The sequence below is a fragment of the Arachis stenosperma genome, chromosome 10 (assembly GCF_014773155.1).
Source record: "Arachis stenosperma cultivar V10309 chromosome 10, arast.V10309.gnm1.PFL2, whole genome shotgun sequence".
NCBI lineage: Eukaryota > Viridiplantae > Streptophyta > Magnoliopsida > Fabales > Fabaceae > Arachis > Arachis stenosperma.
The window spans coordinates 1645458-1788699 of NC_080386.1; the positions used below are offsets into that span (position 1 = coordinate 1645458).

Genomic DNA, 143242 nt, shown 5'->3' on the forward strand with positions numbered 1-143242 from the left:
TCAGTATCATCTTTGTTGGTTCAAAGACTGGTACTAAAATTTCTGTCTCTGTCTCTAAAATTTTAGTATTTCAGTACCTCCAAAAAGTAGGGACACAGTGAACTAAAATTTTTAAAGATGGAGACTAAAACCTTAATAACATTTTATACCTAAAATAACCTCATTTCAACTAATTAATTCCAATTTTACTCTTTGTGCAAATTAAATTAGAGTTTCATTCTTGTTTCAATTTCTGTCTCCCATTTTGTACCAAACAGAATACTGAGATTTATTTCAATCTCTGTCTCTTAGTCTCTGTCTCTCAGTCTCAGTCTTTCCTCTCTGTCTCTCCATTAAACGCTACCTAACGGAACACAAAATGGTCTCTAAAAACTCTAACAGGAGATCAAATGATCACTGACAACTCTAACAAGGGACAAAATGATTACTGACCCCTTTATTCGAAAACCGCACTGTTCTTCCCTAATTTTTATCACATCTCGCATAACCCTAACATTCATACTCTCCTTCTTCACCTTCACAGTCTTTTTTCCATCTTTTCCTTCCTCCTCTTTAACTCCAAGATTAAGTCATGGTGTAATTGCCATACATGTCGCACCTACCTCAACATGTCATGGACCACACATTTTCTAAATCTTTGTGACTGTTACATCCACCTCCTCTGCACTTCATCCACCAGAAGCATCCACTTCCACGTCTTCGATAACATCACCTCCAACCCCGACAACATCCACAGCATCCTCAAGACCAAGTTCCACAACTACTCCAAGGGCACGCCTTTATCCACTCTCCGGCAAGCAATATAGATTGTTGGACATTAGGACATCATGAGAAGATTCTCCTTCAACATTATATGCAAATTTTCATTTGAAATAGACACCGAGTGCTTTATTCTTTCTTTTCCGGAGTCCAAGTTGGCAGACAGTTTCGACCTCGCATCCAAGCTATCAATACAATGAGCAATGTCGTCGTTGCCACTCATATAAAAATTGAAGCGATTAGTAAACATTGGTTCGGAGAAGAAGCTGAAGGAAGCGATCGGAGTGGTGGACAATGTGGTCATGGAGATGATAGGGCAGAGGAGGAGGGAGATGGCAACGACGACGATAGGTCTTAACAAATTAGACTTGCAGTCTAGATTCATGGGATCCATCGAAGACGACAAGTAGTTGAGAAACATAGTCGTTAGTTTCCTGAGTATGAATTGGTTGAGAACAAGTTGAGAATATTTTTCTTGGTAACGTTAAAGTTATAGAGTGTGCATTGTGTAGTTTGAAGTTACAGTGTTAGACTGTTAGTATTATGCGAGATATGATGAAAATTGGGAGAGAACAGTGTCGTTTCCAAACAGAGGAGATCAGGGACCATTTTGTCCCCTATTAGAGTTGTCATTGACTATTTTGTTCTCCATTAGAGTTAACGAAGTAAAAGACCTAAGTGACCGACGGAGTTAATTGTTAGGGACCAATCGAATAATTAATTTTAGTTAGAGACTAAAATGTTCGGTCTAAATTTTTTTTAGGACTAAAATGAGTATATACTCTTATTATTATTAGCAAATTTTTACTAAAATATGATAGTAAAAAAATAATATACACAAAAAGTGTCATGATCAAATTTTTGGAGTGTTAAATCACTCAAAAAAATAATGAAAGTAATTTTGTTAGTGTTGATAATATCAGCTAAACATTTGATTTATTTTGGTATTATGGTTTGACATTTTAGGATATTAGGGACTATAATATTATGGTAGCGGGAATCTTATTGTATAGAATAAAAAGGACATCATCTGAGAAATAAATGTTGATAAGGAAATAAATGTTGATAAGTAGGAAGAGGTGATAATTAATAAGAAAACGATTAATTAAAGATTTTTATCATATTTTATTTTGTAATGTCATTAATTAATTATATATTTTAATTTTATTTATATAAATTTTTTATCACATCCTCTTTTTATTCTTGAAATTAAAATCAATCAGTAGATATGAAAAAGATGGCACGATAATGATACTGCCTGTCCCCCTGTCATTGTCTAATTATTGAGTCTAGTTATTAAATCCAAACTTAGAGAAAGCTAATCAACCTTCTTTTGCATTATAGTGGCCCAATACATTTTTGCTTATTAGTTATTTAAGCTGAGTTCATGAACCTAGCTAGCTAATTGTACGGACGACAAGATCAAACGGGGTTGAGTTCATGAACTGAGGTCACTTTGCTCGGTACAACGTACAAGAATCTACGGTCTGGCGCATTGAATCTTCTCCAATCTCCACCTAAACACCAACTATTTTTTCTTGCTAAAAAATCTTCTTAGCGCAAACCCTTTTAGTGAACATAAGAGTGAAGAATGAAATGTCTATTTTTAATAACTTTTGAGTGTATATTTTATATTAACTTTTTGAAAGATAGTAGTAAAAAACATAGATTCGATGCACATAGTCACGTGCCTCTTCATCATGTATATCATTTTATATTTTTTAATTTTGAAGTGGAATCAAAGAAATATCATTGTGGAATATGAGGGAAAAAACGCTCTCTTATATATATTTAAAAAATTAATTATTAAATCAATTATCATTTATTTATATGTATTATTTTATATATTTTTAATATATATATTATCTAATTTAATAACTAAATTTTTAATGTATATATAATGTTTTGAAAAGGTGTAAATTCAGATGCAGTCGACTTCATGTAAAGTTGATAGTTGAGAGCTGTTAGATAGTTTGACTAAATTTTCATCTAACAGTTCTCACCTATCAAGTTCACGTGAAGTCGATTGCACTTAAGTTTCTACCTTTTGAAAAACCTATGATGCACGGACACGGGACACGACACGACATGGGACACGCTGATACGCAAAAAATTTAAAATTTTACATGACACGGGGACACGCATACATATAAAATATAAAGTATTTTTTAGATGAATCATAATAATATTTTGATATTTTATTGATATTAAAATATAAATTAAAATTTTTAATCATTTTTAATGTCTTATTTTAATTATATCAAGTATTTAAAATATTTTTTATTTTAATAAATAATAATATATATTATATATAAATTTATTTTAAGAATATATGTTAAGAATAAGGCTGGACACGCTGACACGTGATGGTATTTAGGTGTGTTCAAGCGTGTCTGAAGAAAAATTTTTTATTTTTTATTAAGACACAGTTAGACACAGCAGACATACATGTCGGATGAGTGTCCGTGAGTGTCGTGTCTAAAATGTATTTGACACACAGACACGGTAACTCAGCAAAATATCCGTGTTTCATAGTGAAAAACAAATGAACTCCTTCAATTTGTGAAATAGAATTCCAAAAAATGAAAAAAGAAACAAAAACAAAAACAGAGAGTTTTTCTATTAAATCTATGGATTATCTCTTTTCCAATTTTCATTAACCACGAGCATATATGAATAATTTTGCTTGAGTTATAATTATTTTTCGTCTTTGATTTTAAGGCATCGAAGTACTTTTTATCACTATAACCACTAGCATATATATATGATTGATTTTGCTTGAGAATTTCATAAACTCTAAATAATGTTCAAATTCTATTCTTTAAACCCCTTTAATTTATCAAAACAATTTGATAATGTTGTAAAGTTTATGAAATATTGAATAATTTCAAACAAAATTTTGAATTTGTAATGAATTTAAGGAAATAAACATGGTAAGACACATTTCGTCTGTCTCTTTTCTACCTTTACTTTTGAGATTTTTTTTCCTTCAACCTATAACTTAGAGGTTTACATAAGAGGTGCTACTTCCAATTAAATATGGAAAGAAGAAATGACGGTTTTTTATATGTTTATAGAATTATAGTGACACATCAAATTCCTGCCTTCCACAGCAGAAAAATAACCTCCTTTTCATTCTCATTTAAAGAAATGATTAGTCAACATAAATTCTACATTGGAGGCATTATTATTGGAGAAATGACGGATTAATTTTTTTTTCAATTTTATTTTTCAACTCAAAGATCCATATCCTAATCAATAGTTAAAAGAAAAGGTGCGCATGCTCAATATTAAAAAACAAATAAAATATAAATTGATGTTAAGATAAGTATGGTGAATTGATGATAAATAATTTTGCTATTCCTTGCTCATAATAACTTAAAAGAATAAAAAAGTATTTAACAGCATAAAAAAATATATCTTTATTTGGTAGTTCACAATATCTTTTAATTTCATGGATCAAGGATCAATTCAGCACAGATTGAAACTTTATTTAATTAAAAATTTATTATTAGTCAATAAATTATTATATACATAAAAAAATAATTCAAAATTTTTGATAATCAAGAATCAATTCAGTACAGATTGAAATTTTATTTAATTAAAATTTTATTATTAGTCAATAAATTACTACATACACAAAAAAATAATTCAAAATTTTCAATATCTATTTAAGTAAACAATGAGTTATCTACTCGACCAAATTAAATTGATTCATATCTAAGTATCTATATATCTGTATGTATGTTGATGGTACTGTGAAAGCTACAGATGGGGTTTGTGTGTTTTATGCAAAGTGTCTTTTCTTCAGGTTGCCACCATGCATGTCTCTGAATTCCCAAGCTTTAGTTTTCATCTCTATTCTCCTTCAAAACCAGACCCGTGATTCTCACTTTTGGAATCTTCCTCTTCCTTCTCTCTCAATCTCCTTCTTACCCATCACATGTCTTTGGTTTATTCATGAATTCCAACATTCACTCTCTGACCCATGATCTTTGGATGTAAATCTTCATTGAACAATGTTTCATTTTCTTATTTCCTGGGTGGAAGGATCTAGCAGCTAGTCTAAAGGGGGAGATGAGTTGATGAAATTGTTGCGTAGGAATGAAGCTGTTCCTTTTGCTTTTTTGGTATAAAAAAAAGTGACCTTTCAAGTGGCACTTGTGAATTCTGATCCAAGGTTGCATCAATTCAGCTGCTTGCAATTGTTGCTTCATTTGGTAGCTACTATTATGCCATTTGTTCAGAAATTGTACGACACTTGCAAGGCTTCCTTTTCTGCTGATGGACCCATATCACAGGAAGCTCTTGAAAAAGTTCGAGCCCTTTTAGGTAAAGCATTAATGCTCTATAATCAGCTCTTGATGATTAATGCTCTATAAACAGCTTAGGACATGAGATTTTCTTCACTGTTCCTTGAATTTGCAGATGAGTTGAAGCCTTCAAATGTGGGTTTGGATCAAGAGGCACAGTTGGCGCGTGGATGGACAAGTTCTTTGAATGGTAAAAGGGGGCGCAATGGAAGCCATAATTATCCACCCCCTCTCAAGTACATCCACTTGCATGAATGTGACAAATTCTCTGTAAGCATCTATTTTTGGTTGTGTTTGGAACCCTTCCATCAACAAAGCATGAATGTCAAAGTTGGAATCTTTGTTGCAGATGGGAATCTTTTGTATGGCCCCTGGTTCCATCATTCCACTGCATAATCATCCTGGGATGACTGTTTTAAGTAAGCTTCTTTATGGCTCTTTACATGCTAGATCATATGATTGGCTTGAGTTACAGGGCTCTTATGATCATCCTTCTCAAGGTAATCAAATTAATGCTTAATTCCATGATTGTGTTTGGTATAAGTACATATGTAACTCTTTTTCTGGAAAAGAAGACAAAAATGTTTAGATAATATGAGCAAACCAATGATACAATCTATATGTCATATCCTCAATCAAGTTGTAGTGATTGTGTTTTTAACTTATAATAGTAATTCTTAGGCCTTGTTATTCTGAAAACTGAAAACAAGTGATTGATTCTTGTTTATCTTTAAGGTGATGATCACTGTTAACCATGAGCCCTGTACTCAAAAGATGAATGTTTCTTGAGTCATTACATTTAATTTACAGTGAAAATTTAGGTGCAGTCCACTTTATGTGAAGTTGATAGATGAGAGCCGTTAGATGAAAATTTAGTCAAATCAGTCAAATCATCTAACGACTCTCGGTTATCAACTTCACTTGAAATTGACTGTACCTGAGTTTTCACTTTAATTTACTTGATAACTTTCTGAAACTATGCTATGTCTTATGAACTTTGTAATATTTGGAGACTCATTGGATTGAAGTTGTATGTGCAATTGCAGCAAGACCAGCAACACTAGCAAGAGATTGTCAAATGAAAGCACCATGTGGCACAACAATACTATATCCCAAAAGTGGTGGCAACATCCATTGCTTCAAAGCCATAACCCCTTGTGCTCTCTTTGACATTCTTTCCCCACCATACTCAACAGAAAATGGAAGACACTGCTCCTATTTCCGAAGGTCTCCTCCTATCAAAGATCTTCTTCCAAGTACTTCTCTTCCTCATCCTTGTCCTAATAATAATAAGCCTAATAGAAAAAGCCAAATCCTAACGTGTTAATTTGTTAAATAAAAGGTGTTGAGGTAGATAAAGCATCTGAAGTGACATGGTTAGAGGAGACTCAACCGCCGGAGAACTTGGTGGTTAAGAGAGGGCAGTACATAGGCCCTACTATAAGAAGACATTGACGGCGGAGATAACTATAACTAGTTTGTATTTTGGTGGAAACTCAAATGTAGTCGACTTCACGTGAAGTTGATAACTGAGAGTCGTTAGATGATTTGATTGATTTGACTAAATTTTCATCTAGCAGCTTTCAGATATCAACTTCACGTGAAGTCAACTGCACCTGAATTTTCACCTTGTATTTTATATAACACGAGTCACTCGTGTTTCAATTCAATAATAATGTGACATCTGCTTTCTATGACTGCTAATTGTACATACTATGACATATATGATGGCACTGATTGTGAATCTTAATTAATAATTATGCTAATCAATCTTTCTTTACTCTAGTGTGTGAATGGAGTAATATACAGTTAGTTCATGTGTCTGCACGTAGTTTACTAGTTACTACGCTATAGTTGATGAGAAATTCAAATTCTTCGTTAGGTATATTACATCAACTCCGTTCAATTTGTAATGTCATGATGTAATTCATCACCAAAAATATATGGGTCATACTATGGTACAGATTTTTTTATACAGATATTCTTTTTTTATTCACAAACAAAACAACACAGGTAATATTTTTTTTTTTTGGTGACTAAACACAGGTAATATGAGTGTTTACAAATTTGCATGATGACTTAAGAAAAAGAAAATAGAATTATAGTTAGAAGAGATAATACACCACCCACTTTAATAGTTTAATTACGGAATGTTGTTTTTTATCAAGAAAAAGAAAAAAAAATATGAAACAACATCAAACTTATTTTTAAAGATGAGTATGGGTGTATAAAAGAAAAAAAGTGAGACATTTTTTTTAGATATTAAATACACTTTGTCTTTCATATGTTTTTTTAACTCTTTTAATGTTAAAATTTTTTTATTGTATTTAAAAAATAAGATTCATTATTAGAATATTATTTGTTGTATTTTTAGAATAAAGTAATTGCACACATAAATTTAATATATCTTTTTAGAAAAATAATTAAAATATTATTAAATTGGTTTGAACAACTTAAAAAAAAATTGACAAAAATAACATTAATTTAATATTAACTGAATTTATTTTTTTTAACTAGCAGATCAATATGCAATAATAATAATACTCCAAATTAATTTTTAATAATTTTGTTTCAAATAAATTAGTACTTAAAAAATAAATATTAACATAATAGTTAATTAGATGAATCAGTTTTAAATAATATAAAAGGACAAATTAATTTTTTTATCCTCAAATTTTAAAATTATTATAATTTAAAATTTTTAATTTATCAAGTTTTTCAAATCAAAATAAATTGATTCAATTCAAATAGCAATTACTAGAATCAAGTTTTTCAAACTAAAATAAATTGATTCAATTCAAATAGCAATTACTAAAATCAAAATGGATAAAAAAATCAAATAATAAGAATTTATGTTATATTAATTGAATTTTTTTTTTATCCATTTTGATTCTAGTAATTGTTATTTAGATTGGATCAATTTATTTTAGTTTGAAAAACTTGATAAATTAAAAATTTTAAATTACAATAATTTTAAAATTTAAAATTTAGATAAGATGTAATTTAAATTGCAAAAACTTTAAAATTTAAAACTTGGATGAAAAAATTAAGAATTAATCTCCATATACAAGCCTTTTTGCTATACAAGTCTTATAAGTTCATATACTCATTTACCCCTAAAACGCGCCAATTATGGCATGTCTAGTCCACGCGCCTCTTTATTAAAAATTAATTTGGAGTATTATTATTACTGTATGTTCATTTGTTAGTTAAAATAAAATAAATCTAGTTAATATTAAATTAATGTTATTTTTGTCAATTATTTTTTTAAGTTGTTCAAACTAATTTAACAATGCTTAATTATTTTTTAAAAAGATATATTAAATTTATGTGTATAATTACTTTATTCTAAAAATACAATATATAATTTTCTAATAATAAATTTTATTTTTTAAATACAATAATAAAAAGAAATTTTAATATTAAAAGAGTTAAGAAAACATATGAAAGGCAAAGTGTATTTAATATTTGGAGAGAATGTCTGACTCTTTCTCTTTTATATGCACATACTCATTCTCAAAAATGAGTTTTATGTTATTTCATATTTTTTCTTTTTTTTGATAAAATAATATTCTATAATTAAACTATTAAAGTGTATTAAGTATTAACTATAATTCTACTTTCTCTTTCTTACATTATCTTCCAATTTGTAAACACACACATTATTTTGCTTATGAATAAAAAAAGAATATCTATACAAATAAAATCTGTACCTTATAATTCTCCAAAATATATTTAGTTAAGTCAAACGATAATTGAAGTATTGAACGTTTTCTATTTTATGCCGTTACCCAACCTCCTAAGTTTTTTAGGTTCGGTTTTAGGCTTTGTGGACCCGGGAATTGTCTTCTTATCCAACTGCTCAAGCCCACAAGCCCATGCCTCTTGATTAATCAAAAAAAACTAATAAAAACTTTGACAAAAAAAAAACTAATAAAAACTGCAATAATTTGACTTCGTCTATACTTTTACCTTTCCTTCCCTCAGCTCCAATATATATATTTTATAAAATTTTTATATTTATTTAGTCAAATTTAATGATATAATTTCGCTCATAAATAGGACTGGTAATAGGTATGATAGAATAGGGTTTGGTCTCTACTCTAATTCTACTCACAGGTTGAAAACTTTTTTAAATTTCTACCCTATCACAGGGTTAAGAATTTTTCAACCCTAACCCTACCCGCACTTTAAAATTTTAAACGCTATTCTATCTGATCTTACCTGCAAAAAAATAAAAAAAATTTAAATAAATATAAAATTCAACTATCTTAAATTTCATACATATTAATAAAATAGAAAATAAAAAACTCAGCTCAAATTAAAATTAAAAACAATAAAATCTTTAAAAAATTTAACATAAAATTACAAATAATATGATCATTAACTAACTTAATAATTATTTTAAATTTTTATAAAAAAATTGTGGGTTCAATATTCACTTTCTTTACTATATACATAACTTCTACATATATATTATATAATATATTAGGGATACAGATAGAGTAGGGTAGGATATACTCTGAACCCGTACCCTACCCTACCCTACCGCAACGATTGGGTAGGCAACTCTATCCAAACGAGTTGGTCCAAATTAGGTACCGCGAGTAGGGTATAAATTGCCAGCCCTACTCATAAATTCATTTGTCCATAAGTTTTTTTATAAATTATTTATGGTCGTTGTTCCTTGATGATTATATTGGTTTAATAATCCAAAGCTCCATCCCTAACCAACATCCTACGTACATCCAAAAAGTATAAATTCAACTATGCCCTTAAAGGGAAGAAAAAATATTTAGTTTTTCTTAGTAATAATATAACTCGGCACATTGATATATATAATTAATAATATTTTCTGATGCTATGAGACACGATTCTCCTTAATCTGATGGCATTTTAATGTAGATCGTTGATGTATGTTAGTAATGCTAGGTTGGATGTCTTGATCCATGAAATAATAGAAAAGGCTCCAAATTCTTTGAAAGATTCTTGTGTGTGTTAATATAATGAGAAATGTCAACTCTCATCCATGAAGGACAAAACAAACCTTGTCATTTTTAGTTTCTTAATTATAATATTCTCCAATTTAGGCCCTCTTTACTATTTTATTTTTCTCTAATAGCTGCAAAAACGTAACCCTTTATTATAATAATAACAATATAGTTCTTCGAATATCTGTCACCATTTATCTCTCTCTGTTACCAGAAATTATGCAAATTTTTGAAGTGTGTTTGTCATGCTGATGTCATACTCTATGAGGAATAGTGGTCGGACCCTCTAGAGAGTCTTTGCCATTTTTGGGAAATATGGGACAAAAATAATCCTGAATTCTTCCAAAAGAAGCTAAGAAACAAAAAAAAAAAAGAAAAGAAAAGAAAAACTATTATTTGTTTTGTGGGGGGAAAAATGTAAAATGAAAAATAAAAATCATATTCATATAAATCATAGGGTCCCTTTAATTATGATCCAGCACATATTTTGTGAGAGACAATTTTTCCTTGTTTGCTTTAATTTAATTTCTTCTTTCTGCTATACACGTGTGCCACCATTCCCATTATCAATTACTACCAAACTTGTATTAATGTCTCCCTAACTACTTTCTTCTGCATTGAACTTTGAATTCGATGCATTGGTAGCCTAATAATTCACGGTTTTAAACTCAATTATTAATATTTATATATTCAATCACAATATTGCACTGTTCAGCCATTTTTCGTTGCACTAGTATAATCTGTAGTCATAATTTAAAATTAAGAATCAAATTAACATGATACCAAATAAATATGGATAATGAAATAAACACTGGCAATGCTACTTAACTTATTGACTTGGTATGATTGCGTTCATTGCATGTGGAACAACAATGGTGTATATAAAAACCATGTATATGGGTTGTAGTAGTGTACTATATATTCAACAAATCAAAAGAATTGTGATAGATGCATATATAGTTAGAAGTCAATAAAGTTGATGAAAGTTTTCAACTCCCTCTTCTCCTTTAGAATTGCCTTTTCAAGAAAGTTAATTCGATTGTTTCGATTGTCAAACATTTTGCTAACGAATCCTCTCCTTCCCATGCATTCCCTTTACAACAATAATATAAAGCTTTTAGGTTAAAAAGTGAAAGGACTACTCAATATAAAAGTAAATAATATAATATATATCCTAATTGGCCAGCTCTAAGTTTCTGTTAATAATAATGCAAAAGCAGTATATTATATTATAGGTGGAAACTCCGATACAGTCGACTTCATATGAAGTTGATAGTTGAGAGCCGTTAGATAAAAATCTAGTCAAATTAGTCAAATCATCTAATGGCTCTCAGTTATCAACTTCACCTAAAGTCGACTGTACCTGAGTATTCACTTATATTATATTATATTATATTTTGACTAATAATGCATGGAGGATCGGAGTTGGACTTGATTTTGCTTACTTCATCATTGGATGTATGCAACAATTGATATATAAATCATCATTATCATTGTTAATAATAATAATAATAATTCCTTCCCCGTGCATGCAGGTAGTATATACAACTATACAAGTCTATTAGTCAAGATTCCAGTCATAACTCATGCACTTAGAAAAAGTTAATTACAATTTGTCAAATGTTCATCTACAATATATAATTTCACCAATTGCTGTTGAAAGAGCCTCTAAAACTAAACTATATATATATATACACGTCCTTGTTTGTGCACATTATTTTCTCCCACCAGAATTGATTATTTTATGTAATTATTTATTTGTTATCATAATACATACACACGGCCTTACATTATACATTATTATTAGTGCATTATTAAGCTCTTGTTGAATTGAAATTACTTTTAAAAAAGGCCAAGAATTAGACGACACGCATGGGAACTAGAGGAGGCCTGTGGAAACATGTGTGTTGCCATTAAAAAAGAAGTTGAAGAGAGTAGCTAACATATAAGAATTTGTACACAACAGTGGTATTGAAATAAGGGTGGAATTAAAGTCTAAGTTTAGGTGAGAGGAAATTGAAATGTTGATGAAGGAGTGGACCCCACATATACTTGCTTGCACCTAGCTATGTACTAATATTTGAGATTATTATTAGGTCAATTCTTTGCTACTGACTATTTTAGTGTCAAATTTATCTATTTTTTTAAATAATTTTTTAATATTTAAAATTATTTAAATTAAATATTCACTTTTAACTATTTTTAGTAAATTAGGTATCAAAGTTTAGACATTATAGTGATTGTAACCATCATGGAGAATTTGATAAAATATATTTCACACAATTATAGAGCCAAAGAAGTCTCTAGCATAGGTCAACACAATTAAGATCATCACAAGAGAGAGAGAGGGAGATTTTAACAACTGTCAAGGGAGAGAGAAGCCCGGTGGCGGGGAGGGGGAGAAAAATGGTGGTAGTTGTCACATGATTTCCACAGTACAATAGGGACCAGCCGCATCTGTTTCCATTATGTAGGTTTATTACAATTTAAAGAGAACAATGCAAGTAGTATAGCAGCCTGTCCCAATAGTGATAATTTTATTCTAATTAATAATCCTATATAGTCATTGTTTTTTTTTTTTCAATAATGTTATTTGAAAAAAAAAGTATATGTATGTTTATTTAGAGGTACTCTCATTCTTTCTTATTATAAGGAAAGATGACTAATGTTTTTCCTAATAGAAACTCAAACTTATTCTTCTAACATTTTCTAAGAAAAAACTTGAGTTGTATTTAATTTTATATTATTTATGTCTTTATACCAATATGGCAACATATATCCTTATTGGTTTATTTATTTTTTGTTTGAAAGTTATGAGTATAAAAAGTCTTTTTAATATATAAGTTAAACTTGATGACTTCAAATTCTGCTGCTGAATGATAGAAGATATGGGATGTGAGACACCAACAAGAGACATCAAAATATAAACCAGGTATATGAATCCACTAGCTCTATCCAATATCCATCTCTTTCTTTTTCAAAGCATGATTGAAAGAGAAACAATACTGAATATCTATCAACTTCAATAATCTATTCATGAATTATTCTTTAGGTTAAACTGCTATAGGAGGTGGAGCTTTGGATCATCAAGCTAAGGAATTACTGATTGGGGAAGATATGTTTTGGATCATCAAACACTTAGAGAAAGGCACATCATTAGAAGAAGCATCATCATCTTAAATGGTTAGTATTAGTTAGTATTATTATTTTAATTTCCATTATAGCTAGGGTGAAACATAAAAATGAAGAAACTCCCAAAAGATCTATAGATATACATACATATAACATATGCTTTTGCTTTAGCAATTCTTCATCTTCATGAGTTTCTTCAACCATCTTCCTCTTTGAAGTGTATGGTTTCTAGGGTCATGCAAGCCTTCCTTTCTTTAATTTCTTTTGCTGGCTTCTTATTACAATAATGTTTCCATCTTCTGTTCCAATCAACATATTTTTCCGGTCACTTGCTTATTATTTAATTTCTTCTTAGATATATATATATTTACAGTTTTCTAATATGTATGATGAGCATATAAAGCACTTGTTAAATACATATATCTTTCCAAAGAGTGCCTGTTAAATCTCACTCTTGCTTCAACATATATGTTTTACTAATTCCTAATATCTATCTTTAGCTCTATTATTGGCAAAATAAAGAAATTGTTTTTCAGTTATTCACTTTAATTAAATAATATAAAATTTAAAAAATTAATAACTAACTTATTTTCAATATATATTTTATCCGAGTGTGATTAATTTAATAATTAATTTTTTTATGCACATAAAGATAATTGTTAAGTAATATGTCTAGTAATACATAGCAAATAAACTAAAACTTAATTTTCTGTTTAATTATTCATCAGAAGTAGTCCATGTTGGAATAATCTTTATTAGTTTTCTGCGTCTGCATATGCAACAATATACTCTATATATATGCTTCTTTAATTGCAAGCTTAAATAATACTTTTTCAGCTGATCAATTCATTTTATTTTGTTCTGCAAATATTTGGAGTTAACTCCATAGATGTATATGATTGAGTATGTAAATGCAGTTAACACTATAAATTCTATAAATTATGTAGAGATCTGAAGCATACACGCATTGGTGATCAGATCACAAATTCTAGAATGTAAAAAGAAGAAGTTGGTTGCACTATTTATACTTAACTTATGACTTTCTGAACTAATTCCAGTGATACGGTTGGATGGATGCTATATAAGTATATAAAATGGCAATGTCTGTCTTTATTCCATATTAGGTAATAGAAATAAATAAATGGCTTGTTGGTTCTGAGCTATAATTTCTGACATTGTTACTTTACCATACATACCTCACCTCATAGAATTTCCGTGCAGCCCTTAGTAATTGTTGCAGAAAAATTACAGCTTGTCCTCACGTGTTCTTGTTCTTTTCTTTCTTTGCATTAACATATACTCTTTCCTGTTTGATTGTTGTTTCAGACGGTGAATTAATTATACACATTCCATAATACTACTAATAATAACTTGGTTTGAGTGAGGTGATTGCACAAACAAATTAAACATGTCTAAAGAATATGCGGATGAGATTATTATTGAAGAAGATGAGGAAACTTCTTCATTGGGATGTTGTTCCCAGAAATGCTCTTCATTTGATTTGAATGAAGATGCAAGCAGTGAAGAAGAAGAAGAAGAAGAAGGTAAGAATAAGAAGGAGGAGGATGAGGCAGCATGTGATGAAGAGGAGATCAATGCGAATGGAACATCAAACTCAAGAGAAGATGAAAGAAATAATAACAACAAAAACAATGAGAGAAGAGGTGGAGTTAGGCAATATGTTAGATCCAAGATGCCAAGGCTTCGATGGACTCCTGAGCTTCATCTCTCTTTTGTTCATGCTGTTGAAAGACTTGGCGGTCAAGAGAGTAAGTACATTAGGCTGTATTTGTTTATAAAGACAAGACACTAAGGCATAGACATAAAATTATGTTTGACAGAGGAGATATAGACAGAGATAGAATGTGTCTAGAGATACTAAATTAGTGTATTTTGTGTCCATCCTGATAGGAAAGACATGGCGAAAACACTAACAAGGGACACAAGTTATTTTTTATTTTTTATTATTTTTGTTAACTTTTTATAATTATATTTTTTTATTATTATATTTTTTATCTCAAATTTTTTAATTAAAAAAATAAAAATAAATTAGATTTTCATAATTTGTTCTAATTTATTACTAAACAAAATATAAAAACATAAAATTTTATGTTTCTGTCCTATTCTATTCTTAGTGTCTTGTTCTATTTTTAAAAACAAACGAAGTCTTGATTAATGAATTTTAATTATTAATTTCATGTAAAGATAACCACATTGGTGTATATATATAGGAGCAACACCCAAGTTGGTGCTTCAGTTGATGAATGTGAGAGGGCTCAGCATTGCTCATGTCAAGAGTCACTTGCAGGTATATTGACATGCATGCTTATATATTATTGAGAGTAGAATGCTCTTCAACCTGATGCAAAGTCATCACCACTTGTATTATTATAATTTTGTGATTATCTAATTTTTCATTTCAGATGTATCGTAGCAAGAAACTTGACGAGACCGGCCAAGGTGAGGGCTAACTTTAATTTTGTGTAGCACTGCTAATCATTAATAATGAATACTGGATTTCTTTCTCATTACTCATTAGCGCAACAAGTACTGAAAATGGGAATTTTTGGAGGGAAAATAATTAAATACAAAAATATTTGATATAAAAAATTAATTAAAAATAATCAAAATTGATCTTATTTAATATTTATTAATTATTATAACAATTAATAAATATTAAATAAATTAAATTTTGATTTTTTTTATTTTTCTAACATTACTAATTAAATAATACAAAATGAATTATGTCGTCAGTTATATATATTTTTAAACAAACTCGTATTGTTATTAATTTTAATGTATTAAAAGTATAAATTAATTTTATATATATATTTATTTTATAATGATTGTATAAATTATTATTTTTAAAAAATAAATATAATTAAATAATTATATAAAATATTTGATACGGTTAATTTATTAAAATTAAACTTTTATAATAATGTAAGTTGTTTTTAAAGCAATTCATCTATTGCGTTTCAAATATTAAATTACATTACTAATACTAAAATTTTATAACTTATAAGAAAAAAAATACAAGTATTAAAAGATTACCGACTTAAAATCTAAGTATATTGTTTGGATGAATTTAACCTTTGACCTTGTTAAATGTTTAATTATAAATTGAAAATCAACGAGTTAAATGTGCGTTTTTATATATATTTTTTTATTTTTAATTTTAATTTTAATTTTTAGTATTTTTTATTTTTGAATTTTATAAAAAAAAAATAAAAAATACTGAAAATTAAAACGCAAATTAAACGCACTCTTATCTATCTTGAGAATAAAAATAGGAAGGTAATACAAAAAAAAGATAATATTATACATAAATCTAATAAATATATGACGACTAATATTGGAAAACATACATATAAAATGTAACCTATATATAAATGTTTATGAGGATGGATATGTGCTTTTCTTGTTACGTAATTGTTGGATTATTAGGGTATGAAGAGTAGTGGCAACAAATTTAATCTGTGTATCTCATAATTATGGAAAGTGATATGTATGAGGAAATTCAATAACTTGAGCTGACAAACATTATTTGCAGTATTAGGTCAAACATACAGATCGAGGCAATTGCATGAAGTAGTGGGACGTAGTAGAAATCATCATGAGTTACTCAATCCTCATCACCATTTCAAGATGGGAAACGGTGGCATTATTCTTGCAACCAATTTCAACCATCATCATCATTTCCAAGGTTCTCTGATGCACCACCCCCACTTCTCCCTTTCATCACGTTCACATGCAATCGCCACCGACTCAGGGTATATATTATGCTATATATATACTAGCTAACAATTAAGTTACACTTATATTCATCTCAAATTAATAATTAAAAATTATTAGATATATAATTTGATAAATTTAATCTAATTATTGTCTAATAATTTTCGATCATCAATTCTATACATATGGACAAAATTTAGTTGAGACAATAGAGATCATAGTCCTCCAAATTTTTTATAAAAAAATTAGTAATATTTTTTTAAAAAATAAAAAATAGTTTAATTAGACTCAAATATTTTACTATAATTTAAGTCCAATTTGAATAAACAGTTTAATTGAACTTCTTTTGATAAAATAATTTAAATAATAAATGACTATATTAAAAGTAACTTATAAATAAGTTATTTTGTATTTAAATTTTTAGTTCTAAAAGTGCTTATTTTATAAAAATGTGATAAAAAATAGTAGTATTATGAGAAAAATCATTTTTTTAACTTCTCTATAAACTCTTAAATAGCTTCTTAGAAAATTGTAATTTAGTTTTAAAAATTGCACTAGACATTAACACTACTACTTTTAATAAGTTAAAAGCTCCAAAAAATTACTTTTAAAACTTCTCAAACGGACTTTAAAGCGTCCAGATTCAATCCTAGTCTCTGTACATACAAAAATAACTGCATGTGAACTTGGCCTTAAACTAAATTGCAAACATTAATTAAATATAAATTTGAACCTAGCGTGTGTGATCTCTTTCTATTTTAGGCAACATGAATTGTATTTGAATCATCAAGGATTGAGAGTAACAAGCAACGAAATTGTGTCCTCATCAAGTAATCATCAAGGAAGATCGAGTTCAAACCAGGTTCAAGTGATGGATACGTCTTGCAGAATTGCACCAATTAGACCAAGTCATTTCCTTGAAGAGAAGAAGTGGCCTCCCCTGGAAATTATGAACAATCATCATCAATGGAAGTTCAAGGGTCCTACTACTATTGGCAACATTCCTGAATCTGTTCAGCCAAGTATCAGAGAGTATTTATCAACCTCCAAGAATAATTTAAGGCTAGAATTTGATCCTCCATTTCGGATAAAGGTAAAGTAGTTAGGGTTAGTAATTAATAAGGACATACACTAAGAATAATATAATATTTTTGTTCATGTACTACTATTATTTGCTATATATGCAGTTGAATGAAGTGAAGAGGGAGAAAAGGGAGGAAAGGTTGCCCAATTTGCAACTAGGTTTGAGTCATGGCGGAGATGGAAATGATGATGATTGCAGAGAAACACAAGAGATCAACACTAAGCTTTCACTTTCATAGATCCAGACACTACTACTACACTACTCTAGCTAGCTGCATGCCTAGCTGCTTGTTTTGTCAATATTAATTACATTTCATTAATACAACAACTTAGCTAATTAATTTCTTATTTGTCAGCAATAACTCAAACACAGAACTAGATATAAAGGATCTCACCATAAAACTAAATGACATGTGTGATAAATGACTCAGAATCATGAGTTCCCATTGGCTACTTATCCTTTATCCTATCAAAGTTTTTGGCACATGCAGCATTATTCAACTACGAGTGTTAGGGTCAGTAAATTTTGTAATTTGTACTCATTAATTAATTATATTAGTATTTTTAATGGTATAGAATTACATTTAATAGTGTGAAATTACTCACTTTTTTTTTGCTAATTAAGTGCTGGCCAAATTTTAATAAAATGCTATCCCTACATCTTTTATTATTCAATTTTAAGTTTAATTACTCTGTTGGTCCTTATAATTTTATTAAATTTTTAATTAGGTCCTTATACTTTTTTTTCTTTTTAATTTTGTAATTACGTCTTTTTCATATTAAAAATATTAAAATTAACATAATCTTTTTACCAAAATACATGCCGTCAAAGATTTAATTAAGTTTTTAATTATAAATACATTCAATTTGTAAAAAAATATTCAGTTAACTCTAATATTTTTTATACTAGAAATAACTTAATTACAAAATTAAAATAATATAAAAATTTAATTAAAAAAATATAAAAATCTAATTAAAATTTTAATAAAACTATAAAAATCAGCAGAATAATTAATCATCAATTTTATCTAATAAGTCATTAAGTTGCAATACAATGCAAGCTGTCTTTTTAGGCCTACATTTAAGGTCCATTATAGTCTTTGGGCCGAGAGCTTATATACGTTTTTTACACTATTGATTTGAAGACATAGTTGACATCATTGACCAAAAAAAAAAGAAGACATAGTTGACATCATCTTTAATTTTTTTTTTTCATAATTACCTTAATTTCAAACTAACTAGGGTAGCAATATATGCTGAGGCATATATTGATATTGAATGGTGGGAGTCATTTATTTGGTTATTGATATTGAAATTTAAAGACTTTTAAAATGTTTTTTTGCTAGAACTTTTTTTACCTTTATTTTTGGACAGCAGTTTAACCTTGAAGCAAATACATACATACATGTTCGTCCAAAATGACAAATGACAAACAAATAGTGACGTGGAATTTAATTTAAATTGAATTCTGAAGTTTCTTTGTGAATGCATGTCCAGAAAAGACATCAGTAAGAAATTTAAACCACTAGAGACAAATGTATACAATACACATGTGATTGGAATTAAACTTATTTAGCCTCTCATTCTCAGTGTCCTTTTATTCATTAAAATGTCGTTTATGTATGTCTGTAGTTTCCATCCACTGTGACTCGTGCTTTATCCATTCATACTTATAACTTACTTAAAAAACAATTATATATATAATACAGATTCTGTACACTGCTGCTAATAACTATGAGATAATTAGCTAGTTGGCAAAACTCCAACAACATTGGGTAATTTTATCAGGGACCGTATTTTCAACAACATTGAGGTTTGTGACAGAGTATGGCAAGAACCTAATCTATGTCTGGCAGAAGAATGTGTATGGTACGGCTGTGAGTTTTCTAATAATGCCTTGTGCATATCTTTTATGTGAGTCCCACTCCCATGCCATGATCCTCTATCATCCTATCCAAAAAATGATATGCGATTTGTTTCTAAGAAAAGAATAGAATAAGACACTGAGAATAGGACAGGATAAAATATTGAGATATATAATATTTTGTGTTCTTGTATTCTGTTTGTTGATAAATTAGAACAAATTATAAAAGTTTAATTTATTTTTATTTTTTTATTCAAAAATTTTGAGATGAAAAATATAATAATAAAAAATATAATTATGAAAATATAACAAGAATAATAAAAAAATAAAAAATAAGTTGTGTTTTAGTGTTTTCATGTCCTTCTTGTTAGGATGGACACAAAATACACTAATTCAGTGTCTGAACACATTGTCTCTGTCCATGTCTTTTTTGATAAACACCATTTTATGTCTCTGTATTCCTGTGTCAATCTCACTGTCCTGTCTTTATAAATAAATACAGCCTTATAGTCAAACGATTGGTGTGATCAATTATTCAACTTCTTTAAGAATTTAAGAATTAAAATGAAAATTAAAAAACCTGGTAATTTATTATTATAAGAATGAATATGTGACACCTAAAAGGGAGGGGAAATATTAAAGAATTGTGACCACTGAACTGAGCAACACAGTCTACAGAAGTAGATGACCACTTGAGTTATGAGGGTCGCAATCCATGACCTTATCAATTAATGTCACTAGCTACATTATAAGATGTCGTTATTGTCCCCACAACTGTCCTGTTTTACATCTCAACATCCAGCACCGTCAAGTCACTGTTACCATCCCTGCTATTGTTAAACAATTCCAACTTACATTGTTTCATATCATCCCTTCAATTCTTCTCGCCACCCTATTTAATGCTGGCCCAACGCTTTGGTGTATTTTCTCAAACAGAAATATTTGATAACAAAAAAAAAAAATAGCCAAAAATAATTTAATTTTAGCAACAATTAATGAATGTTAAATAAGATAAAACAGGATAAAATTGGTTACCAAAATGTACATTAATTTTGAATTAAACCAAGTTATACTTCTTTATAATATGATAACGGCAAACAATGCCTCAATAAAAAAGTACACAAGTAATAAGGAACAAGGTGTAGTGATTTTGATTCTTTTTTCATATTGTTCTGAAAGGTTTAGAGATACAAGAACAAAAAGCATAATCAATCAGGAAATTATTTTGTCCTGTTCCTTTTGTAGGTACTCAGTTAACTAACAGCTTAACGTAATAATAAGAAGAACACCCCAAATCCATGATAATCTGCAACTCATTGTAATTCAGAATTTGATCTGATTTACATACATAATTGAACATAATCTTTGGAAGTCCCAAAAAAACAATGAGAAAACTATAATGCTTAAAAGAATCTTTGTATAATTATTAATTAAGAGGAAACACTCCACAAAAAACTTGAATAATATCATGAAAGGCATAACTATACTAGCCATTAGCCAATACACACTTGTCTAAGGCAGATCAACAAATCTTGAATCCAATTGGAAGTTCCAAAAGGTCCAAAAGAAGCTTTCTTTTTATTGATCATTGATCTCCAACAATGACTATTTGTCTCTCTATACAATACAATATCAAAAGAGCTTGGAGCATAACATGATAGAAAAAGTCATGAGTTCCATCTCTAAGGTTTTCAATGCTGAGATTTATTATGTGAGATTTATTATGTGTGATTAGTTCCTGCACAGAAAGATAAATTTTAATTTTCATCTTTATCACTATCCGAGTTGAAGTTGACTAACAAAAGATAAAAGGTAAAAGAACTATTAAACCATTCTTCTACTTTAACCCATGATAACAATAAAGAACTCTCATGGTCCACAAATTCAACCCAACAGAATATACAAATTCAATTATAATTTTAGTCTTTATTATTATCTTATCTTTATCTCATCTTTATTGTTTTTATTTTTTATTATTAATAATCATGATAAATAAATAATAAAATAATAATTTATAAAATAAAAAATAAATTTTATAATTAAATAATATATAAAAAGTTAATTTATAACTAAAATAAAATAAAAGACTACTTATGTTATTAAAAAATTTAAAAAATATGTTTTGTTATAAAATTATTTAATAATCAAAATATTCTGAAACCATTGAATCCTTTTCCTATTATCATTCAAACAAGAGTTCACAAGTTGTCGAGACCCTAGCAACCTTGGATATCTTTTTTAAAATTTCAAGCCTATCTTCTTTTCTTGAGGAACTCGAGCAACATATGGTCATCTTCTTTAACACATTTGCATTTTGCAGAATATATATTGCAAATTGAATATCAACATCAGCACCATGAAAATTCTTTATAGTGCAGGCTCTTAGGTGCGATGAAAGGCATCCAGGAACGGTTTGTGTGTCACGCCGATTTAGTCGATCCAATACACTTGCCGATTTCTTCTCCTTTCTGATGACAAGAATTTGAAGCAAGGGACAGGAGTTGAGCAGTCCAACTAGCAACCTCCATTTACATTCATACACGGAGAGCTTCATGTGAATTAGATTACGGAAAGTGATGGCACGAGGACTGAATTCTAGCCCAAAAAAAGAAGAACTATTGATTTGCAAGTCCTCAATATTTGGGCATCCTGAGAGAATCATATCAAGATATTCATCTTTTACAAATACAACCCAAATCAAATACAAAGTTTTAAGAGCCGGTAAGTGTACTGTTAAAACACGGTCAACTTTTAAGAATGTCAACTTGAGAACAACAAGGCTTGCACATGTGAGAATTCCAATCGGCAACCTTATTATCTGAGAATGAAGCTCAATCCTCTTAACTTCACGCTGAATGGCGGTGTTGAGCCACAATTCTACATCACATTGACGACATGAAGGATACTCAGATTTGAGGCGGAAATTGAGAATGGGTTGCGTTACATCTCGCGATAGCATAACTGCGTAGGCGATGCGAACAAACAGTTCTTCCTTATCCTGGAAGAGTGCGTCATCGAGGTCCACTGTGGGAATTGAGTGCCACAGATCCCTCCACCTGCTCGAGAGAATGCTTGTTGCTGCAACCATTCTAGATTCCAGAAAAGAAAGGATGTGAACAAGAATATCATTCGGTAATGCACTAATTCTATCGACTCCCGACATGGCTAGTGCCATTGTTGGGTTCATTGAGAACCCAATAAATAGATTGTGCTTTAGCGAATCCTATTGCTTCTCAAGCAGGTAAAAGATGAAGAAATTTTGTTGATTGGTGATTGATTGAAATTGTAAATTATGAAGGTAAAATTAAATATAAATAGAGCATTGTTCTATGAAAGATAAAAACAAATAAAGATGAAATAAAGATAAGATAAAGATAAGATAATAATAAAGACTAAAATTATAACTGAATTTGTGTATATTATTGGGGTGAATTTGTAGGCCGTAAAACTTTTTTATTGTTGTCATGAGTTAAGGTGAAAGAGTGATTTAATAAGAACAAATTAGATTACCTGAGAATATCGTACATGATCATGATGCAAATTTGAAGTTTTCACTATTGTTTTCCCACTTTATAATATTGCTGGATGCTGTATTTGAATCTTGCCTTTTAGCATTGGACTGATTCGAATGCAGGAACGAATTCTTTGCAGAAACTAAAGGCAGGGCCTTCCAGAGCCAGGACTCAGAAGGTGACTTTGGCAATGGTGGAGGAAGAGGAGATTCAGCTAACACAATTTGCTGGTTGTTCACCATTGAATCATCAGTAGAATTTCGTACTTCTTGATCTGTTTTCAGTGCTTCATCTTTATCTTCTTTGGCCTTATGAAGTAACATACTAGACAAAGTAGAAGAATTAGCATCACTAGAACTATCCAATGAGTCCTTCTCTTCTATAGGTTTGTGACAGAGAATGGCAAGAATCTAATCTATGTCTGGCAGAAGAATGTGTATGGTACGGCTGTGAGTTTTCTCCCACTCCCATGCCAAGATCCTCTATCATCCTATCCAAAAAACGAAGGGGAAAAAGTACTATCTTATAGTCAAACGTTTGGTGTGATCGATTATTCAACTTCTTTAAGAATTTAAGAATTAAAATGAAAATTAAAAAACCTGGTAATTTATTATTATAAGAATGAATATGTGACACCTAAAAGGGAGGGGAAATATTAAAGAATTGTGACCACTGAACTGAGCAACACAGTCTACAGAAGTAGATGACCACTTGAGTTATGAGGGTCGCAATCCATGACCTTATCAATTAATGTCACTAGCTACATTATAAGATGTCGTTATTGTCCCCACAACTGTCTTGTTTTATATCTCAACATCCAGCACCGTCAAGTCACTGTTACCATCCCGCTATTGTTAAACAATTCCAACTTACATTGTTTCATATCATCACTTCAATTCTTCTCGGCTTCTCGCCACCCTATTTAATGCTGGCCCAAGGCTTTGGTGTATTTTCTCTAACAGAAATATTTGATAACAAAAAAAAAAAAGCCAAAAACAATTTAATTTTAACAACAATTAATAAATGTTAAATAAGATAAAACGGGATAAAATCGGTTACCAAAATGTAAATTAATTTTGAATTAAACCAAGTTATACTTCTTTATAATATGATAACGGCAAACAATACCTCTATAAAAAAGTACACAACTAATAAGGAAAAAGGTGTACTGATTTTGATTCTTTTTTCATATTGTTCTAAAAGGTTCAGAGATACAAGAACAAAAAGCATAATCAATCAGGAAATTATTTTGTCCTGTTCCTTTTGTAGGTACTCAGTTAACTAACAGCTTAACATAATAATAAGAACACCCCAAATCCATGATAATCTGCAACTCATTGTAATTCAGAATTTGATCTGATTTACATACATAATTGAACATAATCTTTGGAAGTCCCAAAAAAACAGTGAGAAAACTATAATGCTTAAAAGAATCTTTGTATAATTAAGAGGAAACACTCCACAAAAAACTTGAATAGCATCATGAAAGGCATAACTATACTAGCCAATACACACTTGTCTAAGGCAGATCAACAAATCTTGAATCCAATTGAAAGTTCCAAAAGGTCCAAAAGAAGCTTTCTTTTTATTGATCATTGATCTCCAACAATGACTATTTGTCTCTCTATACAATTCAAGATCAAAAGAGCTTGGAGCATAACATGATAGAAAAAGTCACATGAGTTCCATCTCTAAGGTTTTCAATGCTGAGATTTATTATGTGTGATTAGTTCCTGCACAGAAAGATAAATTTAAAGTTTCATCTTTATCACTACCGGAGTTGAAGTAGACTAACAAAGATAAAGGCAAAAGAACAAATTAGATTACCTGAGAATATCGTACATGATCATGATGCAAATTTGAAGTTTTGACTATTGTTTCCCACTTTATAATATTGCTGGATGCTGTATTTGAATCTTGCCTTTTAGCATTGGACTGATTCGAATGCAGGAACGAATTCTTTGCAGAGACTAAAGGCAGGGCCTTCCAGAGCCAGGATTCAGAAGGTGACTTTGGCAATGGTGGAGGAAGAGGAGATTCAGCTAACACAATTTGCTGGTTGTTCATCATTGAATCATCAGTAGAATTTCGTACTTCTTGATCTGTTTTCAGTGCTTCATCTTTATCTTCTTTGGCCTTATGAAGTAACATACTAGACAAAGTAGAAGAATTAGCATCACTAGAACTATCCAATGAGTCCTTCTCTTCTATAGCTTGTACATGATTTGTGTCTTGATGAGAAGTTTCTTTCCCTCTTCTTTTGTCCAACTCGGCAATCAGAGTATCTATCCTTAGATTTTTATCTACAGAGCTCAAATTTGAAGATGACAATTTGACTGTACTTGCAGTATCTATGTACAATGTTTTTTCAGTTGTCAGGTTCCCTGAATATGAACTTCTTTTGGGTGCTACCATGGATGGTATCTCCCTAAACTTTCCAAGCTCTGTGCTATGGAATTTCATCTTGCCAGGCTGGTTATTCTCGGCTTCTCTCGGATCGCTTGGCAGCCTTGCTCCACGAAATGGAGACTGAGGTTTACTCCTACAGGGAGATACACCAGCTGCAGCTGCTCTTGAACGGCGAAAGGGAGAGAGCCTACCCGGCAGCAACTCGCCGGAGTAATAAGTAAACCTGTTTGAATCACTAGTCCATTTCTTCCTGCTTTCTTGCAGGTCAGGTGATGCACCTCCTGAGCTTGATTTGTTCTTGTGATTGTGAATTGCATCCCATGCCTGCAGGGGGGGAAATTTAGATTGTGAGTAAACAAGTTTAAGAGTGCTGATTTAAAGAAAATATGTTAGACATTAGTGTCATTGTTCTTACTTTCTTTACAGCTGGAATTGGGCTAAAAGATCTAATTTGAGAAATTTTACTAGGCTTCACAACCTCATTTGATGAAGGCAATGAAACCTGGCTCTTGATCTTCACATCAGGCATAGGATTCAACAAGCACAAGGAATTTCTAACATGTAAACGTGGTAACAATCCGCAGCCTTTTGCTGAGATATTAGCAGAGTTGTCATATTCATCACCTTCATTTTCACTTTCTTCTTCCTCCTCTTGACACTGAGCAGAATATGGTATGATATCAGTGATCTGTTTACTAAGCAATGGCTTCTTTTCATCGCGAATCAATTTGGTAACATCTCTTAGTGGTTGTTCTACCAGCACACCTGATTGCTGCTTCTTTGAAGAGTACTGAGGAGGCTGCAGAGTCATAGCCTTCGCGGCCGGCAAGAACCGGCTCATCATGAAGTCTCTAGTTTGCTGATCAGTAGAGACGGTTCCCAACTTCTTTGCATCCAAAGTATCCAAACCGCTCACACCACTCTCACTGCAGTTCATGGAGAATGATTGTGTTTGTGACAGTGTTTCAAGTGCATCAGAAAAAGCATCATCATCATCATCATTATCCTTGTTCACCTTTTTCTCCTCCACATTAGACCTTCTAATCTCAACAATGCTCTCAGCTTTCTTTTCTCTACCACCATCCATTTTATTTCTAACCACACTGACATTGAAGGAGTTTGATTTATTTGTAGCCCTGATCTTATTTGCAAGTTTAGAATCCTTTTCTGATGGCTGTTTGAAAGAAGCATTTGTTGATTTTCCAGGGGGAAGCCTTGGACTTGGAGTGTTTGATGCTTCCTTAGAAGGTTGATGCTCAGATCCAACACTATTGCCATTGCCATTAGCACTGTTACCCTTGCGCCTTCCGGGGATATGCTCCCAATTGAAAGGCACAGCAACAGGTTCTGTTAGCTGATCCATCTCTGAATTGTTGTAGTTTGGTGGAAGGGTGTGACGCTTCTCTAATATCCTTTTCCTTGCTTCATACAAAGATGATGTTGCAGCAGTGCGTCTGACAGACATGAGAGGGGCATTGATATTCAATTTCCTTTCAGCCATCTTCTCAATTGTTCAAGCTTCTATGCAGCCCCTCTCAGTAACAAATTCACAGTTCAAAACAATCTCATACCTTAATTTATTTGCAGCTATGAGGCCTAAAACTCTGCTAAGAGAATCCTACTTTCCACTCTTGAAGCCTGAAAATGAAAAAGGATAGAAGAACCCATCATTCATAATTCAAACAATAACAACAAAGAGCAGAATCTCTCTGATTCAATTCAGAATATCTTGAACTAAGTTCAGAGAAGAAACAGAGAAATGAAAGCACTAGTGAGCATAATTTAGGCCATTAAGCATAGAAAAAGAAAATTTACACAGCATTATAATAATACTCTATTAGAGTTAAAGAGTTGGAAAGGATAAAAACCTTTCAAGTTGTAAAACTCTCTTTAAGCCAAGGAATCAAAACATAATGAATGAATTGAATAGAAGTTGTATAAAAACTAATAAGAGAAACGAATAGTAATGAAGAGAAGAAGATCAAAATATCAAACCTGTAAATAAGGGTGCATAGAAATTGCAATAGAGTTATGGTTGCAGAGCAAAAGAAACAAAAGAGGAAAGTGGTTTCAATAGTCACAGGTTGAGTAACCTTTTGTGAAGAGAGTCATGAAAGGACTAAATTAAAGGTGGCAATGAAAAGAAGAGAGAAAAAGTAAAAGGCAGAGGAATATCCAAACAAACAAAGGACATGAACTCATGAAGGAGTTAGTTAGTGGAGTTGGAGGAGATAATAATGAAAAGGGTGGCAAGTGAAGATGACTTTGTTTGTAGTTTGTAGTGGTTGGTTGGTAAATGATGCCGTGCAGTGAGGGGGGCAGTGACTAATTGAGTAAAATCAAAGAAAAGCCACTACAAGTCATAGCTGATTGAGACACCACCCCATACTCACTCAATTTGCAGTGTATATAACTTGTGAATTTGATCTCCATGGATTGAAGCATGTATTATTTAATGTATTTTAGATGGTATACTATACTGTATTATTTCTGTATGCAATTATTAGATATTTGCATTATTGGATACTAGTAGTAGTATATGATATGTTAATGCCAATTTGAGAAGCAATGAATAGTCACGGATGAATGGATGAAGAATGGTTACTGGGGAAAGCAAAGGGAGCGGGAGGGGGAGAGTGGAAGTAACTGGTGTTTTAAATGTTCATCGCATGAAAAGTTTAAATATTATTTAATAGTTGTTCGTTTATATTTTTAAATATTAAAATATTTAATTTAATATTTTTTAATTTTATTTATTTAGTTAATAAATTATATTTATATTAATAGGTTTAGAGTTTTTATTTTAATTTAATATAAAATTATAAATAAATACTTTTCAAATTATTGTAATTATTGTTGAGTTATTAGAGGTGTAAAAAGTTCTTTTTTAGTTTCATGATAAAATTATAATATGAATAAGTGAGGTTGAAAAATCACTCTTATTGCATCGAAAATTTAGGTAATATATTGAGTATTTTTTTCGATACAATTTTTAAACTATAGTATAGATAAGTTAGGTTAAATGAATCTTTTTTTATTACATTTTTTATATTCAATTTCAATTTATTCATTTTATTTTTTATTTTAATTTATATTTTTATTTAATTTTAATGTTGATGTTTTTGTTTATCCGTTGTTACGCATTGTAAAAGTCTTGTTGCAAATAAAGCAGGGAGTGGAGGTGGACCTAACCCTCTCTCTCTCTCTAAGTCCACGCTGAATTTAATCCTTTCTAGTTTCTATCATTAAAAAAGGTTATACGTATGAATTAAATGAATTTTCATACTTTGTAACGTGATTTACTCTGAATATAATAGAGGCCAATGTTTAAAATATGTAGGCGAAAACAAAATCTTCATTCATAGTATTTGTTCAAGGAAAGACAAAGCTCCCTATTATCCACTGGTATATAAATTATAAAGTATTTGTTGATATAATTAAAATCTACACATTATTTCATTAATAAAACCCCTTAGATTGCGGGTAATTATCCCCGTTGATTGGTGTGGGAACATGATTAGATCTCTTTGATTCTTTTTGTCTGCCATTCCATTCTTCATCACTCTTCTTTGGTGCCTCACTAGTCACTACTACTTTTGAAATAATAATAATAATAATAATAAGGAGACTGTAACATATTTCATGTGCATTGCCGCATGACAAAACAAAATTTGAAATTGTAGAACGCAGAGATTGTGGAATCTTGGCACACCTAATTACGCCTTAACTCTTGTAATTGTATGTCCTACTTCTTCTACTTTATTTTACCCACCACGTCCTTATACAACCATAATTAAAATTCTATAATTGATAGTAGAATATCATACGTCGTTATAGAGTTATAGCGCATAGATTGAGGAAATCTAGCTCATTTTTTTCAAAACTCTAAAGCATGTTGATTTTCCACCATTATTAAATGCATGGAGTGCTAAATTATTGAATCTTCATTAGCTCTGACCCTACCAAATATTGTTATTTTGATAAGTAGTGATAACGAATAGGAAGAGAATAATATCTATTTCAATATTTTATATGAAAGTCTTTTTAGTAATAAATAAATAAAGAAAATGTGACATTCTCCACTAAACCTAGAGGAAACTAGGTATATTGTTTATAGTACTTGTTCAATATTTTCTACAATGATGGTTAAGGTATAGTCATGGGGTGTGTGTGTCGCAATCGATGGCATGGATTTGGAGGCATTGTAACATCGAGAGAATTGAGAATTCACGAAGGTTGCTGTCACGGTATGAAACAAAGAAAGAAATTGGGATTAGGTATGAGTGCTATATAAAATTGGGATAATTTACCTAATGAATTCCTTTTTTCAGGACCAGAGAAATCAACGACCAGCACAACTTGAATAATCAAAGTAAACCTATGAAAAAGATGTGACAAATTGACAATTACATATATGCTAAAAGTGTATATAATGCATTTATCCTAAAATTATATACAAAAGAAGATAATTAGCATTACTAATGTTTTGGTTTTGGATAACTATAAAAAGCTAATGTTAATGCAAATGAATTTTGCGTCGCTGCATAAAGTGTAATTCGAATTCTTCGCACTTGAATTCTTGACACTTGTTTAAATCAACCACCTCAAGTTAGTGTTTTGTCTAGGATTTTAATTTATATTTTTTGGACACGGCCAATGATACATGAACTCATAATCCGACAATTAAAGATTAATCCGTTTATATCTATGCATCTACCCAAGCCTGCTTAAGCATTGGAGCATCAAGAACATGGGTAGCTCTGACCAAAAAGGAAGGAACCTGGGTACTACCCAATGGATAATTTAGCTCAGATAATTGGACTTAGTTACCTAATTTTGGCCCATTCTATTTTAAGAGTTGACAAGTCCAATAAAGCCTCCTCTAGGTTCGTAACTTTTATTGTTTACATAAAAAATGTTGTGTAGAATTTTGGATGTGCCACCGTCTTAATTAATTTCTTAAGCATGTTAGAATTGGTGTATGTCATGTTCCTCCCTAACACATGTTAATTGTGGTCTTAATAAAGGTAGCGTTTGTTTTGAGGTATTGAAATATAAATTGAGAGATTGGGAGACTGAGATTTATTATCATGTTTGTTGGTTCAGAGATTAATATTAAAATTTCTGTCTCTGTCTCCAAAATTTTAGTATTCCAGCACTTCTAAAAAGTGGAGACACAGGAGACTAAAATTTTTAGAGATAAAAACTGAAACTTTAATAACATTTTATACCTAAAATATCTTCATTAATTAAATTAGAATTTAATTCTTGTTTTAATTTCTGTCTCTCACTTTCCACCAAACAGATTTATTTCAATCTCTCTATCTCTTGATCTCAATCTTTTCGTCTCTGTCTCTCTACCAAATGCTAAAAGTTTCTTTTAATAAAAGTGCTCTTAAGTTATCATCAGTCCTCCAATTAATTTACAAAAAAGAGAAATTTCTTTCTAAGCAGAAAAAGGAAGAGAAAATACACTAGAAGTGTAATGCAAGTACATAATAGATAATGGTAGAGAAAATCCATGCTGCATTTTGAGACTAAAGGAATCCTCAGATTCAACGAATTGCAGCAAATGGGTTCTTTCTTAACTGAAGACTGTGATGCGTGTCTCTTGTTTTCTGTTCAAACTTGGTCCATGGAAACTTGTGTTTTCCCATCTTTTTCTTCTTTGCAGCTACTCCCATCAAATCTCCAGCATTCTGGAGGCAGAGTCCATATTCAACATCACAAATGGGGTAATCACTTGGGCAGCAAGACTCTGTTCCCGTGCAGCACACAGCATTCTCATATTCACAGCAGCCATAGACAAGGCAGGAATCAAACAACTCAAAGAGGCAACAACATGTCTCGTCCCCCGGACAATATGACAAGTCACCACACTCACTTGGTGAAGGAGCAGGAGGAGGCGGAGGCGTTGGTGGTGGTGGTGGTGATGATGGTGGAAAAGGAGGGCTCTGTGGTGATGGTGCAGTAGTGGACTCTTTGGTTGGATATGAGGCCATGTAATTGATTGCACAAACTCCATATTTCAAATCAGTGTTCCTTTTTATGTAAATATATCCATCCATTCCCCAACCTGTTCCCCATGAATTCTTCACTATCCAGTAATCTTCATCACCCTCTGATCCATATCCCACTATTAATATTGCATGGTCAATATCATCTGGGTTACTTGAGCAATCTCCATCATAGATGCCCTGTTCAAGAAAAGAAGAATCTACTTACAAAAGAGTATGCTGCTAACATTATTTTATAACATGATCTAATTTTACAACACTTACACCAGTGTATAATTGAAAATCCAATGAAGAGCCATGTATAGCAGCACTGATAGGTTGCTTCACAGTAGCACACAGAAGAGCACTATCTGATTTTGCCACATCATTGTATCCATCAATGCTAACAACTTTGTTTTCCTCCTAATTTATGAAAATCTTAAATAATTAGGCTCAAATTAATATAATGAGGCTACTCAATATTAGAATAGTAAGGAATATGTAACCTTGGTAATATTGCAGCTACTGTCTACACCAGTGTATGGGTAATCAGTTTCAGTATCTATGCCACCATTGTTCATTACCCATTCAAAAGCATAGTCCATGTACCCTCCCTCACATCCATCATTAGTTTTGTCACAATCCACAAGTTCTTGTTCTGAAAGGCTTACAAGGTCCCCAGTTACTATTGCATTTATCCCTTCTATGGCCCCAGAGGAAGAGAATGCCCAGCAACTACCTACAAAACACATTGAATCAGAAAACTTAGTGATAAGAAAAATTGAAGTTGAAGAAAAACTTGACATATTAGAGAGCTAAATACTCAAATACTTAAGTTATTAATGCACCAAATTTTTAAAGCGACAGATATTTAAGAACTGAGAGATTAGAAAATTACCGCAATCGCCTTGATCCTTCACACTAGTTACAACTCCCTTCTTCCTCCAATCTAAGGAGTAAGGTGTATTCTCACATGAATAGTCCTTAAAACTGTTGGTGAGTCTTTTGTTCAATGGCTGCTTCACCTTTGAAATATATTTATTCTTGAACTCTTCGTTGCTCATATCAGCAAACCTATTCAGTCCAAGACGGTGCCCTTCAGGAGAGTTTTGATTTTGCATTGCATTCTTCTCTACTATATATCTCAGATTCCTCTTGAAATTCTCCAACCTTAATGTTGCTTCTTCTTGATGTGTGTAGGACTTTTTGTGTTCCTGCTTCCATTTTTCAAAAAGTTCAACCACTCTTTCCTCTGATGGAAACTTGTCAAGCTCAAGGGATACTATGGAGTACTCACTTGGTAAACAATAACATAGAATTCCCCATGAAGCCACTATGAAGAAAAAAAGCTGATTTTTCTTGTTTGAACTCATATTCTTCACTGGTTATCAGTGATGCTTGTTGTTCAACCATCTTTTGCTTATAAAGTGATTGAATACAGGCCTAACAGTCAGCAAAACAAGAATCTGCAGTTCTATTTTCTTTTCTTTTCTTTTTTTTTAACCTTCATTCTTTGGGAATTATAAGAATATTGAATGAGATGGGACATCAAAGACATAGAAATGACACTGGCAATTTGGTAATTGTATATGAACTTCATGTTGTTAAATTTGGCACCAAACTTTTCTTTGATAGTTTCTACTAGTCCTGATATTTAGAATCATTGACTTGCTAGTAAAAGAGTATCTCTACAAAAGGATTAAGAAATCTAACAGTCAAAGTCAAACAAACAAGAACGTTTCCTTAACCTTGTATTGCAACCTTGGACTGGTTGTTGAAGTTAGCTAGAATTATCAGTTTACATATATCACAGTCAAAGGTAATCATTGATCATAAGCCAGCTAGATAGTTCTTCTTGATGAAATCTGAAAAATTTTGGTGTGCACACTTTGGTCCTGAATGTCTGTCCAAAATTTGTATAAGATCATATTTAAACAAAATTTAATGAATTGAATTAAATGGTGTTAGAGTGGACTTGGACATATACTAAGTTTGGGTCTTCTCCATATATGCTCTGTATTTCTCTGTTTCTGCAACCACTAAATGCATCTAAGGCTAAAACTTCATAACTTTCAATTCTTATTTCACTTTTCACCAAATTAAAAAAGAAAAGTAGCAATCTATCTGGAATTTTAAATTACAATCAATCAATTATAAGCTTATCATTTTGTAAGAATTGGGAAAGAAGTTCCTATGGAAATAAAAATTTGGGTACGTTTGCCATGAAGTGAGTGATGCAGCAAATTAGTGGAAGAATAATCAAATATATTTCTATCTCATTTATATATTTTTTATTCATTTAATCAATTAATTTTCAATTGATGGCTGAGGATTTTCTTTTGTAGAATGAGGCTACGTAAGTGATACACATGCAATCATTGTAAATCACATGCAAAGTTTCAGTTTGACAATCGAAAAGCAGAACCATGTTACAATTTGTAATGTACTTCTAAAAGAAGCTAAAATCGTCCAGTAAATGTCCAAAATCGTTGTCGAAAATTGTTCAAGTAGCTTAATTAATTGGCAACTTGAGAGTGCTAATTTTCATAGAAAGTATCACATATAAAATAAAGTTCACAACACATGACATGTTGATCTTCTTGTTCCAAATAATGATATCAATTCCAAACTTGCTAGTCAGCATCAGTAGAGCGAATAAGTGGGAATTTTTACGAGACATTTTTATATTATAATTATTCTTTGACTACCTAACATCATTCATACCATAATGGTGTATTTGTTTAAGGTGAAAACGAGAGAAAAGAAAACGGAAGAAAAGAAATAGGAAGAAAAATAGTTATTTTTTCTTGTTTGGTTGAAGAGAGAATTGGGAGAGAAAGAAAAATGGATAGAAAAATATTGGTGGGACCTACTAATTTTTTTCTTTCAATAATGGAGAGAATATAGAGGGAAAATTAAATTAAATCTCTCTCTACTTCTAATATTACCCTTTTACTTTTTTTATATAATTTATAATATAAAGATAAAATTGTCTTTTTATAACATTTCTTTCCTTCTTATTTTCCTTTCGTCCAAATACATCTAAAGAAAATAAAAATCCACTCAATTTCTTTCCTTTCCTTTTTTTCTTTTCTATTTCTTTTCTTCCAACCAAACATAGCCTTAATATTGGTCTGGGTAATTTCTAATCAGTCATTGAGACTTGAGCTTATGAAGTTGTTCAAAAGTGAGCTTTCATCACGTTCTAACAATTCGTCCAAAATATACTCCATCTCATATACTAGCGTGCATTTTTACTGTAAGATTATAATTTAAAGGCGATAATATATTGGTGAGGAGATAGATTGTTTTTGCTTTTGGAATAATGTGTTTAGTTTTAGCTTTAACCAGCGAATTTAAAATATGTGTTTAAGATACCAAAAGAGAATTTAAAATATGTATTTAAGATACCAAAAGAAAAATCCAATATTAATTTGGAAGACAATTGAAATGCGAATAACTTCAACCGATCAAATTTACAAGTCCTGTACCACAATAAAACAATGCTTATACATAACTTAGCTTGTTTATATATATAAATATATATTTAAATTTTAATACATTATAACTTTTTAGAAAATATACACTACTTTATATATTTGAATTGTTTCATTTTATATATTTTATTATTTCATATGTTAATTCTGGACACACAATATTTCATCACAAATTGTCAATCTATATAATATTATTTTTAAAAATATTTGGTGCCATGTTTCTATTATATATTTTTGTGCCGAATTTTATACAAAATATAATATAATTGTAACAATATATGTTGACAAGAACAAAGTCAAACAGTAGTACTATAGACAAATTTACTAAAACAATTTTAACAACAGTACTGTCATACAGATTATAACTCAAAAAATCTAAATTTTTTAACAGAGTTTTACTCCAAAATCAATATATAAGACTGGCCTAAAGGTGTATTACAACTTAATTTATAAGTTGAAATACGGTTATGTGCTCTTTTTTCAATAATAACATATCTTTATTTTTTTCTTTCAATTTTTTCTATTAATTTCATTTATCACTATTCCTAATTGAACTATAAGTCATCTCATGCATAATCAATCAAAATAAATCATCCAGCTACGAATCTTCAAAATCACATACATGTGATTTAGCTCACCGAATCTTCGATCGAGATATACGTCCTTATAAAATGCTTTGGTTACCGAGTTATCTGCAACCAATTTTTCCTGTACTAAAATGAACTTGCGATTCAAACAGTCAAATTTCAAAAACAAATTAAAAATCAATTGATATTAAGTCAAACTGCTTAAGCTTATTCAAGAGATATCCTGATCCATTATTCAAATTCAGTGTTCCTTACTGAATTATAATTCGGCTTTTAAACAAATCGCAACTCCTACTCTTTTATTATCAGATAGGCAATTTCAGATACTATCTACAAACAAATCTTCTCCATAATCCAAATAAATATCCAAAGACATACTAGTCCAGTAATCGATTAGTAACAATATTCAAACCACAACAAGTGGCTTAATTAACTAATCAAAACCGAACTATACTTCGGCTTTCAAACACATATATAAGATACTAAACTATCTATCATTTCAAACAACCCGACATCTTATAAATCAGAATCATTGCAAACAACCCAACACTTATTATAAGTTAGAATCATTTTAAAATAAATCGACCTATAAATCGGAGCAAATCCTATGCTTATCGACATCATATACGCTATGATTGCAACCAAATTCTAAATCGACCTATTACGTCGGCCGACCAATAATCGCTATAAAATAACTTACTCCCATAAATTAGTCAAATAATTCAGCAGCAACCAACACTACCTATTTGACATATCAACAATGGTCCTTATTGATTACTATTAGACATACTTGTTCAATCTTGTAATTTCAAAGCACAACACATATCAGTTAATCTCTTTTTCATACTATCTATCGTTATTTATATTTGCCAAAACAGATTAGCATTTATTACTTTACATTTCTTATCCATATTTCTACTCATTTTTCAAATAACACAGAATTTTTACCACCCATGAAAAAATAGATATTCATATACAACTCAAAAACAATCTCTTGATTAAATGCTTGAATAATTGTACTAATTTAGAATTTCTAATAAAAATGTGAAAGTCGGAAAGGCAACTAAAATTATGTACTGATAGATGATGTTACCAAAAAATTTGAATGGACTTGGTCTCTTTGTTGATGACTTTGGAGTGACTACTATCATATTTATAAAATATTACCTTTTTAAAAAAGTTAAGATATTTGTCCCATCTTTCAGTAACCACCTTAATTTATTTATTTTTGAGTAGGTTATTGATACCAAAATTTTCTCTAATCAAAGATAAATCATGTTTATTATTTCACTTACAATTTAATTTATAAATATAATTAGGTTGGGTTATAGTCAACAAATAACAAAAAAATTAATAAAAATTAAATAAAATTTTATCTAATTTTTTTTATTCCCTTAGCATTATTAAAATTTAAATACTTATTTTAGTAGTAAAAGAAAGATATGAAAACTTTAAAGTCAAGATACTTATTTGATGACTAAAATTTATTTGATCAAACCCATACATATACAACGAAATATGTATATATATAACATATATAGGGATTAGTATATCACATTATTAAAGTAACAAAGTGACCAAATAAGAAAAGAGAAACTTACTATATCAACAGCTTACATAGACTGCTGAAAAACTACTTAATTTCTAAACATGAAATCGTCCTTAATTATACATTACTAAGCATGCGATTAAGTATGAACAAGGCTTATTACGTATGTTTCTGATTGATATTGATTCCTTCTGTGATCTTAGCCAAGGACCTAAGATTGCAACCAATGATGGTATCTGTGAAAGAACGGGTATCTTCGCCGCTACTTCCCGCCGGAATATCCACCACATATGACTCTATAACGACGGTTTTGCCTCCAAACCTTTCTTCCTCTTCATGCAGAGTAGTGGTGGAGCTATAGTTGAGAAGCCTATGATCACCACCGATGATGCTGAACTTGAGGACATGGTGATCATTATCAAGTTTGTCTAAGCGTTCCACGCTAACCTCAGCAGGCAAGCCAGACATAATTAGGACCTCACGGACGCTGCCAATGCCGCCGTCGCCGCTGAGCATGGTGCAACCCGTGATGAACTGTTTGTATCCCTGTGGATACTCAAATCGCTTTATGATGGACCATACTAGATCCAAGGGTGCGTTTATGGTTTGGACCATGTTTGAGGTACACTGGTTTGATTTGAGGTTGCTGCTGGTGTTGTGGTGGTTCTCCATCATGGCTTCCATTGATGGTGAAAAAGGATCTTGATTTTGATTGTGGTTACCAAGCATGTGTGTAACACCTAATTATCTACATAAGGCGGTGTTTGGTATGATATTTTTGTGTGCTGTTCCGGCATCTATTTATATCTGAGCTGGAGAGTGTGATGTCAGCTAAGTACATGACAAAGTTTTGAGTTTGTGAGCAAAATATTCGTTGTTTTGATAAACTTGCCACACAAGTGAGAGGAGGGGGAGTTAGATAAAATATTGAAAATAAGTTAAAAATATTTATATAATAAAATTAAATTAAAATAAAATTAAAAAAAATTTAAAATTTATATATAATTTATATATAAAAAATTAAAATTAAGGATAATTATTGCCTTTCTTTCTTACAACCTGACTTCGCCCCTCACACAAGTTGATGATGTACCAGATGTGAGTTACAAGTGATTCTAGTTTCCTACTTATAGATATGCACGCATTTATTGTCTTTAATATTTATGCTGATTTAAATCATATTATATATTAGGAAAAATATAGGGAGCTAATGGTCTAAACGTACAATGTGTACAATTGAGGTTTAAGAAGTATTAGAGATATGACTATTAGTGTTACATTGTCCTGTCAGATTATGCTTTTGGGATGAGTGGGTTCATGATATGGTATTAGAGTTCTAGATCCGAAAGGTCAAAAATTCGATCCTTAGTGAACTCCAAAATCAACTTAAATTTTTGGGATGAATAATTTTATGACATGAGATCTTTAATATTGTAGAATAATAATATTGTACGACAAAAGACAAAAGATAAAATATTTGTTATATATATATATATGAACTCTATTTATTCTTTTTCGTATTAGACTATCTCTCATATTTGCTATATAAAAAGTTATTCTTAAAAAATGGTACAAACATTTTTTTTATTGTTAAATTATATTATATTTTATGTACAGAATTCTAGAAAAACAAGTAGTATATTGCAGAAATTACTATTGTTACATTATATATTCTTGACATTGTGTAATAAAAATACGACTGTTATTAATTAATTGTGAAAAAATATTTTAAACAGTTTTTGATAATTATTTAAAAAAAAAATTTTAACAAAAATTATATTTTTTATTTTTTATTTTTATTTTTATAAGATTGATTAGTTTATTTATTAATATTTTTTTTGTATTAACGAAATAAATTTACAGAATATATTAAACTGTTAATTTATTCATTAAGAACTAACTATAATTAACAAATTTTTTTTGTTAGAAATTTTGTTGTCTTTTAATGATAATTTTTAAGATTGTTTAGTTTTTATTTTTATTTTTTATTATCTTTTTCAAACATTAGCTAAATTTATTGTATAAAATTAAAAAAATTAGTAATTTTCAAATTTTTTTACTTAAAAAATTAAATAAAAAAATATTAGTGATTAATGTATCACATAAATATGTTTTGGAGAGAAATAATTAATAAAAAAATAATCTCACAAAATTAAATATTAAGAATAAAAAAATATTTTTTTTTGTTTGAAGACATTATAGTCCATCGAAAAAATTATTTTTTAAATTATTTTTAGTTAAATTATTTTTTAACTAATAAAATAAAGAAAATACTGATTGATTTCAAGATAATGTCAAGGTGTGAGAGCCTCTGATTTCGAGAAGTTTAAGATTGGAGGCTTGACATGTTTTGCGGTATGGTGGGTTTGGCTGCTTTCAAATTAGTCAAGTGGCTTCCAGACTTCCAGTATTTTTGACGTGAGATCGAGACATGGGATACTATACTCTCTCTACTCATACTTATCACACTCGTAATCATCCCTGTCGGTTTGGGAATGCAACGACATCAACCTTGTCTATACCTTCCAATTGCCATTAACATAAATAAATGCTTTTAACATTCAAGTCTTGCTTCAAAAACTCTGTTAAACTCCAGTAATTTCATAACTACCGTTACATTATTACAATCATGTTAATACCCTTGCTAAGGTGTGCCAGCGGAAACACAGAACACAAAACATTAGAATGCCATGTCTAATGTCTTGCTGCCAAGTAATAAAGAATGAAAAAGAGGAGTGTTAAAAGACCAGTAAATTTGTTATTTATAATCATTATTTAGTTATTATTAATATTTTTAATAATATAAAATTAAATTTAATGGTGTGTGATTATTTATTTTTTTTAATTAAATACTAATAAAATTTTAATAAAAGTGCTGGCATGTAAACTTTCTGATATAAATATGCTTAACAAAACAGCATAAGGAGTTGAGGGTTTCCAAAGTTGGTTGTGCAGTGGTTTTGCATTTTCCAGACTGAAACTATGAGCTACCATCGAAATCCGCATCAAGAGACACATGTGTCATAAATATACAGGGATACCAAATAATACATCCAGATTTTCATTCCCTTATCGCCAGTAGAATCTTATCATCTTAACTGCATAAACAATCATGGAAACAAGATTGTTAACAAAAACTAAAATGCTGCTTGCTTTAGAAAGCTCCCCTGATATTTTTTTAGATGAATTCTATAACCGAGTCTAATTTTGGTCTAAATTATTTATTTTTATACTTTAAAATTAAATATTAATTTTTAATTATTTTTAATGAGTTAGACAATTATTTTTACACACCATAACAATCATAATTTTGAACTTTATTTGATAAACATCATGTATAAATTAAAGACAAAAGCTTAGTAAATCTATATCTCCCGTTCCGAATTTTAACAGTTGACTTGCAAATATCATTACAAATTTGACTGCAAACTTGTTTTATGATTTCCTTTTTGATGGTTCAAAGAAAACACATCATGTATTATTATTATTATTTACAATTAATTTTTTGTTTAATTTACTTTACCTAATAGAATTAATAAATTATATTATAAAAAAGATAATAACAAACATAATACACAAAAATCACAGTTATTAAAGTGTATAATGTCAAATAAATAGTTGAAAAAAATAAAAATAATAAATAATAGAAAATATAATTCATATAAATGGAAATAACAATAATTTTATAATTAATACAATAACATATACAAAGGATAAAGTTGGTAAAAAATAAATAAATTGTTAGTATCTATGGCTAAAAGTCAGTTAAGAAAACGCAGAAGCTACAAATAGTTGCTTCTTGTAAACGTGATTTTGGCAGCAAAATCACTTTTGCGTTCATGAGAAAAAAATTTGCCAAACCAAAAGTTGAAGCTTTCAAGAAATGTAAACGTGATTCTTCCTTTCAAACGGATTTCCCAAACACACCCTTGATCATTGCGTGCTGATTAATGATATATATTTGTGTTCGAAAATATATATATATACCCTTTTTTGTTGGTTGCAATACTTTTTTTTGCCGGTTATATATGTCTGCAGTAGCATTTTGTAAGGTTGGTTTCTGTTTCCCAAGCCATTTTGTTGTTTCATCTTTTCTATGTTGATGGAATCAAGCATTTTTTTTTAGTGCAATGAAGAAATAACAACACTCTGGTCATGAGTATCTGTATCTTCATCTATTGCTCTTATAGACTAAGCCTTGTCCTGCATGGCCAAGCCTCCAATAAATTGATCAACTTAACATGTTTTCTATAGGAATTTCTGTATTTTAAGTAATTCCCCTTGAGTACAAGTCAATACCACAACCATCAATTTAATTTTGCTAGATAACAAAAACAGGTGCAAGAATGCTTTCAAAATTTCACCTTAGATGCTAGATCATTCTCCTCCAATACAGCCATAAAAGTGAAAGTTCCGCAGAACTTTGATACACAAATAATCCAGAGTTATCACAACCAAGAATCATTATCCTGCTGCTGGAATTGTGGCTCCACTGTCACACATGGACTGCACTTTCAGTTAAGATCTACAACAACCAAACACTAAATTCCATCCCACAGAAAACACACAATATAAATATCTGTAGAAAGAACAAAGCAACTATCTTCAGTTTCAATTAACAATTTAATTTAACATGGATACATATAAATTATTTGTGACTAGCCATTCCATTCATTACCAATGCGATTGATGTATACACTCATTAAGTTCCTGAACCCCTGATCTGATGATGCATGAATATAAACAAACATACAACAAAAACCTTAATCCCCAAAACATGAAGAAAAAGCAGAAAAAGGAAGCTTGTCAAGGTGCTCTAGGATCAGTGCCATGCTGCCAAACATAAACAAGCTCATCCCAACCAGTGCTGGCCATCAAGCCTTCAACAAGAACACTCATATCAACACCAACCGCGAACTCCGTGTGATGATCGTACCGACTCACAAGCGCATCCTCCACCATGAAATCCCAAACACAAACCGTCATATCATAAGAGCAAGACACCATCAAATTCCGCACGTGCGGTGAAAACCTCACCTTCCTCACCGCATACCCGTGCCCATTCATAACCGCAATCGGAACCCTAAAACTCCTCACATCCCAAACCTTGATGCTCTTATCCACCGAAGCAGTCGCAATTATGCAGTCGTCGTACTTGTTCCAATCGCAAGTTAGCACCTCCATTTCGTGAGGAGGGAACACCATGGTGGACGAAGGTTCACGAACATCCCACACGCGGAGGGTGCAGTCGCCGGAGGCCGACGCGAAGACGTCGGCGTGGCGGGGGTTCCATACGGCGGAGTAGACGCAGTAGGAGTGTTCCTTGAAGGTGCGGAGCGAGGAGGGGCGGTCGAGGGTCCAGAGCTTGACGGTGTCGTCCCAGGACGAGGTGAGGAAAGAGTCGCGGCGGAGGGGGTTGTAGTCGGCGGAGTGGACCTCGCGTGTGTGCTCGCGAAGGGACCGGATAGGGTTGGAAGTAGGCGGTAGTGCGGTGTCGTAGAGCTTGACGGAGCCGTCGGCGACGGCGGCAACGAGGAGGGAGTCGTGGGACTCGGACCAGGCAACATCGTAGACTCCGTCGGCGGTGTCGTAGGCGGCGATCTCGGTGAAGGGCTGGGAAGGGTTTGGGGAGAGGGAGAGGACGTGGAGGCGGCCGTTGCCGAGGATACCGAAGTTCTGTGCGGTTGCGACGGCGAGGCGGTCCTCGTAGAAGGGGCTGAACTTGACAGAGTAACCGTTGAATGGAGTCTTGAATACCGGCATCGCTGATTTGATTCACTTTTCAGATTCGATTGATTCGAAGCTGAGGATTTCTGCGTTCAACTACGTCTTCTTCCTCTTCGCCTCCCTTTACCATTATCCTTTTTTCCTTTTTTTTAATAATTTTTTTTTTGCTCCCATCAATCAAATGAAGCTATGCAACTACTGTCCACTGCCTACTGTTTTTCCAAAAATTCAAAAGCAGGCCCATTCTCTTGGACCTTGCCCTCTTGCCGCATACTATCCATTAATACCAAAACAAAAATTGTTTGGGCTTCTACGAGCGATGCGTTATTTGTTTAATACATAATAATGGATCTCACAAAAAACAGAATGGTTACAAAAATAATAACTTATTTAAGAGTTTAGTTAAATAATTACTTATTTACCTAGCAAATCACCAAAAAAAAAAAAAAACTTATTTACCTAGCATTACTATTATTTGAAGTTACATTTTAAATTAGTTGTTCTAAATATGATGATAGGACTAACACTCTTCACTTCCTCCACTTAACTTCAGCTGCTTCACTGTTTTATTTATTTCTAATTACTCGATGGTAAGTCTACGAAATTTGTATGATACATTTTCTTCCCCATTTATAAACTGTTCAAATATATAGTTTATGTAACACATTTAAAACCTTCTGCGAAATAATTGGGTTCAAATTAGGGGTGGCAAAGCGGGTCGGCTTGTCCCAACCTGTCCCGTTCCGTCTAGGCCCGTCTCATAAATGGAGCGGATCGACCCGTCCCGCCAACTAAAATGGGTTCAAAATGTTAGTCTGTCCTGCGGATAGATAATTCGGCGGACTAGCCCACTTGACTTTTTTTGTTTAAGAAATAAAATTCATTAAAATTAACAAAAAAATAATAATAAAAAAATTAAATACAAATAACAAATAGTCAAATTATAATATATTTTTTATTTTTTTTAATTTTTAACTTCAATAAAATTATTTAAAATAATATTTGTCAATATAATCATCTTTATTTTAAAAAATAAGTCACATAATTTGAGTATATACGAAATTGTAAAATAAAATAAATAAAGTTAATAACTAAAAGAAGAATGAAAACAAAAAATAAAAAGAAAAGTGTTTAAAAATTTTATAGTTGTTAATTTTATAATAATAATAACTATTTTATTTAATAAAAATAAATAAGTAAAATTTTTGGCCCTGCAGACTGGCCTGCTCCGTCCCGCCAATTTGGCGGTGTAGGTTTGACGGATTTTTTTAATTTAGCGGACTCTAAATCTTAGCTCGACTCGCTTGTTTTAACAGATTTAGCATATCGACCCGATGAGTTCGACCCGTTTTAACAGGCCTAGTTCAAATAGAGTGTACAATGATGCATCAACCATGGACCACGGATCACATGCATGCTCCCCTCAATTAATTCGTCCTTTTAGGGCTTAAGCCATGGAACTGTGACATATCATAATTTCCTATTATTAAAATACACTAACCCCATTAGTCCTGTCTATTTTCTTCCACAAATTATGTGGGTTAGTTCAGCTTGTTTTTAATCATTCATTTCATTCATGTATCATACCTGAGGGGCTAATTAAAATCGCAAGCTAAATTAAGTCATATAATATATAATAGTACTTCAAAATTTGAACATATTATTTGAGGTTTGAATCGATTTTTTTTTATTTCTCCAACCTTAAACTTGCATAAAGTCATTTTCTATTTATTCAAGTGTATGCAGCTTGCGCCATGCTTCAATTCTAGTTGAAATTCCTCAATTTGTCTGCAAATAATAGAGTCGAGATTTTTTTTTCCCTGGCCAGAAACTATAGATATTAAACATGAGAATAGACGGATAACTATTTTTTAAAATAAACAATTATCCACTATTTTTCTTTTCATTTAATTTTTTCCCTCTATAATAACAATTCAAACTCTCAATTCTTATTTATTTCTCTCTTATTGGATTAATAATTATTAATTAAAAAAATTAAATTGCCTAACAAAATCGAATACACATATAACCAGACTTAACAACTAACAACGATTTTGGTCCCATCTCACACTTCTCTTGACCAAATAAGTGGCTCGGAGAGGAATTTATAATAAATAAAATTAATAGCACTACTAGCTTGAATAAGTAAGATCTCTTTCTTTCAGGATCACATGAAATTTATGGCAATAGCTATGTGTATCCAACTAATTTAAGAACCAGCACTACAATTATGCATGATTAAAATCCACATGATGTTGACCACAGATTTTACAAATTTTTGTCCACCATCTTTTAGAGAGAAAGTTAATTTAAAATTATTTTATTTAACACAAAAATAATTTCAAATATTTTTTTTCACTGGTAGAACATTTTATGAGAAAATTGGGTCATATGAAAGACAGAGTAGTGATATAGAGGCAGAAATTTTTTTTAAAAACTCTTTATGATGTGGTTAAACTAGACTTCTGTGTGAATATTTTATTGTATAAGTGATATATAATAAAACACAATGACATTGTTTAATTTATAATTTTATATAACTAAATTTATAATTCGTTGTGTGTACACCTTTTATCATAAACATTATTTTAATATATGTATTTTTTAACAATCAAATACGTATTTTTATTTTTTTATTTGACAATTAAAAAATAATTTAAATATACAATTAATTAATAACAACTATATATTTTTATTCGAATTTTATGAGTGTTTGGTGTATGAATAATTTTTTTATTTTTTATTTTATTTTATCTAGTAGAATAATATTTGTTATTTTTGTTATATTTTAATTTCCTTTATGTTTATCTACTTGAGAGGGAAGAGAACAACGTCATAACCTAATATAATTATCATTTAATTAGTAATAAATAATAGGTATGACATCTATCTTATTCTTATCTTTTATATATTATTGTTGGCATTTTTTAGTCGCATCTTTTTATAGAGACAGGATACTATAACAGATATATAGAGACACAAAATTATTTTTATTATTTTTGTTAATTTTTTATAATTATATTTTTTATTATTATATTTTCTATTTCAAATTTTTTGAATGAAAAAAAATGAGAATAAATTGATTTTTTTATAATTTATTCTAATTTATTATCAAACAAAATACAAAAACATAAAATTTTATATCTCTATCAATCAGTGTCTTCTCCCGTCCTATTCTTAATGTCTTGTTATGTCCTGTCCTTAGAAACAAACGCAGCCTTACTTACAGGCTTCTATATACATGCATATTATTGAAGATAATTAATTAAATTGAAGACTTCACCTGAACCAAGCAAAGAATTTTAATAATGATGATGTAGTAGCTATTCCTGTATATAGGTTGTTGTATCCTGTCCTTTTTTTGCTTGCTATTTTCTCTTTGGAATTTTGTTCTTTCTCTATGTATAGAATAGAAGCTTGACTGATTTTTTATGTTCTTTAACCTATATATGAAAACAATAAGAGCAGCTCAACATAAAATTAAAAAGTTGTTTTGTCATGTAGTGCTTGTGGGGTTCCCCAACTAAGCACAATCCCTTGATTTATGAAGGACTTTGATAGTTTGATTGGATTCATATGGCTGGAATTTGGAGCCATTCCAACAAAACTCATTAATAATATAATGCTCATCAAGCTAGCTAAGTAGTCAAGGCTTCATTTTCTTTGTTCTCCAAAAAAACACTAAAATCAACTACAAAGTAAATTGTCCTTTTGGAAAATTGAATGACTATGAGTCATATTTGAAGAATTATTGTTGACATGAAACTACTACATATATCATTTCCCAGTCAATAATTGTGCATTGGCCAACCTTGCATGCTAAGGCTCCAACATTTTTCCTTCTTTTCAATTTTTCATCCACTATCATTATTATTAATTAGTAGTCCTCCTAGCTACACCCTAATTAATAGCATCAAGGAGATAGAGAACTAGTTTTCAATTTTTCATGTCATGTTATTTTCAAGTAGTTATATAATAATTAATCAGTATTAATTAATAATAATACTATTATTGAAGCTATCATCACTTATTGTTGTGATACATACTGCAATATTATCTTTCACGCACTATATTTTGTTTTATTTGTTTTATTTTTCTTAATTTTTTATTGGCTTCATCATCATATCTCTGATGAGTTTATTGTATATCACTCATCTGTTCCTTGCATTTTCATACTACTCACTCCTCCTTTATTTCTGATCTGATCTTCACTTTTCTTCTCTTGTATTTATTATCTTAATTTATTTATTCTCGTTGTTAATTAGTACCCCACATAGTTTATAAGTGTTATGCATATGTAATCTTTTATCAGATAAAAATAAACTTTGGTTGGTCAAATCAGCTCGTTTTTTCGTTTATGAATAGTGATAAATCTTTTAAGTAGCTATATAATTTTGTAGAATAATATTAGGAGGATAATAAATTAAAATTATTTTTTTTGTGACTAAAATTATTTTATTTAATTTAACATCTATTATAATTTTATGTATATAATATTAAAATTATATATTTATTATATTTTTTTTTGGTGATTATATATTTATTATATTTAATAATATGTATTATTTTAGAATAATTAATAAATATAAAATAAGAAAATTTAGAATTAATTTTTATCGTCTCTTAAACATTTTTGAATTTTTTAATAATCAATTAATTTTTTTAAACGCGTGGAATCAATTTGTTATATGTAGGGGTGGTAATGGGGCGGGTAGGGGTAGGTTTTTGCTCTACCCGACCCCGCCCTGTCGTACAACAATTCGTATAGAACCTGCCTCGCTTCTATCTGCGGATAGTAAAACGTTGAACCCTAACCCGTCTCTACGGATATCCGTTCCGCCTCTATCCACCCCTATAATTATTAAAATCCAATAAATAAAATTAAATTTCAAAATTTATATAACCATCATCACATACATAACATAAATTAAAGTAAAAATTTTAATGTGATACAATATTATTAATCATTTACTAATTATTTTACATATATTATGCATATTATATATTAAAATTATATATAGCGGGACGGGTAGGGACGGATATTACCTAAACCCGACCCCGTTCCGCCCCTCCCAAGAATCCATCCTGCGAAAAACTCGCTCCGATGCAGAGTAAATAACTATCTGTCCCAAATAGGTAGGATCATTCTACCCCTTCCAAAAATCCATCCTACAAAAAACTCGCCCCGATATAAAATATATAATTATCTATCCCAAACAAATAAGAAATAAAATAAATACTTACAAATTCGAATGGTATTTACATCCCTCCCTAGTTATATGATATTCCCCCTCCCCCCCGCCCCCCCCCCCCCCTTTCCCTTCTTAATTTAACAAAAAGTAAACAGATAGAGAAAAACTATTAGCAATTCAAGTGATTCAATATTCATTGTAGTCTGTAGATGCTCTACTTTGTAATTAATTTGTTGGAATTAACGGTAGACAAGGGAACTAGTAAGTTATGCATAAAATTTTATAAGATATAGGGTCACATTAAACATCAAATCCCCCTATAATAACACCATCTATACATCCGTACTAGTTAAATGAGGGGACCACATTTATGGAAGCGACAACTAAAATTTAAGCAGCTAATAAACCATCCAAATTCAATAGTGTTAACTTCCTATCTTATTGCTAATATTAGAGAAATAAAAATAATTTAAATTTATTTTATTTAATATTTATTATATAAAATACATTAAATAAGATTAAAAATAATAATTTTTAACCATTTTTACTGCCAAATATTTACACTATCTTACAATAGCTTCAGTGGAAAATCATTACTAGTTTAGCTATTAAATGATTACAGTAAATTGTACATTGGTCTTGGTCAACACAATGACGACAGAAGTAAAAAAAGATTTTTTTTATCAAATATAAAAAGATTTAAATTTATCATCTCTTAAGTAAATATAAAAAAATTATGTCATTTAAATTTTAATTTATTAATAAAAATAAAAATAAAATTATTGTTATTATTATTATAAAAAATATAGAATACCAATATATTATCTGTTAACTAATTGTTAACAATAATTAATTATTATTATTACGTCCAATACTTTTACTAATTAATGATATTATATGGGCAACAACAGAAAGATTTCGCATGCTCTGGAAAACTATATATTACCTCCAATACTTTTAATTTAATAATGTTCTGGATCAATATATAACGTTGAGGTTGTCTAATGGTAGTGCATGTAAATCTTTTCCGCTTTTAAAGGATAATGCAAAGGGAAATAAAAAATATCAAAATTTATTTTAATCAGTATTCATTAATTATTATAATAATAATTAATAAATATAAAATAAAATAAATTTTAATTATTTTTAGTTAATTTTTTTTATTATCAAAATATTTCTGATTTTGAAATTCCTTCTTCAGTACTGATGACCGACACAAAACTGTAGGATGCATGAGATTAATTAGTGCATGGTTTGACTAGAATTTCCAAAAAATTTACATACATAATGATTCTTCAATAATTTAGGAAACTTTAATGATGACAATGAATTGTCAAACGGTATACAAACTTTTGTCATATGGAGAATTTTGGAGAGTAATGGAGAGAGACGAACTATATAAGTATTTGTGAGGTAAAATTATTGCATGTAGAATAATAGATAGTGTATGAAATACATAAGCTAATAAGAGGATAAATTCCACGTAAATTAAAAAGGAAAAAAGAATTTGGAAGATCATGCATGTGAGGTAGAGTTGATTTTTGTGACTTATTATTAGATAGCTAGTAGACAAAGTCCTTGGCCTTAGTCAAAGCAATGCACTAACCTAATAAGAAGCATTAGAAAGAGAGAGAGAGAAAGAGTGTGTGAAGTCCATCCATCAAACTTCACTTTCCAATGAAAACCACAACCCACATGATCTTGCTTAGCTTGGTTGGGGGAATTGAAAGATCGCGAACCACCCTTCTATATATCTCTTCAAAATTATATAAGGTAGTGTTAGAGAGACAATGGCCTAAGCGTACAATGTGTATAATGTGTACAATGGACTAAATCTTTAGTTCATGAATAAAATGAACATCACCCATACTATTCAGAATAACTATCGGAGATAATAAACATCTCATGTCATAAAATCACTCATTCCAAAAACTTAAGTTAATTTTGGAGTTCACCAAAGATCTAACCCTTGACCTTTCGAATCTAGAACTCTAATACCATGTCATGAACTCACTCATTCTAAAAACGTAACCTGACAAAACAATATAACACTAATACTCATATCTCTAATACTTCTTAAACCTCTACTATACATATTATACACTTAGACCATTTGCTCCCTGTACTTTCTCAATTATATATAAAGAAGATTATATGATTATATCTCATCATCATCAATTTTCACCCCAAACACATACATACATATACATATATTCCTCTCTCTCAATGCAATGACCCTACATCACCTAAACTCAGTGTTGTAAATATTCATTATTGGCCGACAAGTGTCAACTTTTGATTGATACACCCACGTCCAGTCATGACTCATGAGCCTCTCTAAAGCTTCAAAGCTTTTGCTTCCTAACTAGTCCCCATCTTTCACTATACCATGTGTCTCTCCCTAATTTCCAACCTTCCTTATCATTTTTTTTTATCATTTGTAGAGAATATATTCATATATAAAGCACTACTTTTACATTAAGTAAGAGTCACGTTATATTCTATATATAACTAACCATGAATTTGCATTGGCACTTATTATATATATACTTCTCTTGCTAATAATAATAATTAACCTAATAGTAATTACTACTAATATAGGAAATTAAAGAAGAGAAAGTAGTGAGAGTGATGATGAGGGGTCCCTAAATAATAAAAAGATCAAAAGCCAAACAAACTACAGAGTGTTGTGCAATTATTCATACCATGCCATGAATTTCATCCCAAAGCTAAATATATAGCTAGCTAGCATTGCATTCAAAAGTGGACAAAAAAGATTTTATAAAAAATAATAGCAAAATATTAAAGTGGGATAAGCAAGCTTTTCATTAAATAAATAAATATTGGTCCATAAACTAAAACAGAGAGAGAGAGAAAGAGAGAGAAATAGAAAAGCAAGCTAAGGTGGTCTGGTTTGAATTGAAGAAGATGATGATGAGGAAGAGCATAAGGTGCTGCATATCTTGCATTCTACCATGCGGAGCCTTGGACGTAATAAGAATAGTTCACTCCAATGGCAGGGTGGAGGAGATCAGCGGAGCAACCATCAAAGCCAGCGAAATCATGAAGGCACACCCTAAGCACGTGCTCAAGAAGCCATCTTCACCTTCCGCCGCCGCACCTCTTCCAAACATCGTCGTCGTCCCTCCCGACGCCCTCCTCCAGCGTGGTAAGATTTACTTCCTCATGCCACTCCCCTCCCCTCCTCCCGCCGACAAAAACCATAACCGCCGCCGCACCTCCTCCACCAAGAAGAAAGCTAGGAAGGAAGAAACCACCGCCACCACCACCACCAACAATAATAATAATAGCAGCAGCGTGGTTGTGTCTTGTGACCGGTACTTGACGGAAATAATGTCGGAGAAGATTTCGACGCAGCGGGACAGAAGAAGAGGCCGCGTCGCTGTGTGGAGGCCTCACTTGGAGAGCATTTCGGAGTCCTCATCGTCATCGTCACCACCATCAACAACTCAACTCTAACGACGGTTTCTTCGCCACGTTTTTTCTTTTTCTTCTTGTCTCTCCTCTATTCAAGTGTGTCTTCCATGATATCCATATATTATAGGGTTCGTTCAAGGCATATATTAATTTCCAACCTTCCAATCTCTTCTTTTTCTTTCTTCCTCTACAATCTGAAAAGAAAATATTTAAGTTCTTCGCTTCTTTTCTTTTCTTTAAGAAAATATACATGCTTATGTGTACATAGGATTAAATACAAAGGTACGTATATATATAAATAAAGATTTTGTCATTTAATTACATATGTTGATGAATCCTATAAGTAATGTTGAATGCTATGAAAGTATTAGCATGGTTTTGATTGTGGAGTTAAGCTTGATGAAGGTATATAGAGTAGAAATATAACAGCTGAAAATTCAGGTACAGTCGACTTCACGTGAAGTTAATACCTGAGAGCTGTTAGATGATTTGATTGATTTTACTAAATTTTTATCTTACGATTCTCAGGTATCAACTTATGAAGTCAACTGCACCTGAATTTTCACCATAGAATAGATATCTTCGTATTGTAGAAGCTCAATTCTTATTGATTGCCTAATTTTTAGGGTTCATTATCATCTTTGGAGGATGTGTTAACTACTGTTGAGATAGTGGGGTTATAACATAATTGATCCAATAAGGGTGTTAATCTTTTTTGGTAATTTTTTATAAAGAAAGATTTTGTGAGGTTTTCATTTCGTTATGCTTTAATTTTTAAATTTGTTGATGAAACATGTTACTAGGAAGTGCACATGGATTGGAAAAGTAGCTAGCTAGATAAGGCAACAAGAGGGTCGTATGATAAATTAAAAGAAAAAAAAAAAAGAAGATCCCACTTCTATTGTTGTGTGGTGGCTCTGTTATTGTAATTCTCGGTTGGATCATAATAGAAGGTGATTGAGACATGATGGATGTTATGGTATTGCTAGCATTCGAGTAATCTATTTACATTTATTCCCATTTGCAGATGAAAAAGGTTCACAGTTGTTCGTCGGTGTCATTCATTCCTTAAAGGCTAAAGCCACACCATGACATCATGCTTCCATCACTTTCCATATATAAATTCATTATTTTTACTTACTACTCTTGTGTTGCGCCTATATTTGGTATTCTTCTAAAATACAAAAACAATTTATTACAAGAGATAGATGTAAGACTAATACCAACTAAGCTCTATTATGTGAAAAGAATAATTATATATACCTGCTTTTGTATTAGAATTTGAGTAGATATAGCTTTAATTTACAAGTCTTTGTTTATGTTTTAAATAAAAAAAATCTTTTGGGTCCCCCCCAAATGGAGGAGGACAGATTCATGAATGCCTATGGCAGTGTAAAACCATGGTGTACTTTGGCACTTGCCCACAAATAAAAGGGTAAAAGAATAGAAAAAAAAAAAAGAAAAAGAAAGAAGCAAACAAATCAGGGTTAGATCAAGAAAAGACCAAAGTGATCACTTTGAGATTAGAAACGAATTCAAAGTCCCCACAAAAAGAGTGCTTTTCAGTTTTCACACACCCCACAAGCCACAATCACATTCTAATTTGCAATGATGCGCTGCATTTGCATTCTTTGCACTAATGACTTTGTAGTGCGATGTGTCTTTTAAGCATTTTATTTTTCTTCTGCTTATTATGAATTAAGCCAAGGCCTACTAGTGGCCTTGGCATATATCCCATAGGATGTTTATGATTATTCATTCAGCTTTAATTTGAGGGAATTGATCACAAAGACCCTCAAATAATAATCCTCAATGTTCTGATTCTGATTTCATCAGAGTCTTATTATATTTACTATGATCCTTTGAGCATATATGCTGTTTTTTTCTTTAACTTTGTAACAAAAGACCCCACCATATATATTTATACGGGTCCAACTATAAAGTTTGACAGGCTACTTCATGTATCAACAATATCAGTGAGTGAATAATAATTGAAATGTGTCAGTGTTATCTCTGTGTGGATCAGGTGAACTCATTAATCTGCTACTCTGAATCATTGAAATCAGAATCTTCTCTGTACTTTACTACCTCCCTCTAATTAGTTCATCTAATGCATACATTTCCCTTAATTTGAAGAAGATTAATATATAGTTAGAATTCCTAAGAAGACTAGAATACACTAGAATGGTAAGTAGTATGCTGCAGGCAGTGACTTGAGAACAAAGAAATCAATATCACAGAGATGCAGTGACTCAATTCATTTCAAAGAGAGATGCCCCACATTTGTCACTGGGCATTAATATCTCTGAATGCATAGCATAGCAAAAGTACTACTACTGATTGAAGCCAACTCAGTTACCTGAATGATGGGTCCTCTGATCTCTCTGTCTCTGGCATTTATATATGCAATATGTTTTGTACTCGCCATATTCTTTGTCTGCTTATGTAAACAGCTACCTCTATCTCTACATGTATATCTTGCAAGAGATTAATTGATTGATTATAATAATTAATAACAATAAGTAAGTAAATGTCACTATGTCTCGTAATATATAGTTTTGACTTTTGACCAAGAGCACACTGCAAAATTGGCTCTGATAGTTGCTGTATGTGATTCTGTCTAAACACTAAACAGTCTCATGTGAAACTAATAAAAGTGATGGACAAATTTCATCACTTGTTGGGGACAGAATGTGTTTCAGGTTCAGACATATTCAGGACAAAATCAATATCGAGGCATTTTTGAAAATGGAATCTGATCTCTGGTTCCAAATTAAGCATAAACAACGATGCATATCTTCAAGGAGAACAATAGTTCCAAGTTTTCCCTATTTTCTCTCTTCTCCTATATCAGATAAGCATGCAGGTTATGGAATAATAAGGAAAAAAAAAAAAAAGATTCCAACAACAGAGTTGCACCATTGGTGGAGACACATTTTCATATTGGCCTTAAAGATAGAGCTCTCTTCACATAAACAATAGGTTATGGTAGTTGGGAGTGAGAGTGTGAAATGCCCCATAGTGGAGCAAATGTGGGACTTTCATGAATATGGATGTTACTGTGTTAGAGACTTTTCATAAAGTTCTTGCTTCTTCCTTCTTTATCTTTCTCATATCTGATTTTATATATGTTTTTAATTAGATAGAAACTCACTCTTACGCAGTTGTCATCATGTGAAGCTGTTAGTTGAAAACTATTAAATAATTTAAGGGAAAAACCTGACTTTTTAAACTTTTGACAAATACATCATTGACAAAATTTAAATACAAAAAAGTCCCTGATTTTAACAAACGGAGGACAATTTAGTCCTTCCGTCTATTTGCCTCTCATACACCTAACGGTACTGGCTGACGTGGCTAAAACGGTGTACAGGTGTCCGTTACGGTGCCACGTTGGAAGGGGAAAAAAGTTCGAAGGACAAATAAATCCTTGACGTCATTTTACAAATAAAGTTTGAAAGACAAATAGGTCCTTGAGAATTTTTTTTTCATTATACTTCTATTATGCTTCTATTATGAGAATTTAGTTTATAAAATTAGGCTAATTTTTTTGTATGGAAAAAATATTGGTGTTTTTGTTGAAAATGGGAGAATGTGGTGTAATTATAGATGGGTGGATTTTTTTTGTGGAAAGTCAACACGTGGGGGCGTGGTGCAACACGTGGGGGCGTGGTGAACACGTGGCATCATTCTGGCCAATACGTGGGGGCGTGTTGAACATGTGGCAGCATCTTAGCCAACACATGGGGGCGTGTTGAATAATTTTCATAATACTATAATACACTTCAAATGTCAATATTCAACCAAAACACCAATTTTTTTTCCATATTAAAAATAATTTCTGATAAAATTATGCTTGTATTTTGAAATCTAGTTAACTTATTTTATTCTACAATTTAAATTATTTGTATTTGATATGACCAGTAAGAATGATTACGAGTTATAGCTCGGTAATGTACCCACAATTATAACCGAACATTTGCAATAATCGGCATTTATTTTCATAACGTCGGACAGGAGGATAATTCTCTCCCTGACGTTACAATTCAGAAAAAACGATCAAACTGCATCCGAGCAAGTATAAAAAAGAGAAATAGAAACGAAAAAGGTAAGCAATCTCTCTAAGAAAAAAATCTCCATACATATATTCTTCTACTGACTTGAGCGTCGGAGTGCCTTTACAGGTACCCACCTCCCCGGTTCTTTCCTCAACAACGTGGCTAACATCAAACCTCGGAAGTCGGCGAACACTCTAAGAAGAACGAGCTATACTTCAGCTCAACTTGGTAAGAACAGTATTAAAATTGTAGAAATTGGGCTTGTTATGTTTCTACTCTTTTTCTTAAAATGCATTAGTTTAGTTTTAGTGCATTTGTGTATTATATTAGAATTTGTTAAATTGCATTAGTTCAGTTTTCATCATACCACTGGCATTAGTTAGCATTAGTTCATTTATGCATCAAGTTAGCATTAGTTTATTTGTGCATCATTCATGTATTAAGTTAGCATTAGTGCATTTGTGTATTATATTAGAACTAGTATTTTTATGCATAATAACATTACGAGAATATTTTTTTTTTAAATTTTAGTTCACTTTGTTCTAACAGTATAAATTATGTATGACACAAAAGATTTATAAAATCAAACTACTTTTACAAAAAAGTCGTAAGTTGACAAAACTTTCTGACTAAGAAGACCAAGATACCTGCAGATAAAAAATTGAATAATAAGATTTTTAGTTATTATTTTTATACGAAAAAGTCTAATTTTTTATTAGCAATTAATTTTAACATTCGTTATCTAAAATTTAAAATAATTTAATGTGTATAATTTTACATTTAAAATATTTTAATTGTAAAAAAATATCGAATGACATATTTTGATTTGTCAAATTACTAATATAAAATATAATTATATATAGAGTAAAAATAGTAGAGAGAAATATAAAAATGGAGAGAGGTAGATGAGAGAATTTAGGAAATGAGTTTATTAATTTTGAAAAAAAAATTCTCAAGGACCTATTTGTCTTTCGAACTTTATTTGTAAAATGACGTCAAGGACTTATTTGTCCTTCGAACTTTTTTCCCCTTCCAACGTGGCACCGTAACGGACACCTGGACACCGTTTCAGCCACGTCAGCCAGTTCCGTTAGATTAGGTGTATGAGAGGCAAATAGACAAAAGGACTAAATTGTCCTCTGTTTGTTAAAGTCAGGAACTTTTTTGTATTTAAATTTTGTCATAGATGTATTTGTCAAAAGTTTGAAAAGTAAGAGACCTATTTGTCTTTTTCCCATAATTTAACATATTTAACTAAATTATTATCTAACAATTTTTAACTATCAACTTTGTATGAAAATCCACTGAAAATCACTGTATGTGGATGACTATTATCCATCTTGAGATCTTGCCAAAAATTTAGTTCTTTTCTCAATTGGGTCACTGAATCATGAAATTTTGATAAGAAAAAGAATGAACTTTTTGGATCTAGGTTGATACTTCAATCTTGCAAACGGTTTCCATGTCCATGTATAGACAAACTCTCATGTATATTTAATTATTTATTATTTAATCTCATGACTCATGAAATATTACACTATTCTTATTTAGAAACATTAGTTGCCACCTTTCTAAAGCGCTAGATATGATAAACTTAGTAGTATTATACGCAATGTCATCCAAACACATATCCGGAGCGATCATGTAATCTACCTTGAATAATACGATAATGGAAAAAGGGTAAATAACCTTATTTTACCTCTCCTTTATTTTAATTATGATGTATATTGAATAATGGAAATGGGAGAAATACCAAGAGATTGGAATAATATCATAATCAAATATGCAATGCAAGCGGCGCCTCACACTTTTTGTTGCATAATTGTTAAGATGGGAGTTAAAAGGTCTCTTTCTCCACCTTTCATTTGGTTGTCCATCTTCAAGATCTTTTTATGTACAATGAAACACGGCCGAAGAAAGCTATATTATTTTGAAAAAGCATGAGAACTAGTATTTTTATTAAAATTTGGTACTTAATTAGTAAAATAAAAATAAATAATTTTATATTTATATTATTAAAAATATTATTGATGGCTATAAATTACAAAAACTATCAACTTTTTATTCTTTAACACTCTTCTATTATTTTATTATAGCGTTTTATAGATGAACTCGTGTCACCATATTGTTTATGCATGTATGACAATAAGGTAGAGAATAATAATTTAATATGTTTGACTAAATTATTATTTAATAACTTTTAATTATTAATTTTATATGTTCAAAAAATTAGATAACTAAAATACTAAAACACTACACATCATTGTTAGTAGATTGTCATTTTCAAAAAAAAAAAAGAGATAAATAATAGTTTTAAATTTTTTAAAAATGACCATTTTATAATTTGTGTAATAAAGTTGTTCAAACATACAAAAAGAATCGAGAAAAATTAAATTATCATTTGTCAAACATTTAGACTGATTTCTATTAGAGAATTGACTCTGTTCTAGTTGATTTTTGAAAGCGTGGGTTTAGTTCCGAATTCCATAACGTTGTGTGGGTTGGTCACCGCAAAATAGGGAATGGTCACGGGGCCAGGGCGCCATTATTAATGGAAACAATAAAAACGAAAACGGAAACAAAAAAGTGTAAACGCAACGCAAGGTATAAAATGACATTGACACACACCATCCCCCCCTCTCTTCCCCACACACCTCACTCGCTCCTAATTTTAATCCAAAATCCAAATCCAAATCCAAATCCCTCTAATCTCACCCCTCCTTAACTTTTTGAAATTTTGCTTTTTTTCCTCAACATTATCGAATCAAAATCAATATTTAGCAAAAAATACAAAATGAATAAAACCAAAGAAAAGTACGAAACGGAATTTTTCACAAATCTGTGGCTGAGCCGTCACCTCACCGCAACTCAAGTCGGCAATTACAACTACGCGCTCCGCTCGTCATCTCCATTCTCCATTTTCAATAACAAAACCAACCCACCTTCCCATAATTACATTAAAATATCTCCCAAATATTAAATTCCAACCTCGCATTTATCATCCCATACTACTTTACTCAATTTACTTTTTTACAAAAAAGTCAAATACAAGTTCTGTTTCATTAATAACGAAAAATAATTATATTAAAAAATAAATTACAAAAATTAACATCTAGCTACAGATGTTACACTCTCTTGATGGAAATTTTATATGCTCGTCAGTATTTTTTATTTAAAAAAATAATTGGGAAAGTGGAAAGAAAAAAGGTTGTAAGGTAGTGTGTAGTTGTATGGGTCAAGCCGAGCCGATCCGATCCGATGACGCCAGCGAGTCACGGTTCCCCCAACAACACGCGCCCTTCCCCGGCGACCGTACCGTATTATCCCTCCCACCCCATTCGCCTTTCTTTTTCGTTCCGCCGCTCTCTCTCTCTCTCTTTCTCTCTCTCTCTAACCTATTTTCTTTCCTCTTTCCCTCTTTCTATCTCTATCCTCCCCTAACCCTAAATAATTTCACGCAACCCTAAATCCACCGTTTTCCGATGCCGGATTTCAATGATTCCGCTGTCCCTACTCCGCCACCCAACCCCCGTCCCATGCCCGTCCGCGAGGACTGCTGGACCGAGGAGGCATCTGCCACTCTCGTCGACGCCTGGGGCCGCCGCTACCTTGAGCTCAACCGCGGCAATCTTCGTCAGAAGGATTGGCAGGACGTTGCCGACACCGTCAACGCCCTCCATGGCCACACCAAGAAGACTCACCGAACCGATGTCCAGTGTAAGAACCGAATCGACACGATTAAGAAGAAATACAAGGTCGAGAAGGCTAGGGTTACGGCCTCCAACGGTACCGTTTCGTCCTCCTGGCCCTTCTTCGAGAAATTGGACGCGTTGATTGGCCCTAACTTCAACGCAAAGAAGAATTCCTCTTCGCCGTCCCCGTCTCCTCCAGTGGCTCTCCCGTTGTTGCCGTATCGGAAGGCCTCTGTGCCGGCTGTTTCTCCCGTTACTGCTGTGCCGCCAGCCGCCGTGGCGCTGCCGCAGAAGCGGTCGGCGGCGGCAGCGATGGACGATGGGTACTTCAGGAGGAATTATTCGGCGATGGCAGCCGCTGCGGCTGCCGCTGAGGCCGATGAGCAGTATGAGGACGAAGAGGAAGAGGAAGAGGAAGATGAGGAGGAAGAAGAGGAGGATGGGAGGGGGAGCGAGGTGGAGGAAGGGGAGAGGGATAGAGAGGGGATGAGGAGGTTGGCCAAGGCAATAGAGAGGTTTGGGGAAGTGTATGAGAGAGTGGAAGCACAGAAGCTGAAGCAGATGGTGGATTTGGAGAAGCAGAGGATGCAGTTCGCCAAGGATCTTGAGGTGCAGAGGATGCAGATGTTTATGGACACGCAGGTTCAGTTGGAGAGGATTAAGCGCGGGAAGAGATCCGGGTCTAATGGTAAGATGAAAATTTGGAAGCCTTTCTTGTTTCTCCCCCTTAGGATTGTGATTGATGGTTTTTCCCCCTTACTTTCCCTTTTTGAAGCTTGATTTGATTAAATGCAAATGACTTTTTAGTGTATTTTTTTATTCAGTGAATCAATGGTAAGTTTTGATTGTGCATTAGATAGGATACTTAGTGGCTTGCAAGGGGATTCCTCAATGAATTGTTTGTTTGGTGGGGAGGAAACTATTTGTGTGTTGGTTTTGGACTTTAGGAAAGCAATGAATGGTGTGAATTAGTTGTTTCATTTGCTTCTGCAATTAATATAGTAGCAAGTGGTGCACTTTAGTACTTTGTGATGGAGAGTTGTTCATAGTTTATGATAGATTTTTCGATTTAAATGTGTTTCCATAAAAAAAATAGGGTCACTCTTTAAAGTTTTTGAGGGTTCTGCAGATGGCTATGTATTGTGCTTATGCTTTTTAAGCATTGGCAACCACAAAGTGAAGGCTTTTGGTTTAATTTACTTATAGCCATATAAGTGAAAGTGTGATTAGTGAGTAATTGTCTCATGCAGCTTTTACGTCTAGTATTTTTGTTTCTGAGGCATCATTTCTTTGATTTGTTGTTAATTTTATATAAGTTGTTAGAAAGCTTAAAATTTTTGCCTTTGCTTATATGGTGATGACTAGTTACTTGGGCAGTTGGACTTTTAGGATGGTTTCATCCAAAGAAAACTACTGCTAAGTGCGTGGATATCTGTTGTAATGTGGTGACTTTGACCATTTTTAGTTGTCGTCCGTCTTACAGTTGCTTGTCCTGAACCTGTTTGATCCTGTCAGCTAGTCCAGTTTTCCTATACTATATTCATCATTAGGTGAAATCTACTATATTTAAATCATCTCTTTTGTCTCCTCAAACTTTCTGGCATTCCTGAATGTATTTGAGGCATCTGATAACATGAATCTCATTTATGTGGAAAGGATGATCTGTTTTGCAGTTGCTTGTAACTCGTAAGTTCATCAACTTTATTGTTTGTGTGTTTTCTTTATCCTCTGTCTTATGACAGATTGGCAGTGACACAGAACAAAACAATTTGTCTAATTTTGATGTTTGGATTCTGCATCCTTATGCCACAATAACACAATATGAGTGATTCATTACTCCCCCATTGTTTTTTTGAGTTTTTGATGTCTTGTAATGTCATGTCTGTTTGAATGCTCTAGTGGAAAATTTTGGGTGTCTTTTATCTCAGATTTTTCCTTTTCTTCCCCATCTCTTGAGGACATGCATTTGGAAGTTGAATTCAGTTAGATTGGTTTGGTTATATATTCTTTTTTCCCAGTTATTTTACATAATTGAGGTTTGATTATACCCTTATACTTCAAATCACAATCTATTCTAAAAAATTGTTTGATCGACAGCAAAAATTATGGATAGTTTACACATTTTATGTTATTCCAAGGAGACTATTTGATCAATATGCAATTTGGGAACTGAAAGGGCAGTGAAACAGTTCTTTTGAAGTTTGGAATGATAATATTCAGAAACTGCAAAACATTGAGGAAAACGATATGTAGGATATTAAATTTATCAGTTGAATGACCTTTGCTAGTCTTTTTTCCTCTTTGTAATGTGCTATTCTTTTTATTTGTTTGTTTCCGTTCCAGGCCAATGCTGTTACTTTTTTAGAAGTCATGTTTGAGAAAATTCTAGTTAGACATTCTAGTTTGGTTGTGCACCTAATTTGTTTTGATGTGTGGTATTCTTAGCTACACATTTGTGTTGGTCATCACTCATGAGGTCAATAACTAAATTCATCAAGTGAGAAATTTCATAAAGTGTATCTGGGATAACTAGTTACAATTTACGACTGTTGCACAATTCTATTCTTGGTTAGGTAGCATTTGTGAAGATCTCCTTTAAAATGGACTGAAATCTCGGTGAAATTTCTGACTGTTGTACAATTCATACACTAGCTTGAGATAAATATCTTTAAAGATGGTATGATATTTGATTCTAAATGATTGCTTAAATATCATCCAACTGCTGAAGATAAATCATTGTTGCATGTAGAACAAAAAAATCTAGTTTTAACTTTGTAAGTTGGTAGTTTCTTGAGGAAAATAATATGTCTTGTCCTTTGAGGCTTTGACTTGAAGCATTCTATGTTTGTTTGTCATAATAGGCAGCGTTATTGCTCTGATAATTAGTGAAATAATACAAGGAGAATCGTTGTGTGTTGTTTTGGTTCAAGCAGATAGTCCTGCAGAAAAGGTAGGATGTTTGAACATGGGGTTGTATTGAAAGGATCTATGGTATTTACTTGGTTGATGATTGCTTCTATTGAACCTAACTTAATGTCTCGTGTTTGTTGTGAGTTGTTTTGACAAGCTTGCTTTGTTACTGCAGATATGTATAGCTAGCCAGGTGAGCGTTGGGTTGATAATGTTGCAGCTTGGAAGGTCATACAGAGTTATGACCATTGCAAAGTACATATCTTTAGCTGATACTGTCATGAGAAATCTCCAATAGAAATTTGTCCTGGAGTAATTTTGGATTCTTTTAGTTAGCCTTTATTTTATTATTAGCCCTTATAAGTTAATTCAGCAACTGTACTAGGCCTCATTTGGGCTCTGATATAGAATTTGATCTAATGTATAACACTTCTATCTCTCCACTCTTTTCTTTTCCTTCATTTCATTCTTTTCTCTTTTTGGTGCTTTTCTCATTTCCCTTTTATACTTATTTGTCTGTCATTTCAGTTATATATCTGCCAAGTCTACGATAAAATGCTGGAATGGCTGCCTAATAAAGACGTGTCGAATCCGAGTTTAACGAAGTTAACTAACACTAAAGACTATATATATATAGATATCAAAATGAAAATTTACATATTTTGCCGATAAAAAGTGTAGCTGGAAGGGAGTGGAGATGATTTTCCAAATAACAGAATATATTCTTAAAAATTTGTAATTATTTGCACATGTTATTCACAGCTTATTCCTAGTAAAACACGAAGAATGTCGTTTCTTTGCTTCTCGTGAAATATAAAGGGACGGCTTGAACAATACATAATTGTTGTGTAAATAGTAAATACTTAATTAAAGGTCTTATTTTGGATGTAGCCTTCGTCAAGTATCATCACATCTTCAAGTGTAAACTAAAACTATGTCACATAAGACTTGGGCACTCATCTTCAAGTGTAAACTAAAACTATGTCACATAACACATGTCGATTCGACTATTCGACTATAGGCCTATCTAATTACATATGTATTATCCATACTAATCCTTGTCTACGAATTTACATTTATATCTAAATATGTATATCATACTGTATATACAAATAACACTGGCAGCTCTATTATATTAAAGAGATAATACACATGTATACTTAATTAGCTAATTCAAAAAATAGAGATAAAATGTGTTTTTGTCGGTAAAAATATTATTAAAATATATATCTTTTAAAATTACGTCAATTTTGTTTAGACTTTATAGATTATGACACAAAAGATTTATAGAATTGAATTTGTTCTGGCAAGGATAATCTTTCCGTAGTATATGTCAGTCGGCTAAGGATTCAATGGTCCCAATAAATGGTCCCATAACAAAACATATTTTTTAAGTTTTTTTAATAACTGTTAAATAGTCTTTTTCTAATTTTAATTACAAATTAATCCCATATATTTTATTTAATTATAAAAATTAATTTTTATTTTATAAATTATTATCTTATTATTCATCTATTATGTTTATTAATAATCAAAATAAAAAATATTAACGAATTAGATCTTTCATTGATCGTAATAAATTTTTTGGTTATTCCAATCGATTAAAAGTTTATATTCAGGGCTGTGAAATCGTGTTTCTTTAAAAATCAATCGATTGGATTATCAAAACAATCAATTGAATTTCAGATTCCCATAACTCAATCGATTGTACTACAGGTTATCACAAAACAATCGATTGAACTATGACTAAAATGTGGATTTTTTTAAAATTCAATCAATTGCATATACTATTCAATCGATTAAATGTTTCAAAACAACCTGAGGTCTCACAATTCAATCGATTGGTTGTGTTACCCAATCGATTGAAAGCTTCAAAGTAATATGAATTTGCCCAATTCAATCAATTGGTTGTGTTACCTAATTGAAAGCTTTTACAATTTTTCTCTATTTCTATGCACTATAGACATATTTTAGTTTAAAAAACTCATATTTTTATGATGAAGTAATGTCATTTTCATTTATTATTTCAACAACAATGCCATACAAATTTTATGTCTTGTGAATTATATTTTATTTTATATAATTAATTTATATAAAAAAAATTCTATATCTTTTTATTTATTTGCATTCTATTTTATTCTTTCCATTTGTTCAAGATTTGACATCTTTATTGAATCTTGACTAGAAAAAAATACCATGCAATATATATCAAAGTATTTTAATAATCTGTTCATATATTGCTAAGACATATATGAAGTATATATATTACAAATTTTTAATCAATTCTTCCTGGATTAACAATGGAAGCCCCCTTTCCAATCCTCCATTAGAGTGATAGGACTTTTAGACTTATCATCTTCATATTTTACAGTTTTCTCGAGAGGCACACGATCCGTTATTTTATCATTGCCTCCAATATATCGAACATCTGTTTCATAGCTCCGGAGATGACACTAGCATCACTCGGCAATTCGCCATTCTGCACGATGAAGAGCACAAAAGGATAATTAGATTTCAATACAAAACATTTGAACTGACATAAAAAACAGTTAAAACAGTAAAATATTGAATATCTCCTGCACCGCAGATATACCCTGCACCACCGGTATTTCCAGTTGGGGGTGTTTGATATGAATTTCTCAAAAAGAAGGAACATTTCAAACAATGAATTCCCGGTCAAAAATAAGAACATTCATTACCAGCCAATGCATGATTTCAAAAAAGGTAAGTCAAGAGACATTATAACTACACAGGCATCGAGTAGCCTGCACGACTCTCTCATGATACATAAAGAGATTGATACACGATTCTAATGGTGGGATTAAATAATTGGTGATAGATTATTAAAGAAAAGATAAGATTAGAGTATCTAAATCAAAATAAAGTCTTAAAAATTGAAGATAGAATTTTAAAGTTAAGATAGATGAATAATAAGATAATAATTTATAAAAACGATAAGAAATTGAAAATGACGTAGTACACAATTCAATCGATTGGGTAACACAACCAATCGATTGAATTGGGCAAATCCATATTACTTTGATGACTTCAATCGATTGAATTTTAAAAAACCAACATTTTAGTCATCGTTCAATCAATTGGGTAATATGACCAATCGATTGATTTTTGTGAAAACCATGCTGCCTTGCAATTTTCAATCGATTGTTTTCGATTGATTTTCAAATAAACACGATTTCACAGCCCTACGAACGTCACGGATCAAATATAAATTTTTAATCGAATGGAATGACCAAAAAGTTTATTACGATCAATAGAAGATCTTATTCGTTATTGTTTTTTATTTTGATTGTTAATAAACATAATAGATGAATGATAAAATAATAATTTATAAAATAAAAAATAGTTTTTATCATTAAATAAAATATATGGGGTTAATTTGCAATTAAAATTTGAAAATAACTATTTAACAGTTGTTAAAAAAACTTAAAAAAATATGTTTTGTTATATGACCATTTAATGGTCCAAACGTTTTGGGACCATCGAATCCAGTGCCATGTCAGTATCTCACTATTCCGAAGTGTCTGATAATCCAATCCAGAATTGAAGTGTCCTCATGAGTTCGGACCCAAGTGTGGTACCTGCAAAAAGGACTTCAACGTTCAAGTCAGTAAAAAGCTCGGCCCCTTATCGTCGGCCCTCACCTTAATTTATAGTTTGGTCGAGGCTGAATTATTCGTCGGTTTGAGCTGAGATCTTCGCGGCCAACTTTAGAGTGAGATTTAGGGGAAGAAGTTTGTTAGGATAGAGTTATTGATTTTTGAATTTTAAGTGATCGTGCCGAGGTATAATTCGGTTTCTCCGATGTATTAGGGGTACAACACAAAATTACTTTTGCAAAAAAGTTGTAAGAAAAAAAGTCTTTATCGACTAAAAATATCAGGGTCTCTGTAGATAAAAGAATCAAATAATAAATTTTTTAGTTATTATTTTCATGTGAAAGAGTTTAATTTTTTACTAATAATTAATTTTAGTATTTATTATCTAAAATTTGAAAGAATTCAATGTCTATACTTTTATATTTGGTTAGGTATTAAATCTGTTGTATAAATAAAAATATTTAATTTTTACACTTGTTATTTAAAAGTAATATATTCTCTCTCTCTCTCTCTATATATATATATATATATATATATATATATATATATATATATATAGTATAAATAAAATTTAACTCAAAACTAATTTTTTTTAAATAATTGAATCTTAATTCTAATTATTAATTACAACATTAATGTTCTCTGTAAATGATATGTAATAAATATTTAAAGAGAGAGAAGTGAAAATATAAATTTAAAATTAAAAATATAAGTGATAAAAATTTAAAATTAAATAAAAGAATAAACTATTATTTCTACTCAGAAAAGTTGAAAACGCTGACACATCTACCCATAAATAAAGGAAATTACCATTTGTATCTATAAAATATGAGTTTCATACAACAAAATCATCCAAACACTAAAAAAATCACATAAAAATCTCAAATTACCCTTATTATCATCTATATCATCTTTCTCCTCTCCACTAACCATTCCATCATCCTCATGTGCTCATCACCTTACCACCACCACCACCACTAACCCCAAATTGCCTTTGTCTCCGTTCTTGCAGCTTCCAGCATCAGCGTTAGCGACCACCCCTTCTTCTCTCCTTCCCTGTCTCGTTCTTGCCGACCAGAGGACCTTTGCACCAGCCCCTGCTTCGCCGTCGCCAGCAACCCTAGAGCCATAGTGTCCCCCTCTCCTCTCTTCACCGTCGACTACCCTCGGCTATCGTGGCTACCTTCTCTTTATCACCGAACCAGTGCCTCCGACGGGCCACCGCGTCAACCGCCACCACCACAGTCTCTTTTGCGAACCAAAACCGCGGCGAGCTCTCTCTCTCTCTCTCTTTTTGTTTCTTTCGCCATTTTTCGTTTCTCTCAGAAAAAGTGAATCCAAATACATGAGACTTATGTGTTTAGTTATTCAGATTTGATCCTTTCTCTTCACTCACTTCACACCTTGGATTTGTGTTTTATTTGTCCTATTTCTGTCAGCTTTCTCCATGACACCCTTTTCACTGTTTTGTTCCCTCAAACAGCTTCACACTCAGCTAAAACTAAGATCAAATTTTGACTCCCACCCATCGTCATCCATTTCAAATCCTTCTTTGGGTTGATTTTGATTCCTCCGAAGGTACTTTTTTCGAATTAATTCATGAGGTCACTATTTTTTAATGCACTGTGTTTTAATTGAGGTGATAAAGGTTATGGTGATAATGGAGCAGCAATAATGTGATTTGTGGTAGAGAAATGGAGGTTAGATGGGAGGGTGTTTAGGCGATGTGAAGAGAGAAACGAGGGATGATGGTAGTAGTGGTAATGATAAGGATAATTTGGGGTCTTTAGATAATTTTTTAGTATTTGAATAATTTTATTGTGCAAAACTCATATTTTTTGGGTATAAATAATAATTTCTTTTTTCTATGGATAGATGTGTTAGTATTTTCAACTTTTTTGAGTAGAAATGATAATTTACTCTAAATAAAAAAAAAACTAAAAAAGTATACGTATAATAATATATTTTTATGTGAATAACCTTACGAGATTATTTTTGATTATATTTAATTATAAATTTAATTTATTTTTTATAAGTTTATTTAAATTATAATATTTTATTAATAATTTTATTTTTGTAGAATAAAAAAGTAAGGAGGAATAGAGAATGAGATAGAAAGATAAAGAAGAAGAAGGAGAGAAGAAATTTGTTAATTTTTGAGAAAAATATTTTATTTTAGTTGTAATAAAAAAATTTTTGTGACATATTTTGGTTTGTTAAATTAGTAATACAAAATATAAATTATAAGTTATATATAGAGTGGAAAGAATATAAAGAAGGAGAGATAGATAAATAAGAAGATGAAAGAAAGAAATTTATTAGTTTTGAAAAAAAATATTTTATCTCAATTTTAATAAAAATATGTGATATAATACATTTTAGTTATTAAATTAGTAATATAATATAATTATATTTTAATTTTAATATTTTAATTTAATTTTAATTATAATTAAAAAAGTTACGTTGCACATTTTGATTTCAAATTTATAATTAACTATTAATAATAATAATCTTTATAGTAATACAAATGGGGAGCTCATTTGCTGACGTGGCGCTCATACGTTGAGTCTGGAAGTTTATTTGCTTACGTGTCGTCACTAGAAATTTTTAGATTTATATTTATAAATTATAAATTATAAATTATTATTTGCTCAGGTTGTTATTTTCAAATTTTAAGTTTGGTTGTTTTACTTATGTTGTTATTTTTTAAATTTTAAATTATTTTATTTAAGTTGTTATTTTTAAAATTTTATTTAGATTTTATTTAGATTGTTCTTTTTTATATTTTAACACTATTTTTTAAAAATCTATTAATTCTTTTTTGCACAATTTTTAAAATTTTGTTGATTTTTTTTAAATTGCAGCTACATAAATTCTTTTAAAGAAATTTAGAGTTTTAAAAAAATTTACGTTAATTATTCTTCGATTGTTACATACTAATATTACAATAAATAAATATTTACGTTAGTTTAGAATTTTTAAATTATTATTTATTTAAGTTGTTATTTTTAAATTTTAAATTTGGGTTGTTTTACTTAGTTTGTTATTTTTTAAATTTTAAATTAAAGTCAACCAAATTTTAAAAATTTAGTTATGATGCAACTATAAAAGGATAAGTTATGAGAGATGTAAAGCACCACAATTTAAAGTACATCAATCCCTTTCTTTACATATATCCAAAATCTCCCTACTTATTCCAATGGCTGATATTCACAAAATTGCTGACATCAATCCTACAATCGACAATTTGTGTGTACGTATACAAGTGATATGGTTATGGACACTATCAAGTTATGGAAATTCTCCATTGCCATACTCAATTGAGATGGTTTGACTCGATGAAGACGCGAGTTTTCTACTAATATCCTTTTATCCATGACTCCAAGGTTATTTATTTATTTAAATTAAAGTCTATGTACATTGAATTAGATATTAAATAAGTCTATATTTAACTTTTTCTTATGTTATTTTCTTTTTTAAGCAGGTATCGAATAAAGCTTGGTGTCATTGATGATTCTGACTGTGCATGTTATGTAGTCTTTGACAAGGAGGCAAAACAAGTTTTGGAAGAGAGCTGTGTAGAGATACTTAATCCACTCCTATTGGTAAGATCTAACTAATATTTATTTCTAAAAGCATTAGTGAAGATATTTTTATTGGTACTTTTTATATTATTTATTATTAATATATTATGTAATATCCTGCAGAAACGAGATCTATCAGATACACCTACACTTTTACTCAACCTAATTGATAAGATCTTTTTCTTCATTGTTGAAGTTTAAATATATGATATTTCATATTTTTCACCTTCTTATAAAGTTAAGAAGATGACTAATAATGTGGATCTCATAAATAAATTCAAGAGGCTCACCATATTCAAATTGTGAGTATATATAAGTGTACTTCTATTAAAAATTAATTTATTTTTTGCTTTCTTGATCATTAGTAGTATCTAATTTATACATAATAATTAATTATAATTTTGAGATGTTGACTACACCGGTGGTTTGTTTCCAATTTCAAAGACGTCCTCAATCATTGAAGGGGAGAAAGTAGAAGGTACTAAGGTATTTGTTCAAAAAATATTTTTTTGTTTGTTTTCTCAAAATTAGATCTTAATTTTATTCAAAAAATATTAGTGAGATAAAATCAAAGGTTAGAAAGAAGTATTTAATTTAACGTGATTTTTTGTACAGAATTTGTTGCTTGAATTCTCTATTGAAGTTGCGGCCAATGATGAAATTGAATTGTTGGAAAGTGCTATTACACCAACTAAGTGACAATCCTCGAAGTCGGAAGATTCGAAGGTGGAAGGAGATACCTCAACTTGCAAGAAGATTAAGATTGAGAAAGAATCTTGAGAATTTAGATGCACGTGTTTTGGAATCTCTTTTAGAGTCTATCTAATAGAATAATGCCAAGCATATGTTTGTTTTGGTGGAAACATTGTCTTTTCTTGAGTTGTTATTTTTCTTTTGGTTCTTTTCGATTTTTATGTTTGGAATTTAGAATTTTTTTTAATATAAATTGAAGTTATTTGGTTATTACTTGTGGTTTTATTTTTAATTTGATTCTCACCGTTGATATTCTGATAATTTTTAATTTAATATTTAATGTCATAAAGTTATAAATTTCTTCTTTGAATTATTGTTGATACAATTAAGTTAGTTATTAATTTTTAATGTGTACTTATTTAAAAAAAATCTAATTATAATTTTTAATTAAAGTATTATGTTTATAATTTTAAATTTAAATTCAAACATACTTTTTTTTGAATTTTTACGTAAGCAATTGGGTTTGAGAATATTTTTTAAAAATTTATATAATTTATAAGTTACTATGCTAATTACAAAGGATTATAATAAAATAAATAGAATTATCAGTCTTATTAAGATGTGAAATTATTTATATTATTTAAAAAATGTAATACTGTTTAAATTTTAGAAAAAGTATAATAAAGCTAATACTATTTATGATGAAACTAAAAAAATTATTTTTAAATTAACAAATTTCTATATTCCTAATGGACAACGGACGTTTGATTAGAAAATTTTATTTAAAAATTTAAAATTTATACTAGCTAATTAGAAAATTCTATTTTAAAAATTTTAAATTTGAATTTCTAATACTAATTTCTAATTAAGTAAGTTTTTAACCCTTTTAATTTTTAAATTTAAATTTTTTTACTTGCCACATTTATAAATTTTTATTATTATCTTTTTAGATTATTTTTCCACAGTAGAAATACTTTCATCTTTTTCTCTCTTTTTAAGTATTTTTTCTAAATTTACGTAATTTATAAGGTTATTAATTTTTAAATTGTATTTAATTTTATTTATTTTCATCGATAAATAATAGGATTGATACTATTTATGACGAAACTAATAAAAATTATTTTTAAATTAACAAATTCCTATATTCTTAATGAATAACAAATATTTAATTAAAAAAATTTATTTAAAAATTTTAAATTTACACTAGCTAATTAGAAAATTCTATTTAAAAATTTGAAATTTAAAACTCTAATACTAATTCCTAATTAAGTGGCTTCTTAACCGTTTTGATTTTTAAATTTAAAATTTTTTATTTGTCACATTTATAATTTTTTTCTATTTACTTCGTTTACATTGTTATTTTTTAGATTATAACAATAGAGGTACTTTTATCTTTTTCTCTCTTTTTACTTATAAGTTGTTCATTTTTAATCTCTTTAACTATAAGTTAAATTTATTGATCGTGAGATTAAACTTATATTTATTTGAAAAAATATACTTTTGTAAAAAAATATATTATTTTCTGTAAAATATGTTTACATAACTAAATAAATGAGAATAAAAAAGAAATTAAAGCAGCCATTGAAAATAAAATCTGTGCAATTTTACATAGACATAAGAAGACACTAATTTTATATTCTATTTGGTAAGTTAGACATGAGAAAAAATTGTAAAAAAATTAGTGTCTCAAGTTAAAAATTAGTGTTTTAGCATCTTAGAGAGACACAAAATACATGTTTTTAATGGGTGTTTGTGTATGACTATGTCTTTTATCATTTTTGTCTCAGTAAACAAACACCATACATGTACTCCTGTATACTCTGTGTCTATGTTTTGATGGACATGTATACCAAAAACAGACGCTGTCATATGTGTACCACTTTATTTTTTTTAATAATATAAAAAATTTGATAATAAAAATGTATTATGTATAATGTATATATAATTTTAATTGGTTAAAAAATTTATTTATTTGATATTTTTAGGCATATATTGAAAGATGCAAGAAGTCCAAAGAGAAGTAAGATTATATTGAAGAGAAAATTGATATTAAAAGACAGAGAAAATACAAAGCAAAGCACAATTCAAGGTAGATTTCATATAAAAAAATAAATTAATTATTTTATCATTTTTGTTTTTAGGTTAGAGTAATATATATTTTTATTTGGTATTTTTAAGTATGTCAGTTCTATATATTTAGTTTTTATTGGGTATACAAAATAACTAACATGTCATGAGTATTTTGGCGGAATGAAAGCTCATAAAATACAATATTTTCTATATATTATTTAGCTATTGACAAGTAATAAATTATTAATTTACATTGTCTTCGTAATACGTTACTAAATTTGTTTATGAAAAAATTATAGGAAATTCGAGTGATAGTTCCAATGGTGTGCATTTTCAATCGGTGTTGTCGAACATTACAAATAGCATTAATACAGATTTATTTTTGGATGATTTTTTTTGAAACTTGCTCATGGGAATGTACATGTACTTTATGTATTTTGATTTTTTTACTATTTATTCAATTATAAATTTTAACAGAAAATATGTTCAAAACTAATATCTCGAGTTATCTTATTAGGTAATAACCCAACACCACATTGATCAAGGTCTCCAACTACTAATCTACATTCTGTAGATAAAAAAAGGATGTTCCAATATTAATGATATTAGTAATTCAGGTATCACACATGAAGCATATGATAGTCCATGTCATCAGACAAGTCAACAACATCTTCAACAAACATCAAATAATATCTACCAGTTACTATGTTAATATGTTTTTATTACTTAAAGACCAAACATTTAACTTTTTAATTGGTCTATTAAAACAATAATTGGTATATGCTAAATAATTATTATAGATTCATTGGAGTACACAAATCGAATTAGATTGCAAAGGGATGTAAGACTGAATAAGAAGACTATATATGCTACTTCAAAAGAGACATGGTAAGATAAGCATGATAGATTGTAATTATAACAAAGCTAAAATTTTACTTCTTTTATCTTTAATACTACCTTCATAATATATATTCATAATTCAGCTGATTCAAACATTTAACATATATTCATTTTTCTTTTTTTATAATATAAAGTACTTGATGTATTATCTCTAATGATTACAGGAACAAGTACATTTAATTCAAATTTAGATACTAAAGAATTAGAAGAAGTGTGCATAGCTGAAAAAAAAGACACCTGATACAAAGAGAAACATTTTTGAAGGAATTGACTACAAATCTTTCAAAAATTTTTCAAGAAGTTGAGGATATTACTGAAAATACGACTATTTTAGATGATTCTGTGCAAATTTAATATCCAGCCATATTCAATGTTGCTGAGAATACAGGTAATTTAAGAAGTAGCAATATAAGCACTTTATTATTTACTATTGTTATGCTTTTTATAAGCAAAAAATTATCGTTTAGTGTTCAAGTTTTAAAATTCAAACTAAGATATGGTTATATATTATAATTTTTGTATTTGAACATTGATTGATTGTAAAACTTAAATCTTGAGGTTGGCACAATGAAATTGTATTATATGATCTCATCTTTTTAATCCATAAATTGCATTCTTCGGTAATCTTTTATAAATATTATTTTTATACTTAACATGGTGAAAGAAATGTATATTTTTATATAAAGTATTTGTTGCAAATATAACTAAAACAATTTATTATCTTGGTGATTATTAGATGTGATAGATATTGGTGACCTAGATTTTTTTGTCGGCATTGCGATGCCATGATGTGGTATGAGGAGAGATCAGAGAAGTCCAAAACAGGATCCAATTCTGAGTTCTCAATATGTTGTATGCGAGGGAAGGTACAACTGCCGTTTTGAAGCACTTGATCGGACGCTCAGGAATCTTATGTCAGTTACCGATCAACATAAGACACATCAACTATTTGGTGGTAAGATTGTTGTTCTAGGAGGTGATTTCAGACAGATACTTCCGGTGATTCCGAAAGGAAGTAGACACGATATATTAGCATCCGCTATTAACTCATCCCATCTGTGGTCATTTTGTAAGGTTCTGAAACTGCATACGAATATGAGGCTTCTAATGTCTTCTTCGGATCAAGATGAAGGTGAAATGAAGATATTTGCTAATTGGATACTTGATGTTGGAAATGGAAATATTGGCTCTGTTGTTGGTGATGAATCAGAAGTTAAAATTCCAGATGATCTATTGATTACAACTACTGATGATCCTCTCTCTCATTTGGTAGACTTTGCATATCCAAATTTATTGCAAAACATGTCAGATTATAAGTATTTTCAGAGTAGAGTAATTCTTGCACCCACACTTAAGAGTGTCAAGAAGGTAAACGATTTTGTTTTGACAATCTTTCCAGGGATGGAAAAGGAGTATTTGAGCTCTGACACAACATGTCAAGCTGATGAGAATGAAGATGTAAAATAAGAGTGGTTCACACCAGAGTTTCTAAATGACATCAAATGTTCGGGACTACTCAATCACAAGTTGACTTTGAAGCCAGGAGTCGCTGTAATGCTACTGCGAAACATAGACCAAACTTCAGGTTTATGCAAAGGGACAAGATTAATAGTTAACAAACTTGGCAGCAACGTAATTGGAGCGACGGTAGTGACTGGTAGAAATATTGGAGATAAAGTGTATATTCCAAGAATGAACTTGATCCCTTCAGATTCAGGAATGCCATTTAAGTTCCAACGGAGACAATTTTCATTAACAGTATGCTTTGCAATGACCATTAACATGAGTTAGGGTCAATCATTATCACATGTACGACTTTATTTGCCAAAATCAGTGTTCACCCATGGACAACTTTATGTTACTTTGTCAAGAGTTAAGAGTCGCAGTGGCATCAGGGTTTTAATTCTAAACGAAGACGACAATCCAAAGTCATCAACAACAAATGTCATGTTCAAAGAGGTTTTTAATAATATTTAGGTAAGAATAATATTATTTTCATTTTAATAGCATGTTATGATTTACACTTTTGTACAAATCTTTACTATAGATATAACTAATTTATCTATAACTCTTTTTTCAAATTTGAAATGAAATGTGTAACAAGGAGCACAACATCCAATGATTTTCTAATGAAATTAGTAAGATACTAGGTTGTCGATAAATTTGTATTAGCTTTTTGATATAAAATTTAGGGTAAAATTAACATGCTATTATTACAGTTATATATATTCTTATTTTTTTATCTCTCTCCTTATGATTCAAGAATATTATAAACTTCGAACTCTTCTATTCATATTTTACTTTGAATAAAGATAAAACAACATATTTAACACGTTTATTATATAACGATGATGATAGTGTTATACTAAATTTAAAAGATATATAATTATAAAATATTATTTTTAATTTAACTTATCAAATTTAAATATAAGCCCGTGCATCGCACGAGTTTAACACTAGTAATAATATATAAGAGAGATAAAATAGATGAAAGAATGAGAAAAAAATAAAAGAAAAGAGGAGAGAATTCTTTAATTTAAAAAAATATTTATTTTTAATTATAATTAAAAAATAACATATGATATATTTTAATTATAAAATTAATAATATATAATAAATAATAGATATAATAATAACAAATAATACACTCTTAAATATAGAGTGCGATTCAATCATGTAGAGTACTAATTAAAAAATGTGGAATCTACAATAGCAGCTTTACTTCTTTTATTATGTTATAAAGTAATTAACATGAACCACTAGTGGATATCAATCTAATTAATATAACTACTTGGAATTTCACTGTTGAAAGGATGAAAGAGTAACAAGAAACGGCTGTACTATATATATGTTTAGTGCATTGTAATAATGTATACAATAATAAAGTAACCAACCAGAACCAGACCAAGTGATGATGAAATCGAAAAGAAGCATTAACACATAAAGCACCTATCTATATGGTTGAAGTTGAACTGCCTCACTGCACCTTTAAATAACTTAGACAGAAAGATATTCTACAACTTGACAATAATATTCTTACCATTTCTAATTTTGGGACAACACTAATGTGTGATAAGAACTTATAAGCTAAGGTTGTACATATATTTTCGTACATTATAAATTTTAAGACCTACTTGGACTAAAGGATTATTCTCATGTTTTTGAACTACAAACTGAAATATATATCAATGGTTTTCTCCGTGTGGAAAATATGCTCATTAATTCCAAGTAAGTCCTTCGAGGAACCCTCTCCCTCTGCATGCAAAGAACAATCAACAACAAACATTTCCAAAAGTCACTCAATATTACAATTGCCTGCAGTTATATATATTATAGCATCTTACAATATATAGTTTTAACCTTTGGATACGGATCATGTATCGCAAACATCATCAGAAATTGAAGGCTACACTTCTACATCATCCTATACAGTGGTCAATTATTCTTTAATTATTAAAAAATAAAGAATATATATCAAATTACCATGTAGAAAAAGAGGATATATATATATACTTCTGCTCAACATTACTAACTTTATGAATCATCTCTTTCCAAAATTTAAGTTGTTAAATGAAAAGAAAAAGATATAAATAGTTAGATCACAGATATTTAATTTACTCTATTAAATTTTGATTTAGTTTAAATTTACCCTTTTGTCACGTGATTTTTATCATTTGATTTTATTGAAATCACATTATTTATTATTTTTTTTAACCAAAGATAAGAGACTCCAACCCACAACCTCTTAATTGAGTATGGAAAAACTATGATATTTGAACTATAACTCATTGGCTATAATTTATTCTTATTATTACTTTATAAATGTAATAATTTTATTGTTATATTACTCATACTTTAGTTCAACGAATATTTCAATCAAAATTCTGGTATGAAACTAATCCTAACACCAGTAATTAGTGTCTTTCTCAGTAGAAGTACTGAACAACATTTCAAATGATCCTTTCCTAAACATGGAAGTGACCTGGGAAGATGTTTGATCAATTTATCCATAGCTTTTGCCATTGATATATCATCATCTTCCGATCAAGATCGGCTAATTATTCAGCTTCATTGGTGTTAGAGAATTATTAGAATCAATTTAGATCAATTAGTATCGTTTATATTTATATAGTATATCTGTACATTAATTGTAGGATTCTATGTCTTTATTATTTTGATTCATTTAGCACATATAAATACCCCTTGTATATTGCACCTTTGAAGATAACTCAATAATACACTTTTCAGATCACTCTCTCAGTCTCTTCTTTTTAACAATTGGGATATGGATTTACCTCTCATTTTCATTGTTGTCATAATCTAAATATGCCCTTTGTATAGTCATATTCAATTTGAAAGAGATGATGATAAGTACATTTCACAATTCACATGAAGTATGAGCATGTATATACGGAGGAAACTATAATACAATCTTCATACTTGCTCAAAAAGAAATTCCACTAGATGAATATAAAATTTTGTTGCTCCCTTCTATCTCCCTTCTATTCTCAGATCAAGTGATGTTATATAATCACACAATTTATAAGAGAATATACTTCTTAAAAAATAAGGCTATAATCATTAGTTAAACTCTTTTCCTGAATGATAATTTTTTTAGTTATAATAAATATAATATATGTTCTAAGAGTACTTAGAATTGTTCCATGAAAAAAGAATGAAGCAACTGGACACTACCATTTTAAGTTTGAGAAATTAGTTGGGAGTACTTATTGATATGCAAATTTTCCAAACTTCAACAGTATTAGAAAGTGTTGATCATGTGAATAATTTTGCAAAAGAATTATTAGAGCTTAAGTCTTAAATAATATACTATACAATAAATACTACGCTGTATATCTTTAAGACTATTTATACTTTATGTCTTCTAATGATTTTTAAAAGCTTTGCATTTAAATATATTTCAAGTATATCTTTAGAGAGTTAATATCTATTAAAATCTCAATCATGTTAAACTGTTTACAAAAGATTAATTATAGATAAAAAATAATTTTTTATCGATATTCTCATACGTAGATATCGTGTTTGGAACTTATTTTAAGACATTATTAATAAGTAGATATGTTTGAGATTATAGTTTATCTTAAATTTAATAATATTTAAAATAAAACAATTAAACTAATTAAAATATGGATAAAACACATAAAGAAATTAAACACACACTAATATTATATTATGTAAAAATCCCAAAACAAAAAACATTACATGTAAATCCTTTTTGCGAGTTTGTATGTTATATTCGATTTATTAAAACATATAATAATAAAATTTTGTCTATTTAATTTTACTTTCAAGCCCCTGAACTTGATATATTTGTAGACACCTGAGTACATACTAAAATTTGAGCCTAGTTGACAAGCTAAAATATCAACCCATAACTAGCTTGCACAGGCTAATAATTGACCTATCAATCTATCTACATTAGATATTGCATTTTCTCTATCTTTAATGACTTCCTCTTTCTATATATTATATTTCTTCTATGCATGTTATAATATCTGTTAATTTTAAAGTCTAAAGTTTTAAAATAACAATAGATATTATATATTATAGACAGAAGTAATATGCACATAATAACACTTTGAAGACAACTTATACTTTCACCAATGTCTAAACTAATTTTAATTTATGATCTTCACACACATGGCTTATAAGTACGCACTAAGATTTGTACATTGATTAGGCACTAAAAATATGTGTGGCAAACATTGAACAACTAAAGTAGCATTTGGACCTGAACTGCTGAAGAGAGCTAGAGACAAAAAGAATTGAATGATGATGAAGTTTTAGGAATCTTATACAAAGTTAATCTGTATGGACCACCATCCACGCAAAAATTGTTTGTAATTAAAGGAACATTATTATTGTTGCTATATACATTATTAATTATAAAACATGGATTATTGTTCATATATGATAGAATTTGAGTACGTTGTTGCTCTACGTTAATTTTATGTATGGAATCACATGCAACGTATGATAGATAGATGAATTGCTAAGATGGCCATAGGGAGCACGAGAAATATGGCATAATCCCAAAAGGCCCAAAATCAGCATAAAGTGGACACCTGAGAAGTATTTAATTAAGACATTGCAATAACAGTGTTTTGAATGATAGGAGAGAGAAATAGAAGAAACATCAAGATATAGAGGAATTAGCTATGAGAGAGAATTATTTATTATTCTTACACTCTCCAACTGCATACATACTATAGCAAATTAATTTACTCTTTATCCCCCAACAATTTTTCAGATCCGCGGTTGTAATTTAGGGTTTTATGTTCTACCTAGCTAGGGTTTTGAAATTTAGACATTGATTTTAAACCCTCTCATTCTAAATTATGAAAAAGTTATTATTATTACAGATATTAATTACCTTAGCTTATTAACCTATAAAAATTAAGTCTATATATGAAAATTGAAGCATAAAACAAAAGCAACCAAATATTTATTGGCTAAGAGTAAAAGAAAAGTAAATTGATGATGTGAATATTTTTTTTTACCATATGAATGATCTCAAGAAGCCAATTGCTTCAAAGACTTTGAGGAAGTGTCGTGATTGCTAATCCCCTTAATCTGGCTGCTCCTCTTCTTCTTCTTCTTGGTGTAAGGGATCCCTCTTGCCTTTGCCTGGCACTCCTTCACCTCACGAAGGTACACCCTAATAGCTCCGCTTCCGAAGGGGTTCGACTCCGGGGAGCCTCCGTGCTCCTCGTAGGCAGCTCTCAGACGCCCTATGAGGGCGTCTAGGCTACCCCACGCCTGCCTGAGAGGGCAGGTGCACGGGGCCGGAGGGTCAGGCTGCCCAAAAAAGATGCAACCGTTCATATGAACCTTAGTCTTGCCAAATTGGTCAAGGTAACGGAGGAATTCGAGCACGTGGTTGAAATTGCACTGAGACAGGGACACCGGCGGTGTCTGATTCTTCAGATACTGTCCGAACGTGTTCCAGTCTCGCTTCTTTTGTGACTCGTAGCGGCTCAAAGGAGCCGCCACGGTCGCAGAAGACGCGTGTTGATCGGGTGCGGGTCTAGAAGATGATGAGGGTTGAGCTGAAGACAAGTCGTTTTGCAGTTGGGCGGTGGACATGGTTATTATGGCACGACGATGATGGTGATGGGAGATTGTGTGAGTTAAAAAACAAAGAGAGAAGTGGGTGAAAATTGAAAGAAGAAGAAGAAGAGAGAATGCGTTTGTTAGTGCATTGTAGAGGAAAGAAAGATGAAAATCACATCTTGGGTGTCTTTTGAGGGGACATGTTATGGGCCCTATCTTGAAGATGCTTTTGTTTCCCTTTTTCTCTTCCCCTATCTCTCTCTCTCTTCATCGTATTCGTATTTCCACTCTTTACCTACTTAATTTGCACTAACTTAGTAACTTATATCAATAATTCTTAAGTGGACACTATACACTATAAAACAACACATCTATTAAGTTAGTTATCTCTATAAAATATAATTAATATTTAACTATTGGTGCATGTATAATATTTTTTAATTTATATATACTGTTATATTATTATTAAATAATAATAAAGATTTATTTTATAAAATTAATTTACTTAAAAATTTATTACGATCCAATAAAATTTGTTAGAAACTAACTTTAATTTTCATAAAGTACAAAAGAGGACATGATAGGAACGAAATTATTGATCACCGTTCATCATTTTCACGGTAGACATTATGACTTGGTATGAATAGGGCCCTTTGCTGTTTCATTTTCTTGATTTTGTCATAATTCAAGGAAGCCAATTACAAATAGGTCACGTTGGAGTCGGTAGTGACTTGGTGCTGCTAGTCCAACTCTGACTTGATTTATGCTTATCTCAGATATATATCAGGGCAATTTAGTCAACTAATCAACTTCATTATGTATACATAGTGAGCTATGGTTAATCTAATATTTAATTACAGATATACATGGTTTCTATCTTCTTCCGTTCTTTGAATTTCATTACCCAATAGAAAGTTTAGCTATATACTGTAAGTTTTTATAACTACTAACATTATATTACTTATCAATTAAATTTGTTACCAAATGGAAATACAACTAATAATTCAATTGTTGAACCATAACAGATATATATATATATGTATTGACCCACACTCCAGTACGTTTTGATATTTGATTGGATGTTGATGGTACTGGGCTGCTGGCTTATATATATATAAGATTAAAAGATAAATAATTCTTTAACTTTTTTATCCACATATATTTAAATCTTTTAGGATTGTAGTTAGTTTAGTTATTTTTTGTTGTGTATGTGTTTAAGGAACGGAGATAAAGTTATATTTAATTAATTTTTGGCTATCTAGCACTGCGCATATGTCATTTAGGTTATTTATGTAACAATTAAGTATTGTCATAATTCTTATTTCACATGCAATTAACAAAATTAAACCCTTAATAAACTCATTCGATAGTAATGTTCCTTCTTTTATCTATAGAATAACATATAACAATTAAAATAAACAAACACTCTATATTCTCAAAGATCTTCACACACCAAAATATATTCTGTATTTTTTGTAATTGTTGGAGAGAATAATGAATATTACGAGGATTATAAAGAGATGAAGGGTTATGGATTAATACAACATCGTTTAAGTTTTTAGAGATGTATTTGTCTCATAACCTTTTTTCTAAACCTCCACATCAGTAACGTAACAGATAGTTCAGCAATTTTTTCTCTCTGTCAGCATATTCTATTACGTTTTTCACCCTCAACTCTATAAAGGAATAGATATGTTATGTGTTCTGGTGAAAAATTTAAATGTATTTTTTTATTCTAGAAGACTTAAATATTTGTAGAAAAAAAAAGTTAAATTTTTTTTGTCTTTTACACTATATATAATTGCTAAAATTTTTTAATGTTGGTAAATTTTATAATTTATTTTGAATAAAAAATTTTAACTCTTTTTAAATTTTAGTCAAAATATAGTCATGACTTACCAATAAATTAATAACTTTTTTTAATGAGCAATATTACACGATCAATATAAATTTTTATTTTTAATCAGTAAATAATTATTAATATTTAAAATTATTGACTAAAAAAAATAGTATTTGACTGCTGGTCTAAAAATGTTGAACTGCAGAAGATTAAAATTTTCAACCAATATAATTAAAATTGTTAGTTCTTAATTTTTTTTAATTTATCCATGTTAAAGAGAAAAAAATAATAAACAGTTGTAATAATTACTTTAAAATATTCAAATTCATTTTAGGTATCAAAGCTTAGATTATATATCAAAATTCACTATTTGAAGGAAAACTTCAATTTTCAGTTTTATTTTGTGTTTTTTTTTTTTTTTGTGGTGGTAATAACCTTGTGGCACATAAGGGTCAATATATATTAGTAAAAAAATATTATTGTTCGTATATTATACAGCTAATACTAATTAATTATGTATTTAATTTTTTTTAACTAACAAAGTAAAAAGAACGTGTGTTTAATTATTAAGAAAATATAAATATTAAAATAATATTTATTATAAAATATGTATACCATATTTATTATAAAAAAAATTTAGATATATGATCAGAATTGATATTAGTATATACAAATTAAATAGTATATATGACAATTCGCTTAGCGATGAAGGTTCAACTACTTTAATTTATTGAAAAGCATAAGAGAATATGATTTAATACTTTAATTGTGTCTTGGTGGTTTCTTTGTTTTAATATACCTTTAATTTTCCATGTATGTAACAAGTTAGTTATTACAAGAAGATTGATTTGAACAATTTTGTTAGGTTAATAATAGAAATTGTGAACAACGTGCATTTTTACTTTACAGAAAATAAAAAAATAAAATAATTTATCATAAATTATTTTTTAAAAAATTTTACTTTCATCTTTTATACTTGAATTATTCATCTTTTACCTTTTTTTAGAGCAGCATATTCTCTTTTCAAATCTTTGTTGTACCGTCGGTCCTTTTTTCACTAGCCAATCTTAAAGTTGTCGAGCTTCTCTTTCATCAAGCTATCGGTTTAGAATGAAAATAATTATCTACATACTTAGTAAAATGAATATTCAAAAAATTTTATTGTATCTACTTAAATCTAATAAAAAAATGAACATCTACTTTAGAATAAAAATAATCATTTACATACCTAATAAAATGAACATTCACATCTGATAAAGGAAAAGAAGAAGAAAAAGAGGAAGAGATCAACTACGGCGGTAGAGAGAGGACGACGATGAGACAACCACAATGGCGCATGAGGAACGCGCAATGGAATCATTCGCTCGGTAACAGCTAGCAGTGGCACCGCAAAACTCCCGGCGCGACATCGTAACAACATTGCTAGAAAAGAATGATGTGAAAACAGCAAGACAACAACCGCAGCGCGCACGGCGCTCCTATACACGTGAATGGGAGAGATAGAGGCAGTATGGGTGTGGCTGCGCTGCGTCTGCACGGGTTACAGAGAGGGGAGACAGCAGCGTTCTGGTGTGTCTGAACGGGGTGAGAGAAAACGCTGGCATCTGGACGACTGTCTCCAGCGACGATGTCTAGTTATGATGGTGAACCGGAGATAAAAGATGTATAATAAGCGATAGACGCAAGATAATGGAATAATTGTATGAGTGACAATAAAATTACATAAATTTTTATTTTTAAAATTTTAAAATTAATATTAATTAATTAAAATTTTGAATTAGTTTATTTTCTTTTTTTTTTAATTCGTTGTTTGCTTTGTTTATATATATATATATATATATATATATATATATATATAGTTCTCTTATAGTTTCTGATTGACCATATATTTTCTTTTTAACCTTAATTTAATAATGAAGATACCTTAATCTCCTATCAAAACTAAGTGGCTTGCAATCAATTATCATCATCATATCCTATTTCATAATGTATAAAACTAGATAATAATTATAGTAAGTTTTATAATATATATAAAATGTGTACTAGTGAGTAATAATCATCTGCCTCAATCATATATCTCCATATATAAAATTGCCAAGTGGCTACAACATACTAAAGATTAATTGAGTGACACGCATAAGAGATTCATTAATCATTAGGAAGGTTATTATATATGATCACTCTACGGAAGTGAGAACCTTAAGATACAATAAGGGTATTTCAAAAGTGAGAGAATGAAATCAAATGCAGAAGCCAGAAAGTTTCTATTTATGACAAAAAGAAACATTTGCAGATTAAGGAAATGGAGAAAAAGAAAACCGCTCTACATGTATGTGGATTTTGAAATCAGAGAATAAAGGGAGGGTATACGTGACACTGAAAAGAAAGACTGGTCCATGATTCCATGAAATGTCCCTAACAACATTATGGTTCTTGAAGTTTTAACACACCCTTTTGCTGATGATTGTTTTACCCTCTTCATTAATTCATGAATTTCTTATATATATATCTTGCTATATGGAATATTTGTACATTGAACCAAGGAAGTTAAATATGGAAAACTTGATTTTTCTGCAAATTAATTAAGGTTAATGAGTTCTTAACTTCTTATTAGGGAAGTTCAAATTTTACAATCATTATTTCATTATTATCTTTTTATATTTAGTACTTAATTCTAAACACATTTTGAAGAAAATGGATGCGCCAAAAAATAATCATTTAGATATATAACCATTAACATTGTCTTTTTCTATTAGGTTAATTTTTTGGGATGAGTAATTTTATGATATCATATCAAAATTTTATATCCAAAAAATTTAGAGTTTGATTTTTGGTGTCCAAACATGATAGTATAAGACAAATAAAAAATATATCTATATAAAAATCAAGCAAACTCAAAAGAATATTTCATAAAAGAATTTCGTTAGGGAACCAATAGAGTATTTGTATAATGTGTACAATTGGTTATTTATTTGGTCTAATATGAGTTAAAAAATAAACATCCAGCATAAAATACTAATAATTTCTCAAATACAATACATTCATAATATCCAGAATAACCATTCGAGTACCAGTGATAATAAACATCTGATATCTTATTGAATAGAACATCTCTATACCTCTATTGTCCACATTGTACAGATATTCCATTGAATCCCTATACTTCATCTTCATGAAAATGTTGGACCATGCATAAATAATGTTCAATTAAGTTGGATGTAAAGAATGGAAAATACAGAAGGACATAGTAACAGGGTTTATTTGGGATGACAAACATTACTTTTTTACTTTGACTTATTGACTATGTAGTATTTTTCCTTTCTGAGAAATCTATGTTATTCACTATATATATACAAGGTTTCTCATTGCACCTTACTATGATTACATTTTCTGTTTTATCAGAAGTGGGAAAGAAAAAGCCACTCAATAAGTAAGAATTTCATATAAGGGAAAGAATCCATTTTTCGAAAGAGACTTCAAAGGCCTAAAATGTAAAGCAGAGTAAGGTGGGTGGGTTGATTCTGATGAGTTAAAAAAATGCTGTTTGTCGGACCCATAAACCATTCCTATGTATATATAAATGTTTGAAAAAAGCAAAAGCAGAATAAATCAAATAATTCTCAGGCAGCCAAGCAACAAATTTAAGGCATGTCTAGTCACTAATGGTACAACATCTTTGCACGTTCTTTTAAGCCATATCACTATTTTCTCTTTTAATTTCATGCCACTGCTGCTATTTCTCTGGCAAAATTAAGCTTTTATGCTACAACTACTTCATTGCTCTGCGGGACCCCTATCATTAATATATATTCTTCATGCTACACTACTTGGACTTGGATCTCTCTAACACAGTGGGAATCAAAGGAATTCAGCAGTTCATTATTCTTGGCTTCAAAAGATACTTGGCAGTTATGTGAGTTATTTTAAATTCCATTTATTAAATGCTAAAATTTAATAAATTGAGCTCATTATATTAGTCTATCAAATTAATATGGTGAAAATTCAGGTACAGTGGACTTCACGTAAAGTTAATAGTTAAGAGTCTTTTAATGAAAATTTAGTCAAATCAGTCAAATCATCTAACGGCTCTCAGCTATTAACTTCACATGAAATAGACTGCACCTGAATTTGCACTACTAACATAAGTTGGTCAAGTACCCCATTCACTTAACCGTTTAAATAAATATTAGAAATTTAAATTTTTATAACAAAAAAATTAATTGATCTCAAGTTTGTTGAAGGATTATTTGAACTTATGTTTGGTACTAAATAGGGTTTGAATTTTGTAATATAATTTATTAACTTAATTTTTTATGGGAAAATTTTTAAGTGTATTGTCGTATCGGTGTAAGTAATTTTTAACCGTTGATTTTAATTATATATACTATATATATTTTTTTATAATTAAGATCAATTATTAAAAATCACTAAGACACCGATATGAGGATACACTTAGAAAATTTTCCTATCTTATGAAGTGAACCGCTATAAAAGATGGTAACTCTCATAAACTGCTAGAGTGGTAGGTGCGTACAAAACTAGTAGTGATAAGGTTTATAATGTACATACATTATTAGCAACATTCACATCATTTATCCTATCTTGTTCGTCCAGAATCATATACTATATCTCATCATTTTTTTAATAAAAAAGGTGCGAAGTTCATCATTATGGGCTTGAAACTTCTTAACCCAATTACTGAGATAAAAAAAATAGTATTTAATAAGATGTTTAAGAACAATAATCTTGCGAGGTAATTGATTGTGGCTTGAAATGAAAAATTGAAAATATTATAAAAGAACAATATGTTCCACTTTTTGTCAAAATATATATCGAGGAAATCTTTTGTGGGGGCGGTTCCTGTGACTTTATCGCGATGCATCACTTCACACGTTTGTTGAGGGCCCATGCTCTACTGCCCAAACCATTATTAATCGTCAACAAGCTAAGTAGGAAGAATGGAGAACCTAGATAATAAATTAATATTATATAAATTTTATATGAGTAATGCTTATTATTTAAACTATAACATAATCTTCTCTTCTTCACCTAAAAGTTTTGGATTTAAATCTCACTCTTAATTTAAAAAAAATTAAAATTTAAAATTTTATAAGTTGTATATATATATAGTTCAATAAAATCCTTTTACTTTTACTTGGATAAATTTTAAAGCCAAGGTAAAACAAAAAAAAAACTAACTAATAAAAAATTATTTGATAGGACCTATTAGTAATAATTAATAGAAATATAATTATTTATATATTTTTCTATTAATTTAAATTTTTTAAATAAGTAGTTTCATGATGCATGACATCAAAATTTTTATGACAAAAAATTCTATAATTTAATTTCTACTATATATTAGTTTAAACTTTTATGATAAATAATTTTATCACAATAATTGAAATCAGTCACCAAAAAAAGAAATCACTTACTAAAAATTGATTAATTTCTCGTTTTTTTACTATATTCAAAATGTAATTTTGTAAACGGCCTAAATTCTCACTAAACCTAAATCCTCTAAATTTTGAGGCTAAAAATTTTTGATATGGAAGTAACATAAGAGATACACTTTAACATGGTAATTTTTGGTGTTTTATAAAAATATGGGAGTACACAAATCGGACCTTCCGATTTGTGTTTAAAAAGTTTAAAACAATTCCGATTTGTGTTAAAAAATTGAAAAAACTCAGAGTACACAACTCGGACCATGCGAGTTCTTTGGTAATGAAATTTGGCTTCACAAATCGCATGGTCCGATTTGTAGCTGATGGAATTTGAAATCTGAAAAGTGGAATTCGGACCCTCCGTTTTCTTTGATCTGCCTAATTTTTTTTTTACATCTTGAGAGACACAACTCGCAGGGTCCGAGTTCTGCTTCATCTGATCCCATAACAAGGTAAAACACCCCTCTTCCCCATACAAGAGTCCAACACTTCCTTCACTTCCATATTCAAATTAAATTTCCAAATTTTGATGTATCTTCCACTTTAACATCTAAACTTTAATTTTCAACCGAGGAATTATTGGATTATTAGGTGTTATTAATTAATTGACTCTTCATTACTTTTAATGGTATAAACATGTAACACATCTTAATTAAGATAGCAATCAATCAGATTCTTAGATGATTTGTATTATGTATATATAGCTGTTCTATCTCACCTTAGCTTGCCGATGTCGTTGAAGACCACAAGTTCATGACAGGATGCAAATTTAGTTCCTCTTAATAATTTTGTGTAATGTCATTTTACTTCGTACGAGGGCGTTGCTAAGATATAAAAAGTTTAATTTTAATGCACCATTCACATCCATTTATTTGAATGACTATTTACATAACGAAAAGTAATTATTTTTATTAATGTGACCTTTTGTAATTAGATTTACATATAAAATTAGGTGAAAATTCAGGTGCAGGCTTCACATGAAATTGATATTTGAGAACCATTAAATAATTTAACTGATTTGACTAAATTTTTATTTAATAGTTCTTAAATATCAACTTCACATGAAGTCGACTTCACCTGAGTTTTTATCATAAAACTATTACATCAAAATTAAATTCATAAAAGCCGAATAATAATAAGTAGGCTTTATAATGAAAGAAAGAAGCTAAGTAGGTGTATGAGTCTGAGTATGATCGATGAGGGTCCTATGGATGAGGGCATCCCTTTTATGTGAGGGGACAACATTAGTCCGTGAACCTTTTACTACAGTTTTATATGTCTACATTGTACCAAACAATGGCAAGAGTCTCCACCGTTTCCTTTCAAGGTAAAATCAGTCATAACATTTCACTAGCTAGATACCTTCTCTTCATGCTCCTATCTATCAGAGTCACAAGAGCAACCAAATAAAATGCACAAAATTCTATACATACCATTATCATTCTTACTTATGTTACATTTTTTTTTTTATTTGTTAGCCACTTTTTTGATCAATTGATCGCCTAGTTTTGCACTGAGAATAAAGCTGCTCTCTACATACAAACAACCCATCACTAAACTTTCAGCTTCTTTTGGATCTCTGTGTCATGCCTCCACTTAAGATCTTAATTCAGTATCATTTTTTATGAATATTATTATATGAATCTTAATATTGTTCATTTTTGCAGCTCAAAATTGTCCAACATGTGTGATCGAGTGTTCTGGCAAGTGACAACATAAGCGCCACATGCATGTCTCACAAACAAGATAATATGCTTCCAACTATGATATATATAAAATAAAAGTGAAAATAAGTATATATATGAAAAAACTCCACCACGCGTCTCAATCATTTATATTTGCAATTAAGGAGACATAATAATAATAAATACCAACAAGAGCAATTTATTATTATTATATATATAAGTGAAATTTCTCAAAAACACAAGCTGAATTTGTAAAATCTTTGCTTCCGAATAAATATACCAAGATACATGCTAGAGTAAGTATCTTAGTTTTGCATTAATTTTTCATAAAAAATATATATAGTTTTTCCCCCTCCTCTTTTTATTATGATGTACATGACAAAAAAAAAAAACAAATAAATTATTTAGGCTGCGTTTGTTTTTGAGAACATAACAGGATAAGACACTGAGAACAAGACATGATAAGACACTGATGGACAGACACACAAAAGTTTGTGTTTTTGTATTCTGTTTGGTGATAAACTAGAACAAATTATGAAAATCTAATTTATTCTCATTTTTTTTCATTCAAAAAATTTGAGATGAAAAATATAATAATAAAAAATAGAAAAAAGTATGAGGAGCCAATGAAATATTTGTACAATGTGTACAATAAGGGTTTAGGGAGTATTAGAGATATAGTCATTAGTGTTATCTTTTACCATCAGTTGAAGCTTTTGGGATGAATGATATCATGACATGGTATTAGAGTGCTAGATTGTTCATTTTGTAAGTTGTGTCCCTTGTTAGTGCCTCTGTGTCATTCCTATTAGGATGGACACAAAATACACTAATTCAGTGTCTCTGAACACATTGTCTCTATCCATATCCAAACATAATTTTGTGTATTGTCTCAGTGTCCTATTTCTATAAACAAACGCAACGTTAAAGCTAAGTATCATGGACTACATATAACAAAAATAATATCTATAATTTTGAATTAAAATCGCAACAAAAGTCTTAGAGAAATCAAATTCGCAGATCAATTGTGTTTTCAACGATGAAAGCTTATTTAACTATTAATTATTTATTTCTAATGATGATATGTTTGTCTAACAACTTTTGCTAACAACATTATATAACATTGGAAAATTTTTAAGTATTCTAGAAGTACTGGTGTTTTGTTAATTATAATCGTTGATCTCAATTGTATTTATATTTTTTATGATAAAAATTAATGGTTAAAACTATTAAAATATCATATTTTTAGTATATTCAAAACTCTTCCTATAATATATACTCCACCCAAAATATGGTGAGGGTTATCTTTTATTAGCTAATGACAAAAGGGACAGAAATCATCTCACGCTTTATATGTAAAATTATCTATTTATTTGAATGACAATTAAAAAATATAAAATAAAAAAAATTAATACAATCAACTTGACCTCCGAAATAATGAAATCAGTAGTCCTATTCTAACAATTTGGTACAACGAGTGAATGATTATTGATTCCCATCTAATCTGTATTACTATTTTGCGGATAGATAGGTGTCAAATCTATCTTTTGTACGAAAGAGACTATTTATGTTATTGTTATATAATCAACTATATAAAATTTTAATTAAAAATTATGTCACATTGTTTATTTCATGATAGCACGGACCATATATCATACATTTATGAATCTTGCGAATTTGATATTATATAGTAAAAAAACGAAGTTGCAAAATATATGGAGGTAGCTAGGTAAAAGTAAAATTTTCGAAGGAGTAAAAGATAAAAAAAAAAACCAATTATAGTCGAATTTAATTCGTGAATATTTTATTTTTCACAATCTTATAGCTTTTATGCGAATCTTTTAACGTTAAAGATAACTATAGTACAATAATTTGCATCATGCTTATGAATTTCAACAGCTACGGTAAGTGGTAAGTTTAAGGTTTAATAAACGTTATTCATATGATATCATAACCAAGTATACACTATGTATCAAAATAGTGTCGAATTCAATAATAAGCGAATTGTACCTTTTTTTTTTTTAAATTAGACGTATGTTTACTCTAGTAATAATTTACTTTGGTGGAATAATTTCAGGAGATTTCAAAGAATTTTATTTGAGACAAGACATGGTCGATAGCAATATAAACCAATATTTGAGACTTTAATAATGTTTTTTTTTTGGTGACTAGACTTTAATAATGTTTAGATGATCTGATCTAGCATATTAGGCTGCTTTAATAATGGTTAATCTTCTAAAGGCAATAAATTGGCATAGTCTAGTAGTCAATCAAATGGAAAAGCAAGGTTAGCTTATGCGTGATGCATTGAATTTGAATATGAGTTACTTTATCATTTGAAATTCTTTTAAAACAGGAATGACGCAACCGAAAATTGAAACCCACAATCTCTATCAAAAATGCTTGTAAGTCCCTTAACATGAAAGAAGGAATAGCAAAACCACGTGAAATGGCCCCCACCCTCTTATCTATTGTCTCCAATTAAATGATGCTGAATTTTCAGGTATAGTAGGGCCCTACATACTATTACTATACTAGACTCTTTTATTCCCCCCAAAGTAGGCAAATTTCCATTATTAACTTCTCATGTCTCGGACCTTTGCCTAGTAAAGGGGGTCATTTTAATTTATTAACCTTAACATTCTTCACATTACTAGTTTTGCTTTTTTTAACCAACTTGACAATATTTTTTTTTGTAATAAATTATCGTTTGTATTTATAAAAAATGAAAATACTGATATATGTATTTATACTAGATCGAAACTAAATTTGTAATCATGTAAGATGTTCTGTGTGTGATAAAAGTATCTTATGTGACACTCTAACTCTCCAAAAATAGGATACTTTTGTCACATGAAAGACATTTGACGTAGATACAAGTTTAATTTTAATTTAGTGTGGATAAATATGTCAGTATTTTCATCTTTCATAAGTACAAATAGTTATTTATTCATTTTTTTCGCATTATAACAGGATTACGCCTAAAGAAGCTACAAATCAAAAGTGGTTCAACTTTAACTCCCAATTCTTGGAAATCTTCCAAATTTTAAAATGTTAAAATTTCAACATTTGTGTATAAAATTTTCAATTATTAATTTCAGGTAAAGTTGAAATTCACTTGTACCTGAATTTTTATTTGAGTTTTTTTTTTTAATTTCTTTCCCCCTAGTATTGGCAATAAACCGAAACATGTTTGAGATGGTAAGAACTTTGGGCTTAAAGCCCTAAATAAAACTTTGAGCAGTTTTTTCATAGAAAATCGTTAGGCCCGATGTATTTGATTTTTTAGATAACGAAAAGTCCTACACTTTTGGAAATCTAAATTCCCTCTAAAACCTATTAGGCCTCGATGCTAAAAATCTGGCCCATTAAAAACCTCCATATAATTACGTAAGATAATTCTTAATTTTGTATCTGTCCTTGTTCATATTCATTCGTTTACAATATCTATATGGTAGGTACAGATTCCACTATATAAAAATATGTATTCAGGCCCTTCAACCGCCATATGAAAAATGTGACGCACCCTGTTCTTAATTACTTCTCACATCTTTTTTTATTCACCAGCTATATGATTCATATATTCATTAGTTTAAGACAATCTAAACCATTGATTTGTGTTTTATAGTGGTTAAACTACTCTCAAAGAGAGAGGGGGCTGCGCTGTGTTACTAGCACATAATATATTGGAATTTTGTATTGTTTTTTGTGCAAGTTGGTTGCATCATAATTCAAAGTTTAAGACATTGGAGGACACTAATTTTCAATACTATACAGTATACATAATCACAACCATAAGTTGAAATTCAGAATAGATCTAAACTCACACCAAATTAAAGCAATGAAGTTTGATGCAAAGGAGATATTTAGTTGCAAGTATTTATCCAAAAACATTTTTCAACTACCAATCACTCTGCTTGTTGCAACCGTGGTACTCTTTCCTCTAATCAGAATCATAAACAAACCACATTTATATGGGAGCATAGAAGAAGAAACAAGAGAATGCAACATATTTTTTGGGCATTGGGCTACTTACCATCCTAAGGAGCCTTATTACAATAATGAGACATGCCCTCACATCATAGATCAATTTAACTGCATCAAGTTTGGGAGACCTGACAGAGAGTTTCTCAAGTTAAGGTGGAAGCCTTATGGTTGTGAGCTTCCACTATTTAATGCATCTGAGTTCTTGAGACTTGTTCAAGGTAAGTCAATGGCCTTTGTTGGAGACTCTATGGCAAGAAATCAGATGGATTCCTTGATCTGCCTTCTAAACACTGTAAGTTCTGCTTTTTATTATTTTGAATTTAAGTTGTTTTATTTATAGTGGAAATTCATATATAGTTGTTTTCACGGTGAAGTTGTTAGTTGAGAATAGTTAGATAATTTGACATGTTTAACTAAATTATTGTCTATGAATTCTCAACTATCAATTTCACATAAAAATAACTGCACGTGAGTCTTCACCTTTATGTTATTATGTATCTAGGATTAAGTTTAAGTTTTATCATTTTGTTATTCAATTAATTACATGTTAACGGATTTATCTATATATAATAAATTCTGGCATAATTGGTGTTTGAGTTCAGCCAACCTTTCATTCAAAACCTCTTTACTTTCTTATTTTCTTGATTTGATGGTATTCTTGATTTCATAATGGAAAAGTTTAGGGGCCAGCAACTTTATTAAATTCTGATCAACATGTAACCAGTAAAGAAAAGTGAGTTATTGAATGAAATCTCACAACAATAATAACACTTCTCTTTCATAATATTATGTTGAAAAATGTTGACCTTTTTTATAGGCGGGTAAACTTGAAGATGTTACAGAAAGATATACATCAAAGGATGATGTATTTTTCAGATGGTGGTTCAGTCCGGGTTACAATTTTACCCTTACAATATTATGGTCACCATTTTTGGTTAAAGTTACTGGTGCTGATCAACGTGGCCGTTCATTTGATGGTTCTATGAATCTTTACCTTGATGATCCAAATGATGCTTGGGCCAGCAAGATTGAGGATTTTGACTTTGTGATTTTCTCAACAGGACAATGGTTCTATCGACCGTTGACTTTCTATGAGAATGGTCATATTGTTGGAGGTCAACAAGGAGGGAAGTACATAAAAGACCTTAACTTGTATGGTTACAAGAAAGCTTTTCAAACATCTTTTAAAACCATCATGAACCTTAAAAAGTTCAAAGGGTTGACTTTTTTGATAACACAATCTGCAAAACACTTTGAGCATGGAGAGTATAATGAAAGTGGAAATTGTAACAGGACAAGACCATTCACAAAAGAAGAAAGGCAAGGCTATAACTATGGGGAGCTCTTGAAAGCAATGCATGATATTCAAGTGGATGAATTTAGAGAAGCAGAAAAGGAAGTTAGAAAAAAAGGGTTGCACTTTGGTTTGATAGATATAAGTGATGCAACGTCAATGAGGCCTGATGCACATCCTGATCAATATGGCCTAATTTATAATAAGAATGTTAAGGTCATAGATTGTGTACATTGGTGCCTGCCTGGTGCTATTGATACTTGGAATGAATTTTTGTTCTACAAGATGAAACAAGCAATCCACAAGACAAGTACTTCAATTTGACTTGCTGCATATGCATGTGCTTGATTAGATTTCTGTTTTATCTGATTTTTTTGTTACAAGTGTAATAATTCAAGTAGTGATGTTGTATATGAAGAATGAGTTTCACAAAGTATTGTTATGTATAAAAAAAATGTTTTTCGTGCTAAATTTAGCAAATTGAGAAATCATATTTGACAAAGCCAAATAAAAAGAAAAAATAAAATTGAAACTTCATATTTCATAATAAATATGTGTGTTCTTGTGTGAACAATCTGGACGTAACCTCGGCTACGGGAGTTGACGCCAAGCTTTAGCTTTTAACGTCGAGTTGTGGCTGAGCTATAAGTTGGGATGGTCTGAGCTTCTCGTCCAAAGAGATGTTACATCACGGAGAGTACGAGGAAAGGGGGAGTGTACCTGCAAAAGGCACTCCGATGCTTAAGTTAGTACTGAGAATTCAGTGTATTCCTGTTGAGGATAAAACATTATATCTTTATAGGTGAAGTAAGATAGGTCTTTATCTAAATTGATGAGCAGTTATTAGGTTCAATAAATAATAAATACCTGGTCAGACAGTTTTATTCCAAGATGTAGTCCATTGAGTCCGATTATAACGTGTAACCACTTGAGTTATTACGCGAATTGCCGAGTTATGGTATATAATGCCGAGTTAAGGCATTGGATTTGTAACAGCCCGATCAATGTGTATTGAGAAAAGGATCCCTCTATTAATAATCTCAACTATTTAATTGGTTATCCCAGTATTCCATGCATAAAAGTCTACCAGATCGGAAGATCCTGAAAATATGGTAGTTATAATTTTGTATATATCATTTTTAAATTGGATTACATGTATCGATAGATACAGCCTTGCATTGGGAAAACCATAGTTATATGGTAATTGCAGACTCCGATATAAAGTTTAATTTATTTTTCTCTATTCAATACAATACTTATCTGATCCAAGCACCAAGACCATTGATTTGTGTTGCACATTGCTTAAAGGGAGTAGTGCTGAACTAGCTAGAGTACTAGCATAATATATAGCATTATTATTATCTAACTAAAGCTTAAGACACAGAAGAGATTCACACCAAACTAAGACAATGACGTTTGATGCAAAGGAGAGATTCAGTTGCAAGAATTTATCAGGAAACATTTTTCAATTGCCAATCACTCTGCTTATTGCAACTGTGGTACTATTTCCTCTGATGAGGATCATAGACAAACCACAGTTATTTGGGAGCATAGAAGAAGAAACAAGAGAATGCAACATATTTTCGGGGAATTGGGCTTCTTATCATCTTAAGGAGCCTTACTACAATAATGAGACATGCCCTCACATCATAGATCCTTATAACTGCATCAAGAATGGGAGACCTGACAGAGAGTTTCTCAAGTTAAGGTGGAAGCCTTATGGCTGTGAGCTTCCACTATTTAATGCAACTGAATTCTTGAGACTTGTTCAAGGCAAGTCAATGGCCTTTGTTGGTGACTCCATGGGCAGAAATCAGATGGATTCTTTGATCTGCCTCCTAAATTCTGTAAGTTCTAGTTCTTTCTTTTTTTTCGGAAGTTCTAATACTATGTCATAAAACAATTCCTTACAAAAATGAACACTTTTAGGTAGAAACACATAAATAAGTTATCACTTATCACATGGTATTATTGATTTTGTAATATTTTTTGAAAAATGTTGCTTTTTTTTATAGGTTGGTAGACTTGAGGATATTACAGAAAGATACACGTCTAAGGATGACATACATTTTAGATGGTGGTTCAGTTCAAATTACAATTTCACTCTTACAATATTATGGGCTCCATTTTTAGTTAAAGCTACTGGTGCTGATCTCCGTGGTAGTGCATTTGACAGTTCATTAAGCCTTTATCTTGATGAGCCAAATGATGCTTGGGTCAGCAAGGTTGAGGATTTTGATTATGTGATTTTCTCATCAGGACAATGGTTCTATCGACCATTGACTTTCTATGAGAATGGTCAAATTGTTGGAGGTCAACAAGGAGTAAGTAAAGTACAAGACATTAACTTGTATGGTTACAAAAAGGCTTTTCAAACATCTTTTAAAACCATCATGAACCTTAAAAGGTTCAAAGGGTTGACTTTTTTGGTGACACAATCTGCAAAACACTTTGAGCATGGAGAGTATAATGAAGGTGGGAATTGTAACAGAACAAGACCATTTACAAAAGAAGAAAGACAAGGCTATAACAATGGGGAGCTCTTGGAAGCAATGCATCATGCTCAAGTGGATGAATTTAGAGAAGCAGAAAAGGAAGCTAGAAAAAAAGGGTTGCAGTTTGGTTTGATAGATATAAGTGAAGCAACATCATTGAGGTCTGATGCACATCCTGATAAATATGGCCTTATTTATAATAAGAATGTTAAGGTTGTAGATTGTGTACATTGGTGCTTGCCTGGTGCTATTGACACGTGGAATGAATTTTTGTTCTATAAAATGAAACAAGCAATCAACAAGACAAGTACTTCAATTTGACTTGCTGTGTATGTTGTTTAATTCAACTAGTGTTTCTTTTAAAAATAAATGTATGCATCTATTTAACATTATTATTATATATATGAGACCCTTGAACAGATGTAAGAGCTACTCAGTAATTGGAGCTAATTATGCTATCATGTATAAGCATATATTCTCTATTAAATTATGTGTAAAAAAGCTGTAGCAGTTTTTTTATTTTGTTTGACAATTGCTTAAACTTTTGAGAACACTTTAATCATCAACACAAAGAACCATGAAGTGTGAGGCGAAGGAGATATTCAATTGCATGCACACATCAATAAACATCCGCAAACTATGGCACTATTATTATTATTACCATCCACTCTACTTCTTCTCATCATGGTATTTCTTCCTCTGATACAGATCATAAATTCAAATCAATCATCTTCTGACGTATATGCCATCAGCACTTTGAATAGCACAACAGCAGAAACAAGAAATTGCAACATATTTTCTGGACATTGGAGTCCTTATCCTAAAGGACCTTATTACAATAATGAAACATGTCCATACATAATAGAGCATCTAAACTGCATCAAGTTTGAACAACCTGACAGAGAGTTCCTCAAATTGAGGTGGGAACCTTATGATTGTGAGCTTCCACTATTCAATGCAAAAGAATTCTTGAGGCTTGTACAAGGAAAGTCAATGGCCTTTGTTGGAGACTCTATTTCCAGAAATCAAATTGCTTCATTATTGTGCCTCATAAACAGTGTAAGTAACACAACCATACATGTTATTTTATATGACTGTATAAGTTAGCCTTTTAACACTTTCAGAAACTAATAGTTTTAGTTTATGATCTGCTACTCTTTCAGGATGCTAATCTTGTTGATGTTACAAGAGAATATACATCTGAGGACAATGCACCTTATTTCAAATTGTGGTACTGCATTAAACACAATTTTACTCTAACAATAGTATGGTCCCCTTTTCTAGTTAAAGCCATGGATGATGATCCCTATGGCTATGATCATTCACTTAGCAGGGCCATGAACCTTTATCTTGACGAGCCGGATGAAGCTTGGGTCAACAAAATTGTGAATTTTGACTATGTAATTATCTCAACAGGACAATGGTTCTTAAGTCCCATGAATTTCTTTGAAAATGGTGAAATTGTTGCAAATAAAAGGAGTAAAGAGGACATGGAACATAACTTGTACGGGTACAGAAAGGCATTTCAAACTTGCTTTAGAACTATCAAAAACCTTAAAGGGTTTAAAGGTTCAACATTTTTAGTGACTCACTCTCCAAACCACTTTGAATATGAAAAATGGAATGAAGGTGGGTATTGTAACAGAACAAAGCCCTATACCAAAGAAGAAATGCTCAAGTATTATAATCATTGGAATGTTCTGAAATCATTTCATGATGTACAATTGGAGGAATTTAGAGAAGCAGAAAAGGAAGCTAGGAAAAAGGGGTTGCAATTTGGTTTGATTGATGTAAGTGAAGCTATGGCCATGAGGCCTGATGGACATCCTGGTAAATATGGCCATTTATATTACAACAATGTTAAGGTTACTGATTGTGCTCATTGGTGTTTGCCGGGTCCTGTTGATACATGGAACCAGTTTTTGCTCTATATGATGAAGGGGATAAGCACTCCAATTTAACTTCAAAAAGTGTATTCTACATATATATATATATATATAATTACTTTATGTTTTTGATTCATGTACTATAGGGAAAAATCTTCTACTATCCCATGATTTTGTAAATGGTTACATGAGAATTTGTGAAATGATTGATTCTACAATCCCTTTCTCAAGAATGGATTAGTTTGGATTCAGTTGGTTTGAAAGCCCTGTTTTTCAGTGAAGGTTTTAAGCCATTAAGTTAACCCAAGTGGCAAGCAAGATTAAATGTTTATTGTTAGTTTCTTTTTCTAAATGCTGCCAGCTTCTATTCTTTTGGTTGCACTGTCAAGATTGAAGGAAAATGTGCATGAGTGAATTCCTGCTGATACTACCTAACTAACAAATAATTATTCAGCACCGAAAAAATAGAAGCACAAATACATCAACAAATTATTAAAATGTTGCTTCTAGTAATGAATTAGGGTTGTGTTACGTGTATATATTATGAGGTAGAAACTCAGCTGCAGTCGACTTTACGTTAAGTTGATGCCAAGAGCAGTTAGATGAAAATTTAGTCAAATCAATCAAATCATCTAACCGTTCCCAACCATGTCGACTGCACCTGAGTTTCCACCATATTACGAATGATACAAGATAATTGATGTGTCGACTCATATTGTATTTCATATTGGTGAATGCTATGGTGCCTATCATATTGTACCTAAGTTACTAAAAAGGATAAACAAATAATATTTAATAAATTTTATATGATTTACTTTTTATTTTAAATATTTTATTTTTTACTTTAAAAAGTAAGTTATGACAATTTAAGCACCATAACAAAGAGAACAGAGAAGTCACCTTTCATATTATGTCCACATAACACAGTTCTTAAGGCAAAATATACAAGTGACATGTCCAAATCTTCTTTTTTCATTGATTATTGGTTGCAGCTTCAATTTCAGCCTTGGTTCTCAAACTAGCGCAAGATACCTGCATTACAATTTATAAACAGGTTCAGAGGATCAGAAATTGTGCTCAGCTTCTTTAATTTCTGACAACTGCCATGAAGTTTGAGGCCATTACAATTCCGAAAGGTTTGTTCCTATTTCCATGCACACTCGTTGTAGTTGTTGTGCTCATTCCTCTGATGAGAAGCTTGAACGAATCAGCTTCTAATATATACGGCACCAATTTTGAAGCCGTAGAAACAAGGAGTTCATGTAACATCTTCTCTGGGAATTGGAGTCGTTATGAGAAGGGACCTTACTACAATAACGACACGTGTCCTTACATAGCGGAGAAGCAGAATTGCTTCACGAATCGGAGACCTGATAGAGAGTTTCTCCAATGGAGATGGAAACCTCATCAGTGTGAGCTTCCTCTGTTCGATGCTCTTCAATTCTTCAATCTGGTCAACGGAAAGTCAATGGCCTTTGTTGGAGACTCAATTGGAAGGAATCAAATGGAATCTTTGTTGTGCCTCCTCAGTAGTGTAAATAACCAACTCCAATTCAGTTATTTCATGTGCATCATCAACTCTAACATTTTTCATTTTAATATTTTTTTTCTCCTAGACTCTTCTGATTATTTGGTATTAATAATATTTCTATAATTTAAATATAAATACGCTACTTCAAAAATACTATCATATATATCTTTTTTAGGATAAAAAGTTATGTATTCTAATTTGTTAGGATCGTAAATTATGTTGTTTAATATAAGAAATATTTGATATAATATAATATTTTTATATATATTTAAATTATTCATTAATATTTGGTATTTTTATTTTAGGTTTCTCATCCGGAAGATATTACAACCAAACATATATCAAATTATAAAGACGACATGTATTTCAAATGGTGGTTCTATGCTGATTACAATTTTACCCTTACAACATTGTGGTCTCCTTTTCTAGTGAAATCCACTAGAGATTACCTTAATGATACTTCTTCGGACAATGCGGAAAAACTCTATCTAGATGAAGCAGATCAAGCTTGGACTAGTCAAATACAGAATTTTGACTTCATAATTTTCTCAGGAGGACAATGGTTCTTTAGGCCCTTAACATTCATCCAGAATGACCAAGTTATTGGATGTCAATTATGTCAAAACAACACTCAACATGACTTCCATGGATATAGAATTGCATTTAGAACAGCCTTTAGAGCTATTGTAAATCTTAAAGGGTTTAAGGGGTTAACATTTTTGGTGACACACTCTCCGAATCACTTTGAGAATGGAGAGTGGAACAAAGGTGGGGCTTGTAATAGAACAATGCCATATGCTAGCATGGAAGATGAGGTGGCAATGCATATTCCATATGCACTAGAGGAGTTACATCAAATGCAGGTGGAGGAGTTTTTAGAAGCAGAAAAGGAAGCAAAGAAAAAGGGTTTGAAATTTGTTCTGATGGATATAACTGATGCAATGTTAATGAGACCAGATGGGCATCCCAATAAATATGGACATGCGATTCATAAAAATGTTACCATCAATGACTGTGTCCATTGGTGTATGCCAGGACCTGTTGATACGTGGAATGAGTTTTTGTTATATTTGTTGAAAATGCAGATGTGATCAATATTATTCAATTGTTTAGCATAAGTATTTTAATGTGTGCCAAGGGGTGTTCAAATCCAAATCGATTCAAATTAAACCGCTCATCCAATCTAATCTAATCCAAACAGAAAATTGATTAAAACCGCACTATTTTAGATTTTATTGGATTCTATTTTTGGTAAATCGCTGGATCGGATCGAATTTCGGATTTATTTTTTATAACTGATCCAATCCAATCCAAACCGCACAATATGCTATAATATTATTATTTTATTATTATATTTACAATTATACTTATAACATATTCAATTTGTTATACATTTTTCTATTATTCATTTATTATTATTATTTAATAAATATTTTATGTTCAAAAATATTATTTATTTTTTTATTTTAACTAACCTATAATTTTATTTCTATTATTATGTTATCGTTGGCTTTTTAAAATATTTTTAAGACTTGTTATGTCATTGTTGGTTATTTAAAATTTGATGATAAAATTGGTTATATGTATTTAATTTTTTTATTTAAAAAACCGCAAATCCAAACTGGTCCAAACCGCTTAAAATCGGATCGAATTTCCAAAAAAATTCATCCAATCCAAACCGCACCGCACATAAATTAAGCATTCGAATCGAATAACTTTTTCCCTTAAAACCGAACCAAACCAAACCGCACCGCGAACACTCCTACAACTACCTACTCCACCTAAGACCTCTAATTAAGTTAAAGACACCCTTTTGCTTAGTTGGTTAAAATCAAGTTATGTTCTATAATAATTATAAATAAGTTAAAATGAATTTCTGTTTAAACTTTTGCTGAATCGATGGGATGATTATTCTAACCTTTTTATATCCATTTTTTCTACTCTCTGGTGTCCCACACCCAACCACTAATTAAGTTATCAGGCACTAGTGAACTTGGTATATGAAAGAAATCAATTAAAAGTAGGTATAGGGTGGATTAGTTTGCTCCTCGTGAATTTTATTTGTTTGAAGAAGTGGTGGGACCTTAGTTGTCTCCAACCGTAGTTTAGTACCTTAGGTAACCTAGGTCGCAAGTGCCAAATGACATTAAATTTCGTTTTTAAATTGCTGTCAGCTTCTTATATTGGTTGCATTGCCAAAGTTTAAAAATTGCGAATCATTTATCAAGGAGTAAGTACTTAATCATATATTTCATTTGTCCAATTTTAAGTATTATTTTTTATAAAAAATCACACAAATTGGGAGAGTGTTCAGTAAACATTATTAGATTAAATTTTTCATATTCTTCTTTTTCTTTCATAATATTTATTGACAAAATTTTACTTAGATGTTATTTTAAAAAAGAGTATATGTATATATAATATCTCTGAGTTTCAGTGTTTAAATTACTAAGGAGTGTAGTGCAGGGAGCTGCAGTGTAAGTAGCAGCTACCAAGGCAAAATACAAGTAACATGTACAGACCAGAGCCAAACCTTGTCAATATTCAATAATATATTTCTATGTTTATTTTTGTTTATTACAATTATCATTTGTTACAGTTTCCATTATTTCAGTGCAGTTTCCTAAAAACAAGAAACCGGAGATCTGCACTGCAAAATAAAAAAATAGTAACTAGTAAGTGTGCAACAGAGAAGAGTTGAATCTAATAAGAAAGCTGAGGTTGGTTGTGTGTCATGAAGTTAGAGGGTACTGAGATTTTGAAGTGCAACTATGCAGCAAGAAACATCCCCAGAGGTGTGGTCCTGTTACCCTTCACTCTTGTTGTGATACTGCTCCTCTTTCCTCTTCTCAGAACCTTGAATCTATCAGCTTCTAAGATATTTGCCACAAGCTTTGAATCTAAAGAAGAAACAAGAAGGAGTAGTTGCAATGTTTTCTCTGGGAACTGGACTCCTTATCTCAAGGGACCGTACTACAGCAATGAGACATGCCCTTTCATATTTGACAAGCAGAATTGCCTTCTGCATGGAAGACCTGACAGGGAGTTTCTTCAATGGAGATGGAAACCTAATGAGTGTCAGCTTCCTCTCTTTGATGCTGCTCAGTTCTTGAAGATGGTCAAAGGGAAGTCAATGGCCTTTGTTGGGGACTCAATCGGGAGAAATCAAATGGAGTCCTTGTTGTGCCTCCTTAGTTCTGTAAGTAATTAATTTTAGTATTTTACTCTTCAATTTTGAGCTTAATCAACAAAACAGTCTATTATACCTCGATTCTTCCCCCAGTTCTGTTCTGTTTTGTTTCAATTCTTGAAGTGTATGAAGGAGGCTACACTGACCAAGAAAAATGAATTTTAACTTTTTATATATGTGGCAAACTAGCTTGTGAATCTAGTACAGTAGTTCTCACAAACTTGGATGATTACAGTTGATGAAAGACTCCAGAAGTCTCAGGCAATTATTCTGCAACATGAACTTAATATTTAGCCCTTTATTTGGTTGTAATCAAACGAATAATTAGTATTCGACCTATGTGTTATTGACTTATTGTGTTTGTCTTATTTTAAGGCTCTTTCTTTAGTACACTAAGGTTGAAGAAAATAATAATTAAAATCTTTTTAAGTAATATTATTATGTTAATGATTACAAGGGCAACCCATTATTGTTATTGTCAAGAAATATTTTTATTTTAGTGGGCTGAAAACTGCTCATAGCACATTTCAACACAAGCCCAAATCATTCTAGTTTTTTATTAAGTATAGTTTTTGTCCCAACGTTTAGGGTAAGTTCTATTTGTGTCCCTAACGTTTAAATTATCCTATTTATATCTCTAACGTTTATAAAAGTAATTCAATGTCATCCTGCCGTCAATTATACTAATAAATCAGATTGTATTTTTCAATTATTCTCACTTGGATGTATTCATTCTCAATTAGGTCTCACTTGGATGTATTCATTCTCAATTAGGTCTCACTTGGATATGTTCAATTTTAATATTGTATCCAAAATTTGTGTTCAGGTTCAATTATATTCCTAAAAAGGTGAATTATATAAATATTGCACGGATTAATTTCAACTTTTAATGAGTTATTATCTGGAGTGGATCATCGGTTCTTACCTAGACATTTGTATTCTAACTTCAAGAAGAGATTTTCAGAACTCCAGTTAAAGCTCATGATATGTAATTGACAACAGGATAACATTGAATCACTTTTACAAACGTTATGGATACAAATAGGACGATTTAAACGTTAGAGACACAAATAAGACTTATTCTAAATGTTGGGACAAAAACAATACTTTACTCTTTTTTTTATTTCATTCATGTGCACAACACTACAACAGAGTATCAAATATAAATGCTACTTACTACTTAGACATAAACTAGTTTAGTTACTCTCATTGATCTAGGGAGCTCTAAGATATTTATTTCAGGTTGCGCGTCCTGAAGATATTACAGGGAAACACGCATCAGACAGCACATACTTCAAATGGTGGTTCTATCCTGATCACAATTTCACTCTTGCATTATTATGGTCCCCCTTTCTAGTCAAGTCCAGCAAAAGTTATCTCAATGATAGTTCTAATTTCTACCTTTCCGAGAAGCTTTATCTCGATGAACCAGATGAAGCTTGGGCTAGTCAAATTGAAGACTTCGACGTTGTGATCTTCTCTGGAGGACAATGGTTCTTCCGACCGCTAACATTCATGGAACACGGCCACGTTGTTGGATGTCAAAAATGCCAGAACAACACTGAGCTCGACTTCTATGGATACAGGATCGCATTCAGAACAGCTTTCAAGACCATTTTAAATCTTAAAGGGTTCAAGGGGTTGACATTTGTGGTGACACACTCTCCGAACCACTTTGAGAATGGGCTGTGGAACACTGGTGGTGGTTGTAACAGAACGAAGTTAGTTACCACCGTGGAAGAAAAGGTGGCAGTGCATCCATATGGAATAGAAGAATTGCACCAAATACAAATAGAAGAATTCAGAGAGGCAGAAAACGAAGCTAAGAAGAAGGGTTTGGAGTTGGGTTTGATTGATATAACTGAAGCAATGCTGGTGAGGCCAGATGGGCATCCCAATAGTTATGGCCATGCCATTGATAAAAACATTACTGTCAATGATTGTGTTCATTGGTGCCTGCCAGGTCCTGTTGATACGTGGAATGAGATTTTGCTATATCACATGAAAACAAGGATGTGATCAATTAAAGTCTCATTTTTTTTTTTAACCAGGAGTCTTCAATTGTTTTACCATGAAATGGTATAATATTAGCAGACTAAATGCCAAATGATGATTTATTTTATTTTATTTTATTATTTGGAGGAAACTATCTTTAATTATTTATGGTAATTGTTATCGTGCCTACAAATGTTTGTCTAACTTTTTAAAAGGGTTAAAAATTAATATTTAATTTTAAAAATATAAAAATAAAAAATTATTAAATATTCAAAATTTATCATATCAAATAAATTAGGTAAAAGTTAGTCACTATACCATAAACATCATAGAATTCACTATTATTTATTGTGTTTCTAAGGTACATTATCACTTTTTATAGTGAAATTGCCACCTGTAAAAAAATGATTTTTTTTTCTTTTAACAATTCTTATTCTAAACATTCCAAGACCTTCAACTTCAAGTATAGATTTGGCCCTCTAATCTTTTTTATTATTTCTTTTTTATTTATAAATTCAATAAAAATATGTATAAGTGTATTAATAAAATCAAGAGAAGAAGGAATAAACTCAGACACTACAAGTACTCTCTTTCCGTCTCTTTTTCTAAGTTTGGTTATTCACACACTCGTTTTCCCATTCCCCTTTCGAAACTAAAAGAAAACCTGTTACATACCTTCTTTTCCATTTCCAATGGCTTTCTTATGCCTAGTTACAACAAAACAAATCTTAGGCATGCATCTTTGGATCTTGAGAAAGATTCCAACTTCTGATTGGAGAAGTTTGCCTTTTCCTCCATTTGAATTTGTTTTGGAAGTTCCACATCATCAGGAGGATGAAATTCCAGACTTGAAAGGAGCTTTCTTGATAGAAAAGGAATGCAAAATTTATCAGGCTGGAGTCTCATCAGAATCAGAACTTTCTTCCCCATGGGAATGGAACAAATGCAACAAAACGTGTGAGTTTGATGTGGAGAGGAAAGAAATAACAGAGACTGTCTCAACAGTGGACCCACCGAGCGCTACGGTGGTGTGAGAATAAAAAAAAGCAAAGAGAAAACAAAAAGAGGCAGACAAAGGATGGAAAGAGAGAAAATGGTAGATAGTTAAGGAATTTTTATAGGAAATTATTTTACTATGATGCACAGACACAGACACCGACACGTACGATACAATACAGAACACGCCGACATGTGAATTTTAAAATTTTATAAGACACGAGGACACGCGTAAATATAAAATATAAAGTTTTTTTAGATAAATCGTAATGGTATTTTGATATTTTATTAATACTAAAATATAAATTAATTTTTTTATTATTTTAAATATCTTATTTAATTATATCAAGTATTTAAAATATTTTTTGTTTTAATAAATAATAATATATACTATATCTAAATTTATTTCAAAAATATATGTTAAGAATAAGATTGGACATGTTGACATGTGATGGTATTTAGGTGTGTCCAAGCGTGTCCGGTGAAGAATTTTTTATTTTTTATTAGGACACGGTTTGGACACAGCAGACACGCGTGTCGGACGAGTGTCGGTGAGTATCGTGTCCAAAAAGTGTCTGACACGCAGACACGACAACTCAGCAAAGTGTCCATGCTTCGTAACTATTTTATAAGGAGCTTTTATATAAAACTATTTTATAGTATGCTCTCTTGTTATAAAATATAAAACTATTTTGTTACTTTCACATCCATAGCAATTATTCATTTTTTTTCTTTTTTCTCTTTAATAATTATATAACGAGTGTATTATTGTGAGTAATGTTCAATTTTATATTACTTTCTATCTATTAGAAGTCAAAATTCCGCTGCAGACTCAACAATTGGTATCAAGAGCCAGCGTTATATTATTCATTATTTGAGTAATAAAATTCAATTTTGAATATAATGGCTTCTACTAGTAGTAATGTCAAAGTAAGCAAATATGAAATCGAGAAGTTCAATGAAAAAAATGATTTTTTCTATTGGAGGATGCAGATAAAAAATCTGCTTATATCACAAAAGTTACACAAGGCACTAGTGAAAAAAGAAAAAAAGCCGGAAGGAATGAAAGATGAGGATTAGGTAGAATTATATCTTGAGGCACGGGCTGCAATAATCTTATGCCTTGAGAGGAATGTTGCTTTTTTGGTGAACGAAGAAACAACTGCAGCAGGTGTCTGGACAAAGTTAGAGAGTAACTTCATGATGAAGACTCTAACTAACAGGATCTATTTAAAATCCATATTGTATACATGCAAGATAGAGGCAGGCACCTCAATCCGAGAATATATCAATAAGTTTGATAGGATCATATCAAACTTAAAGGATATAGATGTGAAGGTTGATGATGAAAATCAGGCACTCATATTGTTACTTTTATTACCAAAGTCCTATGAAAATCTGGTGCAGACATTGATACTGGTGGGTGACACTCTGACCATGGATAAGACGAGGGCATCACTTTTAGCGGATAATCTACATAAAATTGCTACAAGTGTAATGTCATCTTCAAATGGAAGAGAGTATAATGATCAAGCAAAAGGATTGTTCGTGGCTAGAGGAAGGACTAATAAAAGAGGAAAAGGTAATAAGCGTGGAAAGTCTAGGCCAAAATCTAGACCTCACGTGGAGAGAACATACTTTAAATGTGGTGAGACTAGACATTTCAAAGCAAATTGTCCAAATAAGATAACTTTCAAGAAACAGAACAACGACAACCCAAAAGAAAAGCAAGAAGCAAGCTACGTCTTAAATGATGAGAAGGATTGTTACTCTATAACAGAACAATCTTATGAAATCTCCGATAAGTGGATTCTTGATTCAGGAGCCTCTCACCATGTGTCCAAATAGGAAGTGGTTTACTACCTATGAAAGCATAAATAGTGGCACAATTTTAATGGGCAATGATCATGCTTGTAAAACTGTGGGGTTGGGTACTATAAGAATCAAGATGCATGATAGAGGAGTAAGAACCTTAAAGGATGTGAGGCATATTCCAGATTTGCGAAAAAATATTATCTCCGTAGGTTTCTTGGAAAAAAATGACTGCAAAATAGTTGCGAAAAATGAGGTACTAAAAGTTGTTTATGGTTCTTTAGTAGTGATGAAGGGAGTTCGTTACAGTAATCTTTATTCTCTTTTGGGGACAACAGTCACAGGTGAGTTAGCAATTGGAATCGGTGGAAGTAGAGATCAAACAAATTGCACAAGAATATGACACATGCGGCTTGGACATATGTCAGAGAAAGGTCTATCATTGCTTTGTGGACAAGGTTTGCTGAAGAATATGAAGAAACCACAAATGAAATTTTGTGAGCATTGTATGTATGGAAAGGCACATATGGTAAAGTTTTCTACAAGCAAGCCTAAAAGCAGAGGGTTGTTAGCCTATGTGCATACTAATGTTTGGGGCCCGACTAAAGTTACTTTTAAGAGTGGTTCCATGTATTTTGTTACTTTTGTTGATGATTATTCAAGGTATATTTAGATTTACTTTCTCAAACATAAGAATGAGATATTCGATACTTTTAAGTGGTGGAGAGCAATGGTTGAAAACCGAACAGGTAGGAAGCTGAAAACTCTACGATCTGATAATGGCACAGAGTACACAGATGGGGCTTTCAAGGAGTTCTATGACCGAGAAGGCATTGCAAGACACTGGACAATTAGGTAGCGTTTGTTTCCAGGTACTGAGACAGAGACTGAGAGACTGAGATTCAGTATTGTGTTTGTTAGTTCAGAGACTGGTACTAAAATTTCTGTCTCTGTCTCTAAAATTTCAGTATTTCAGTACCTCCAAAAAGTAGGGACGCAGGGGACTGAAATTTTTAGAGATGGAGACTGAAACTTTAATAACATTTTATACCTAAAATACTTTCATTTCAATTAATTAATTCTAATTTTACCCTTTGTACAAATTAAATTAGAGTTTCATTCTTGTTTCAATTCCTGTCTCTCATTTTGCACCAAACAGAATACTGAGATTTGTTTCAATCCCTGTCTCTTAGTCTCTATCTCTCAGTCTCAGTCTTTCTGTCTCTATCTCTCCACCAAACGCTACCTTAGAGAAACACCACAACAGAATGGAGTCGCCAAACGATTGAATCATACGCTACTTGAGAAGGCAAGGTGTATGCACTCTAATTCCGGGTTAGGCAGAGAATGGTGGGCAGAATCATGTAAAATTCCTAAAATACCCCTACTTCTCTTTTTCTTCCAAATCAGAAATCTTAGTTCTCAAATTAAGAAACCCTAATCCTGAAACCCTTTACCCAGCCACCAACCACACCCACGGAAGAGAGAGACGAGAGATTCAAAGAGTGAGGGAGCCGCGAGGGAAGAAGAGGAAGTAGGGAGAGACCGGACTGCTCCCAGTCGTCAACGACGTGCTGCGTCCCGCCGTCGCCGCCATCGCGCCTGGTGCTGCACGTCGAGCTCGTTCCTTCATCATTAACGATGTCACAGAGGAGAGAAGAGGGCAACGTGATGCAAGCGAAGGCCGAGAGGAAGGGGACGCCGCCGTGCCTCCATCACGATTGATCCGCCGCTACTGCTGTTGGGTCTGCCGTGGGAAGAAACGCGATGGTGGGGAAAGAATCTGTCACTGCTGCTGAGCTCTGCCCCTGTTTTTGGTTTGTCTTTCTAAAGCCGCTGTTGTCATTGGAGTTACATGATTGGAGGAAAGATGGAACTGCTGCTACCATGGCCACCGCACCTCTACCGCCAACAAACGCCTAGCCGCCGCCGTTGTCGTAGTTGCAGATTTGGAGTTTCGAAGAGAGAGGAGTTCCCGGAGAGAGAGAAACGACAAGGAGGAGGGACCGTCCGCTATTGCGCTGTTCCTGTCGCCATTCGGATGTACCTGAGCCAAGCCATCGTCTTTGCCACCGGAGTTGTTGGTGCTGCTAGAGATGAACTGCTCCTGTCATTATCCCGGTCCAGCCTTTTTCCTTGATTCTGCTCTAACTTTCATATCCTATTATGCCACCATTTAATCTATCTTGTCCTTGTTTTAATTCGATTTTAGTTTTGCCTGTTTTAGATTCCCAGAACTATCGCCAACTCCATCTTTTGTCGCTACTCCGGTACAAATTTTTGCGCTCATTCATTTTATTCTACTTCAATCCTCCTCACCTTGAATTTGGCACTCTGGGTTTGATATCTTCGGTCACTTGGGACCACATTGTGAGTATGCTTTACATTTATAATTGTTTGATTGTGCATCTATAATTATTTTGACATATATCCATTATGATCTTTGAATTATACTCACTATATTTGTCTAGAACGGTTTTAAATTGATTAGAATAATTGATTTATTAAAATTGAATAATTCATTTTTATGAAGTTTATACTTTTGGAACTATACATGAGACTATATATATTTTTGATGAAGTTTTGCATTATTTTAAATTGTTTGATCTTACTTGAATATCTGTTTTTGAGACTATATATATTTTTGATGAAGTTTTATATTATTCTAAAATGTTTGAATTTACTTGAATATCTGCTTTCGAAGCATTGAAATATTTGTTGGTATTCACTTAGTTTAAAGATTGTGAAACATATTTGAAATGTGTTATGATTGAAAAATTATGATTGAAAAGGATTCTGATGACAAAGTATAATATGATTTGATTTTATTCGATATCTTATATATTTGAAACATCAAAGATTTGTTGTATTTGAAATTATATGTTTTGAATTGGTTTGGGAGGCTCGTATTAGAAAACCTAGTTAACAGCGGTTATGACGTTAACTTAGATGCATCTAACTCATACTCCAGCTAGCAGGGGTGTTGCTAGCCTAACGTGTAGGCCACGCGTTAGATCTGTTATTCTGTTAGGACACACAAGAGGAAAGGGCTACCCAAAGAGGTGGAGCTGCCCAAGGGTGGACTTTTGATTTGATTTATGTATGAGAACTCCCTTATTGATTCACTTATTATTATCAATTTTTATTTTCTAATTAAAATTACTTTGAAAATAATGTTTATATGATCTTATGCCGATTATAGATGTATTGTTTAGTCATTGAGTTGCAGAACTCACCCCGTTTTTCTAAACATATTTATGTGAGGCTTTCTATTCAAGAGTAACAATCTGCAACGAGTATCTATTCTTTATCGAGTTCCTAGGTGTATATGCTCCATATGTCACAGGCAGGATCTAACTATTCTTAATTATTTTAATTTTTATTAAAAATGTATAACTATTTATTTTAGAACTTGTAAAATATTTGTAAATTTCTTATTCAACTTATATTTGCGTATGTTAAGCTTGCTTGGGGATTATTTTTTTGAGCGCCGGTCAAGGCTCATTTTCGGCCGTGACAAATTGGTTGCTACAGCTTGCTACATAGTGAATTGATCCCCACATTCTTCTCTAGACGGAGACGCACCTTATAAGGTGTGGTCAGGGGAACATGCAGATTACAAGAAACTCAAAGTCTTTGGATGCATAGTCTATTATCATGTCAAAGATAATAAGCTTGATGATAGAGCTAAGAAGGCAATATTTTTGGGGTATCCAAGAGGGGTTATAGGCTATCGCCTTTGGAGTGTAAATGATTCTAAATTTGTAATTAGCAGGGATGTTACTTTTGATGAACGATCTATGGTAGCTTTGTCTAAAGATATGGTGCCAGATGATGGTGATGTTGGAAAAACTTCAAATACTCAAGTGGTGGAGATAGAGTCTAAATACCAACAAATAGACTATAGTAATGTTCAGGTGGAGCATCCTAATGCTACTCGAGATGACGCAGAGGATGAACTTGATCATGAGAAAATTCAGCGAGAAAATGCACATGCATTACAACAGCAGCAGCAGGATTCTTTGGCATCTACTAGGCCAAAGAGGAATTATAAATTTGTTCAGAAGTTCAGGTCAGACAAGCTTTTGAGACATTATGGGCAGGTAAACTTGGTAGATTATGCACTCTCAGTGGAGGATGATGAGTCGGTCACCTTCAAACATGCTATCAAAGACAAAGATAGAGAGAGTTGGTTGGTCGCTATGGAGGAAGAGATGCAATCTCTTCATAAGAACAAGACATGGGATGTGGTCCCATTGCCCGTGGGAAAGACTATAATTGGTTGTAAGTGGGTGTATAAAAGAAAAGAAGATCCTACTAAGTCAGATGGTACAAGATTCAAAGCTAGGTTAGTAGCAAAGGAATTTGCACAGAAAGAATGTGTTGATTACAATGAGATATTTTCTCCTGTGGTGAAACACACTTCCATACGGGTGCTTTTAAGTCTTGTCACTCATGGTCATCTTGAGTTGGAACAACTAGACGTGAAGACTGAATTCTTGCACGGTGACTTAGAGGAAGAAATCTATATATATCAACCTGATGGTTTCAAGGTTGAGGGTAAAGAAAGTCAAGTATGTCGCTTGAGGAAATCGCTATATGGATTGAAACAATCTCCTCGACAATGGTATAAGCGATTTGACTCCTTTATGTTAAAACAATTTTTTTTCAGAAGTAGTTATGATTGTTGTGTATACATTCGTAAGCTTCATGGAGGTGATTATATCTATCTTCTATTGTATGTGGATGACATGCTTATTGCCTCTACGAGTAAGGTAGAGATATATATGTTAAAAGTTCAACTTGGTAAAGAATTTAAAACAAAAGACTTGGGTGCTGCACGAAAAATATTAGACATGGAAATTAAAAGAGAGAGAGATCAAGCCGAAAATTGTTCTTGAGCCAAAGAGGATACATTGAGCGTATCTTTGAAAGGTTTGAAATGAAAAATGCTAAATCGGTGGTAACGTCGTTGGCTCCACATTTTAGGCTCTCTGGTAAATAATCTCCCACAACAACAGATGATAAGGCTTACATGAAAAATGTACCTTATGCTAGTGCAGTCGGTAGCCTAATGTATGCTATAGTGTATACACGCCCAGATATTTCACAGGCAGTCAGTGTTATTAGCACGTTCATGGCGAATCGGGGTAAGGCACACTGGGAAGCAGTCAAGTGGATATTAAGATACTTGAAGGGTACCATTGACACGGGTTTATGCTTTAGTGAAAAATCATGTCAAATCAGCGGCTTTGTTGATTCTGATTATGCTGGTGATCTAGATAGAAGACGTTCTACGACTGGTTATATATATAAAATACAAGGTGCTCTAGTTAGTTGGCGATCGATATTACAAGCTACAGTGGCACTATCTACTACAGAAGTTGAGTACATGGCAGTAGCAGAAGAGGTGAAAGAAGCATTGTGGCTAACGGGTCTTCTAGATGATTTGGGGTTGAAGTAAGATTGCATGAATCTGAGTTGTGATAGTCAAAGTGCAATTCATTTGGTTAAAAAATCAGGTTCATCATGCTTGTACCAAACATATTGATGTAAGATATCACTTCGTGCACGATGTTATAGAGAAAGGTAACATTTCTATTATAAAAGTACACACCGATAAAAACCCTGCTGATATGTTGACTAAAGTAGTGTCAGGAAACAAGTTCCAACACTGTTTGAAATTGTTCAATATTGCTTCATGTTAGGCATTACATGGAGAAATAGAGGAACTACGATTGGTTTGATTCTGAACAAGGGTACCTAGACAGTCATTGTAAAAATGATGCAAACGGATATAAATACACATTTTGATCATCAAAAATTTGAGTAGATTTCAAATTGTGAATGAGATGAAAAATCGTGAGAATAAAAAAAAGGCAAAGAGAAAACAAAGAGAGCCAGGCAAAGGATGGAAGAGAGAAAATGGTGGATAGTTAAGGAGCTTTTATAGAAAACTATTTTATAAGGAGCTTTTATAGGAAATTATTTTATAATATGCTCTCTTATTATTTATAGAAGTTAGGAAACTATATAAATGAGTGAAATCAAAATGTATTCAATTCAATTAAAATCAAACGAATTCACATCCATAGCAATGATTTATTGTGAGTAATGTTCAATTTCATATTACTTTTTATCTATTAGAAGTCAAAATTCCGCTACATACTCAATAGGTGAACTGTTTCAAAACTTGCATCAACGGTGAAACATATTTTCTGAAATGCTCTAGAAAAAACTTAGAAATGTGTTTTTGAGTTCTTGGCCGTTCCAAAAGTTAGGACATTTTGAGTCTTTCATTCAACCCGATGGATTTTGATTTAGTTATGGAAACTCCAACCTTTGTTCTTGGTGAACAAATATGTTTGCAAGCATGAATCAACAGCAAAGAAAGGTTTTATGTTTTTGACAACAAAAGTAAGATTTGGAAAGAAGATGGAGAAAAAGCATTCATGGATTCTTTCAAACATACACAAGCTGGTCACTGTTTTCCATCTGGTTTTGTTTGCGTGGAAGGACTCCCTAACACCAGCATTGCACTCTCATGGTTGTCATTGGCTGCCGATCAAGACAGTTCAACTTCTAGCCCTCGTGATTGGGCAAAGATGATCGTTTGTGTACTTTTTGTCAGCGATAAAGGAGTTGTTTTTTACACGATATTATTTTACATAATAGTTTCTTTTATACTCGCACATGCAAATATTAAATGTTTTTTCTTGTTATTGTTACTATGGTACAAAAAATTTAAAAAATTAAAGAAACGAAGAATTATTTAAAAAAATATTATTTTTATTATTCATATTTTTTATCTGTAATTACAAGTTTTTACTAATATATAGATCAAGAGTACGCTAAGAGTACGCTTGTTATAGAATAATATCCTAATAAATTACATTGATTTATCTTTTAATTTTCTTTGATATTTTTCTAATATTGTTTTTAACTATGATATTCTAATAGTTATATTTGAAGGACCCCATTGCTATAATGAATGGCATGTTCATCGGCACGATGAAATTGGACCTTATTAGAATCTCAGAAGAATGGTATTTGAAAAATGAATACGTAGGTTGCTGTTAATATTTTGTAATATTTTGTTTTTACCAATTTCATATAATATAAATGATAAAGAATAACTGTATTTTTATTGTTGATATTGATAGAGTTACATATTCTTACATTTTTTTAATTTGTATGTGACCAATTACCAATAACAGTTGACCAAAGTAAAAAAAAAATTGTTATAGATATTGTTTTGTGTATACTACTTATATATTTTATTATAAAATATTAAAGTAAAATGAGCCTTTAAAAAGATATAATATAAAAGTTTGTTTGTTAATACTACAAAACAGTGTACATTTGAGTTGTACTAAAATGTGATGCTAATTCTAAGTATTGAAGGTTAAGTATATTTTTTGTGCTCTGGAATCAGATTTTAGTTCTTAACAAAATAGTTATTATTCTTTTATTAAAATTTTTTTATTTTTTTATTTGGCAAATACTGAGTTATTTTTAGGAGACATAAAAACAACGAATGCGAGTTTTTATTTATTTTTTTTTGTTTGGTTAACAGAATTAATACAGAACATGCAGAAGGAGCACGCGGCTCATTCTGTTTGAAAGGCATTTTTTTTGACTAATTTGAAAGGCATTTAATATTTAAGAGCAATGTTAGAAAATCAAAAAAGTATTAGCTAAAAATCAGCTAAAATATCTTTAGGTGAATCTAAAATCTCTGCGAGTTAATATATATGGATGTTTCTTTTTTATACTAAATTGATGTTTTTTTATATATTTTTTGAATTTTTTTGTATTGTAAATGTGAATACTTCTATTTCTTTAAGAATTTTATTTTTTTTAAATTGTATAGATATTTAATTATTTTTTCTAAAATATAACTGGATATTTCTTTATTAAGTATTAGGATATTTTTTTTTTCATATTAAATGAATGGTTTTTTTTTTATATTTCACACAAATTGCCACTAATTATTTTTCTAAGGCTTTGACATTTCGGATATGCAGCGAAGAAGTTCAAGAGAAGATTTCGGCGGTGCTAATAGAATGTTGAACCAACTACTAACAGAGATGGATGGAATGTCTGTTAAGGAAATAGTGTTCATCATTGGAGCAACAAACAGACCTGACATTATAGACCCTGCATTGCAGGACGTCTTGACCAATTGATATACATTCCTTTACCGGATGAGACATCACGTCTCCAGATCTTCAAAGCGTGCTTGAGGAAGTCACCAATCTCGAAGAACGTCAATCTTTCGGCTCTTGCTCGTTATACACATGGATTTAGTGTGTGTTTGGATTTCAGTTTGCAAACGGAAGTTTGCATACAAGTGATTTTGCAAACTTGCTTTTGATGAAAAGTAAGTTTGTGTTAACGTGATTTATGTTTGGCAATTTTTATATCAAAATTGATTATAGTAAAATAAATATTGTTTGGATTATACTATTCAAAATTACTTTTAGATAAAAAATTACTAAAATAGACATCAATTAAAATATTATTTTTTATATTATTCTATTATTTTACTTTAAATATTTGAATAGATCTTATTAATTTATTTTATAATAAAATTAATATTTACTTACTAAATTAAAGTAACATATAAAAATTGACAAAATATATTTTAATACATAAAAACACTAATAAATATTAAAATAAAAGATAAAATACTAATGAAATACATAAAAAATAATATCTTATACAAAATTAGTATACTCTCAATAATTTTATTTTTATAAGACTTTTTTTGACCTCCAACATTCATAATTTTATTAATACTTATGAATATTTTTTATTTAGTTTGTCTTTTTTTGATGGAATCAATTAATCTATATTATAAAAAGAGTTACAATAAAATATAATATATGAAAATTATAATTATAAATTTTACATAGTTGAATAAAAAATAAAAAATTTTAGCCAAAACAAAAATAAAATATAATAAAATATAAAACGAGAATTCATGTAAATAAAAAACGATAAAAATTTTATAAAACCAACAATATATATCATATGAATAAAAGAAATATAATAAAAGAGAAGAAAAAATAAAATTCATATGAACAATATATATCAACAATATATATCATATAAAACCAACAATATAAATACAGTGCATAAAAGAGAAGAAAAATAAAATTCATATAAACAAGAAATAATAAGAATACCATAAAAAAAGTTAATAACATACCTGAGAGATGAGAGATTAAAACACTAAAAAATAATATAAAAAATGTCAATGATAAAAATAAGTAAAAAATAAAAAAGAACAAAGTTAAATAAAAATAAAAAAGACACCTTACATATTAAACATAAAGAAAAGTAAATGATAAAAAAAATTCATATGAACTAAAAAACAATAAGAAATAAAAATATAAAAGAGAGTATTATATATTTTATAATGTCAATCAAAAAAAAAGATTTTATAATTTATTTTAGTTCCATGAGTACTCTTTAATTTAGTATATTTTGGACTATAAATTTTTATTATTTATGACTCTTTTATTACTTATAATTACTATATAATAAAAACAAATAAAGTACAATAAAAATAAAAAATAAAAACAAAAAAAATCATACAAACATAATATATAATAATTACAACCAACAATATATATTATATGAACAAAAAAATTATAATAAAAAGTAAATAAAATTTATATGAATATAATCAAATAAAAAAAATAAAAAATTTATACATAACATAAATATAGTACAATAAAGGATAGAAAAAATAATTTATATAAATAAAAAATAATAAAAATTAATAAAAATAAAGTTTATATCAACAATAGTTGTCATATAAATAAAAAAAAATACAATAAAAATATAACAATAGAAAATTAAAAAAAATAACATCAGAACACTAAAAAAATAATATGAAAAATATTTATCATATAAATAAAAAATATAATAAAAAATAGAAAAATTAAAATATGAAAGAAAGAACTAAAAAATATTAAAAAGAAAATTAAAATCTTTACTTTGACAGTGATGAAAACAAATCTGAAAGAGTTTGATAAAAAAAATTCTGTAACGAAGAACATAGAAAAAACTACTGTGTGAAATTATGTGGTTATGGGCATCCTTTTTATAGGAGAAATGAAGGGTATAGTTGGTAGATATAAAATGAATTTCTTACCTAACTCCTCCAACGGTCATTAATCTTCCCAACGTGAACGCAGAAGCTTGAATTTTTAGCTTCACGTGAACGTACGTTCAGAGGTGAAAGCACTTCTGGGTTAGAGATTCCAAAAAATTGCCAAACATAACAATGTGGCGTTCAAGACGTTCAAACGAGCTTTTATGTTCCCCAACGTGAACCCCAAACACACCCTTAGTGATGGAGACATTACTGAGATATCATCACGAGCTCCCGATCTGGTAAAGACAGTTCTGACTGGAAGCGGAAGCGATCGGAGGAGTGAGTCGCGGTAGGAAGGCGGAGAGAGCCTGACGGTGAGAGAGAAATGTCTGTATGTGTGATTGTTAGAGGTTGGTAGGTTAATGTGAGAGAGAAGAGGAAGGTTTTTATAGGTTTTAATTAGATTTACTTAATCAATTTTAAATTTTTTAAATTTTGAATTTAAAAAATTTAAAATTAATTATTAATATAAATTAATATGATTTTGTTTAGTTTTTGGACTGGTAACTTTTGGCTCCATATACTTTTCCAATATTTAATCATCATAGAATCCAAACTAAAACAAAGCATTCTTTTTATGACTCAAATTGCGTAGTCATGCACTATCCATACCGTGGCCACTTCCATTAGTGCTTCTTGATTTTTTTTTTCCGTTATCTCGTGAGTGCTATAGATTCACAGACCAAATTTACAATTGGTCAATGGTCTTATTAAATAACATAGAGCCGCTATAATTACTTTAAACTTATATGCCATAAACTTGATAAAAGTGGAAGAAAGGAGGAGCGAGAGCATTTCCAAGTTTATGCCACTATTATTGTGCATGAAGGTACCATAACTGGGTAAAAGACAGAAATTGTGTTTCTATAAACATGTTTAAAATCGAAACTGAGGTCATACAGCTAGTTAAGAAGACAAGAAATCAGTCAAGCTAATAGACTTTATCAATCGCACCGAACATGTAACTGATTGTTAGCCTGCAGATATTTTTATATCCATCCACTTGCATCAATAGTGTCAGTAACTAAATTTGACAAAAAAACTACAGTCACAGGTTCCTAAATTAATTCGCTGGATATCCTTCCTCCCGTGTTTAGAGTAGAATACTAAATTTTAGAGAATGGAATCACCATACAACAAAAAGAATGGATCAATGGAATCTTCAACACTATGCATGCATATTCTCATGCATGGATAATTACAACTGTGAACTTCAGTGTCTAATCTAAATGTAATTAGAACTAAAGTGAAAAAGATTCCTCACAAATAAACAAAACCTCCAAGGCAAATTCAACTGGTCTTGTAAACGATTCTACAAGCATAAAGCATGTTGCTCATGAAAACGGTGGGATTTTCTGATGAAATTGGAAGGATTTTGAGATGAGGAGCGGGATGCAGGAAGAAATTGCAAGCGTAGCATTTTCGGAAGCTTTGAAGGGAGAGAGAATGAGTACTACAGAAAAAACAGAGCCACTACGAGCCGTTGTAACTGGCGGAGCGTGGTTTCTCACTTTGAATTTTGCTTTGCACATGAATGTCTTCTAATGACTAAATCTTCATTTTTGTCAAATTCATGTGATTACTCATTTTGGTTCCCAAAATTTAAAATTACCTATATTGGTCTTCTAGACTTAAAAACCAAAATGGAGATTTAGTCGTCTTCTAGTACTTGGAGTTGGAGCACACAGTAGTGGTTTTTTTTTTAAAAAAAAAACAAAAATCGAATACGGCCTTCTTTGCCTTGATAATCAAATAGGTAGAGGTCTTTGTGCTTCGCAGGTGGGTTTTGTGGGTTTAAATATATGCTGAGGTTTAAAAAGCAACATGACTAATTAACTTTACATTTTAATAAAAAAGTAATTTTATTCTTAGTTAGCTAAATTGAATTATATATTTTTTAATATTTGTGTCTATATTAATAATTTTATACTTTGAGAACTAATTTTAAACTATTTTACCAAACGGTCATATTGTAACTCTTTGAATTTTGAGGGCCCAAAAAACTCAATAGTACCTTTTTGAGAGCCACAATATTACCAAACTCAATCTTATTTCGATTTGTTGCATACAAGAGCATTTTTTAAAATAAATCACTAAATTAATTATCATATAAATCTATATTAAAAATATATTATTTGTTATAAATATATTATTATGGATGTTTTAAATGGTAACTGTAATTTAAATTTTAAATTTACATCAAATTAATTATAAATATAATCTAATTGAGTCAACTATAAATTAGATCTTTGATAAATCAAGTCATATCATATTATCTCTGTTCTTTTTTTTTCTCCTCTAAACTCTAATTCTTATTATTCATAACAATATTAATACTTTTTAATTTTTTATAGTATCTCTTAATTTGACCTATCAAAATTTTCATTGTAGATAAAAATTTGATTTAAAGGTGCAAAAGATTCAAAAGAGTATATTATAAATTAGGTTTTATAATATATATATATATATATATATATATATATATATATATATATATACCTTTTTATTTTAGTTTTAAAATTTTGTTTTAATATTTTGAAAATAAAAAATATAAATAAAATAAAATAATAAAATACAAAGGAAAATCAAACCTATTATACACGTTATTTAGTTTTGAAATCAAATTAAACTAATTCCTATAGATTCTGATTTCGAACATAATTTCTCTTTTGAATCAATTCAAATCTCATTTAATTAATTAATTGAAAATAAAATCAAGCAATTTTGCTACTCTATCTAGCATTCTAACCACAGTAAACAGCGGTGCACTCAAAGCATTGAAGCAAGTACTTCTTCCCTCCCCTCCCATGGCCGATACAAATCCTCTTTGCAAGTCAGTCGACGGAATCATCAGCAGTCTACCGGACTCTGTCCTCTGCCACATCCTCTCCTTCCTCCCAACAAGTACCTCCGTCAGAACCTGCATCCTTTCCCACAGGTGGCGCCACCTCTGGAAGGATCTCCAGTTCTTCAACTTCTCCTTCATCCCTGATCTAAGAAGACGTGGTGGTGAAAGCGCAGGAAAACAGCACAGCCGATTCCTGGATCTGGCGAATGCAGTTCTGGTCCAAAGAAACCCGCTTCAGATCCGAAACTTGAGCCTGGTTTATGAAACGCCTTACCTTGACCTCAATAAAGACGCAGTCACAGGGTGGGTTGAAGCTGCCATTGGGCCCCACCTGGAAGAGCTTCGGCTCAGGGTGTGGAGTGGTAAAATTGGATTCAGGTTTGTGGTGCCACCCGGCGTGTTCAGCTGCCGTGCGCTGGTGAACCTCAACTTGGATGGTGTGACTCTTGAGCTAACTCCGGAAGCATCGTCGTCGATTCACCTGCCATCGCTCAAAACCCTCCACTTATTTCTCGACTCTCCTGATCACGTGGATTCCATTCTCTCCGGTTGTCCTCTTCTGGAAACCATGCACCTCACCATCCAGAGATTCCAGCACTGTGCCCCCAACATAAGCGCCCTCAAGATCCACGTGCCTTTCTTGAAACGTTTAGAGTTTATAGACTCGGGTGATTCTGGAATCGTGCGTTTTGAATTGGATGCGCCATCTCTCGAATACCTTTTTATCCGCCTGTGGTATCCGGTTTACTGCCAATTCTCAGTCACCAACACGCGTAATGTGGTGGAGGCACGTGTTGATTGTCTTATAGACGATGGTTACTTTGGTGACAAGTACCTCGGTCTTGTTCCTAAGCTTCTTCATTCCCTTTGCCAAACTAGATCCCTTGTGCTGGTGTGGTCAACAGTGAAGGTACGCTTCATGATTTAGTTTACATGGTTACTTCTTTCTAATAATAATAATAATAATAAGGAAAAGTATAGGTACTAATATATTATCTGTCAATTTCTGTCCATTTTTATTTATATTTGTGTTTGTAGATGTGTCTAGTAATTAATATATTTTAAATACATATATAGAGAGACACATCCAGAAAATATATCTATAAAGACACTTCTATTAAACACAGTTATAAAAAAGACATTTTTATTAGACACATCCACGAACATACTTCCATGAAACACAATTATAAATAAGAGTTAGCAAAAGTTGGCAAATATGTTGTTGGTAACATAGCGGAACCGTAATAATAATAATCATAATAATGAGTAAACAGTAAACACTCGATCTGACCATTTGGATAAAGCGATTTTATTAAAGAGCAAAGTTAGGGGGCAGCAATTTTTGTGATTGTTAGTTATCAATTAGTCATTAATGATAATTTGATGGTATAAGATTTTATTCAATGGCTCACCTTTCTCTGTTAGTTACAGGCCAAAATTCAATAGAATTCTTTATTTTATCCCAGAAAAAATTTAACTCTCAATTTTTTTATTTTAAAATAATACGATTTTTTATTAAAAAATTTACCAAATAATAACGAAAATTAATGTGTCCGATTTTATCTATAATTTGTAGAGGTACTTCTCAAAAAATTCTTTACAATAACAAGACAAACTATTATTATTACTATTAATTATTTCTATTATTTCTATTATACAACTATACTTTATCATGCCAATGAGTAATAACTCAAATGGCATAATCTTCCCATACTCAATTAAGAGGTTGCGGGTTGAGCCTCCTATCTTTAGTAAAAAAAAAAAAAACTATACTTTATCATTAATATTATTTTTTCTACCGTTAACATCAACACCAATATCATTTCACGTCAATTCTCTTCTCTTAATTTTTGTTTAATACTAATTTTTTTTGAGAAATTTTCGTATTGAATTTTTGTTTATGCACATCACTTTCAATAATGAACTATTTTTACTTAACTACTACTAATAAAAAAAGTTTTAAAAATAAATTTTTAAAAGTTTAAACTCTCATAAAATACATATAAAATTTTTATAAACTTAATTTTTTTTATTATTTGACAAATTTTTAATAAAAAAATTCTATTGGCCCAAAATAAAAAAAATTAAGAGTCAAAGTGTTCTTTTATTTTTTGGACAAAAATAACTTTATCCATCCTAAAAATGATCGTGGACCGAATTAAATATTTCTCAATAATTATTTTTGGTGTACATATAATAATCTTAATTTGTTCAGGCCCTGCTTCGTGCTCCTATTGTAGTAAATCTTCCGGAGTTCAGAAATCTAAGTAACCTAGAGATTAATCTGAAATCAAGCAACAATACAAGCCTTTTGTTGAGCATGCTTGATAGATGTGGCAAACTTCATGTCCTTACAATTTACAAGGACACGGTACGTTGATTATGAAGCCACACTTGAAAACTGAATTTGCTATGCAATCTTATCCTTAATTTTAATTTTAACTCTAGTCCCTCGTTTGTATGCTAGTTTGCCGCCGACGCTCCAACGTGGATAGAACCGGCCAGTGTTCCTAAATGTCTGGAATCACATCTGTTGGTTGTTAAATTTTCAAGGTACCATGGAAACAGGGGTGATCTAGAATTGATTGCTTATATTCTTCAAAATGGACTAGTCTTGACGTCAATGACAATTGAGACAATTTTCAAAGTGGATCCAGATCAGCATCGTCGTGTTACCGAGCAATTTTGTCATATGCCAAAAGGCTCCAACACATGCCACCTTAATGTTAATTGAGTCTGGCCTGGTTATCTTACCGTTAATTTATCATTTCTGATGTGATAGTATATAATTGGTTTGCATTTAATATAATTTAACTAAATTAAAATTAAAATTCAATTAAATACAGGTATTTTATTAATTATATATTTTTTGAGAGTTAATAGTGAAATTTTTTTCTAAAAAATGACGTATTTTTTATTTTATCTCTGAATTATTTTTTTTAATCAAATTAATTTTTTAATAATTTTTTTTAAATTACATTCATTCCTCGTTAGTTTCTTGACACCGTCGTTAATGTAAATGTGAAGTGACAAGTCATCAAAAAAAATGACAAGTCATCAAAAAAAATGTGAAGTAATAGTACAGTATAAAACGTATGTGAGTATTTTTTTCACTCTTACTCTCTTTCTTAATTCATGACCTACCATCACGAATATCTGTGTATATTAAAAAAAAATTAAAATGTAGTTAATTAGTTAAAAAATCATAATTATATTTTGATTAACTAATTTAACAAAATAATTTTAAAATCATATCTATATTTTTTAAAATTGATTAACTAAAATCAAATTTAAAAAAATCAATTTTTAAACGATTAACTAAAATCAAATTTTAAAAATTTTTATTTTTATTTTTTAGATAAAAAATTCAATTAAAAAATAGTTTTTTAAAAAATCGGTTATTTGGTCTAAAAATCGATTTTTTTTAATTCAAAATCGATTTTATTTTTCTAAAAATCAATTTTTCTATTCAAAAATCAATTATTTTTTTTAAAATTAATTTTTATTTTTATAACTAGTTAATAACCAATTTTATCATATAAAATTAATTTGGTTAATTAACTAAGATTAAATTTTTTATTAACCAAAAAACATGTTTAATCATGAAGACGAAAAAGATCGTGATATTATTTACAACCATTAGAGTAGTCGTCGTAGAACATTGTTAATGCGTCTATTCTAAAATTTGGAATGTGTTAGATTAACAACACAACAAATTGTTCTCCAACTTTTCTTAACCATGTTTTTGGTTCTATGCATGGAAACTCTCCAATATGATGATAAACCAAAGGTTTTTATCACTTATTGGTGAAACGCCACAATCGATTGTGAAACTAATGATGCCAAATTGCCAATAATAAGAATTCCGTTTCATCAATTAGGAAATTATCTTTCTCTTCTCTTTATTTATTAATCGGTTCCGCTACGTTACCAACAGTATATTTGCCAATTTTTGCCAACTCTTATTTAAATTGTGTTTCATAAAAGTGTGTTTGTGGATGTGTCTAATAAAAATGTCTTTTTTATAACTGTGTTTAATAGAAGTGTTTTTATAGATATATTTTCTGGATGTGTCTCTTTATATATGTATTTAAAATATATTAATTATTAGACACATCTACGAACACACTTCCATGAAACACAAATATAAATAAGAGTTGGCAGAAGTTGACGGATAATATGTTGGTACCCTATACTTTTCCTTTATTAATAGGAGGTGGATATATCCATAAAGAAGTTGGGTTAGACCTAATGGAAGAATAAGAGTCTAAAGAAAACAACACAAGTAATGGCAATAAACCGGATTTCTTGAATTGACTCACATCACCACCTTTGATAGCTTCAAGCCTTCAACCACCACATCGGGTGGTTTACTTTGTAGTTCTAATGCCGAATATAACACTTTAATCAATGATGGTGTCGTCGCCACTTCCAATTCAAATCTGTTCTCTCCGATCAGAATAATGGTGTCATCTCCATATGGAGTATTGCATAAGACATTTGTCTCATTGTTCTTTCTTTTTCACATAAAGGAGCTCGAAGCATAGTTAGTATATGTGAGTGCGATAACAACTCACCACAGCGATCTCCACTCTCGCTTTCCATCATGGCTCTGAAATTGAATTTTTCGCCTCTCAACAATTGCTGAATCTACAATAACACTCAAGCAATGCATTCATATTTATAGGATTATAGGAAGATAGGGATTAGGGTTTATTTAATTGAGATTCAGACACTAAATTGATATAATTTCTTAAACATATCTCGTTAATAACACATGAGATATGCTACATGTAATCTATGCTTTCACTTCGCATTCTAGGTCAACAAATCGTTAGGATAATGTCAAAAAATTATGGAGGGACGAATATGATTTTAAAAAAAAAATTCAAGGACTAACTTAATTAAAAAATTCAAATAAAATATACGTAAATTTTTTAAGGACGAATTTGATTATTAATTTTATTTTATGATATAGCTTTATTTTTTAATTTATTAAAAATTTAATTCAAATTTTTAATGTGATCAAAATTATAAAAAAATAAAAAAAAATAGATGAACCAAAAGAAAAATAGTGTAGAAAAGAACATAAAAAACAGTAATAAACAATGAGAATAAAAAAATGAAATTGATCCCCTCTCATGTAATTAGAGTATTTTCTTTTCAAGTAAATACTACTTCGTTATTCTCTACCTTTTTATTAGATTTAATTTAAGAACGAACACAGAAATGAAAAATATAATGTTTATTTAAATATCACTTTTTTAGTTTTGGTGTTGCCTTTTATGCGGTATTTTTTAACAATGTTAAAACTTTATATTTTTTTATGTGGAAACCACAAATTTAAAGAGTTAGATTTGTAATTTTTAGTTTTTTTAAATATGCAAATTTAAGGGTGGTTATATTTATTTTTTATTTTAAATTCTTTTAAATATATAAATTTAATTCTCAAATTTGTATTTTAATATTAAAAAATTTTTACATGTGCAAACTGGTCCCTTTAATTTGTTTTAGGATGAAAAAATAATTATTTCAACAGAAATCAGATCAACTAATTTGTGCACTACTATAAAATTTGATCCTTAAATATCTCTACAAAATTTATTATTCTTCAAATCTAAGGGCCTGATTTGTTATTTAAAATTAAAAGAAAAATTAATCCATATAAAAAAATTCATCAATTCACTATTATACTAAATTATATGCAAACTTTTTTTTTATTTAAAAAAAATAGCCAAACATTACTAATCTACTCTCCAATTTTTTATTTAATTTGATTCCCTAAACCCAACGTCACTGCAACCAACACGTCAACTTGTTAATTTGCTCTGCCAAACCTTTTTTTTCTGAAAAACTTAAAATTATCTTGGTAAATTACACTTTATATATATATATTGAGGAGATTTTTAGACTTTTTTATTTTATTTTGGCGATGCTCTTTTACTATGTTCAAATAATAGAAAGCCGAAAGGGCAAAATAGTAAAAGCGTTGAATAATATTCCTGCAGTATGAAATTGAAAATGTTATTATTGTTGTCTATGTATTATCTAAACTAAGTTTATGATGAATTTGACCTTAGAGGATTTAATATTCGTGGATAAAATACATTGATAGGCTCATAGGCATAACGTTTCCTGTATATATGTGAACAAGGTTATACTTCTAATAATTGATACCATTCTATGTATGAAAAACATTGGGTCGGAGAAGTGGTAAATTGAATAAATATATGTCGTGATAAAGCCACTTACCCAAGTAGGATTGTGATTAAAGTTAAACAAATTAAAATATGATATGAGAGACCTTTTTAAAAGATTCCCTTATCTAAATAAATCGGATAATACAAATTAAAATCTCCCCCCTTAAGCCAAGGAATATGATGATATAAAATGGAAAATAGAAAAAAAGTTGAATTGAAAGATACATCTGATTTGAAGTGGATTATTATAAAATAAAAATGGTCACTTATCTTATTCTAAAACCGGTCGGTTTAGAAATTGAAGGCATATTCTTTCTTATTTTTTCTTAAGGCATAGAAACTTTGAAAGTGTCCCTAAAAGAAAAAGTACGTGTTTTTAAAAAATAAAAGAAAAGAAAGCAAGTTGGTGGTTCTTTGTCAGGATTATAAAACAGAGAAATGAGTTGGAAACGAGATCAATTGTGAATTAATAATATAAAGATTCCATTAGTAAAGAAACAGCAGAAGAAAATATTAAATTAAAGTGTTGCGTACCAAAAGGTAAATAGACCCACATCCTAAATATTTATTTGATGGAAAAGGAAGCAACAAATCCATCCAAACCCTGAAAAGTTGGCTTTGGGGCAAAAGTAATAGTGCAAACCAAATGCCATTAGGATTTTGGAGCATGCAAATTAAATTATAATAATAATAGAATAGTAATATTATTGAATTGTAATATTACCCACCCTCGTACTCTTCTCAACCTTTTCAAAAACTGAAAAAAAAAGTCAATTGTATATCGCTTGTTTGTAGGTATTCTTATTTCTTCCAGCTCACTTGAGTGAGGAGTGATCCATCAACAATATCTCTATTTCATTGCAACGTAGCAAGTCAAGTATCAACAAAAGCAATGTTATTGCACCACTTTTATGTAAGGGATTGAGTTAGATAAAGACGCTGAAAACGTTTTTTTATAAAAATATTTTTTAATAATTAATATTTAATATATATAATTGATTAAATTTTATTATTTTTGTTAAAATTAAGTTAAACAAATTAATTTAATAGAAAAATGATAAATCAAATTTTGAATTGGTCTAAATTAATATTATTTTTTTATAAAAAATGACTACAATACTCTATTATAGAAAATGACTAAAGTACTTTTATTATATATATTAATTTTAAAAATTCTAAATTTTAGTTCTTTATTTTTTATCGTAGGCTTAGGATTTAGAATTTTTAAAATATATATATATATATATATATATATATATATATATATAAAATAAGAGTATTTTAATCATTCTCTGTAATAAGAGTATTGTAGTCATTTTTTATAAAAAAAATATTAATTTAGACTAATTCAAAATTTGATTCATCATTTTTTCGGTTAAATCAATTTGTCTAGCCTAATTTTAACAAAAATAACATGATTTAATCGACAATATACGTTAAATTTTAATTACTGAAAAACATTTTAAAAAAAAAACGTTTTAGACGTTTTTATCTAAATGATTCCCTTTATGTAATGTGTTTTTATATATTTTATTTTTATATTAAAAATAATTAATAAAAAATATATAAAAAAATACAAACATAATTTCTCATCAGTAAAATTATTCTAAAGTTTCTTTTTTCTTTATTCTTATCCAACAACTTAAACTCTAACACCAACCATATTGAACATTAAGTAACATTTATTAAAATTAATTCTTTATTGTAAAAATTATATATATGTATGTATATACATGAAAAGCAAAAGTATGGGGGATCATCAACACTAAATAGGTCTAAACTTAAATCCAAAAGATAGATTATTAAAAAAGAGAGAATTGTCCAAACTTAAAAGAGATCACTACTAGCTATCAATATATATTATCTCTAAACAAAATATATCTTCTCACACTTGTGACTAAATTAAAATTTAATTGACTATAAAAAATGTAAAATAATTACTTATTTCAATATGAGCATCTTCTTAATTAATTCCTTTATTGTTTCCATCGAACACCAATTTTTTCACGGCTTCAACTATACATTTTTCCATTCGAACCTAAGCTATGCCCATTGTATTAAGCTATTGACATGATACATGCATGCTTTATAAATATAATATATAGAGACACAGTTACACACACGCGACGACATGCCTTTAGTCTTGTTTTTTATTTTTGAAAAGTACTAATAGGAAATAGAAAAGGCAACACTTTTTAGCTTATACGATATTTCATTTTTTGAGCCACTTTGCTTTGATTTTGAAAGTATAGAATACAAGTAGAATTTCACAAGAACAAGCTTCTTTTTGCTGCTTCTTTTCCTTTATAATAAAACAAAAATATTAAATATGTATTATTGATAAAGTACATGCATTCCCTTTCTACCACTTTTGACACTTTGCAGTTTGCAAGCGACCCATCTGGATTGGGCCCACTTTCTAGACATTTTGGCACTGCATGATCATGACGTAGACTGTGTGATCAGTAATAAAAGCAAGAAAAAGAAAAAGAAAAAGAAAAATACTCATTAGTTGGGTTTAGTTTTTCACTTTTTCTACTATATATAGCTATATACTCTTTTCTCTTTTCTTATATGTTCTTTTTTTCCAAGTTTTTCTAACATTTAAACTCACCCCTATTTAGATTGGATATTCAATTCATTAAAATTAAATAATAACATAATTTTACTACTTCTAGAACTCATTTTTTTCCCACTATATGTTAAATAAATTAAATGCATGTTATTTTGGAAAAAAAAAGAAAGAAAAAGTTTTGATAAAGCACAATATATAGTAGTCCAGTTAGGTATAGTTTTTGAATTTGGATCCTCTAAATTTTAAAATTTATTTTAGAAAATGAAGTATGATTTATCACCATTTATTTTATAAGTGGGATAAAAAAAACATGAGAGAGAAAATATTAAATGATGAAAGATTTAAAGAGAAGTGTTAGGAGATCAGCAAGTTTTATATTTTGTAACCATCAATTAGTTATTAATAATATTTTTAATGGTATGAAATTACATCCAATAATAAAAGATCACTTACTTTTTTTTATAGCTAAGTGCTGGCCAAATTATTAAAAAAGTATTAGTCCTCTAAATTTTTTTTAATTTTATTCTTTAAAATAAAAATTTAAAATTGAGAGAATTTTTCATAGTTTTTGGCGTGTACCACATGGATTTTAAGTGAAGCTAAGGTTTATGATTGTACTAACCAATAAGCACTTTTCGCTTTATATCCCTTTCTTTCTATATAAAAGCACTTGCCATGATATTTGCTCCTCAACCCCTAACAAAAAACTTCTCCATTAAGTATATAACTTGCCTTTCTCTCTTTCTTTTTCTCTCTATGAAATTAAATGGCCCAAGTGCAAGAAAATCATCAAGGGATCAAGCTCTTCGGAGCAACGATCACATTGGACGGTGGAGATTCAAAGGAGGGAAATAAGAAAGAAGAAGATCAAACGGTGGAGAAGAAGCCAGATAAGATCATAGCGTGTCCAAGGTGCAAGAGCATGGAAACCAAGTTCTGTTACTTCAACAACTACAACGTTAACCAACCAAGGCACTTCTGCAAGGGATGCCAGAGGTACTGGACCGCCGGCGGTGCTCTCCGAAACGTCCCCGTTGGCGCCGGTCGCCGTAAGGCCAACAAGCTGCCCTGCCGCGCCGCCGTTTCCGATGGTGCCTGCTTATACGATGAAACTTCCGATGATGTCCACAAGTTTGGGTTGGAGGAAGGGTTGATTTTGGATAAGTGGGATGATGTTGCCGTCCCTCACGGTGATTTCCGGCAGCTTTTTCCGGCCAAGCGCCGGAGATCCGCCTCAGGTGCTTAATTATTGTTTTTGTTTATTGAAATCATATATATTTCCCTCTTTTAATTTTCTCTTATTATATACTCACTTACCTTGTCCTAAAAATTAAGGTAGAACTCAGGTACAGTCGAAAAATTAAGGTAGAATTTAGGTATAGTCGACTTCACGTGAAGTTGATAATTGAAAGCAGTTAGATAATTTAACTGATTTGACTAAATTTTCATCTAACGATCCTTAACTATTAACTTCACGTGAAGTGGACTACTTGAGTTTTCACAAAAAAAATTAATTATTTATAAAAAATACATATTTAAATATATTAATTAAATTTTTTGCTTGATTATTTGTCTTAATTAGTGTGTTTAATCTTTTTATTAAGAATAGAAAATTAAAGAGAATTAAAAGAAAAAGGAGAAAAAAATGAGTAATTTTGATAGGAGAATAAAGGGAAGAGAACAAAAAATAAAACTTGTGTGCCTGCGCGATGTGGATGTGAATATGTGATGATGAACAGACAAACTTAAGAGATGTGAACTATTCCCAACCACCAATAATTGGATTATTTTTTTATAATGGATAATTATTAAATAAATATTACATGTTAGCATATATTTGTACATACAAAACACGTAATCAAAAATATCTTATTAACAGAATTGTTTGTTTGTGCAGCTCCGCATCAAGGTCAATGAACCCCCTCATTCTTCATTATATTATGCATCTTCTACGAAATTAAAGCACAACTTGGAATAATTTAAAACATATATACACATATGAACAAGACTAGAGGCTTAGTTAGTTTGCTTATGTGAACGCCAAGAAAAATATATAATGCCATGCAAAAATCAATCCATGTTCATCTTTTTCAAGCTGAGCCAAGCTATATAAGCCTTATTAATAGAAAGGTCAAGTTCACATAGAGAATTTGAAGGCGTGAATGGATAAATTCATGTAGCCATGTAGGAGATTAATTATCACTTTATCTATTAGTAGTTGTTAGAGTTGATGTATCTGTAGAACACATGAAATGGTCAATGGTGACCAAGAAAAAGTAAACATTAGAACACGGAAATTTGAGTGCAACTTGAAAGTTAACTTAATTATTCCTTCCCTTTTTCTTTCTCTACTTTATTTAATAATAATAAAAGATTGTTGCATCTTGATATGTTCTCTGTCTGATACCTTCTTTTTCTTTGTGTCGCAATCGCCATATGGCGACAATTTTTTTTATTTCTATTTTTATTTTAAATAGTGATCTTTTAAGATACATTATATATTAGGGTAAAGTTTTGTTTACACATGGATCTAATAAATTATACTCATGTCATTACTAAGTATCTCAAAAGTCATCAAAATAAACAATATATAATTACGAACCACTCACGTCAAGCCGTTTAAAACGTCTTTTTTTAAAAACGTTTTTTAATAATTAAAATTTAACTTATATAATTAATCAAATTGTGTTATTTTTGTTAAAATTATATCAAATAAATTGATTTAATCGAAAAATTAGTAAATCAAATCTTGAACTGATCTATGTAACGATATTATATATATATATATTTAGAAATTTTTTTTAAATATATATATTTTAAGTTATTTTTTATAATAGAAGTATTATAATTATTTTTATAAAAAATATTAATTTAGATTAATTCCAGATTTAGTTTATCAATTTTTCGATTAAACTGATTTATGTAGTCTAATTTTGACAAAAATAATACAATTTAATTGATTATATAGATTAAATTTTAATTACTAAAAAATTATCTTTTAAAAAAAAAACATTGTAAACGTCCGTATGTGAGTGACTCTTTATATAGTTAATTGAAATTTCAAATGAATCGCTAAAAATATAAAATAATAGATTATTATCTCATACAAAGATTTTATGCCTCTAAAGTAAACCCTTACATACTATTGATCAATTTTGTGATCTAACTTCAATGACGAAGATTAAGAGTGAAAATCTTCTATACTACTTAACAAGAAAATGTTAAGTTTTTACATGAAAAAAATATATACTTAAATCTTTCGGGTTTAGTAAATCAGTGGCTAGATTAATGATGGCTTTTATGTTGAACCATGAATACAGTCAAGCTTTTGTTAAAGTTAAACTTTGGCAATGTTAAGAATAGGGTAAATATCAAAATGTGCTACCGGTCTTCTCTTAAGTGAAGTGTAAAATGAGGTTGTTATCAAATAATAAAGAACGTTTTCAAACTTATTATTGCAATGAACAAATATTCCAAATTTAACTTTATATACACACTTCATACATATATATATATATATATATATATATATATATATATATATATATATATAGTTGTGATGGAAATTTTTTATTTTAAATTTTCAACTACTGTTTATTCTCCAATTACACTTATACACTAGTATATTGCACATAAAATATAAGCGATTCCCTGTATTAATTAAGAGCGGAAGATCATTAGTAATCTCATTAAATAGTTTGAAATTGAACATATATTATTATGTAAGACATACTCAAATTATTATTGGGAGTCCACCAAAAGTGATATTGATGATTGCAAACATATATATGTATTTTATTTTAAATTTTGTCATCACTTCGAATATGACGGAGGGAATTAGAATATTCTAATTATCAAGCTTCAAACAAACAAGATAAATTAAATGAAAACATTAAACATGAAAACGATAAAATGTAAACACATATTAAAGGAGAAATAACATATATATAATTAAACTCCAGCAATTTGTACCATTATAAATAAAAGATTTATTAATTCAGAGACTTGAAGTATAAGAAGAAAAAGAAAAAACTTACATACCCCGGTGACACAAAACCTTATATTATATCATTACAGTTCGTGTGATTCTAATAAAAGGAAAGAATGAAAGAAAAAAAAGCCCCTCGTCATTTATTAAAGCCAAGAAGTGCGAGAAGGGGGATATGAAATTAAAGTGTGATGCTTAATCATTCTTGGGGGTACCATCTTCACGAATTCCAAGCTCCTTGAGGATCTTAGCACAATCAGGAAGACGTTCCTTCTTGAGAAAACCGAGAGGGTTGGCCTGGCGGTAAGGGGAAACGATTCCATTGTTGTTGGTGATGCTGATCCTTGCAGATTGGTCAAGGTGCAACTCTGAGTCAACTTCTGAGCAATCGCTCCTTGGGCTCTTCACCAGCTTCACGGCGCATAACTCATCTTCGTGGTCACCGTCCACCTCCAGTTTATAGATTCCGTTAGAGTCAGTCACTGCCTCTTTGCTGAAAGTAACGTTGCCTCCCTCTTGTTCCTTGCATTCAACTCTCACAGTTGCACCTTCATTGTAATAATATATAATAGAATAAAGATAAGATAATAATAAAGACTAAAGTTATATCTAAATTTATATATTTTGTTGAGCTGAATTTGTGGGTCGTGAGACTTTTTTATTATTGTCATGGGTTAAAGTAGAAGAGTGGTTTAATATAATATATAATCACAGTCACAAAAAATTTGTTAAAATTACATGGAAATAATGGAAGATATATAAAAGTGGAATTCAAGAAATGAAACATGTACCTTCAAGGAACTCGGAGAGCTTGGTGATGAACTGGAGGCGGCATGTGTCACAGTATACTTTGCCCTCAATATAGAAGCGTTCATTAGAATAAGCAGAACCGAAAAGTGATAAGAAGCAAAAGAAGGAGATAAGGATCACGCTGTGCTTCTCCATTTTGAATTGCAACTTTTGTTTTGTTTTGCTTTTGTGTTGGGTGGAGAGAATGAATTGGTTATTCAGAGGTGACACATTTTGTGGAAGCATGAGTCTTGCCTTTTATAGCGTAACTATGTATGCTAAATTTAGGTTCTTATTTCTGTCTTCTTATTCATGGCTAAAAATGTTGTTTGACCCGCTCTTCACTCTTTTCCCCTCTTAGTTAACGTTTTTTTACTATATATAACTGGTGTCTTCGCTCCTGTAACTAAACTTTTTCACTGCTCTTTGAATTTCAAATAGTTTTTTTGGAATTATTATTTTTAAAAGTTTTACAAATTATAAACATATTTGATTTATGATACGTATTCTTATGATTATTGAGGAGTATAATACTAAATTTCAATTTTATTTCCTTAACATTGGAGTATTAAATTGTGAATAAATTATTTTAAAGAATTAAATTTTAAATATGAAACAATAAAAAGTACTATATTACCACGAGATATTTCCACGGAAAAATTAAAATAAATTAAAACAAACTCTTACTTAAATAATTTTTTTAAGTATTGATAGAGGAATTCATTAAATTAGATATTATTTCTACTTTGATAGTATGATTTCATTAATAAAGGGAAAAGTAGATAGTATTACATGAATATATACCATATTAACCATGGTTCTGAAAATCGGACTGGACCGGCCGATTCAACCGGAAAAATTGGGAATCGGTTATCTAGTCGGTCCGGATAATCTCAAAAATCGAATGGTAAAAAACCGGTAGAAAAATCGGTCGAACCGACGGTTAATTGGCGAATTGGAAGAATTGTCTGGTTTTTTGACAGTTTAGTGGTTTGAAAATTCAGATGCCAAACGACGTCGTTTTGGCTTTTTTTTTTTAAAAAAATATAGAAACTGGTGTACGCGTTAACCTAACCCTAATCACTAATCAGCCACCAATCACCCAAGCTCCCAGCCTCTCCTTTCTTCCCCCCTCACCCACCAAGGCCATCATTGCCACCGCCCACCAAGCTCTAGATTCCAGAGCGCTCCTCATTCGCCACCCAGCAGCGCTCCTCATTCGCCACCCAAACCAATCCACATCAGCCACGACCACCACCGCGTTGAGCCAGCCTCCTCGTCGCCGAACCTCACCGAGCCCGCCGAGCCCGCCTCTCATTCGCCGGTAAGACTGATTTTCTTGTCTTCTTGATTTTGAACATGCTTCCTTCTGAATTCTAAGCTTGCCTGATCTGTTTGAAAAAAAATAACAGGGCATCTGAGTTAAAAAAAAAATAACATATGAATCCAGTTAAATATGCTTCAGGTTCAATCTGTTTTTCAAGTCGTGTTGAGTCTCGAACACTTTTGTTGCTTCTGTTTGCTGCTTCATGAATCTATTTTTGATTCTCTGTTTTTGCTGCTTCATGAATCTTCAATCTGTTTTTGTTGCTTCATGAATCTTCAATCTGTTTTTGCTGCTTCTGTTTGCTGCTTCATGAATATGTTCTGATCTTAATTTTTGTTTTTGATTCTCTATGCTGCATGTTCTGTTTGCTGCTTCTCTTTGCTGGTTCATGAATATTTTTATTGCTTCTGAATGGAAATAGTTTTAAATTTTTATTTTACCTGAATCAGTTGATTTCTGTGACTGTCAAGCTGCATGAAGTTGATCTATGTTGCCTGTTCTGTTTGCTGGAAATAGTTTTTTATTCTCAGTTGATTTTTGTGACTGTCAAGCTGCATGAAGTTGATCTATGCTGCCTGCTCTGTTTGCTGGAAATAGTTTTTGATTCTCTATGCTGCCTGTTCTGTTTGCTGCTTCATTATTTTCATAGTTTTCTGAAGTTGATTTCTTGTCTTTGATTTTCTGATTGTTATAGATGGAACAATCACAAAGTAACTCACAGCCATAAGATAATGCTGTTCAAGATTCTCAAACTGGTTCATCCATAGGTAAATCTGATCCAGCTTGGCAGTATTTTACAGTGAAGTATGACAAAAATAACAAGGCTCAATATACATGTATTTTCTGCTTGAATACTTACAATGGAGGGAGGATATATAGAATGAAATATCATCTTGCAAAAATTTCTGGACAAATTAAAGTTTGTAACAAAGTAACAGAGGATGTTGAACTTCAATTCAAAAGGCTTTTGGAGGAAAACAAAAAAAATAAGGCAGAAAAAAGAAAATTTACATCTGATTGTTATGATGTGGAAAGTGAAAGAGAAGCGAAAGAAGAGGGTGAAGCGCCTAATCCTGTACAACCTCCGGCTCCTGCAACAATGGGAGACAAAGGAAAGAGAAGAGTGATTGCTGCTACTCCAATTGGAAGTTATTTTAAGGAAAGGACTACGACAGGCTCTCAACCAGCTTTGAAAAGTGTCTTGGCCAGTAAACAAGTTAAACACAAGGTTAAGTTGGGGCTTGCAAGATGGATCATTAATGCACGGATTCCATTCAATGCAATTCAATCGCCTTACTTTCAACCTGCCTTGGACGATGTTGCTGCAATTGGACCTGGTTTCAACGGACCGTCGTATGACGAAATGAGAGTTCATTTGCTGGCCGATCTTAAGAAGTAGTGTCAGTTGCTTGTTGAAGGTTATAGGAGCTCGTGGAAAAGAACTGGTTGTACACTGATGGCAGATGGCTGGACTGATCAAAGGCAGCGTACGTTAATTAATTTTCTAGTTTATTGTCCTGCTGGTATGTCATTTGTTAAGTCTGTTGATGCTTCTGATATGATAAAAACTGCCGATACCTTGTTTAAATTGTTTGCTGAGGTTATTGAGTGGGTTGGGTCTAGTAACATTGTGCATGTGGTTACTAATAATGTTGCAAATTATGTATCTGTTGGAAAACTCATTCATGAAAAGTATCCAAACATTTTTTGGTCTCCTTGTGCTGCTCATTGCATCAATCTTATCTTGAAAGACATAGCAAGTCTTCCTCACATAGCTGACATTGCCTCTCGTGCTTCAAAAATGACTGTGTTTTTTTACAATCATATGATTTTCTTGTCATGGCTTAGAAAAAGAAAAGAGTGGAAAGAAATTGTTCGACCAGGAGTAACACGTTTTGCTACTGTTTTCATTACTTTGAAAAGTATATATGATCATAAAGAAGACTTGCAATCATTGGTGATTGACAAATATTTCACTTCTCATAAATTATCCAAGAGTGTCAATGGGAAGATGGTTAGTTCAATTATCTTGGATAGTAAGTTTTGGGAGGATTGTTTTACTACTGTTATGCTTGTTGGTCCTCTAATTAAGTTATTGAGACTTGTTGATGCTGATGAGAAACCTTCTCTGGGTATCGTGTATGCGGGCATGCAAAGAGCCAAAATTAATATCAAGACAATGTTTAGAAATAGGAAATCTGCATACACACCTTATACAAGTATCTTGAAAATGCGGTGGGATAAGCATTTGAAGCGTGACCTCCATGCAGCAGCATACTTTTTGAATCCAGATTACTTCTATAGTAAGGGGTTTGTTGAGAAGGCAAATATCTTGAGGTCTTTACTTGATTTATTTGATATTGAAACTCTTTGCGATGACTCGGTTGCCGCAATGCAAGAGATACAGTTGTATCGAGATCGAAAAGAAAGTTTTGGAAGGGAAAGTGCATTGAAAGCAATTAAGAGACTTGAACCTGGTAAGTATTTATATTTCTATGTTCAATTTACTTTGAATGTTTTTTAAATATTGAATGAGAATTGATGGTTGAATTTCATATTCTGGTAGGTGAATGGTGGAGGCTACACAGTGGGAGTGCTCCTAACTTGCAAAAAATGGCAATTCGTCTTCTTCATCAAACATCTTCATCATCCGGCTGCGAGAGGAACTGGAGCCTCTTTGAACAAATCCATTCAAAGAGGAGGAACCAATTAGAGCATCAAAGGCTAAATGACATTGTTTATGTCACTTATAATCTACACCTTCAATCTAGAATGCATCACAAGATGAAGAATTATGATCCAATTGACATTCAAAGCATTGACACAGTAGATTTTTGGATAATGCCAGATGAAGATGATCCTGAATTTACTAATGGAGACATCGAAGACATTGAAAATTTAATTTATACGGATAATGCTATGCCTTCATATCCTACAGGTGATTGAAATAGCAAAACTTGTTTCATTTCCTCTCAATATCTGATGTAAAGTTGTAACTTTAATTTTTCTTGGTTTTCTATTTTATTTTATTAGATGGAGGAGATATGGAACTTGATGTGAATTTTCCTAATGTTGCTGATTCTTCAAATACAGCTTCTTTTGGTGATACTTCTGATGATGGTGGCTTTGGATTACCTGTTTATGATGGAGATGTTGGAACATTTAATGATAATTATGATTTTTAATGAGTTGCACCTTTGATTAGTTAAAAACTTGCTAGTAATTGTATCTTTTGAATGTAGAACATTATGGGTTTGTCATTATGTACGTTTTATTTTTTGTTTAGTTATAAACTTTGATGTTTGAAGTTGTTTGTGAACCTCTAATATTAAGTAATTGATAATTTATTATGTGAAATATTAAATTTTATTAAGTTAGAAATTATTGAATTTATATACTTAAGATTATTTTAAATTTTTTAATAATTTTATTTAATATTTAATTAAACCGGTTGAACCTCAGTCGAACCAGTAAACTATTAAATCAGTGACCTCACCGATTTATTGACCGGTCCAGTTCTCTCAACCTTAATATTAACCATCAATGAGCCACTATTAATTAATGTATTTTAGTATTTCCATGTTTTTTATTAGCATCCTTTTTGCAATTTTTTTATTTCATAATATCAGATGAGTTTCTGTGACTTTTTTTTTATTATATAATATCACATTATAAAAAATTTGATTATTTTAATAAAAGAATATATATAAGAAGTATATAAGCATACTGAAATAAATAAACAATATTATTTGTATACTAAAATCAATCACTAAAATTAATTACTAATGTATTTATGTATAAATAATATGTAGTTTAATTTATTTTTAATATATTTATATTGTAACATATATTTTATACTAGTAATTAACTTTAGTAACTGATATTTTTGATGTACATTTTACTTTTATTAAAATTTGACTAATACTTAACTAGTAAAAAAAAATGAGTAATTTTATTCCATTAGATAGAATCACATATCATTAAAAATACTAATAATAATTAATTAATTAATAATTATAAATCATAAAACCTCCTATCTCCTAGACTTGAAATGATTTGGTAACATTTATTTGTTCACCGCAATAGTAACTCATATACTTTCTAACTAGACATTATAATGGGCTTGCTGATTATGCAGCCAAATGATATAAAATTTGGGAACAGATCAGAAATATTGTTGTCTTAGTAACTCAAAGTTAATTCAATTGTCTTATTATATCTGCTTATTATTGTTGTTTGTAGACGGAGTAACAGTCTCAAATTCTGCTGGAATGATTTAATTGATAGATGCATAATGTTTGCGTTCAGAAAAAGAAAAAGGGGAATAGCCGTATAAAAAGTTCCGACGTTCAAAAAAAATTAAACATAGTTGCTGTGTTTTTAAAATGCTAAACCAAACACTCGCTTAATCGATAGATGCATCATATTGAATGTGTCATGTGATTTGCTTCCGGCATTGAAGCATAAGAGAATCAAGTGCCTCATAACTTGACCCACCTTTGGCCAACGATTTCAACGCACTTTTTTTGACCTCTTTGACTCTCTCTTTCACCGCCTTCCCTTCTTCACCCTCCATTACACCCCTCACCACTCTACCTATCTCCTCCCTCCCAAACACCTTCACCTTCACAGCCACCCCAATCTCCTCCGCTATCATGGTGGCATTCATCATCTGGTCAGCGTGAAGTGGCCATGCAATCAATGGCACCCCGTTGCATACGCTCTCCATCACCGAGTTCCACCCGCAGTGCGACAAGAAAGTCCCCGTTGACACGTGCCCCAACACCCTCACCTGCGGGACCCATGAATCCACCACCATCCCCGTCCCACGTGTCCTCTCAGCAAACCCTTCCGGAAGATCCTTCTCTTCTTCTGCACGCGCCACCCATAGAAACCGCTGCTGACTCAGCTCCAGTCCCCACGCTAGCTCACTGATCTGCTCTGCACACAACCTCCCGAAGCTTCCAAACGCCACAAGCACTACAGAACCCGAAGGCTGCTTATCAAGCCAATTCATAATACATTCTTCTCTGCTTCCGCAAACCGGTTCGGTTTCTTTCACCAGTGGTCCGATCGGGAAAATCGGCGGCGTATCTATCTCTTTGTAGAAACTATTTTCTCCGATGGCTCGAAGTGGTTCCGGTTCGAGCTCCTCGAAAGTGTTGAGCAAGATTCCAGAAGCCTTGGGCATCCTGTTGATGTGATAACGGTACCATTCATCATCGAGATTGTACTTGAGGGGGAGATCAGCGGTTCTGATGATGAGAGGTTTGCAACCGCCGGGGAGTTGGAGAAACTCGCCGGAGGCTTTGTTGTTATCAGCGGTGTCGCGGAAGAACAAGGAGAAGGATAAGAAGAGTGCGGAAGTGGTGAAGAGTATGTAAGAAGGGATGGCGAGTTGGGCGCAGGTTTCAAGGGCTTGGGTGCAGAACATATCGGTGATGAAGGCTTGTGGAGTTTGTTGGAGGTGTTGGAGTAGTGTGGGTTGGGAGCGGAGTAGGGTTTCGCGCACGGTGATGCAGTGGCGGGAGAATAACGGGGTGTCGCAGGTGGTGAGGGCGGAGATGTCGGCCAGGGGGAGGGGGAGGACGGTGACGGAAGAAGGGAGATTCATGAGATAATGTGGACGGTGGTCGTCTTCGGCGGTGAAGTGGAGGAAGGTCACGTGACAGTGGTGGATGAGGACGAGGCGGTTGGCAAGTTGCAGCATGGGTGTCACGTGACCCATCGCGGGACATGGGAGAAGGACTATGTGTGGTTTCATCATCACTATTTGCCTTACTGTTCCATGGCTGCCCACGCATAGGATCATCCTATATATACATTATAACATTAATGACGAGTTGACTACATTATGTTGGTGTATGGTAGTTAATTATCATGCAATGATGGATGGCCTTTTATGTAATTTTACACCACTCAGAATCTGAGATATATAGAAATACAATTTTTATTGATTTTATATCTAAAACTTGATGTGGGAAATATAGTATTACACCAAGTCACCATTACATGAATTCAACTATTAAGGTGATGAAGTTTTCATGACACTCATATTTCAGTTCAGCGGGGTCAAATACTCAAATGTCAAACACAAGTCACCACCGGTACCCTATAAAAATAATTATAATTAACCTGGATTGGTGTAGTAATTTCGGATTAAATAAGTGTCGAGATTTTAAATTCTGTCTTTTATATAAAAGAGTTAAATTCATAATAAATTAATTTTTAATCTATCGAATTGAATAATATAACAAAAAAAAATACATATAATATTCCTCTTAACAATAATAAATTAAATTTACAAAATTTATTCACTTGCATCAAATTTATTATCTATTACATAATATTAAAATCGAATTTCTTTAATTAATAGCATAGTTAGCGTCATGTATTTTTGAATGTATTTTACTATTTTTAGATTATTTTATTTGATTTATTTAAATGCTTTAATTAATTATTTATTTATTTAATTTAATTAAAATAAATATCAAATTATTTTAATATTTTTGTTAAACATAATTAATTATAAATAATTAATTATATTAATTATTTGATTTAACTAAATAAATAAATTAATTTTATTTTAATTTGAATTAATTTTACGTTGTATGTTTGTTTTTAAAAGTAATATAATTAATTATTTATTTAATTTGATTAAGATAAATATCAAATTATTTAATATTTAGTTTGACTATATTAATTATTTGATTTGAATGGAATAAATGAATTGATTTTATTTTAATTTATATTAATTTTTTTGCCATGTGTATTTTGATTAATAACTTTTAAAAGTGTTATAATTTT

At 30.8% G+C, this 143242-nt stretch overlaps 20 protein-coding genes and 1 pseudogene across 27 annotated transcripts; 13 read left to right on the forward strand and 8 right to left on the reverse strand.

Annotated features, from left to right (window-relative positions):
• Positions 1 to 4484: 4484 nt before the first annotated feature.
• LOC130954842 (plant cysteine oxidase 4-like) lies at positions 4485 to 6852 on the forward strand. 2 transcript variants are annotated; one of them, XM_057881617.1, is made up of 5 exons: positions 4485 to 5091; positions 5188 to 5342; positions 5422 to 5572; positions 6119 to 6328; positions 6415 to 6852. In XM_057881617.1, the coding sequence occupies exons 1-5, from the start codon at positions 4992 to 4994 to the stop codon at positions 6525 to 6527; spliced, it is 729 nt and encodes a 242-aa protein (XP_057737600.1). In that variant the 5' UTR covers positions 4485 to 4991; the 3' UTR covers positions 6528 to 6852. The 2 variants fall into 2 exon arrangements, with proteins under 2 accessions (XP_057737600.1, XP_057737601.1); XM_057881618.1 differs by having other exon boundaries at positions 5422 to 5491.
• A 6029-nt stretch (positions 6853 to 12881) lies between these two features.
• On the forward strand, positions 12882 to 18524 carry LOC130956402 (putative Myb family transcription factor At1g14600). The gene is made up of 8 exons (XM_057883442.1): positions 12882 to 12995; positions 13116 to 13246; positions 14522 to 14964; positions 15427 to 15503; positions 15619 to 15655; positions 16749 to 16968; positions 17693 to 18023; positions 18118 to 18524. The coding sequence occupies exons 3-8, from the start codon at positions 14604 to 14606 to the stop codon at positions 18250 to 18252; spliced, it is 1161 nt and encodes a 386-aa protein (XP_057739425.1). The 5' UTR covers positions 12882 to 12995; positions 13116 to 13246; positions 14522 to 14603; the 3' UTR covers positions 18253 to 18524.
• A 3530-nt stretch (positions 18525 to 22054) lies between these two features.
• LOC130956496 (FBD-associated F-box protein At1g66320-like) lies at positions 22055 to 23986 on the reverse strand. 2 transcript variants are annotated; one of them, XM_057883549.1, is made up of 2 exons: positions 23403 to 23986; positions 22055 to 22966 (listed from the first exon to the last, which is right to left on the reverse strand). In XM_057883549.1, exons 1-2 carry the CDS (start codon positions 23408 to 23410, stop codon positions 22060 to 22062), a joined length of 915 nt encoding a protein of 304 aa, XP_057739532.1. In that variant the 5' UTR covers positions 23411 to 23986; the 3' UTR covers positions 22055 to 22059. The 2 variants fall into 2 exon arrangements, with proteins under 2 accessions (XP_057739532.1, XP_057739531.1); XM_057883548.1 differs by having other exon boundaries at positions 23388 to 23986.
• Positions 23987 to 24833: 847 nt separating this feature from the next.
• On the reverse strand, positions 24834 to 28193 carry LOC130956342 (uncharacterized). 3 transcript variants are annotated; one of them, XM_057883382.1, is made up of 5 exons: positions 27794 to 28192; positions 27370 to 27436; positions 26214 to 27252; positions 25217 to 26122; positions 24834 to 25122 (listed from the first exon to the last, which is right to left on the reverse strand). In XM_057883382.1, exons 3-5 carry the CDS (start codon positions 27159 to 27161, stop codon positions 25090 to 25092), a joined length of 1887 nt encoding a protein of 628 aa, XP_057739365.1. In that variant the 5' UTR covers positions 27162 to 27252; positions 27370 to 27436; positions 27794 to 28192; the 3' UTR covers positions 24834 to 25089. The 3 variants fall into 3 exon arrangements, with proteins under 3 accessions (XP_057739365.1, XP_057739363.1, XP_057739364.1); XM_057883380.1 differs by having other exon boundaries at positions 26214 to 27436; positions 27794 to 28193; XM_057883381.1 differs by lacking the exon at positions 27794 to 28192 and adding an exon at positions 27667 to 27734 and having other exon boundaries at positions 26214 to 27436.
• Positions 28194 to 31216: 3023 nt separating this feature from the next.
• On the reverse strand, positions 31217 to 33168 carry LOC130957998 (low-temperature-induced cysteine proteinase-like). The gene is made up of 4 exons (XM_057884869.1): positions 32693 to 33168; positions 32301 to 32533; positions 32080 to 32217; positions 31217 to 31995 (listed from the first exon to the last, which is right to left on the reverse strand). Exons 1-4 carry the CDS (start codon positions 33165 to 33167, stop codon positions 31354 to 31356), a joined length of 1488 nt encoding a protein of 495 aa, XP_057740852.1. The 5' UTR covers position 33168; the 3' UTR covers positions 31217 to 31353.
• Positions 33169 to 37458: 4290 nt separating this feature from the next.
• Positions 37459 to 38174, reverse strand: LOC130958201 (abscisic acid receptor PYL11-like). The gene has a single exon (XM_057885175.1). It carries the CDS (start codon positions 38154 to 38156, stop codon positions 37587 to 37589), a length of 570 nt encoding a protein of 189 aa, XP_057741158.1. The 5' UTR covers positions 38157 to 38174; the 3' UTR covers positions 37459 to 37586.
• A 3833-nt stretch (positions 38175 to 42007) lies between these two features.
• Positions 42008 to 43332, reverse strand: LOC130958058 (peroxisome biogenesis protein 7). Its single transcript, XM_057884946.1, has one exon. It carries the CDS (start codon positions 43188 to 43190, stop codon positions 42234 to 42236), a length of 957 nt encoding a protein of 318 aa, XP_057740929.1. The 5' UTR covers positions 43191 to 43332; the 3' UTR covers positions 42008 to 42233.
• Positions 43333 to 50920: 7588 nt separating this feature from the next.
• Positions 50921 to 52581, forward strand: LOC130954887 (uncharacterized). Its single transcript, XM_057881663.1, has one exon. The coding sequence runs from the start codon at positions 51275 to 51277 to the stop codon at positions 51824 to 51826; it is 552 nt and encodes a 183-aa protein (XP_057737646.1). The 5' UTR covers positions 50921 to 51274; the 3' UTR covers positions 51827 to 52581.
• Positions 52582 to 58781: 6200 nt separating this feature from the next.
• On the forward strand, positions 58782 to 62903 carry LOC130955844 (trihelix transcription factor ENAP1-like). The gene is made up of 2 exons (XM_057882823.1): positions 58782 to 60222; positions 62620 to 62903. Exons 1-2 carry the CDS (start codon positions 59325 to 59327, stop codon positions 62631 to 62633), a joined length of 912 nt encoding a protein of 303 aa, XP_057738806.1. The 5' UTR covers positions 58782 to 59324; the 3' UTR covers positions 62634 to 62903.
• Positions 62904 to 74103: 11200 nt separating this feature from the next.
• Positions 74104 to 75285, forward strand: LOC130955399 (uncharacterized; annotated as a pseudogene).
• Positions 75286 to 76130: 845 nt separating this feature from the next.
• On the reverse strand, positions 76131 to 80555 carry LOC130954700 (protein LIGHT-DEPENDENT SHORT HYPOCOTYLS 10-like). Its single transcript, XM_057881458.1, has 2 exons — positions 79830 to 80555; positions 76131 to 76563 (listed from the first exon to the last, which is right to left on the reverse strand). Exon 1 carries the CDS (start codon positions 80413 to 80415, stop codon positions 79843 to 79845), a length of 573 nt encoding a protein of 190 aa, XP_057737441.1. The 5' UTR covers positions 80416 to 80555; the 3' UTR covers positions 76131 to 76563; positions 79830 to 79842.
• A 12592-nt stretch (positions 80556 to 93147) lies between these two features.
• On the forward strand, positions 93148 to 95119 carry LOC130956500 (protein trichome birefringence-like 19). The gene is made up of 2 exons (XM_057883552.1): positions 93148 to 93633; positions 94159 to 95119. The coding sequence occupies exons 1-2, from the start codon at positions 93196 to 93198 to the stop codon at positions 94957 to 94959; spliced, it is 1239 nt and encodes a 412-aa protein (XP_057739535.1). The 5' UTR covers positions 93148 to 93195; the 3' UTR covers positions 94960 to 95119.
• A 916-nt stretch (positions 95120 to 96035) lies between these two features.
• On the forward strand, positions 96036 to 97522 carry LOC130958181 (protein trichome birefringence-like 19). Its single transcript, XM_057885146.1, has 2 exons — positions 96036 to 96482; positions 96651 to 97522. The coding sequence occupies exons 1-2, from the start codon at positions 96045 to 96047 to the stop codon at positions 97449 to 97451; spliced, it is 1239 nt and encodes a 412-aa protein (XP_057741129.1). The 5' UTR covers positions 96036 to 96044; the 3' UTR covers positions 97452 to 97522.
• Positions 97523 to 97814: 292 nt separating this feature from the next.
• Positions 97815 to 99091, forward strand: LOC130955400 (protein trichome birefringence-like 19). Its single transcript, XM_057882247.1, has 2 exons — positions 97815 to 98189; positions 98294 to 99091. The coding sequence occupies exons 1-2, from the start codon at positions 97815 to 97817 to the stop codon at positions 99089 to 99091; spliced, it is 1173 nt and encodes a 390-aa protein (XP_057738230.1).
• Positions 99092 to 100117: 1026 nt separating this feature from the next.
• Positions 100118 to 101638, forward strand: LOC130955401 (protein trichome birefringence-like 19). Its single transcript, XM_057882248.1, has 2 exons — positions 100118 to 100550; positions 100853 to 101638. The coding sequence occupies exons 1-2, from the start codon at positions 100122 to 100124 to the stop codon at positions 101636 to 101638; spliced, it is 1215 nt and encodes a 404-aa protein (XP_057738231.1). The 5' UTR covers positions 100118 to 100121.
• A 1110-nt stretch (positions 101639 to 102748) lies between these two features.
• Positions 102749 to 105893, forward strand: LOC130955875 (protein trichome birefringence-like 19). 4 transcript variants are annotated; one of them, XM_057882863.1, is made up of 3 exons: positions 102749 to 102777; positions 103162 to 103746; positions 104980 to 105892. In XM_057882863.1, exons 2-3 carry the CDS (start codon positions 103282 to 103284, stop codon positions 105754 to 105756), a joined length of 1242 nt encoding a protein of 413 aa, XP_057738846.1. In that variant the 5' UTR covers positions 102749 to 102777; positions 103162 to 103281; the 3' UTR covers positions 105757 to 105892. The 4 variants fall into 4 exon arrangements, with proteins under 4 accessions (XP_057738846.1, XP_057738848.1, XP_057738845.1 ...); XM_057882865.1 differs by lacking the exon at positions 102749 to 102777 and having other exon boundaries at positions 102883 to 103342; positions 103418 to 103746; positions 104980 to 105893; XM_057882862.1 differs by lacking the exon at positions 102749 to 102777 and adding an exon at positions 102885 to 103061.
• Positions 105894 to 121515: 15622 nt separating this feature from the next.
• LOC130955404 (putative FBD-associated F-box protein At5g38570) lies at positions 121516 to 124290 on the forward strand. Its single transcript, XM_057882250.1, has 3 exons — positions 121516 to 122466; positions 123772 to 123927; positions 124024 to 124290. The coding sequence occupies exons 1-3, from the start codon at positions 121516 to 121518 to the stop codon at positions 124288 to 124290; spliced, it is 1374 nt and encodes a 457-aa protein (XP_057738233.1).
• A 6730-nt stretch (positions 124291 to 131020) lies between these two features.
• Positions 131021 to 132707, forward strand: LOC130956279 (dof zinc finger protein DOF1.5-like). The gene is made up of 2 exons (XM_057883321.1): positions 131021 to 131569; positions 132229 to 132707. The coding sequence occupies exons 1-2, from the start codon at positions 131098 to 131100 to the stop codon at positions 132246 to 132248; spliced, it is 492 nt and encodes a 163-aa protein (XP_057739304.1). The 5' UTR covers positions 131021 to 131097; the 3' UTR covers positions 132249 to 132707.
• Positions 132708 to 134386: 1679 nt separating this feature from the next.
• LOC130958203 (olee1-like protein) lies at positions 134387 to 135294 on the reverse strand. The gene is made up of 2 exons (XM_057885177.1): positions 135111 to 135294; positions 134387 to 134867 (listed from the first exon to the last, which is right to left on the reverse strand). Exons 1-2 carry the CDS (start codon positions 135262 to 135264, stop codon positions 134515 to 134517), a joined length of 507 nt encoding a protein of 168 aa, XP_057741160.1. The 5' UTR covers positions 135265 to 135294; the 3' UTR covers positions 134387 to 134514.
• A 2666-nt stretch (positions 135295 to 137960) lies between these two features.
• LOC130955406 (uncharacterized) lies at positions 137961 to 139620 on the forward strand. Its single transcript, XM_057882251.1, has 3 exons — positions 137961 to 138912; positions 139002 to 139373; positions 139469 to 139620. The coding sequence occupies exons 1-3, from the start codon at positions 137961 to 137963 to the stop codon at positions 139618 to 139620; spliced, it is 1476 nt and encodes a 491-aa protein (XP_057738234.1).
• Positions 139621 to 140870: 1250 nt separating this feature from the next.
• Positions 140871 to 142202, reverse strand: LOC130955410 (anthocyanidin 3-O-glucosyltransferase 5-like). Its single transcript, XM_057882259.1, has one exon. The coding sequence runs from the start codon at positions 142200 to 142202 to the stop codon at positions 140871 to 140873; it is 1332 nt and encodes a 443-aa protein (XP_057738242.1).
• Between the last annotated feature and the right edge of the window lie 1040 nt (positions 142203 to 143242).

Coding starts and splice junctions, on each gene's coding strand:
- LOC130958058 (XM_057884946.1), bottom strand. CDS start 43,190: ATGCCGGTATTCAAGACTCCATTCAACGGTTACTCTGTCAAGTTCAGC.
- LOC130958181 (XM_057885146.1), top strand. CDS start 96,045: ATGACGTTTGATGCAAAGGAGAGATTCAGTTGCAAGAATTTATCAGGA. Junction 96,483..96,650: donor TGATCTGCCTCCTAAATTCT/GTAAGTTCTAGT, acceptor TTTTTTTTATAG/GTTGGTAGACTTGAGGATAT.
- LOC130956496 (XM_057883548.1), bottom strand. CDS start 23,410: ATGATCATGTACGATATTCTCAG. Junction 22,967..23,387: donor ATCATGTACGATATTCTCAG/GTAATCTAATTT, acceptor TCTGGAATCTAG/AATGGTTGCAGCAACAAGCA.
- LOC130956279 (XM_057883321.1), top strand. CDS start 131,098: ATGGCCCAAGTGCAAGAAAATCATCAAGGGATCAAGCTCTTCGGAGCA. Junction 131,570..132,228: donor GCGCCGGAGATCCGCCTCAG/GTGCTTAATTAT, acceptor TTGTTTGTGCAG/CTCCGCATCAAGGTCAATGA.
- LOC130955401 (XM_057882248.1), top strand. CDS start 100,122: ATGAAGTTTGAGGCCATTACAATTCCGAAAGGTTTGTTCCTATTTCCA. Junction 100,551..100,852: donor TGTTGTGCCTCCTCAGTAGT/GTAAATAACCAA, acceptor TTTTTATTTTAG/GTTTCTCATCCGGAAGATAT.
- LOC130954842 (XM_057881617.1), top strand. CDS start 4,992: ATGCCATTTGTTCAGAAATTGTACGACACTTGCAAGGCTTCCTTTTCT. Junction 5,092..5,187: donor AAAAGTTCGAGCCCTTTTAG/GTAAAGCATTAA, acceptor TTGAATTTGCAG/ATGAGTTGAAGCCTTCAAAT. Junction 5,343..5,421: donor ATGAATGTGACAAATTCTCT/GTAAGCATCTAT, acceptor TCTTTGTTGCAG/ATGGGAATCTTTTGTATGGC.
- LOC130955875 (XM_057882863.1), top strand. CDS start 103,282: ATGAAGTTAGAGGGTACTGAGATTTTGAAGTGCAACTATGCAGCAAGA. Junction 103,747..104,979: donor TGTTGTGCCTCCTTAGTTCT/GTAAGTAATTAA, acceptor TATTTATTTCAG/GTTGCGCGTCCTGAAGATAT.
- LOC130955406 (XM_057882251.1), top strand. CDS start 137,961: ATGTCATTTGTTAAGTCTGTTGATGCTTCTGATATGATAAAAACTGCC. Junction 138,913..139,001: donor AATTAAGAGACTTGAACCTG/GTAAGTATTTAT, acceptor ATATTCTGGTAG/GTGAATGGTGGAGGCTACAC. Junction 139,374..139,468: donor TATGCCTTCATATCCTACAG/GTGATTGAAATA, acceptor TTATTTTATTAG/ATGGAGGAGATATGGAACTT.
- LOC130956342 (XM_057883380.1), bottom strand. CDS start 27,299: ATGGCTGAAAGGAAATTGAATATCAATGCCCCTCTCATGTCTGTCAGA. Junction 26,123..26,213: donor CAATTCCAGCTGTAAAGAAA/GTAAGAACAATG, acceptor CCCCCCCTGCAG/GCATGGGATGCAATTCACAA. Junction 25,123..25,216: donor ATCATGTACGATATTCTCAG/GTAATCTAATTT, acceptor CTTTCTGTGCAG/GAACTAATCACACATAATAA.
- LOC130956500 (XM_057883552.1), top strand. CDS start 93,196: ATGAAGTTTGATGCAAAGGAGATATTTAGTTGCAAGTATTTATCCAAA. Junction 93,634..94,158: donor TGATCTGCCTTCTAAACACT/GTAAGTTCTGCT, acceptor CCTTTTTTATAG/GCGGGTAAACTTGAAGATGT.
- LOC130954887 (XM_057881663.1), top strand. CDS start 51,275: ATGATGATGAGGAAGAGCATAAGGTGCTGCATATCTTGCATTCTACCA.
- LOC130955410 (XM_057882259.1), bottom strand. CDS start 142,202: ATGATGAAACCACACATAGTCCTTCTCCCATGTCCCGCGATGGGTCAC.
- LOC130958201 (XM_057885175.1), bottom strand. CDS start 38,156: ATGCTTGGTAACCACAATCAAAATCAAGATCCTTTTTCACCATCAATG.
- LOC130957998 (XM_057884869.1), bottom strand. CDS start 33,167: ATGAGTTCAAACAAGAAAAATCAGCTTTTTTTCTTCATAGTGGCTTCA. Junction 32,534..32,692: donor GAAGGATCAAGGCGATTGCG/GTAATTTTCTAA, acceptor TGTGTTTTGTAG/GTAGTTGCTGGGCATTCTCT. Junction 31,996..32,079: donor ATTTTCAATTATACACTGGT/GTAAGTGTTGTA, acceptor TTTCTTGAACAG/GGCATCTATGATGGAGATTG.
- LOC130955400 (XM_057882247.1), top strand. CDS start 97,815: ATGGTATTTCTTCCTCTGATACAGATCATAAATTCAAATCAATCATCT. Junction 98,190..98,293: donor TATTGTGCCTCATAAACAGT/GTAAGTAACACA, acceptor CTACTCTTTCAG/GATGCTAATCTTGTTGATGT.
- LOC130955404 (XM_057882250.1), top strand. CDS start 121,516: ATGGCCGATACAAATCCTCTTTGCAAGTCAGTCGACGGAATCATCAGC. Junction 122,467..123,771: donor TGGTGTGGTCAACAGTGAAG/GTACGCTTCATG, acceptor TAATTTGTTCAG/GCCCTGCTTCGTGCTCCTAT. Junction 123,928..124,023: donor TTACAATTTACAAGGACACG/GTACGTTGATTA, acceptor TTTGTATGCTAG/TTTGCCGCCGACGCTCCAAC.
- LOC130954700 (XM_057881458.1), bottom strand. CDS start 80,415: ATGTCCACCGCCCAACTGCAAAACGACTTGTCTTCAGCTCAACCCTCA.
- LOC130958203 (XM_057885177.1), bottom strand. CDS start 135,264: ATGGAGAAGCACAGCGTGATCCTTATCTCCTTCTTTTGCTTCTTATCA. Junction 134,868..135,110: donor GCTCTCCGAGTTCCTTGAAG/GTACATGTTTCA, acceptor ATTACAATGAAG/GTGCAACTGTGAGAGTTGAA.
- LOC130955844 (XM_057882823.1), top strand. CDS start 59,325: ATGCCGGATTTCAATGATTCCGCTGTCCCTACTCCGCCACCCAACCCC.
- LOC130956402 (XM_057883442.1), top strand. CDS start 14,604: ATGTCTAAAGAATATGCGGATGAGATTATTATTGAAGAAGATGAGGAA. Junction 15,504..15,618: donor ATGTCAAGAGTCACTTGCAG/GTATATTGACAT, acceptor TTTTCATTTCAG/ATGTATCGTAGCAAGAAACT. Junction 16,969..17,692: donor GCAATCGCCACCGACTCAGG/GTATATATTATG, acceptor TTTCTATTTTAG/GCAACATGAATTGTATTTGA.